Source organism: Harpia harpyja, chromosome Z, assembly GCF_026419915.1.
Source record: "Harpia harpyja isolate bHarHar1 chromosome Z, bHarHar1 primary haplotype, whole genome shotgun sequence".
In the NCBI taxonomy this organism is placed as follows: Eukaryota; Metazoa; Chordata; class Aves; order Accipitriformes; family Accipitridae; genus Harpia; species Harpia harpyja.
Genome location: NC_068969.1, coordinates 57,720,726 through 57,859,354, shown reverse-complemented (window position 1 = coordinate 57,859,354; position 138,629 = coordinate 57,720,726).

The window sequence follows — 138,629 nt, the reverse complement described above, 5'->3', positions numbered from 1 at the left end:
CAAGACGTTTGCTATTTCAGAAAGAGGCTCTGCCGAGAACGAGAGCGATGAGAAGTTACGGCTCTGGGAAAGCAGGTATCCGCAGTGCTGTTGTTCCTATGCATAGGCTGTGGAGGGAAGGTGAAGAGCAGCTACGGCTTTCAGGGCTGGCACCTTCGTTCTGGGAGAAACAGCCCGACGTTTGCTATTTCAGAAAGAGGCTCTGCCAAGAACGAGAGCGATGAGAAGTTACGTCTCTGGGAAAGCAGGTATCCGCAGTGTTGTTGTTCCTATGCATAGGCTGCCGAGGGAAGGTGAAGAGCAGCAACAGCTTTCCGGGGTGTCACCTTCGGTCCGGGAGAAACAGCCCGACGTTTGCTATTTCAGAAAGAGGCTCTGCCGAGAACGAGAGCGATGAGAAGTTACGTCTCTGCGAAAGCAGGTATCCGCAGTGCTGTTGTTTCGTTGCATAGGCTGCCGAGGGAAGGTGAAGATCAGCAACAGCTTTCAGGGGTGGCACTTTCGGTCTCGGAGAAACAGCCCGACGTTTGCTATTTCAGAAAGAGGCTCTGCCGAGAACGAGAGCGATGAGAAGTTACATCTCTCGGAAAGCAGGCATCCGCAGTGCTGTTGTTCCTATGCATAGGCTGCCGAGGGAAGTTGAAGATCAGCAACAGCTTTCAGGGCTGGCACCTTCGTCCTGGGAGAAACAGCCCGACGTTTGCTATTTCAGAAAGAGGCTCTGCCGAGAACGAGAGCGATGAGAATTTACGGCTCTGGGAAAGCAGGTATCCGCAGTGCTGTTGTTCCTATGCATAGGCTGTGGAGGGAAGGTGAAGAGCAGCAACGGCTTTCAGGGCTGGCACCTTCGTTCTGGGAGAAACAGCCCGACGTTTGCTATTTCAGAAAGAGGCTCTGCCGAGAACGAGAGCGATGAGAAGTTACGTCTCTGGGAAAGCAGGTATCCGCAGTGCTGTTATTCCTGTGCATAGGCTGCCGAGGGAAGGTGAAGAGAAGCAACAGCTTTCAGGGGTGGCACCTTCGTCCTGGGAGAAACAGCCCGACGTTTGCTATTTCAGAAAGAGGCTCTGCCGAGAACGAGAGCGATGAGAATTTACGGCTCTGGGAAAGCAGGTATCCGCAGTGCTGTTGTTCCTATGCATAGTCTGTGGAGGGAAGGTGAAGAGCAGCAACGGCTTTCAGGGCTGGCACCTTCGTCCTGGGAGAAAAAGCCCGACGTTTGCTATTTCAGAAAGAGGCTCTGCCGAGAACGAGAGCGATGAGAAGTTACGTCTCTGGGAAAGCAGGTATCCGCAGTGCTGTTGTTTCGTTCATTGGCTGCCGAGGGAAGGTGAAGAGCAGCAACAGCTTTCAGGGCTGGCACCTTCGTCCTGGGAGAAACAGCCCGACGTTTGCTATTTCAGAAACAGGCTCTGCTGAGAACGAGAGCGATGAGAAGTTACGTCTCTGGGAAAGCAAGTGTCCGCAGTGTTGTTGTTTCGTTGCATAGGCTGCCGAGGGAAGGTGAAGAGCAGCAACAGCTTTCAGGGCTGGCACCTTCATCCTGGGAGAAACAGCCCGACGTTTGCTATTTCAGAAAGAGGCTCTGCCGAGAACGAGAGCGATGAGAAGTTACGTCTCTGGGAAAGCATGCATCCGCAGTGCTGTTGTTCCTATGCATAGGCTGCCGAGGGAACTTGAAGATCAGCAACAGCTTTCAGGGCTGGCACCTTCGTCCTGGGAGAAACAGCCCGACGTTTGCTACTTCAGAAACAGGCTCTGCCAAGAACGAGAGCAATGAGAAATTACGTCTCTGGGAAAGCAGGTATCCGCAGTGCTGTTGTTCCTCTGCATAGGCTGCCGAAGGAAGGTGAAGAGCAGCAACAGCTTTCAGGGCTGGCACCTTCATCCTGGGAGAAACAGCCCGACGTTTGCTGTTTCAGAAAGAGGCTCTGCCGAGAACGAGAGCGGTGAGACCTTACATCTCTGGGAAAGCAGGCATCCGCAGTGCTGTTGTTCCTATGCATAGGCTGCCGAGGGAAGGTGAAGAGCAGCAACAGCTTTCAGGGGTGGCACCTTCGTCCTGGGAGAAACAGCCTGACGTTTGCTATTTCAGAAACAGGATCTGCCGAGAACGAGAGCGATGAGAAATTACGTCTCCGGGAAAGCAGGTATTCTCAATGTTGTTGTTCCTGTGCATAGGCTGCCGAGGGAAGGTGAAGAGCAGCAACAGCTTTCAGGGCTGGCACATTCGTCCTGGGAGAAACAGCCTGACGTATGCTATTTCAGCAACAGGCTCTGCCGAGAACGAGAGCGATGAGAAGTTACGTCTCTCGGAAAGCAGGTATTCTCAATGTTGTTGTTCCTATGCATAGGCTGCCGAGGGAAGGTGAAGAGCAGCAACGGCTTTCAGGGCTGGCACCTTCGTCCTGGGAGAAACAGCCCGACGTTTGCTACTTCAGAAAGAGGCTCTGCCGAGAACGAGAGCGGTGAGACCTTACGTCTCTGGGAAAGCAGGTATCCGCAGTGTTGTTGTTCCTATGCATAGGCTGTGGAGGGAAGGTGAAGAGCAGCAACAGCTTTCAGGGCTGGCACCTTCGTCCTGGGAGAAACAGCCCGACGTTTGCTATTTCAGAAACAGGCTCTGCCAAGAACGAGAGCGATGAGAATTTACGGCTCTGGGAAAGCAGGTATCCGCAGTGCTGTTATTCCTGTGCATAGGCTGCCGAGGGAAGGTGAAGAGCAGCAACGGCTTTCAGGGCTGGCACCTTCGTCCTGGGAGAAAAAGACCGACGTTTGCTATTTCAGAAAGAGGCTCTGCCGAGAAAGAGAGTGATGAGAAGTTACGTCTCTGGGAAAGCAGGCATCCGCAGTGCTGTTGCTCCTATTCATAGGCTGCCGAGGGAAGGTGAATAGAAGCAACAGCTTTCAGGGCTGGCACATTCGTCCTGGGAGAAACAGCCCGACGTTTGCTACTTCAGAAACAGGCTCTGCCAAGAACGAGAGCGATGAGAATTTACGGCTCTGGGAAAGCAGGTATCCGCAGTGCTGTTGTTCCTATGCATAGGCTGTGGAGGGAAGGTGAAGAGCAGCAACGGCTTTCAGGGCTGGCACCTTCGTTCTGGGAGAAACAGCCCGACGTTTGCTATTTCAGAAAGAGGCTCTGCCGAGAACGAGAGCGATGAGAAGTTACGTCTCTGGGAAAGCAGGTATCCGCAGTGCTGTTATTCCTGTGCATAGGCTGCCGAGGGAAGGTGAAGAGAAGCAACAGCTTTCAGGGGTGGCACCTTCGTCCTGGGAGAAACAGCCCGACGTTTGCTATTTCAGAAAGAGGCTCTGCCGAGAACGAGAGCGATGAGAAGTTACGTCTCTGGGAAAGCAGGCATCCGCAGTGCTGTTGCTCCTATTCATAGGCTGCCGAGGGAAGGTGAAGAGCAGCAACAGCTTTCAGGGCTGGCACCTTCGTTCTGGGAGAAACAGCCTGACGTTTGCTATTTCAGAAAGAGGCTCTGCCGAGAACGTGAGTGATGAGAAGTTACATCTCTCGGAAAGCAGGTATCCGCAGTGCTGTTGTTCCTATGCATAGGCTGCCGAGGGAAGGTGAAGAGCAGCAACAGCTTTCAGGGCTGGCACCTTCGTCCTGGGAGAAACTGCAATACGTTTGCTATTTCAGAAAGAGGCTCTGCCGAGAACGAGAGCGATGAGAAGTTACGTCTCTGGGAAAGCAGGCATCCGCAGTGCTGTTGCTCCTATTCATAGGCTGCCGAGGGAAGGTGAAGAGCAGCAACAGCTTTCAGGGCTGGCACCTTCGTTCTGGGAGAAACAGCTCGACGTTTGCTATTTCAGAAAGAGGCTCTGCCGAGAACGAGAGCGATGAGAAGTTACGGCTCTGGGAAAGCAGGTATCCGCAGTGCTGTTGTTCCTATGCATAGGCTGTGGAGGGAAGGTGAAGAGCAGCAACGGCTTTCAGGGCTGGCACCTTCGTCCTGGGAGAAACAGCCCGACGTTTGCTATTTCAGAAAGAGGCTCTGCCGAGAACGAGAGCGATGAGAAGTTACGTCTCTGGGAAAGCAGGTATTCTCAATGTTGTTGTTCCTGTGCATAGGCTGCCGAGGGAAGGTGAAGAGCAGCAACAGCTTTCAGGGCTGGCACATTCGTCCTGGGAGAAACAGCCTGACGTATGCTATTTCAGAAACAGGCTCTGCCGAGAACGAGAGCGATGAGAAGTTACGTCTCTCGGAAAGCAGGTATCCGCAGTGTTGTTGTTTCGTTGCATAGGCTGCCGAGGGAAGGTGAAGAGCAGCAACGGCTTTCAGGGCTGGCACCTTCATCCTGGGAGAAACAGCCCGACGTTTGCTATTTCAGAAAGAGGCTCTGCCGAGAACGAGAGCGATGAGAAGTTACGTCTCCGGGAAAGCAGGTATTCTCAATGTTGTTGTTCCTGTGCATAGGCTGCCGAGGGAAGGTGAAGAGCAGCAACACCTTTCAGGGCTGGCACATTCGTCCTGGGAGAAAAAGCCTGACGTATGCTATTTCAGAAAGAGGCTCTGCCGAGAACGAGAGCGATGAGAAGTTACGTCTCTGGGAAAGCAGGTATCCCCAGTGTTGTTGTTTCGTTGCATAGGCTGCCGAGGGAAGGTGAAGAGCAGCAACGGCTTTCAGGGCTGGCACATTCGTCCTGGGAGAAACAGCCCGACGTTTGCTACTTCAGAAACAGGCTCTGCCAAGAACGAGAGCGATGAGAATTTACGGCTCTGGGAAAGCAGGTATCCGCAGTGCTGTTGTTCCTATGCATAGGCTGTGGAGGGAAGGTGAAGAGCAGCAACGGCTTTCAGGGCTGGCACCTTCGTTCTGGGAGAAACAGCCCGACGTTTGCTATTTCAGAAAGAGGCTCTGCCGAGAACGAGAGCGATGAGAAGTTACGTCTCTGGGAAAGCAGGTATCCGCAGTGCTGTTATTCCTGTGCATAGGCTGCCGAGGGAAGGTGAAGAGAAGCAACAGCTTTCAGGGGTGGCACCTTCGTCCTGGGAGAAACAGCCCGACGTTTGCTATTTCAGAAAGAGGCTCTGCCGAGAACGAGAGCGATGAGAAGTTACGTCTCTGGGAAAGCAGGCATCCGCAGTGCTGTTGCTCCTATTCATAGGCTGCCGAGGGAAGGTGAAGAGCAGCAACAGCTTTCAGGGCTGGCACCTTCGTTCTGGGAGAAACAGCCTGACGTTTGCTATTTCAGAAAGAGGCTCTGCCGAGAACGTGAGTGATGAGAAGTTACATCTCTCGGAAAGCAGGTATCCGCAGTGCTGTTGTTCCTATGCATAGGCTGCCGAGGGAAGGTGAAGAGCAGCAACAGCTTTCAGGGCTGGCACATTCGTCCTGGGAGAAACTGCAATACGTTTGCTATTTCAGAAAGAGGCTCTGCCGAGAACGAGAGCGATGAGAAGTTACGTCTCTGGGAAAGCAGGCATCCGCAGTGCTGTTGCTCCTATTCATAGGCTGCCGAGGGAAGGTGAAGAGCAGCAACAGCTTTCAGGGCTGGCACCTTCGTTCTGGGAGAAACAGCTCGACGTTTGCTATTTCAGAAAGAGGCTCTGCCGAGAACGAGAGCGATGAGAAGTTACGGCTCTGGGAAAGCAGGTATCCGCAGTGCTGTTGTTCCTATGCATAGGCTGTGGAGGGAAGGTGAAGAGCAGCAACGGCTTTCAGGGCTGGCACCTTCGTCCTGGGAGAAACAGCCCGACGTTTGCTATTTCAGAAAGAGGCTCTGCCGAGAACGAGAGCGATGAGAAGTTACGTCTCTGGGAAAGCAGGTATCCGCAGTGCTGTTATTCCTGTGCATAGGCTGCCGAGGGAAGGTGAAGAGCAGCAACAGCTTTCAGGGCTGGCACCTTCGTCCTGGGAGAAACAGCCTGACGTTTGCTATTTCAGAAACAGGATCTGCCGAGAACGAGAGCGATGAGAAGTTACGTCTCCGGGAAAGCAGGTATTCTCAATGTTGTTGTTCCTGTGCATAGGCTGCCGAGGGAAGGTGAAGAGCAGCAACAGCTTTCAGGGCTGGCACATTCGTCCTGGGAGAAACAGCCTGACGTATGCTATTTCAGAAACAGGCTCTGCCGAGAACGAGAGCGATGAGAAGTTACGTCTCTGGGAAAGCAGGCATCCGCAGTGCTGTTGCTCCTATTCATAGGCTGCCGAGGGAAGGTGAAGAGCAGCAACAGCTTTCAGGGCTGGCACCTTCGTTCTGGGAGAAACAGCTCGACGTTTGCTATTTCAGAAAGAGGCTCTGCCGAGAACGAGAGCGATGAGAAGTTACGGCTCTGGGAAAGCAGGTATCCGCAGTGCTGTTGTTCCTATGCATAGGCTGTGGAGGGAAGGTGAAGAGCAGCAACGGCTTTCAGGGCTGGCACCTTCGTCCTGGGAGAAACAGCCCGACGTTTGCTATTTCAGAAAGAGGCTCTGCCGAGAACGAGAGCGATGAGAAGTTACGTCTCTGGGAAAGCAGGTATCCGCAGTGCTGTTATTCCTGTGCATAGGCTGCCGAGGGAAGGTGAAGATCAGCAACAGCTTTCAGGGCTGGCACCTTCGTCCTGGGAGAAACAGCCTGACGTTTGCTATTTCAGAAACAGGATCTGCCGAGAACGAGAGCGATGAGAAGTTACGTCTCCGGGAAAGCAGGTATTCTCAATGTTGTTGTTCCTGTGCATAGGCTGCCGAGGGAAGGTGAAGAGCAGCAACAGCTTTCAGGGCTGGCACATTCGTCCTGGGAGAAACAGCCTGACGTATGCTATTTCAGAAACAGGCTCTGCCGAGAACGAGAGCGATGAGAAGTTACGTCTCTCGGAAAGCAGGTATCCGCAGTGTTGTTGTTTCGTTGCATAGGCTGCCGAGGGAAGGTGAAGAGCAGCAACGGCTTTCAGGGCTGGCACCTTCATCCTGGGAGAAACAGCCCGACGTTTGCTATTTCAGAAAGAGGCTCTGCCGAGAACGAGAGCGATGAGAAGTTACGTCTCCGGGAAAGCAGGTATTCTCAATGTTGTTGTTCCTGTGCATAGGCTGCCGAGGGAAGGTGAAGAGCAGCAACACCTTTCAGGGCTGGCACATTCGTCCTGGGAGAAAAAGCCTGACGTATGCTATTTCAGAAAGAGGCTCTGCCGAGAACGAGAGCGATGAGAAGTTACGTCTCTGGGAAAGCAGGTATCCCCAGTGTTGTTGTTTCGTTGCATAGGCTGCCGAGGGAAGGTGAAGAGCAGCAACGGCTTTCAGGGCTGGCACATTCGTCCTGGGAGAAACAGCCCGACGTTTGCTACTTCAGAAACAGGCTCTGCCGAGAACGAGAGCGATGAGAAGTTACGGCTCTGGGAAAGCAGGTATCCGCAGTGCTGTTGTTCCTATGCATAGGCTGTGGAGGGAAGGTGAAGAGCAGCAACGGCTTTCAGGGCTGGCACCTTCGTTCTGGGAGAAACAGCCCGACGTTTGCTATTTCAGAAACAGGCTCTGCCGAGAACGAGAGCGATGAGAAGTTACGTCTCTGGGAAAGCAGGTATCCGCAGTGCTGTTATTCCTGTGCATAGGCTGCCGAGGGAAGGTGAAGAGAAGCAACAGCTTTCAGGGGTGGCACCTTCGTCCTGGGAGAAACAGCCCGACGTTTGCTATTTCAGAAAGAGGCTCTGCCGAGAACGAGAGCGATGAGAAGTTACGTCTCTGGGAAAGCAGGCATCCGCAGTGCTGTTGCTCCTATTCATAGGCTGCCGAGGGAAGGTGAAGAGCAGCAACAGCTTTCAGGGCTGGCACCTTCGTTCTGGGAGAAACAGCCTGACGTTTGCTATTTCAGAAAGAGGCTCTGCCGAGAACGTGAGTGATGAGAAGTTACATCTCTCGGAAAGCAGGTATCCGCAGTGCTGTTGTTCCTATGCATAGGCTGCCGAGGGAAGGTGAAGAGCAGCAACAGCTTTCAGGGCTGGCACCTTCGTCCTGGGAGAAACTGCAATACGTTTGCTATTTCAGAAAGAGGCTCTGCCGAGAACGAGAGCGATGAGAAGTTACGTCTCTGGGAAAGCAGGCATCCGCAGTGCTGTTGCTCCTATTCATAGGCTGCCGAGGGAAGGTGAAGAGCAGCAACAGCTTTCAGGGCTGGCACCTTCGTTCTGGGAGAAACAGCTCGACGTTTGCTATTTCAGAAAGAGGCTCTGCCGAGAACGAGAGCGATGAGAAGTTACGGCTCTGGGAAAGCAGGTATCCGCAGTGCTGTTGTTCCTATGCATAGGCTGTGGAGGGAAGGTGAAGAGCAGCAACGGCTTTCAGGGCTGGCACCTTCGTCCTGGGAGAAACAGCCCGACGTTTGCTATTTCAGAAAGAGGCTCTGCCGAGAACGAGAGCGATGAGAAGTTACGTCTCTGGGAAAGCAGGTATCCGCAGTGCTGTTATTCCTGTGCATAGGCTGCCGAGGGAAGGTGAAGAGCAGCAACAGCTTTCAGGGCTGGCACCTTCGTCCTGGGAGAAACAGCCTGACGTTTGCTATTTCAGAAACAGGATCTGCCGAGAACGAGAGCGATGAGAAGTTACGTCTCCGGGAAAGCAGGTATTCTCAATGTTGTTGTTCCTGTGCATAGGCTGCCGAGGGAAGGTGAAGAGCAGCAACAGCTTTCAGGGCTGGCACATTCGTCCTGGGAGAAACAGCCTGACGTATGCTATTTCAGAAACAGGCTCTGCCGAGAACGAGAGCGATGAGAAGTTACGTCTCTGGGAAAGCAGGCATCCGCAGTGCTGTTGCTCCTATTCATAGGCTGCCGAGGGAAGGTGAAGAGCAGCAACAGCTTTCAGGGCTGGCACCTTCGTTCTGGGAGAAACAGCTCGACGTTTGCTATTTCAGAAAGAGGCTCTGCCGAGAACGAGAGCGATGAGAAGTTACGGCTCTGGGAAAGCAGGTATCCGCAGTGCTGTTGTTCCTATGCATAGGCTGTGGAGGGAAGGTGAAGAGCAGCAACGGCTTTCAGGGCTGGCACCTTCGTCCTGGGAGAAACAGCCCGACGTTTGCTATTTCAGAAAGAGGCTCTGCCGAGAACGAGAGCGATGAGAAGTTACGTCTCTGGGAAAGCAGGTATCCGCAGTGCTGTTATTCCTGTGCATAGGCTGCCGAGGGAAGGTGAAGATCAGCAACAGCTTTCAGGGCTGGCACCTTCGTCCTGGGAGAAACAGCCTGACGTTTGCTATTTCAGAAACAGGATCTGCCGAGAACGAGAGCGATGAGAAGTTACGTCTCCGGGAAAGCAGGTATTCTCAATGTTGTTGTTCCTGTGCATAGGCTGCCGAGGGAAGGTGAAGAGCAGCAACAGCTTTCAGGGCTGGCACATTCGTCCTGGGAGAAACAGCCTGACGTATGCTATTTCAGAAACAGGCTCTGCCGAGAACGAGAGCGATGAGAAGTTACGTCTCTCGGAAAGCAGGTATCCGCAGTGTTGTTGTTTCGTTGCATAGGCTGCCGAGGGAAGGTGAAGAGCAGCAACGGCTTTCAGGGCTGGCACCTTCATCCTGGGAGAAACAGCCCGACGTTTGCTATTTCAGAAAGAGGCTCTGCCGAGAACGAGAGCGATGAGAAGTTACGTCTCCGGGAAAGCAGGTATTCTCAATGTTGTTGTTCCTGTGCATAGGCTGCCGAGGGAAGGTGAAGAGCAGCAACACCTTTCAGGGCTGGCACATTCGTCCTGGGAGAAAAAGCCTGACGTATGCTATTTCAGAAAGAGGCTCTGCCGAGAACGAGAGCGATGAGAAGTTACGTCTCTGGGAAAGCAGGTATCCCCAGTGTTGTTGTTTCGTTGCATAGGCTGCCGAGGGAAGGTGAAGAGCAGCAACGGCTTTCAGGGCTGGCACATTCGTCCTGGGAGAAACAGCCCGACGTTTGCTACTTCAGAAACAGGCTCTGCCAAGAACGAGAGCGATGAGAATTTACGGCTCTGGGAAAGCAGGTATCCGCAGTGCTGTTGTTCCTATGCATAGGCTGTGGAGGGAAGGTGAAGAGCAGCAACGGCTTTCAGGGCTGGCACCTTCGTTCTGGGAGAAACAGCCCGACGTTTGCTATTTCAGAAAGAGGCTCTGCCGAGAACGAGAGCGATGAGAAGTTACGTCTCTGGGAAAGCAGGTATCCGCAGTGCTGTTATTCCTGTGCATAGGCTGCCGAGGGAAGGTGAAGAGAAGCAACAGCTTTCAGGGGTGGCACCTTCGTCCTGGGAGAAACAGCCCGACGTTTGCTATTTCAGAAAGAGGCTCTGCCGAGAACGAGAGCGATGAGAAGTTACGTCTCTGGGAAAGCAGGCATCCGCAGTGCTGTTGCTCCTATTCATAGGCTGCCGAGGGAAGGTGAAGAGCAGCAACAGCTTTCAGGGCTGGCACCTTCGTTCTGGGAGAAACAGCCTGACGTTTGCTATTTCAGAAAGAGGCTCTGCCGAGAACGTGAGTGATGAGAAGTTACATCTCTCGGAAAGCAGGTATCCGCAGTGCTGTTGTTCCTATGCATAGGCTGCCGAGGGAAGGTGAAGAGCAGCAACAGCTTTCAGGGCTGGCACCTTCGTCCTGGGAGAAACTGCAATACGTTTGCTATTTCAGAAAGAGGCTCTGCCGAGAACGAGAGCGATGAGAAGTTACGTCTCTGGGAAAGCAGGCATCCGCAGTGCTGTTGCTCCTATTCATAGGCTGCCGAGGGAAGGTGAAGAGCAGCAACAGCTTTCAGGGCTGGCACCTTCGTTCTGGGAGAAACAGCTCGACGTTTGCTATTTCAGAAAGAGGCTCTGCCGAGAACGAGAGCGATGAGAAGTTACGGCTCTGGGAAAGCAGGTATCCGCAGTGCTGTTGTTCCTATGCATAGGCTGTGGAGGGAAGGTGAAGAGCAGCAACGGCTTTCAGGGCTGGCACCTTCGTCCTGGGAGAAACAGCCCGACGTTTGCTATTTCAGAAAGAGGCTCTGCCGAGAACGAGAGCGATGAGAAGTTACGTCTCTGGGAAAGCAGGTATCCGCAGTGCTGTTATTCCTGTGCATAGGCTGCCGAGGGAAGGTGAAGAGCAGCAACAGCTTTCAGGGCTGGCACCTTCGTCCTGGGAGAAACAGCCTGACGTTTGCTATTTCAGAAACAGGATCTGCCGAGAACGAGAGCGATGAGAAGTTACGTCTCCGGGAAAGCAGGTATTCTCAATGTTGTTGTTCCTGTGCATAGGCTGCCGAGGGAAGGTGAAGAGCAGCAACAGCTTTCAGGGCTGGCACATTCGTCCTGGGAGAAACAGCCTGACGTATGCTATTTCAGAAACAGGCTCTGCCGAGAACGAGAGCGATGAGAAGTTACGTCTCTCGGAAAGCAGGTATCCGCAGTGTTGTTGTTTCGTTGCATAGGCTGCCGAGGGAAGGTGAAGAGCAGCAACGGCTTTCAGGGCTGGCACCTTCATCCTGGGAGAAACAGCCCGACGTTTGCTATTTCAGAAAGAGGCTCTGCCGAGAACGAGAGCGATGAGAAGTTACGTCTCCGGGAAAGCAGGTATTCTCAATGTTGTTGTTCCTGTGCATAGGCTGCCGAGGGAAGGTGAAGAGCAGCAACACCTTTCAGGGCTGGCACATTCGTCCTGGGAGAAAAAGCCTGACGTATGCTATTTCAGAAAGAGGCTCTGCCGAGAACGAGAGCGATGAGAAGTTACGTCTCTGGGAAAGCAGGTATCCCCAGTGTTGTTGTTTCGTTGCATAGGCTGCCGAGGGAAGGTGAAGAGCAGCAACGGCTTTCAGGGCTGGCACATTCGTCCTGGGAGAAACAGCCCGACGTTTGCTACTTCAGAAACAGGCTCTGCCAAGAACGAGAGCGATGAGAATTTACGGCTCTGGGAAAGCAGGTATCCGCAGTGCTGTTATTCCTGTGCATAGGCTGCCGAGGGAAGGTGAAGAGCAGCAACGGCTTTCAGGGCTGGCACCTTCGTTCTGGGAGAAACAGCCCGACGTTTGCTATTTCAGAAAGAGTCTCTGCCGAGAACGAGAGCGATGAGAAGTTACGTCTCTGGGAAAGCAGGTATCCGCAGTGCTGTTATTCCTGTGCATAGGCTGCCGAGGGAAGGTGAAGAGCAGCAACAGCTTTCAGGGGTGGCACCTTCGTCCTGGGAGAAACAGCCTGACGTTTGCTATTTCAGAAACAGGATCTGCCGAGAACGAGAGCGATGAGAAATTACGTCTCCGGGAAAGCAGGTATTCTCAATGTTGTTGTTCCTGTGCATAGGCTGCCGAGGGAAGGTGAAGAGCAGCAACAGCTTTCAGGGCTGGCACATTCGTCCTGGGAGAAACAGCCTGACGTATGCTATTTCAGAAACAGGCTCTGCCGAGAACGAGAGCGATGAGAAGTTACGTCTCTCGGAAAGCAGGTATTCTCAATGTTGTTGTTCCTATGCATAGGCTGCCGAGGGAAGGTGAAGAGCAGCAACGGCTTTCAGGGCTGGCACCTTCGTTCTGGGAGAAACAGCCCGACGTTTGCTATTTCAGAAAGAGGCTCTGCCGAGAACGAGAGCGATGAGAAGTTACGTCTCTGGAAAAGCAGGTATCCGCAGTGCTGTTGTTCCTATGCATAGGCTGCCGAGGGAAGGTGAAGAGCAGCAACGGCTTTCAGGGCTGGCACCTTCATCCTGGGAGAAACAGCCCGACGTTTGCTATTTCAGAAAGAGGCTCTGCCGAGTACGAGAGCGATGAGAAGTTACATCTCTCGGAAAGCAGGTATCCCCAGTGCTGTTGTTTCGTTTCATAGGCTGCCGAGGGAAGGTGAAGAGCAGCAACAGCTTTCAGGGCTGGCACATTCGTCCTGGGAGAAACAGCCCGACGTTTGCTACTTCAGAAACAGGCTCTGCCAAGAACGAGAGCGATGAGAATTTACGGCTCTTTGAAAGCAGGTATCCCCAGTGTTGTTGTTCGTATGCATAGGCTGCCGAGGGAAGGTGAAGAGCAGCAACGGCTTTCAGGGCTGGCACCTTCATCCTGGGAGAAACAGCCCGACGTTTGCTATTTCAGAAAGAGGCTCTGCCGAGAACGAGAGCGATGAGAATTTACGGCTCTCGGAAAGCAGGTATCCGCAGTGCTGTTGTTCCTATGCATAGTCTGTGGAGGGAAGGTGAAGAGCAGCAACGGCTTTCAGGGCTGGCACCTTCGTTCTGGGAGAAACAGCCCGACGTTTGCTATTTCAGAAAGAGGCTCTGCCGAGAACGAGAGCGATGAGAAGTTACGTCTCTGGAAAAGCAGGTATCCGCAGTGCTGTTGTTCCTATGCATAGGCTGCCGAGGGAAGGTGAAGAGCAGCAACGGCTTTCAGGGCTGGCACCTTCATCCTGGGAGAAACAGCCCGACGTTTGCTATTTCAGAAAGAGGCTCTGCCGAGTACGAGAGCGATGAGAAGTTACATCTCTCGGAAAGCAGGTATCCCCAGTGCTGTTGTTTCGTTTCATAGGCTGCCGAGGGAAGGTGAAGAGCAGCAACAGCTTTCAGGGCTGGCACATTCGTCCTGGGAGAAACAGCCCGACGTTTGCTACTTCAGAAACAGGCTCTGCCAAGAACGAGAGCGATGAGAATTTACGGCTCTTTGAAAGCAGGTATCCCCAGTGTTGTTGTTCGTATGCATAGGCTGCCGAGGGAAGGTGAAGAGCAGCAACGGCTTTCAGGGCTGGCACCTTCATCCTGGGAGAAACAGCCCGACGTTTGCTATTTCAGAAAGAGGCTCTGCCGAGAACGAGAGCGATGAGAATTTACGGCTCTCGGAAAGCAGGTATCCGCAGTGCTGTTGTTCCTATGCATAGTCTGTGGAGGGAAGGTGAAGAGCAGCAACGGCTTTCAGGGCTGGCACCTTCGTTCTGGGAGAAACAGCCCGACGTTTGCTATTTCAGAAAGAGGCTCTGCCGAGAACGAGAGCGATGAGAAGTTACGTCTCTGGAAAAGCAGGTATCCGCAGTGCTGTTGTTCCTATGCATAGGCTGCCGAGGGAAGGTGAAGAGCAGCAACGGCTTTCAGGGCTGGCACCTTCATCCTGGGAGAAACAGCCTGACGTATGCTATTTCAGAAACAGGCTCTGCCGAGAACGAGAGCGATGAGAAGTTACGTCTCTCGGAAAGCAGGTATTCTCAATGTTGTTGTTCCTATGCATAGGCTGCCGAGGGAAGGTGAAGAGCAGCAACGGCTTTCAGGGCTGGCACCTTCGTCCTGGGAGAAACAGCCCGACGTTTGCTATTTCAGAAAGAGGCTCTGCCGAGAACGAGAGCGATGAGAAGTTACGTCTCTGGAAAAGCAGGTATCCGCAGTGCTGTTGTTCCTATGCATAGGCTGCCGAGGGAAGGTGAAGAGCAGCAACGGCTTTCAGGGCTGGCACCTTCATCCTGGGAGAAACAGCCCGACGTTTGCTATTTCAGAAAGAGGCTCTGCCGAGTACGAGAGCGATGAGAAGTTACATCTCTCGGAAAGCAGGTATCCCCAGTGCTGTTGTTTCGTTTCATAGGCTGCCGAGGGAAGGTGAAGAGCAGCAACAGCTTTCAGGGCTGGCACATTCGTCCTGGGAGAAACAGCCCGACGTTTGCTACTTCAGAAACAGGCTCTGCCAAGAACGAGAGCGATGAGAATTTACGGCTCTTTGAAAGCAGGTATCCCCAGTGTTGTTGTTCGTATGCATAGGCTGCCGAGGGAAGGTGAAGAGCAGCAACGGCTTTCAGGGCTGGCACCTTCATCCTGGGAGAAACAGCCCGACGTTTGCTATTTCAGAAAGAGGCTCTGCCGAGAACGAGAGCGATGAGAATTTACGGCTCTCGGAAAGCAGGTATCCGCAGTGCTGTTGTTCCTATGCATAGTCTGTGGAGGGAAGGTGAAGAGCAGCAACGGCTTTCAGGGCTGGCACCTTCGTCCTGGGAGAAACAGCCCGACGTTTGCTATTTCAGAAAGAGGCTCTGCCGAGAACGAGAGCGATGAGAAGTTACGTCTCTGGAAAAGCAGGTATCCGCAGTGCTGTTGTTCCTATGCATAGGCTGCCGAGGGAAGGTGAAGAGCAGCAACGGCTTTCAGGGCTGGCACCTTCATCCTGGGAGAAACAGCCCGACGTTTGCTATTTCAGAAAGAGGCTCTGCCGAGTACGAGAGCGATGAGAAGTTACATCTCTCGGAAAGCAGGTATCCCCAGTGCTGTTGTTTCGTTTCATAGGCTGCCGAGGGAAGGTGAAGAGCAGCAACAGCTTTCAGGGCTGGCACATTCGTCCTGGGAGAAACAGCCCGACGTTTGCTACTTCAGAAACAGGCTCTGCCAAGAACGAGAGCGATGAGAATTTACGGCTCTTTGAAAGCAGGTATCCCCAGTGTTGTTGTTCGTATGCATAGGCTGCCGAGGGAAGGTGAAGAGCAGCAACGGCTTTCAGGGCTGGCACCTTCATCCTGGGAGAAACAGCCCGACGTTTGCTATTTCAGAAAGAGGCTCTGCCGAGAACGAGAGCGATGAGAATTTACGGCTCTCGGAAAGCAGGTATCCGCAGTGCTGTTGTTCCTATGCATAGTCTGTGGAGGGAAGGTGAAGAGCAGCAACGGCTTTCAGGGCTGGCACCTTCGTTCTGGGAGAAACAGCCCGACGTTTGCTATTTCAGAAAGAGGCTCTGCCGAGAACGAGAGCGATGAGAAGTTACGTCTCTGGAAAAGCAGGTATCCGCAGTGCTGTTGTTCCTATGCATAGGCTGCCGAGGGAAGGTGAAGAGCAGCAACGGCTTTCAGGGCTGGCACCTTCATCCTGGGAGAAACAGCCCGACGTTTGCTATTTCAGAAAGAGGCTCTGCCGAGTACGAGAGCGATGAGAAGTTACATCTCTCGGAAAGCAGGTATCCCCAGTGCTGTTGTTTCGTTTCATAGGCTGCCGAGGGAAGGTGAAGAGCAGCAACAGCTTTCAGGGCTGGCACATTCGTCCTGGGAGAAACAGCCCGACGTTTGCTACTTCAGAAACAGGCTCTGCCAAGAACGAGAGCGATGAGAATTTACGGCTCTTTGAAAGCAGGTATCCCCAGTGTTGTTGTTCGTATGCATAGGCTGCCGAGGGAAGGTGAAGAGCAGCAACGGCTTTCAGGGCTGGCACCTTCATCCTGGGAGAAACAGCCCGACGTTTGCTATTTCAGAAAGAGGCTCTGCCGAGAACGAGAGCGATGAGAAGTTACGTCTCTGGGAAAACAGGCATCCGCAGTGTTGTTGTTCCTATGCATAGGCTGCCGAGGGAAGTTGAAGACCAGCAACAGCTTTCAGGGCTGGCACATTCGTTCTGGGAGAAACAGCTCGACGTTTGCTATTTCAGAAAGAGGCTCTGCCGAGAACGAGAGCGATGAGAAGTTACGTCTCTGGGAAAGCAGGCATCCGCAGTGCTGTTGTTCCTATGCATAGGCTGTGGAGGGAAGGTGAAGAGCAGCAACGGCTTTCAGGGCTGTCACCTTCGGTCTGGGAGAAAAAGACCGACGTTTGCTATTTCAGAAATAGGCTCTGCCGAGAACGAGAGCGAAGAGAAGTTACGTCTCTCGGAAAGCAGGTATCCCCAGTGTTGTTGTTTCGTTGCATAGGCTGCCGATGGAAGTTGAAGATCAGCAACAGCTTTCAGGGCTGGCACATTCGTCCTGGGAGAAACAGCCCGACGTTTGCTATTTCAGAAAGAGGCTCTGCCGAGAACGAGAGCGATGAGAAGTTACGTCTCTGGGAAAGCAGGCATCCGCAGTGCTGTTGCTCCTATTCATAGGCTGCCGAGGGAAGGTGAAGATCAGCAACAGCTTTCAGGGCTGGCACCTTCGTTCTGGGAGAAACAGCTCGACATTTGCTATTTCAGAAAGAGGCTCTGCCGAGAACGAGAGCGATGAGAAGTTACGTCTCTGGGAAAGCAGGTATCCCCAGTGCTGTTGTTCCTATGCATAGGCTGCCGAGGGAAGTTGAAGACCAGCAACAGCTTTCAGGGCTGGCACATTCGTCCTGGGAGAAACAGCCCGACGTTTGCTATTTCAGAAACAGGCTCTGCCGAGAACGAGAGCGATGAGAAGTTACGTCTCTGGGAAAGCAGGTATCCGCAGTGTTGTTGTTTCGTTGCATAGGCTGCCGAGGGAAGGTGAAGAGCAGCAACGGCTTTCAGGGCTGGCACCTTCATCCTGGGAAAAACAGCCCGACGTTTGCTATTTCAGAAACGGGCTCTGCCGAGAACGAGAGCGATGAGAAGTTACGTCTCTGGGAAAGCAGGCATCCGCAGTGTTGTTGTTCCTATGCATAGGCTGTGGAGGGAAGGTGAAGAGCAGCAACGGCTTTCAGGGCTGGCACCTTCGTTCTGGGAGAAACAGCTCGACGTTTGCTATTTAAGAAAGAGGCTCTGCCGAGAACGAGAGCGATGAGAAGTTACATCTCTCGGAAAGCAGGTATCTCCAGTGCTGTTGTTTCGTTTCATAGGCTGCCGAGGGAAGGTGAAGAGCAGCAACAGCTTTCAGGGCTGGCACATTCTTCCTGGGAGAAACTGCAAGACGTTTGCTATTTCAGAAAGAGGCTCTGCCGAGAACGATTGCGATGAGAATTTACGGCTCTGGGAAAGCAGGTATCCGCAGTGCTGTTGTTCCTATGCATAGGCTGTGGAGGGAAGGTGAAGAGCAGCAACGGCTTTCAGGGCTGGCACCTTCGTTCTGGGAGAAACAGCCCGACGTTTGCTATTTCAGAAAGAGGCTCTGCCGAGAACGAGAGCGATGAGAAGTTACGTCTCTGGGAAAGCAGGTATCCGCAGTGCTGTTGTTCCTATGCATAGGCTGCCGAGGGAAGGTGAAGAGCAGCAACAGCTTTCCGGGCTGTCACCTTCGGTCTGGGAGAAACAGCCCGACGTTCGCTATTTCAGAAACAGGCTCTGCCGAGAACGAGAGCGATGAGAAGTTACGTCTCTGCGAAAGCAGGTATCCGCAGTGCTGTTTTTTCGTTGCATAGGCTGCCGAGGGAAGGTGAAGATCAGCAACAGCTTTCAGGGCTGGCACCTTCGTCCTGGGAGAAACAGCCTGACGTTTGCTATTTCAGAAAGAGGCTCTGCCGAGAACGAGAGCGATGAGAAGTTACATCTCTTGGAAAGCAGGTATCCCCAGTGCTGTTGTTCCTGTGCATAGGCTGCCGAAGGAAGGTGAAGAGCAGCAACAGCTTTCAGGGGTGGCACCTTCGTCCTGGGAGAAACAGCCCGACGTTTGCTACTTCAGAAACAGGCTCTGCCAAGAACGAGAGCGATGAGAATTTACGGCTCTGGGAAAGCAGGTATCCGCAGTGCTGTTGTTCCTATGCATAGGCTGTGGAGGGAAGGTGAAGAGCAGCAACGGCTTTCAGGGCTGGCACCTTCGTCCTGGGAGAAACAGACCGACGTTTTCTATTTCAGAAAGAGGCTCTGCCTAGAACGAGAGCGATGAGAATTTACGGCTCTGGGAAAGCAGGTATCCCCACTGTTGTTTTTCCTATGCATAGGCTGCCGAGGGAAGGTGAAGAGCAGCAACGGCTTTCAGGGCTGGCACCTTCATCCTGGGAGAAACAGCCCGACGTTTGCTATTTCAGAAAGAGGCTCTGCCGAGAACGAGAGCGATGAGAAGTTACGTCTCTGGGGAAGCAGGTATCCCCAGTGTTGTTGTTCTTATGCATAGGCTGCCGAGGGAAGGTGAAGAGCAGCAACAGCTTTCAGGGCTGGCACCTTCGTCCTGGGAGAAACTGCAAGACGTTTGCTATTTCAGAAAGAGGCTCTGCCGAGAACGAGAGCGATGAGAATTTACGGCTCTGGGAAAGCAGGTATCCGCAGTGCTGTTGTTCCTATGCATAGTCTGTGGAGGGAAGGTGAAGAGCAGCTACGGCTTTCAGGGCTGGCACCTTCGTTCTGGGAGAAACAGCCCGACGTTTGCTATTTCAGAAAGAGGCTCTGCCGAGAACGAGAGCGATGAGAAGTTACGTCTCTGGGAAAGCAGGTATCCGCAGTGCTGTTGTTCCTATGCATAGGCTGCCGAGGGAAGGTGAAGAGCAGCAACAGCTTTCCGGGCTGTCACCTTCGGTCTGGGAGAAACAGCCCGACGTTTGCTATTTCAGAAAGAGGCTCTGCCGAGAACGAGAGCGATGAGAAGTTACGTCTCTGCGAAAGCAGGTATCCGCAGTGCTGTTGTTTCGTTGCATAGGCTGCCGAGGGAAGGTGAAGATCAGCAACAGCTTTCAGGGCTGGCACTTTCGGTCTCGGAGAAACAGCCCGACGTTTGCTATTTCAGAAAGAGGCTCTGCCGAGAACGAGAGCGATGAGAAGTTACGTCTCTGGGAAAGCAGGTATCCGCAGTGCTGTTATTCCTGTGCATAGGCTGTGGAGGGAAGGTGAAGAGCAGCAACGGCTTTCAGGGCTGGCACCTTCGTCCTGGGAGAAACAGCCCGACGTTTGCTATTTCAGAAAGAGGCTCTGCCGAGAACGTGAGCGATGAGAAGTTACATCTCTCGGAAAGCAGGTATCCGCAGTGCTGTTGTTCCTATGCATAGTCTGTAGGAGGGAAGGTGAAGAGCAGCAACAGCTTTCAGGGCTGGCACCTTCGTCCTGGGAGAAAAAGCCCGACGTTTGCTATTTCAGAAAGAGGCTCTGCCGAGAACGAGAGCGATGAGAAGTTACGTCTCTGGGAAAGCAGGTATCCGCAGTGCTGTTGTTTCGTTCATTGCTGCCGAGGGAAGGTGAAGAGCAGCAACAGCTTTCAGGGCTGGCACCTTCGTCCTGGGAGAAACAGCCCGACGTTTGCTATTTCAGAAACAGGCTCTGCCAAGAACGAGAGCGATGAGAATTTACGGCTCTGGGAAAGCAGGTATCCGCAGTGCTGTTGTTCCTATGCATAGGCTGTGGAGGGAAGGTGAAGAGCAGCAACGGCTTTCAGGGCTGGCACCTTCGTCCTGGGAGAAACAGACCGACGTTTTCTATTTCAGAAAGAGGCTCTGCCTAGAACGAGAGCGATGAGAATTTACGGCTCTGGGAAAGCAGGTATCCGCAGTGCTGTTGTTCCTATGCATAGTCTGTGGAGGGAAGGTGAAGAGCAGCTACGGCTTTCAGGGCTGGCACCTTCGTCCTGGGAGAAACAGCCCAACGTTTGCTATTTCAGAAAGAGGCTCTGCCGAGAACGAGAGCGATGAGAAGTTACGTCTCTGGGAAAGCAGGTATCCCCAGTGTTGTTGTTCCTATGCATAGGCTGCCGAGGGAAGGTGAAGAGCAGCAACAGCTTTCAGGGCTGGCACCTTCGTCCTGGGAGAAACTGCAAGACGTTTGCTATTTCAGAAAGAGGCTCTGCCGAGAACGAGAGCGATGAGAATTTACGGCTCTGGGAAAGCAGGTATCCGCAGTGCTGTTGTTCCTATGCATAGGCTGCCGAGGGAAGGTGAAGAGCAGCAACAGCTTTCAGGGCTGGCACCTTCGTTCTGGGAGAAACAGCCCGACGTTTGCTATTTCAGAAAGAGGCTCTGCCGAGAACGAGAGCGATGAGAAGTTACGTCTCTGGGAAAGCAGGTATCCCCAGTGCTGTTGTTCCTATGCATAGGCTGTGGAGGGAAGGTGAAGAGCAGCAACGGCTTTCAGGGCTGGCACCTTCGATCTGGGAGAAACAGCCCGAAGTTTGCTATTTCAGAAAGAGGCTCTGCCGAGAATGAGAGCGATGAGAAGTTACGTCTCTGGGAAAGCAGGTATCCCCAGTGTTGTTGTTTCGTTGCATAGGCTGCCGAGGGAAGCTGAAGAGCAGCAACAGCTTTCAGGGCTGGCACCTTCGTCCTGGGAGAAACAGCCCGACGTTTGCTATTTCAGAAACAGGCTCTGCCGAGAACGAGAGCGATGAGAAGTTACGTCTCCAGGAAAGCAGGTATTCTCAATGTTGTTGTTCCTGTGCATAGGCTGCCGAGGGAAGTTGAAGAGCAGCAACAGCTTTCAGGGCTGTCACCTTCGTTCTGGGAGAAACAGCCTGACGTTTGCTATTTCAGAAAGAGGCTCTGCCGAGAACGAGAGCGATGAGAAGTTACGTCTCCGGGAAAGCAGGTATCCCCAGTGCTGTTGTTCCTGTGCATAGGCTGCCGAAGGAAGGTGAAGAGCAGCAACAGCTTTCAGGGGTGGCACCTTCGTCCTGGGAGAAACAGCCCGACGTTTGCTATTTCAGAAAGAGGCTCTGCCGAGAACGAGAGCGGTGAGACCTTACGTCTCTGGGAAAGCAGGCATCCGCAGTGCTGTTGTTCCTATGCATAGGCTGCCGAGGGAAGGTGAAGAGCAGCAACAGCTTTCAGGGCTGGCACCTTCGTCCTGGGAGAAACAGCCCGACGTTTGCTATTTCAGAAAGAGGCTCTGCCGAGAACGAGAGCGGTGAGACCTTACGTCTCTGGGAAAGCAGGTATCCCCAGTGCTGTTGTTCCTATGCATAGGCTGCCGAGGGAAGTTGAAGACCAGCAACAGCTTTCAGGGCTGGCACATTCGTCCTGGGAGAAACAGCCCGACGTTTGCTATTTCAGAAACAGGCTCTGCCGAGAACGAGAGCGATGAGAAGTTACGTCTCTGGGAAAGCAGGTATCCGCAGTGTTGTTGTTTCGTTGCATAGGCTGCCGAGGGAAGGTGAAGAGCAGCAACGGCTTTCAGGGCTGGCACCTTCATCCTGGGAGAAACAGCCCGACGTTTGCTATTTCAGAAACGGGCTCTGCCGAGAACGAGAGCGATGAGAAGTTACGTCTCTGGGAAAGCAGGCATCCGCAGTGTTGTTGTTCCTATGCATAGGCTGCCGAGGGAAGTTGAAGAGCAGCAACAGCTTTCAGGGCTGGCACCTTCGTTCTGGGAGAAACAGCTCGACGTTTGCTATTTCAGAAAGAGGCTCTGCCGAGAACGAGAGCGATGAGAAGTTACATCTCTCGGAAAGCAGGTATCCCCAGTGCTGTTGTTTCGTTTCATAGGCTGCCGAGGGAAGGTGAAGAGCAGCAACAGCTTTCAGGGCTGGCACATTCGTCCTGTGAGAAACAGCCCGACGTTTGCTACTTCAGAAACAGGCTCTGCCAAGAACGAGAGCGATGAGAATTTACGGCTCTGGGAAAGCAGGTATCCGCAGTGCTGTTGTTCCTATGCATAGGCTGTGGAGGGAAGGTGAAGAGCAGCAACGGCTTTCAGGGCTGGCACCTTCGTCCTGGGAGAAACAGACCGACGTTTTCTATTTCAGAAAGAGGCTCTGCCTAGAACGAGAGCGATGAGAATTTACGGCTCTGGGAAAGCAGGTATCCCCACTGTTCTTGTTCCTATGCATAGGCTGCCGAGGGAAGGTGAAGAGCAGCAACGGCTTTCAGGGCTGGCACCTTCATCCTGGGAGAAACAGCCCGACGTTTGCTATTTCAGAAAGAGGCTCTGCCGAGAACGAGAGCGATGAGAATTTACGGCTCTGGGAAAGCAGGTATCCGCAGTGCTGTTGTTCCTATGCATAGGCTGTGGAGGGAAGGTGAAGAGCAGCTACGGCTTTCAGGGCTGGCACCTTCGTTCTGGGAGAAACAGCCCGACGTTTGCTATTTCAGAAAGAGGCTCTGCCGAGAACGAGAGCGATGAGAAGTTACGTCTCTGGGAAAGCAGGTATCCGCAGTGCTGTTGTTCCTATGCATAGGCTGCCGAGGGAAGGTGAAGAGCAGCAACAGCTTTCCGGGCTGTCACCTTCGGTCTGGGAGAAACAGCCCGACGTTTGCTATTTCAGAAACAGGCTCTGCCGAGAACGAGAGCGATGAGAAGTTACGTCTGTGCGAAAGCAGGTATCCGCAGTGCTGTTTTTTCGTTGCATAGGCTGCCGAGGGAAGGTGAAGATCAGCAACAGCTTTCAGGGCTGGCACTTTCGGTCTCGGAGAAACAGCCCGACGTTTGCTATTTCAGAAAGAGGCTCTGCCGAGAACGAGAGCGATGAGAAGTTACGTCTCCAGGAAAGCAGGTATTTTCAATGTTGTTGTTCCTATGCATAGGCTGCCGAGGGAAGGTGAAGAGCAGCAACAGCTTTCAGGGCTGGCACCTTCGTCCTGGGAGAAACAGCCTGACGTTAGCAATTTCAGAAAGAGGCTCTTCCGAGAGCGAGAGCGATGAGAAGTTACGTCTCTGGGAAAGCAAGTATCCGCAGTGTTGTTGTTTCGTTGCATAGGCTGCCGAGGGAAGGTGAAGAGCAGCAACGGCTTTCAGGGCTGGCACCTTCGTCCTGGGAGAAACAGCCCGACGTTTGCTATTTCAGAAAGAGGCTCTGCCGAGAACGAGAGCGGTGAGACCTTACGTCTCTGGGAAAGCAGGTATCCCCAGTGCTGTTGTTCCTATGCATAGGCTGCCGAGGGAAGTTGAAGACCAGCAACAGCTTTCAGGGCTGGCACATTCGTCCTGGGAGAAACAGCCCGACGTTTGCTATTTCAGAAACAGGCTCTGCCAAGAACGAGAGCGATGAGAAGTTACGTCTCTGGGAAAGCAGGTATCCGCAGTGTTGTTGTTTCGTTGCATAGGCTGCCGAGGGAAGGTGAAGAGCAGCAACGGCTTTCAGGGCTGGCACCTTCATCCTGGGAGAAACAGCCCGACGTTTGCTATTTCAGAAACGGGCTCTGCCGAGAACGAGAGCGATGAGAAGTTACGTCTCTGGGAAAGCAGGCATCCGCAGTGTTGTTGTTCCTATGCATAGGCTGCCGAGGGAAGTTGAAGAGCAGCAACAGCTTTCAGGGCTGGCACCTTCGTTCTGGGAGAAACAGCTCGACGTTTGCTATTTCAGAAAGAGGCTCTGCCGAGAACGAGAGCGATGAGAAGTTACATCTCTCGGAAAGCAGGTATCCCCAGTGCTGTTGTTTCGTTTCATAGGCTGCCGAGGGAAGGTGAAGAGCAGCAACAGCTTTCAGGGCTGGCACATTCGTCCTGTGAGAAACAGCCCGACGTTTGCTACTTCAGAAACAGGCTCTGCCAAGAACGAGAGCGATGAGAATTTACGGCTCTGGGAAAGCAGGTATCCGCAGTGCTGTTGTTCCTATGCATAGGCTGTGGAGGGAAGGTGAAGAGCAGCAACGGCTTTCAGGGCTGGCACCTTCGTCCTGGGAGAAACAGACCGACGTTTTCTATTTCAGAAAGAGGCTCTGCCTAGAACGAGAGCGATGAGAATTTACGGCTCTGGGAAAGCAGGTATCCCCACTGTTCTTGTTCCTATGCATAGGCTGCCGAGGGAAGGTGAAGAGCAGCAACGGCTTTCAGGGCTGGCACCTTCATCCTGGGAGAAACAGCCCGACGTTTGCTATTTCAGAAAGAGGCTCTGCCGAGAACGAGAGCGATGAGAAGTTACGTCTCTGGGGAAGCAGGTATCCCCAGTGTTGTTGTTCCTATGCATAGGCTGCCGAGGGAAGGTGAAGAGCAGCAACAGCTTTCAGGGCTGGCACCTTTTCCTGGGAGAAACTGCAAGACGTTTGCTATTTCAGAAAGAGGCTCTGCCGAGAACGAGAGCGATGAGAATTTACGGCTCTGGGAAAGCAGGTATCCGCAGTGCTGTTGTTCCTATGCATAGGCTGTGGAGGGAAGGTGAAGAGCAGCTACGGCTTTCAGGGCTGGCACCTTCGTTCTGGGAGAAACAGCCCGACGTTTGCTATTTCAGAAAGAGGCTCTGCCGAGAACGAGAGCGATGAGAAGTTACGTCTCTGGGAAAGCAAGTATCCGCAGTGCTGTTGTTCCTATGCATAGGCTGCCGAGGGAAGGTGAAGAGCAGCAACAGCTTTCAGGGGTGGCACCTTCGGTCTGGGAGAAACAGCCCGACGTTTGCTATTTCAGAAACAGGCTCTGCCGAGAACGAGAGCGATGAGAAGTTACGTCTGTGCGAAAGCAGGTATCCGCAGTGCTGTTTTTTCGTTGCATAGGCTGCCGAGGGAAGGTGAAGATCAGCAACAGCTTTCAGGGCTGGCACTTTCGGTCTCGGAGAAACAGCCCGACGTTTGCTATTTCAGAAAGAGGCTCTGCCGAGAACGAGAGCGATGAGAAGTTACATCTCTCGGAAAGCAGGCATCCGCAGTGCTGTTGTTCCTATGCATAGGCTGCCGAGGGAAGTTGAAGATCAGCAAGGGCTTTCAGGGCTGGCACCTTCGTCCTGGGAGAAACAGACCGACGTTTGCTATTTCAGAAAGAGGCTCTGCCGAGAACGAGAGCGATGAGAATTTACGGCTCTGGGAAAGCAGGTATCCGCAGTGCTGTTGTTCCTATGCATAGGCTGTGGAGGGAAGGTGAAGAGCAGCAACGGCTTTCAGGGCTGGCACCTTCGTCCTGGGAGAAACAGCCCGACGTTTGCTATTTCAGAAAGAGGCTCTGCCGAGAACGAGAGCGATGAGAAGTTACGTCTCTGGGAAAGCAGGTATCCGCAGTGCTGTTATTCCTGTGCATAGGCTGCCGAGGGAAGGTGAAGAGAAGCAACAGCTTTCAGGGGTGGCACCTTCGTCCTGGGAGAAACAGCCCGACGTTTGCTATTTCAGAAAGAGGCTCTGCCGAGAACGAGAGCGATGAGAATTTACGGCTCTGGGAAAGCAGGTATCCGCAGTGCTGTTGTTCCTATGCATAGTCTGTGGAGGGAAGGTGAAGAGCAGCAACGGCTTTCAGGGCTGGCACCTTCGTCCTGGGAGAAACAGCCCGACGTTTGCTATTTCAGAAACAGGCTCTGCCGAGAACGAGAGCGATGAGAAGTTACGTCTCTGGGAAAGCAAGTGTCCGCAGTGTTGTTGTTTCGTTGCATAGGCTGCCGAGGGAAGGTGAAGAGCAGCAACGGCTTTCAGGGCTGGAACCTTCATCCTGGGAGAAACAGCCCGACGTTTGCTATTTCAGAAAGAGGCTCTGCCGAGAACGAGAGCGATGAGAAGTTACGTCTCTGGGAAAGCAGGCATCCGCAGTGCTGTTGTTCCTATGCATAGGCTGTGGAGGGAAGGTGAAGAGCAGCAACGGCTTTCAGGGCTGGCACCTTCGTTCTGGGAGAAACAGACCGACGTTTTCTATTTCAGAAAGACGCTCTGCCGAGAACGAGAGCGATGAGAAGTTACATCTCTCGGAAAGCAGGTATCCGCAGTGCTGTTGTTTCGTTCATTGGCTGCCGAGGGAAGGTGAAGAGCAGCAACAGCTTTCAGGGCTGGCACATTCGTCCTGGGAGAAACAGCCCGACGTTTGCTACTTCAGAAACAGGCTCTGCCAAGAACGAGAGCGATGAGAATTTACGGCTCTGGGAAAGCAGGTATCCGCAGTGCTGTTGTTCCTATGCATAGGCTGTGGAGGGAAGGTGAAGAGCAGCAACGGCTTGAAGGGCTGGCACCTTCGTCCTGGGAGAAACAGACCGACGTTTTCTATTTCAGAAAGAGGCTCTGCCGAGAACGAGAGCGATGAGAATTTACGGCTCTGTGAAAGCAGGTATCCCCACTGTTGTTGTTCCTATGCATAGGCTGCCGAGGGAACTTGAAGATCAGCAACAGCTTTCAGGGCTGGCACCTTCATCCTGGGAGAAACAGTCCGACGTTTGCTACTTCAGAAACAGGCTCTGCCAAGAACGAGAGCGATGAGAATTTACGGCTCTGGGAAAGCAGGTATCCGCAGTGCTGTTGTTTCGTTGCATAGGCTGCCGAGGGAAGGTGAAGAGCAGCAACAGCTTTCAGGGCTGGCACCTTCGGTCTGGGAGAAACAGCCCGACGTTTGCTATTTCAGAAAGAGGCTCTGCCGAGAACGAGAGCGATGAGAAGTTACATCTCTCGGAAAGCAGGCATCCGCAGTGCTGTTGTTCCTATGCATAGGCTGCCGAGGGAAGTTGAAGATCAGCAACAGCTTTCAGGGCTGGCACCTTCGTCCTGGGAGAAACAGCCCGACGTTTGCTATTTCAGAAAGAGGCTCTGCCGAGAACGAGAGCGATGAGAAGTTACGTCTCTGGGAAAGCAGGTATCCGCAGTGCTGTTGTTCCTATGCATAGGCTGTGGAGGGAAGGTGAAGAGCAGCAACGGCTTTCAGGGCTGGCACCTTCGATCTGGGAGAAACAGCCCGACGTTTGCTATTTCAGAAAGAGGCTCTGCCGAGAACGAGAGCGATGAGAAGTTACGTCTCTGGGAAAGCAGGTATCCCCAGTGTTGTTGTTTCGTTGCATAGGCTGCCGAGGGAAGGTGAAGAGCAGCAACAGCTTTCAGGGGTGGCACCTTCGTCCTGGGAGAAACAGCCCGACGTTTGCTATTTCAGAAAGAGGCTCTGCCGAGAACGAGAGCGATGAGAAGTTACGTCTCCAGGAAAGCAGGTATTCTCAATGTTGTTGTTCCTGTGCATAGGCTGCCGAAGGAAGGTGAAGAGCAGCAACAGCTTTCAGGGGTGGCACCTTCGTCCTGGGAGAAACAACCCGACGTTTGCTATTTCAGAAAGAGGCTCTGCCGAGAACGAGAGCGGTGAGACCTTACATCTCTGGGAAAGCAGGCATCCGCAGTGCTGTTGTTCCTATGCATAGGCTGCCGAGGGAAGGTGAAGAGCAGCAACAGCTTTCAGGGCTGGCACCTTCGTCCTGGGAGAAACAGCCTGACGTTTGCTATTTCAGAAAGAGGCTCTGCCGAGAACGAGAGCGATGAGAAGTTACGTCTCTGGGAAAGCAGGTATCCGCAGTGCTGTTGTTCCTATGCATAGGCTGTGCAGGGAAGGTGAAGAGCAGCAACGGCTTTCAGGGCTGGCATCTTCGTTCTGGGAGAAACAGCCCGACGTTTGCTATTTCAGAAAGAGGCTCTGCCGAGAACGAGAGCGGTGAGACCTTACGTCTCTGGGAAAGCAGGTATCCGCAGTGCTGTTGTTCCTCTGCATAGGCTGCCGAGGGAAGATGAAGAGCAGCAACAGTTTTCAGGGCTGTCACCTTCAGTCTGGGAGAAACAACCCGACGTTTGCTATTTCAGAAAGAGGCTCTGCCGAGAACGAGAGCGATGAGAAGTTACATCTCCAGGAAAGCAGGTATCTCCAGAGCTGTTGTTCCTGTGCATAGGCTGCCGAAGGAAGGTGAAGAGCAGCAACGGCTTTCAGGGCTGGCACCTTCGTCCTGGGAGAAACAGCCTGACGTTTGCTATTTCAGAAAGAGGCTCTGCCGAGAACGAGAGCGATGAGAAGTTACGTCTCCAGGAAAGCAGGTATTCTCAATGTTGTTGTTCCTGTGCATAGGCTGCCGAAGGAAGGTGAAGAGCAGCAACAGCTTTCAGGGCTGGCACATTCGTCCTGGGAGAAACAGCCCGACGTTTGCTACTTCAGAAACAGGCTCTGCCAAGAACGAGAGCGATGAGAATTTACGGCTCTGGGAAAGCAGGTATCCGCAGTGCTGTTGTTCCTGTGCATAGGCTGCCGAAGGAAGGTGAAGAGCAGCAACAGGTTTCAGGGCTGGCACCTTCGTCCTGGGAGAAACTGCAAGACGTTTGCTATTTCAGAAAGAGGCTCTGCCGAGAACGAGAGCGATGAGAAGTTACGGCTCTGGGGAAGCAGGTATCCCCAGTGTTGTTGTTCCTATGCATAGGCTGCCGAGGGAAGTTGAAGAGCAGCAACGGCTTTCAGGGCTGGCACCTTCGTTCTGGGAGAAACAGCCCGACGTTTGCTATTTCAGAAAAGAGGCTCTGCCGAGAACGAGAGCGGTGAGACCTTACGTCTCTGGGAAAGCAGGTATCCCCAGTGCTGTTGTTCCTATGCATAGGCTGCCGAGGGAAGTTGAAGACCAGCAACAGCTTTCAGGGCTGGCACATTCGTCCTGGGAGAAACAGCCCGACGTTTGCTATTTCAGAAAGAGGCTCTGCCGAGAACGAGAGCGATGAGAAGTTACGTCTCTGGGAAAGCAGGTATCCGCAGTGTTGTTGTTTCGTTGCATAGGCTGCCGAGGGAAGGTGAAGAGCAGCAACGGCTTTCAGGGCTGGCACCTTCATCCTGGGAGAAACAGCCCGACGTTTGCTATTTCAGAAACGGGCTCTGCCGAGAACGAGAGCGATGAGAAGTTACGTCTCTGGGAAAGCAGGCATCCGCAGTGTTGTTGTTCCTATGCATAGGCTGCCGAGGGAAGTTGAAGAGCAGCAACAGCTTTCAGGGCTGGCACCTTCGTTCTGGGAGAAACAGCTCGACGTTTGCTATTTCAGAAAGAGGCTCTGCCGAGAACGAGAGCGATGAGAAGTTACATCTCTCGGAAAGCAGGTATCCCCAGTGCTGTTGTTTCGTTTCATAGGCTGCCGAGGGAAGGTGAAGAGCAGCAACGGCTTTCAGGGCTGGCACCTTCATCCTGGGAGAAACAGCCCGACGTTTGCTGTTTCAGAAAGAGGCTCTGCCGAGAACGAGAGCGGTGAGACCTTACATCTCTGGGAAAGCAGGCATCCGCAGTGCTGTTGTTCCTATGCATAGGCTGTGGAGGGAAGGTGAAGAGCAGCAACAGCTTTCAGGGGTGGCACCTTCGTCCTGGGAGAAACAGCCTGACGTTTGCTATTTCAGAAACAGGATCTGCCGAGAACGAGAGCGATGAGAAATTACGTCTCCGGGAAAGCAGGTATTCTCAATGTTGTTGTTCCTGTGCATAGGCTGCCGAGGGAAGGTGAAGAGCAGCAACAGCTTTCAGGGCTGGCACATTCGTCCTGGGAGAAACAGCCTGACGTATGCTATTTCAGAAACAGGCTCTGCCGAGAACGAGAGCGATGAGAAGTTACGTCTCTCGGAAAGCAGGTATTCTCAATGTTGTTGTTCCTATGCATAGGCTGCCGAGGGAAGGTGAAGAGCAGCAACGGCTTTCAGGGCTGGCACCTTCGTCCTGGGAGAAACAGCCCGACGTTTGCTACTTCAGAAAGAGGCTCTGCCGAGAACGAGAGCGGTGAGACCTTACGTCTCTGGGAAAGCAGGTATCCGCAGTGTTGTTGTTCCTATGCATAGGCTGTGGAGGGAAGGTGAAGAGCAGCAACAGCTTTCAGGGCTGGCACCTTCGTTCTGGGAGAAACAGCTCGACGTTTGCTATTTCAGAAAGAGGCTCTGCCGAGAACGAGAGCGATGAGAAGTTACATCTCTCGGAAAGCAGGTATCCCCAGTGCTGTTGTTTCGTTTCATAGGCTGCCGAGGGAAGGTGAAGAGCAGCAACAGCTTTCAGGGCTGGCACATTCGTCCTGTGAGAAACAGCCCGACGTTTGCTACTTCAGAAACAGGCTCTGCCAAGAACGAGAGCGATGAGAATTTACGGCTCTGGGAAAGCAGGTATCCGCAGTGCTGTTGTTCCTATGCATAGGCTGTGGAGGGAAGGTGAAGAGCAGCAACGGCTTTCAGGGCTGGCACCTTCGTCCTGGGAGAAACAGACCGACGTTTTCTATTTCAGAAAGAGGCTCTGCCTAGAACGAGAGCGATGAGAATTTACGGCTCTGGGAAAGCAGGTATCCCCACTGTTCTTGTTCCTATGCATAGGCTGCCGAGGGAAGGTGAAGAGCAGCAACGGCTTTCAGGGCTGGCACCTTCATCCTGGGAGAAACAGCCCGACGTTTGCTATTTCAGAAAGAGGCTCTGCCGAGAACGAGAGCGATGAGAATTTACGGCTCTGGGAAAGCAGGTATCCGCAGTGCTGTTGTTCCTATGCATAGGCTGTGGAGGGAAGGTGAAGAGCAGCTACGGCTTTCAGGGCTGGCACCTTCGTTCTGGGAGAAACAGCCCGACGTTTGCTATTTCAGAAAGAGGCTCTGCCGAGAACGAGAGCGATGAGAAGTTACGTCTCTGGGAAAGCAGGTATCCGCAGTGCTGTTGTTCCTATGCATAGGCTGCCGAGGGAAGGTGAAGAGCAGCAACAGCTTTCCGGGCTGTCACCTTCGGTCTGGGAGAAACAGCCCGACGTTTGCTATTTCAGAAACAGGCTCTGCCGAGAACGAGAGCGATGAGAAGTTACGTCTGTGCGAAAGCAGGTATCCGCAGTGCTGTTTTTTCGTTGCATAGGCTGCCGAGGGAAGGTGAAGATCAGCAACAGCTTTCAGGGCTGGCACTTTCGGTCTCGGAGAAACAGCCCGACGTTTGCTATTTCAGAAAGAGGCTCTGCCGAGAACGAGAGCGATGAGAAGTTACGTCTCCAGGAAAGCAGGTATTTTCAATGTTGTTGTTCCTATGCATAGGCTGCCGAGGGAAGGTGAAGAGCAGCAACAGCTTTCAGGGCTGGCACCTTCGTCCTGGGAGAAACAGCCTGACGTTAGCAATTTCAGAAAGAGGCTCTTCCGAGAGCGAGAGCGATGAGAAGTTACGTCTCTGGGAAAGCAAGTATCCGCAGTGTTGTTGTTTCGTTGCATAGGCTGCCGAGGGAAGGTGAAGAGCAGCAACGGCTTTCAGGGCTGGCACCTTCGTCCTGGGAGAAACAGCCCGACGTTTGCTATTTCAGAAAGAGGCTCTGCCGAGAACGAGAGCGGTGAGACCTTACGTCTCTGGGAAAGTAGGTATCCCCAGTGCTGTTGTTCCTATGCATAGGCTGCCGAGGGAAGTTGAAGACCAGCAACAGCTTTCAGGGCTGGCACATTCGTCCTGGGAGAAACAGCCCGACGTTTGCTATTTCAGAAACAGGCTCTGCCAAGAACGAGAGCGATGAGAAGTTACGTCTCTGGGAAAGCAGGTATCCGCAGTGTTGTTGTTTCGTTGCATAGGCTGCCGAGGGAAGGTGAAGAGCAGCAACGGCTTTCAGGGCTGGAACCTTCATCCTGGGAGAAACAGCCCGACGTTTGCTATTTCAGAAAGAGGCTCTGCCGAGAACGAGAGCGATGAGAAGTTACGTCTCTGGGAAAGCAGGCATCCGCAGTGCTGTTGTTCCTATGCATAGGCTGTGGAGGGAAGGTGAAGAGCAGCAACGGCTTTCAGGGCTGGCACCTTCGTTCTGGGAGAAACAGACCGACGTTTTCTATTTCAGAAAGACGCTCTGCCGAGAACGAGAGCGATGAGAAGTTACATCTCTCGGAAAGCAGGTATCCGCAGTGCTGTTGTTTCGTTCATTGGCTGCCGAGGGAAGGTGAAGAGCAGCAACAGCTTTCAGGGCTGGCACATTCGTCCTGGGAGAAACAGCCCGACGTTTGCTACTTCAGAAACAGGCTCTGCCAAGAACGAGAGCGATGAGAATTTACGGCTCTGGGAAAGCAGGTATCCGCAGTGCTGTTGTTCCTATGCATAGGCTGTGGAGGGAAGGTGAAGAGCAGCAACGGCTTGAAGGGCTGGCACCTTCGTCCTGGGAGAAACAGCCCGACGTTTTCTATTTCAGAAAGAGGCTCTGCCGAGAACGAGAGCGATGAGAATTTACGGCTCTGTGAAAGCAGGTATCCCCACTGTTGTTGTTCCTATGCATAGGCTGCCGAGGGAACTTGAAGATCAGCAACAGCTTTCAGGGCTGGCACCTTCATCCTGGGAGAAACAGTCCGACGTTTGCTACTTCAGAAACAGGCTCTGCCAAGAACGAGAGCGATGAGAATTTACGGCTCTGGGAAAGCAGGTATCCGCAGTGCTGTTGTTTCGTTGCATAGGCTGCCGAGGGAAGGTGAAGAGCAGCAACAGCTTTCAGGGCTGGCACCTTCGGTCTGGGAGAAACAGCCCGACGTTTGCTATTTCAGAAAGAGGCTCTGCCGAGAACGAGAGCGATGAGAAGTTACATCTCTCGGAAAGCAGGCATCCGCAGTGCTGTTGTTCCTATGCATAGGCTGCCGAGGGAAGTTGAAGATCAGCAACAGCTTTCAGGGCTGGCACCTTCGTCCTGGGAGAAACAGCCCGACGTTTGCTATTTCAGAAAGAGGCTCTGCCGAGAACGAGAGCGATGAGAAGTTACGTCTCTGGGAAAGCAGGTATCCGCAGTGCTGTTGTTCCTATGCATAGGCTGTGGAGGGAAGGTGAAGAGCAGCAACGGCTTTCAGGGCTGGCACCTTCGATCTGGGAGAAACAGCCCGACGTTTGCTATTTCAGAAAGAGGCTCTGCCGAGAACGAGAGCGATGAGAAGTTACGTCTCTGGGAAAGCAGGTATCCCCAGTGTTGTTGTTTCGTTGCATAGGCTGCCGAGGGAAGGTGAAGAGCAGCAACAGCTTTCAGGGGTGGCACCTTCGTCCTGGGAGAAACAGCCCGACGTTTGCTATTTCAGAAAGAGGCTCTGCCGAGAACGAGAGCGATGAGAAGTTACGTCTCCAGGAAAGCAGGTATTCTCAATGTTGTTGTTCCTGTGCATAGGCTGCCGAAGGAAGGTGAAGAGCAGCAACAGCTTTCAGGGGTGGCACCTTCGTCCTGGGAGAAACAACCCGACGTTTGCTATTTCAGAAAGAGGCTCTGCCGAGAACGAGAGCGGTGAGACCTTACATCTCTGGGAAAGCAGGCATCCGCAGTGCTGTTGTTCCTATGCATAGGCTGCCGAGGGAAGGTGAAGAGCAGCAACAGCTTTCAGGGCTGGCACCTTCGTCCTGGGAGAAACAGCCTGACGTTTGCTATTTCAGAAACAGGCTCTGCCGAGAACGAGAGCGATGAGAAGTTACGTCTCTGGGAAAGCAGGTATCCGCAGTGCTGTTGTTCCTATGCATAGGCTGTGCAGGGAAGGTGAAGAGCAGCAACGGCTTTCAGGGCTGGCATCTTCGTTCTGGGAGAAACAGCCCGACGTTTGCTATTTCAGAAAGAGGCTCTGCCGAGAACGAGAGCGGTGAGACCTTACGTCTCTGGGAAAGCAGGTATCCGCAGTGCTGTTGTTCCTCTGCATAGGCTGCCGAGGGAAGGTGAAGAGCAGCAACAGTTTTCAGGGCTGTCACCTTCAGTCTGGGAGAAACAACCCGACGTTTGCTATTTCAGAAAGAGGCTCTGCCGAGAACGAGAGCGATGAGAAGTTACATCTCCAGGAAAGCAGGTATCTCCAGAGCTGTTGTTCCTGTGCATAGGCTGCCGAAGGAAGGTGAAGAGCAGCAACGGCTTTCAGGGCTGGCACCTTCGTCCTGGGAGAAACAGCCTGACGTTTGCTATTTCAGAAAGAGGCTCTGCCGAGAACGAGAGCGATGAGAAGTTACGTCTCCAGGAAAGCAGGTATTCTCAATGTTGTTGTTCCTGTGCATAGGCTGCCGAAGGAAGGTGAAGAGCAGCAACAGCTTTCAGGGCTGGCACATTCGTCCTGGGAGAAACAGCCCGACGTTTGCTACTTCAGAAACAGGCTCTGCCAAGAACGAGAGCGATGAGAATTTACGGCTCTGGGAAAGCAGGTATCCGCAGTGCTGTTGTTCCTGTGCATAGGCTGCCGAAGGAAGGTGAAGAGCAGCAACAGGTTTCAGGGCTGGCACCTTCGTCCTGGGAGAAACTGCAAGACGTTTGCTATTTCAGAAAGAGGCTCTGCCGAGAACGAGAGCGATGAGAAGTTACGGCTCTGGGAAAGCAGGTATCCGCAGTGCTGTTGTTCCTATGCATAGGCTGTGGAGGGAAGGTGAAGAGCAGCAACGGCTTTCAGGGCTGGCACCTTCGTTCTGGGAGAAACAGCCCGACGTTTGCTATTTCAGAAAAGAGGCTCTGCCGAGAACGAGAGCGATGAGAAGTTACGTCTCTGGGAAAGCAGGTATCCACAGTGCTGTTGTTCCTATGCATAGGCTGCCGAGGGAAGGTGAAGAGCAGCAACAGCTTTCAGGGCTGGCACCTTCGTTCTGGGAGAAACAGCCCGACGTTTGCTATTTCAGAAACAGGCTCTGCCGAGAACGAGAGCGATGAGAATTTACGGCTCTGGGAAAGCAGGTATCCGCAGTGCTGTTGTTTCGTTGCATAGGCTGCCGAGGGAAGGTGAAGAGCAGCAACAGCTTTCAGGGCTGGCACCTTCGGTCTGGGAGAAACAGCCCGACGTTTGCTATTTCAGAAAGAGGCTCTGCCGAGAACGAGAGCGATGAGAATTTACGGCTCTGGGAAAGCAGGTATCCGCAGTGCTGTTGTTCCTATGCATAGGCTGTGGAGGGAAGGTGAAGAACAGCAAGGGCTTTCAGGGCTGGCACCTTCGTTCTGGGAGAAACAGCCCGACGTTTGCTATTTTAGAAAGAGGCTCTGCCGAGAACGAGAGCGATGAGAAGTTACATCTCTGGGAAAGCAGGTATCCGCAGTGCTGTTATTCCTGTGCATAGGCTGCCGAGGGAAGGTGAAGAGAAGCAACAGCTTTCAGGGGTGGCACCTTCGTCCTGGGAGAAACAGCCTGACGTTTGCTATTTCAGAAAGAGGCTCTGCCGAGAACGAGAGCGATGAGAAGTTACGTCTCTGGGAAAGCAGGCATCCGCAGTGTTGTTGTTCCTATGCATAGGCTGCCGAGGGAAGGTGAAGAGCAGCAACAGCTTTCAGGGGTGGCACCTTCGTCCTGGGAGAAACAGCCTGACGTTAGCAATTTCAGAAAGAGGCTCTTCCGAGAGCGAGATCGATGAGAAGTTACGTCTCTGGGAAAGCAAGTATCCGCAGTGTTGTTGTTTCGTTGCATAGGCTGCCGAGGGAAGGTGAAGAGCAGCAACGACTTTCAGGGCTGGCACCTTCGTCCTGGGAGAAACAGCCCGACGTTTGCTATTTCAGAAAGAGGCTCTGCCGAGAACGAGAGCGGTGAGACCTTACGTCTCTGGGAAAGCAGGTATCCCCAGTGCTGTTGTTCCTATGCATAGGCTGCCGAGGGAAGTTGAAGACCAGCAACAGCTTTCAGGGCTGGCACATTCGTCCTGGGAGAAACAGCCCGACGTTTGCTATTTCAGAAAGAGGCTCTGCCGAGAACGAGAGCGATGAGAAGTTACGTCTCTGGGAAAGCAGGTATCCGCAGTGTTGTTGTTTCGTTGCATAGGCTGCCGAGGGAAGGTGAAGAGCAGCAACGGCTTTCAGGGCTGGCACCTTCATCCTGGGAGAAACAGCCCGACGTTTGCTATTTCAGAAACGGGCTCTGCCGAGAACGAGAGCGATGAGAAGTTACGTCTCTGGGAAAGCAGGCATCCGCAGTGTTGTTGTTCCTATGCATAGGCTGCCGAGGGAAGTTGAAGAGCAGCAACAGCTTTCAGGGCTGGCACCTTCGTTCTGGGAGAAACAGCTCGACGTTTGCTATTTCAGAAAGAGGCTCTGCCGAGAACGAGAGCGATGAGAAGTTACATCTCTCGGAAAGCAGGTATCCCCAGTGCTGTTGTTTCGTTTCATAGGCTGCCGAGGGAAGGTGAAGAGCAGCAACGGCTTTCAGGGCTGGCACCTTCATCCTGGGAGAAACAGCCCGACGTTTGCTGTTTCAGAAAGAGGCTCTGCCGAGAACGAGAGCGGTGAGACCTTACATCTCTGGGAAAGCAGGCATCCGCAGTGCTGTTGTTCCTATGCATAGGCTGCCGAGGGAAGGTGAAGAGCAGCAACAGCTTTCAGGGGTGGCACCTTCGTCCTGGGAGAAACAGCCTGACGTTTGCTATTTCAGAAACAGGATCTGCCGAGAACGAGAGCGATGAGAAATTACGTCTCCGGGAAAGCAGGTATTCTCAATGTTGTTGTTCCTGTGCATAGGCTGCCGAGGGAAGGTGAAGAGCAGCAACAGCTTTCAGGGCTGGCACATTCGTCCTGGGAGAAACAGCCTGACGTATGCTATTTCAGAAACAGGCTCTGCCGAGAACGAGAGCGATGAGAAGTTACGTCTCTCGGAAAGCAGGTATTCTCAATGTTGTTGTTCCTATGCATAGGCTGCCGAGGGAAGGTGAAGAGCAGCAACGGCTTTCAGGGCTGGCACCTTCGTCCTGGGAGAAACAGCCCGACGTTTGCTACTTCAGAAAGAGGCTCTGCCGAGAACGAGAGCGGTGAGACCTTACGTCTCTGGGAAAGCAGGTATCCGCAGTGTTGTTGTTCCTATGCATAGGCTGTGGAGGGAAGGTGAAGAGCAGCAACAGCTTTCAGGGCTGGCACCTTCGTCCTGGGAGAAACAGCCCGACGTTTGCTATTTCAGAAAGAGGCTCTGCCTAGAACGAGAGCGATGAGAATTTACGGCTCTGGGAAAGCAGGTATCCGCAGTGCTGTTATTCCTGTGCATAGGCTGCCGAGGGAAGGTGAAGAGCAGCAACGGCTTTCAGGGCTGGCACCTTCGTCCTGGGAGAAAAAGACCGACGTTTGCTATTTCAGAAAGAGGCTCTGCCGAGAAAGAGAGTGATGAGAAGTTACGTCTCTGGGAAAGCAGGCATCCGCAGTGCTGTTATTCCTGTGCATAGGCTGCCGAGGGAAGGTGAATAGAAGCAACAGCTTTCAGGGCTGGCACATTCGTCCTGGGAGAAACAGCCCGACGTTTGCTACTTCAGAAACAGGCTCTGCCAAGAACGAGAGCGATGAGAATTTACGGCTCTGGGAAAGCAGGTATCCGCAGTGCTGTTGTTCCTATGCATAGGCTGTGGAGGGAAGGTGAAGAGCAGCAACGGCTTTCAGGGCTGGCACCTTCGTTCTGGGAGAAACAGCCCGACGTTTGCTATTTCAGAAAGAGGCTCTGCCGAGAACGAGAGCGATGAGAAGTTACGTCTCTGGGAAAGCAGGTATCCGCAGTGCTGTTATTCCTGTGCATAGGCTGCCGAGGGAAGGTGAAGAGAAGCAACAGCTTTCAGGGGTGGCACCTTCGTCCTGGGAGAAACAGCCCGACGTTTGCTATTTCAGAAAGAGGCTCTGCCGAGAACGAGAGCGATGAGAAGTTACGTCTCTGGGAAAGCAGGCATCCGCAGTGCTGTTGCTCCTATTCATAGGCTGCCGAGGGAAGGTGAAGAGCAGCAACAGCTTTCAGGGCTGGCACCTTCGTTCTGGGAGAAACAGCCTGACGTTTGCTATTTCAGAAAGAGGCTCTGCCGAGAACGTGAGTGATGAGAAGTTACATCTCTCGGAAAGCAGGTATCCGCAGTGCTGTTGTTCCTATGCATAGGCTGCCGAGGGAAGGTGAAGAGCAGCAACAGCTTTCAGGGCTGGCACCTTCGTCCTGGGAGAAACTGCAATACGTTTGCTATTTCAGAAAGAGGCTCTGCCGAGAACGAGAGCGATGAGAAGTTACGTCTCTGGGAAAGCAGGCATCCGCAGTGCTGTTGCTCCTATTCATAGGCTGCCGAGGGAAGGTGAAGAGCAGCAACAGCTTTCAGGGCTGGCACCTTCGTTCTGGGAGAAACAGCTCGACGTTTGCTATTTCAGAAAGAGGCTCTGCCGAGAACGAGAGCGATGAGAAGTTACGGCTCTGGGAAAGCAGGTATCCGCAGTGCTGTTGTTCCTATGCATAGGCTGTGGAGGGAAGGTGAAGAGCAGCAACGGCTTTCAGGGCTGGCACCTTCGTCCTGGGAGAAACAGCCCGACGTTTGCTATTTCAGAAAGAGGCTCTGCCGAGAACGAGAGCGATGAGAAGTTACGTCTCTGGGAAAGCAGGTATCCGCAGTGCTGTTATTCCTGTGCATAGGCTGCCGAGGGAAGGTGAAGATCAGCAACAGCTTTCAGGGCTGGCACCTTCGTCCTGGGAGAAACAGCCTGACGTTTGCTATTTCAGAAACAGGATCTGCCGAGAACGAGAGCGATGAGAAGTTACGTCTCCGGGAAAGCAGGTATTCTCAATGTTGTTGTTCCTGTGCATAGGCTGCCGAGGGAAGGTGAAGAGCAGCAACGGCTTTCAGGGCTGGCACATTCGTCCTGGGAGAAACAGCCCGACGTTTGCTATTTCAGAAAGAGGCTCTGCCGAGAACGAGAGCGATGAGAAGTTACGTCTCTCGGAAAGCAGGTATCCGCAGTGCTGTTGTTCCTATGCATAGGCTGTGGAGGGAAGGTGAAGAGAAGCAACAGCTTTCAGGGCTGGCACCTTCGTCCTGGGAGAAACAGCCCGACGTTTGCTATTTCAGAAAGAGGCTCTGCCGAGAACGAGAGCGATGAGAAGTTACGTCTCTGGGAAAGCAGGCATCCGCAGTGCTGTTGCTCCTATTCATAGGCTGCCGAGGGAAGGTGAAGAGCAGCAACAGCTTTCAGGGCTGGCACCTTCGTTCTGGGAGAAACAGCCTGACGTTTGCTATTTCAGAAAGAGGCTCTGCCGAGAACGTGAGTGATGAGAAGTTACATCTCTCGGAAAGCAGGTATCCGCAGTGCTGTTGTTCCTATGCATAGGCTGCCGAGGGAAGGTGAAGAGCAGCAACAGCTTTCAGGGCTGGCACCTTCGTCCTGGGAGAAACTGCAATACGTTTGCTATTTCAGAAAGAGGCTCTGCCGAGAACGAGAGCGATGAGAAGTTACGTCTCTGGGAAAGCAGGCATCCGCAGTGCTGTTGCTCCTATTCATAGGCTGCCGAGGGAAGGTGAAGAGCAGCAACAGCTTTCAGGGCTGGCACCTTCGTTCTGGGAGAAACAGCTCGACGTTTGCTATTTCAGAAAGAGGCTCTGCCGAGAACGAGAGCGATGAGAAGTTACGGCTCTGGGAAAGCAGGTATCCGCAGTGCTGTTGTTCCTATGCATAGGCTGTGGAGGGAAGGTGAAGAGCAGCAACGGCTTTCAGGGCTGGCACCTTCGTCCTGGGAGAAACAGCCCGACGTTTGCTATTTCAGAAAGAGGCTCTGCCGAGAACGAGAGCGATGAGAAGTTACGTCTCTGGGAAAGCAGGTATCCGCAGTGCTGTTATTCCTGTGCATAGGCTGCCGAGGGAAGGTGAAGAGCAGCAACAGCTTTCAGGGCTGGCACCTTCGTCCTGGGAGAAACAGCCTGACGTTTGCTATTTCAGAAACAGGATCTGCCGAGAACGAGAGCGATGAGAAGTTACGTCTCCGGGAAAGCAGGTATTCTCAATGTTGTTGTTCCTGTGCATAGGCTGCCGAGGGAAGGTGAAGAGCAGCAACAGCTTTCAGGGCTGGCACATTCGTCCTGGGAGAAACAGCCTGACGTATGCTATTTCAGAAACAGGCTCTGCCGAGAACGAGAGCGATGAGAAGTTACGTCTCTGGGAAAGCAGGCATCCGCAGTGCTGTTGCTCCTATTCATAGGCTGCCGAGGGAAGGTGAAGAGCAGCAACAGCTTTCAGGGCTGGCACCTTCGTTCTGGGAGAAACAGCTCGACGTTTGCTATTTCAGAAAGAGGCTCTGCCGAGAACGAGAGCGATGAGAAGTTACGGCTCTGGGAAAGCAGGTATCCGCAGTGCTGTTGTTCCTATGCATAGGCTGTGGAGGGAAGGTGAAGAGCAGCAACGGCTTTCAGGGCTGGCACCTTCGTCCTGGGAGAAACAGCCCGACGTTTGCTATTTCAGAAAGAGGCTCTGCCGAGAACGAGAGCGATGAGAAGTTACGTCTCTGGGAAAGCAGGTATCCGCAGTGCTGTTATTCCTGTGCATAGGCTGCCGAGGGAAGGTGAAGAGCAGCAACAGCTTTCAGGGCTGGCACCTTCGTCCTGGGAGAAACAGCCTGACGTTTGCTATTTCAGAAACAGGATCTGCCGAGAACGAGAGCGATGAGAAGTTACGTCTCCGGGAAAGCAGGTATTCTCAATGTTGTTGTTCCTGTGCATAGGCTGCCGAGGGAAGTTGAAGAGCAGCAACAGCTTTCAGGGCTGGCACATTCGTCCTGGGAGAAACAGCCTGACGTATGCTATTTCAGAAACAGGCTCTGCCGAGAACGAGAGCGATGAGAAGTTACGTCTCTCGGAAAGCAGGTATCCGCAGTGTTGTTGTTTCGTTGCATAGGCTGCCGAGGGAAGGTGAAGAGCAGCAACGGCTTTCAGGGCTGGCACCTTCATCCTGGGAGAAACAGCCCGACGTTTGCTATTTCAGAAAGAGGCTCTGCCGAGAACGAGAGCGATGAGAAGTTACGTCTCCGGGAAAGCAGGTATTCTCAATGTTGTTGTTCCTGTGCATAGGCTGCCGAGGGAAGGTGAAGAGCAGCAACACCTTTCAGGGCTGGCACATTCGTCCTGGGAGAAAAAGCCTGACGTATGCTATTTCAGAAAGAGGCTCTGCCGAGAACGAGAGCGATGAGAAGTTACGTCTCTGGGAAAGCAGGTATCCCCAGTGTTGTTGTTTCGTTGCATAGGCTGCCGAGGGAAGGTGAAGAGCAGCAACACCTTTCAGGGCTGGCACATTCGTCCTGGGAGAAAAAGCCTGACGTATGCTATTTCAGAAAGAGGCTCTGCCGAGAACGAGAGCGATGAGAAGTTACGTCTCTGGGAAAGCAGGTATCCGCAGTGCTGTTGTTCCTATGCATAGGCTGTGGAGGGAAGGTGAAGAGCAGCAACGGCTTTCAGGGCTGGCACCTTCGTTCTGGGAGAAACAGCCCGACGTTTGCTATTTCAGAAAAGAGGCTCTGCCGAGAACGAGAGCGATGAGAAGTTACGTCTCTGGGAAAGCAGGTATCCGCAGTGCTGTTGTTCCTATGCATAGGCTGCCGAGGGAAGGTGAAGAGTAGCAACAGCTTTCAGGGCTGTGACCTTCAGTCTGGGAGAAACAGCCCGACGTTTGCTATTTCAGAAAGAGGCTCTGCCGAGAACGAGAGCGATGAGAAGTTACATCTCCAGGAAAGCAGGTATCTCCAGAGCTGTTGTTCCTGTGCATAGGCTGCCGAAGGAAGGTGAAGAGCAGCAACGGCTTTCAGGGCTGGCACCTTCGTCCTGGGAGAAAGAGCCTGACGTTTGCTATTTCAGAAACAGGATCTGCCGAGAACGAGAGCGATGAGAAGTTACGTCTCCAGGAAAGCAGGTATTCTCAATGTTGTTGTTCCTGTGCATAGGCTGCCGAGGGAAGCTGAAGAGCAGCAACAGCTTTCAGGGCTGGCACCTTCGGTCTGGGAGAAACAGCCCGACGTTTGCTATTTCAGAAAGAGGCTCTGCCGAGAACGAGAGCGATGAGAAGTTACATCTCTCGGAAAACAGGTATCCGCAGTGCTGTTGTTTCGTTCATTGGCTGCCGAGGGAAGGTGAAGAGCAGCAACAGCTTTCAGGGCTGGCACATTCGTCCTGGGAGAAACAGCCCGACGTTTGCTGTTTCAGAAACAGGCTCTGCGAAGAACGAGAGCGATGAGAATTTACGGCTCTGGGAAAGCAGGTATCCGCAGTGCTGTTGTTCCTATGCATAGGCTGTGGAGGGAAGGTGAAGAGCAGCAACGGCTTGAAGGGCTGGCACCTTCGTCCTGGGAGAAACAGACCGACGTTTTCTATTTCAGAAAGAGGCTCTGCCGAGAACGAGAGCGATGAGAATTTACGGCTCTGTGAAAGCAGGTATCCCCACTGTTGTTGTTCCTATGCATAAGCTGCCGAGGGAAGGTGAAGAGCAGCAACGGCTTTCAGGGCTGGCACCTTCATCCTGGGAGAAACAGCCCGACGTTTGCTATTTCAGAAAGAGGCTCTGCCGAGAACGAGAGCGATGAGAAGTTACGTCTCTGGGGAAGCAGGTATCCCCAGTGTTGTTGTTCCTATGCATAGGCTGCCGAGGGAAGGTGAAGAGCAGCAACAGCTTTCAGGGCTGGCACCTTCGTTCTGGGAGAAACAGCCTGACGTTTGCTATTTCAGAAAGAGGCTCTGCCGAGAACGAGAGCGATGAGAAGTTACGTCTCTGGGAAAGCAGGTATCCGCAGTGCTGTTGTTCCTATGCATAGGCTGCCGAGGGAAGGTGAAGAGCAGCAACGGCTTTCAGGGCTGGCACCTTCGTTCTGGGAGAAACAGCCCGACGTTTGCTATTTCAGAAAGAGGCTCTGCCGAGAACGAGAGCGGTGAGACCTTACGTCTCTGGGAAAGCAGGTATCCCCAGTGCTGTTGTTCCTGTGCATAGGCTGCCGAAGGAAGGTGAAGAGCAGCAACAGCTTTCAGGGGTGGCACCTTCGTCCTGGGAGAAACAGCCCGACGTTTGCTATTTCAGAAAGAGGCTCTGCCGAGAACGAGAGCGATGAGAAGTTACGTCTCTGGGAAAGCAGGCATCCGCAGTGCTGTTGTTCCTATGCATAGGCTGCCGAGGGAAGGTGAAGAGCAGCAACAGCTTTCAGGGCTGGCACCTTCGTCCTGGGAGAAACAGCCTGACGTTTTCTATTTCAGAAAGAGGCTCTGCCGAGAACGAGAGCGATGAGAAGTTACGTCTCTGGGAAAGCAGGTATCCGCAGTGCTGTTGTTCCTCTGCATAGGCTGCCGAGGGAAGGTGAAGAGCAGCAACAGCTTTCAGGGCTGTCACCTTCAGTCTGGGAGAAACAGCCCGACGTTTGCTATTTCAGAAAGAGGCTCTGCCGAGAACGAGAGCGATGAGAAGTTACATCTCCAGGAAAGCAGGTATCTCCAGAGCTGTTGTTCCTGTGCATAGGCTGTGGAGGGAAGGTGAAGAGCAGCAACGGCTTTCAGGGCTGGCACCTTCGTCCTGGGAGAAACAGCCTGACGTTTGCTATTTCAGAAACAGGATCTGCCGAGAACGAGAGCGATGAGAAGTTACGTCTCCAGGAAAGCAGGTATTCTCAATGTTGTTGTTCCTGTGCATAGGCTGCCGAGGGAAGCTGAAGAGCAGCAACAGCTTTCAGGGCTGGCACCTTCGTCCTGGGAGAAACAGCCTGACGTTAGCAATTTCAGAAAGAGGCTCTTCCGAGAGCGAGAGCGATGAGAAGTTACGTCTCTGGGAAAGCAAGTATCCGCAGTGTTGTTGTTTCGTTGCATAGGCTGCCGAGGGAAGGTGAAGAGCAGCAACGGCTTTCAGGGCTGGCACCTTCGTTCTGGGAGAAACAGCCCGACGTTTGCTATTTCAGAAAGAGGCTCTGCCGAGAACGAGAGCGATGAGAAGTTACGTCTCTGGGAAAGCAGGTATCCACAGTGCTGTTGTTCCTATGCATAGGCTGCCGAGGGAAGGTGAAGAGCAGCAACAGCTTTCAGGGCTGGCACCTTCGTTCTGGGAGAAACAGCCCGACGTTTGCTATTTCAGAAAGAGGCTCTGCCGAGAACGAGAGCGATGAGAAGTTACATCTCTCGGAAAGCAGGCATCCGCAGTGCTGTTGTTCCTATGCATAGGCTGCCGAGGAAAGTTGAAGATCAGCAACAGGTTTCAGGGCTGGCACCTTCGTCCTGGGAGAAACAGCCCGACGTTTGCTATTTCAGAAAGAGGCTCTGCCGAGAACGAGAGCGATGAGAATTTACGGCTCTGGGAAAGCAGGTATCCGCAGTGCTGTTGTTCCTATGCATAGGCTGTGGAGGGAAGGTGAAGAGCAGCAACGGCTTTCAGGGCTGGCACCTTCGATCTGGGAGAAACAGCTCGAAGTTTGCTATTTCAGAAAGAGGCTCTGCCGAGAACGAGAGCGATGAGAAGTTACGTCTCTGGGAAAGCAGGTATCCGCAGTGCTGTTGTTCCTATGCATAGGCTGCCGAGGGAAGGTGAAGAGCAGCAACGGCTTTCAGGGCTGGCACCTTCGTTCTGGGAGAAACAGCCCGACGTTTGCTATTTCAGAAAGAGGCTCTGCCGAGAACGAGAGCGATGAGAAGTTACATCTCTTGGAAAGCAGGTATCCCCAGTGCTGTTGTTCCTGTGCATAGGCTGCCGAAGGAAGGTGAAGAGCAGCAACAGCTTTCAGGGGTGGCACCTTCGTCCTGGGAGAAACAGCCCGACGTTTGCTATTTCAGAAAGAGGCTCTGCCGAGAACGAGAGCGGTGAGACCTTACATCTCTGGGAAAGCAGGCATCCGCAGTGCTGTTGTTCCTATGCATAGGCTGCCGAGGGAAGGTGAAGAGCAGCAACAGCTTTCAGGGCTGGCACCTTCGTCCTGGGAGAAACAGCCTGACGTTTGCTATTTCAGAAACAGGCTCTGCCGAGAACGAGAGCGATGAGAAGTTACGTCTCTGGGAAAGCAGGTATCCGCAGTGCTGTTGTTCCTATGCATAGGCTGTGCAGGAAAGGTGAAGAGCAGCAACGGCTTTCAGGGCTGGCACCTTCGTTCTGGGAGAAACAACCCGACGTTTGCTATTTCAGAAAGAGGCTCTGCCGAGAACGAGAGCGATGAGAAGTTACGTCTCTGGGAAAGCAGGTATCGCAGTGCTGTTGTTCCTATGCATAGGCTGCCGAGGGAAGGTGAAGAGCAGCAACAGCTTTCAGCGCTGGCACCTTCAGTCTGGGAGAAACAGCCCGACGTTTGCTATTTCAGAAACAGGCTCTGCCGAGAACGAGAGCGATGAGAAGTTACGTCTCCAGGAAAGCAGGTATTCTCAATGTTGTTGTTCCTGTGCATAGGCTGCCGAGGGAAGTTGAAGAGCAGCAACAGCTTTCAGGGCTGTCACCTTCGTTCTGGGAGAAACAGCCTGACGTTTGCTATTTCAGAAAGAGGCTCTGCCGAGAACGAGAGCGATGAGAAGTTACGTCTCTGGGAAAGCAGGTATCCCCAGTGCTGTTGTTCCTGTGCATAGGCTGCCGAAGGAAGGTGAAGAGCAGCAACAGCTTTCAGGGGTGGCACCTTCGTCCTGGGAGAAACAGCCCGACGTTTGCTATTTCAGAAAGAGGCTCTGCCGAGAACGAGAGCGATGAGAAGTTACGTCTCCAGGAAAGCAGGTATTCTCAATGTTGTTGTTCCTGTGCATAGGCTGCCGAGGGAAGGTGAAGAGCAGCAACAGCTTTCAGGGCTGGCACATTCGTCCTGGGAGAAACAGCCTGACGTATGCTATTTCAGAAACAGGCTCTGCCGAGAACGAGAGCGATGAGAAGTTACGTCTCTCGGAAAGCAGGTATCCGCAGTGTTGTTGTTTCGTTGCATAGGCTGCCGAGGGAAGGTGAAGAGCAGCAACGGCTTTCAGGGCTGGCACCTTCGTCCTGGGAGAAACAGCCCGACGTTTGCTATTTCAGAAAGAGGCTCTGCCGAGAACGAGAGCGATGAGAAGTTACGTCTCCGGGAAAGCAGGTATTCTCAATGTTGTTGTTCCTGTGCATAGGCTGCCGAGGGAAGGTGAAGAGCAGCAACACCTTTCAGGGCTGGCACATTCGTCCTGGGAGAAAAAGCCTGACGTATGCTATTTCAGAAAGAGGCTCTGCCGAGAACGAGAGCGATGAGAAGTTACGTCTCTGGGAAAGCAGGTATCCCCAGTGTTGTTGTTTCGTTGCATAGGCTGCCGAGGGAAGGTGAAGAGCAGCAACGGCTTTCAGGGCTGGCACATTCGTCCTGGGAGAAACAGCCCGACGTTTGCTATTTCAGAAACAGGCTCTGCCAAGAACGAGAGCGATGAGAATTTACGGCTCTGGGAAAGCAGGTATCCGCAGTGCTGTTATTCCTGTGCATAGGCTGCCGAGGGAAGGTGAAGAGCAGCAACGGCTTTCAGGGCTGGCACCTTCGTTCTGGGAGAAACAGCCCGACGTTTGCTATTTCAGAAAGAGTCTCTGCCGAGAACGAGAGCGATGAGAAGTTACGTCTCTGGGAAAGCAGGTATCCGCAGTGCTGTTATTCCTGTGCATAGGCTGCCGAGGGAAGGTGAAGAGAAGCAACAGCTTTCAGGGGTGGCACCTTCGTCCTGGGAGAAACAGCCCGACGTTTGCTATTTCAGAAAGAGGCTCTGCCGAGAACGAGAGCGATGAGAAGTTACGTCTCCAGGAAAGCAGGTATTCTCAATGTTTTTGTTCCTGTGCATAGGCTGCCGAGGGAAGGTGAAGAGCAGCAACAGCTTTCAGGGCTGGCACCTTCGGTCTGGGAGAAACAGCCCGACGTTTGCTATTTCAGAAACAGGATCTGCCGAGAACGAGAGCGATGAGAAGTTACGTCTCCAGGAAAGCAGGTATTCTCAATGTTGTTGTTCCTGTGCATAGGCTGCCGAGGGAAGTTGAAGAGCAGCAACAGCTTTCAGGGCTGGCACCTTCGTTCTGGGAGAAACAGCCTGACGTTTGCTATTTCAGAAAGAGGCTCTGCCGAGAACGAGAGTGATGAGAAGTTACGTCTCTGGGAAAGCAGGCATCCGCAGTGCTGTTGTTCCTATGCATAGGCTGTGGAGGGAAGGTGAAGAGCAGCAACGGCTTTCAGGGCTGGCACCTTCGTTCTGGGAGAAACAGCCCGACGTTTGCTATTTCAGAAAGAGGCTCTGCCGAGAACGAGAGTGATGAGAAGTTACGTCTCTGGGAAAGCAGGCATCCGCAGTGCTGTTGCTCCTATTCATAGGCTGCCGAGGGAAGGTGAATAGAAGCAACAGCTTTCAGGGGTGGCACCTTCGTCCTGGGAGAAACAGCCCGACGTTTGCTATTTCAGAAAGAGGCTCTGCCGAGAACGAGAGCGATGAGAAGTTACGTCTCTGGGAAAGCAGGTATCCGCAGTGCTGTTGTTCCTGTGCATAGGCTGCCGAGGGAAGGTGAAGAGCAGCAACAGCTTTCAGGGCTGGCACCTTCGTCCTGGGAGAAACAGCCCGACGTTTGCTATTTCAGAAACAGGCTCTGCCGAGAACGAGAGCGATGAGAAGTTACGTCTCTGGGAAAGCAGGTATCCGCAGTGCTGTTGTTCCTATGCATAGGCTGCCGAGGGAACTTGAAGATTAGCAACAGCTTTCAGGGCTGGCATATTCGTCCTGGGAGAAACAGCCCGACGTTTGCTACTTCAGAAACAGGCTCTGCCAAGAACGAGAGCGATGAGAAGTTACGGCTCTGGGAAAGCAGGTATCCGCAGTGCTGTTGTTGCTATGCATAGGCTGTGGAGGGAAGGTGAAGAGCAGCAACGGCTTTCAGGGCTGGCACCTTCGTTCTGGGAGAAACAGCCCGACGTTTGCTATTTCAGAAAGAGGCTCTGCCGAGAACGAGAGCGATGAGAAGTTACGTCTCTGGGAAAGCAGGCATCCGCAGTGCTGTTGCTCCTATTCATAGGCTGCCGAGGGAAGGTGAAGAGCAGCAACAGCTTTCAGGGCTGGCACCTTCGTTCTGGGAGAAACAGCCTGACGTTTGCTATTTCAGAAACAGGCTCTGCCGAGAACGAGAGCGATGAGAATTTACGGCTCTGGGAAAGCAGGTATCCGCAGTGCTGTTGTTCCTATGCATAGGCTGTGGAGGGATGGTGAAGAGCAGCAACGGCTTTCAGGGCTGGCACCTTCGTTCTGGGAGAAACAGCCCGACGTTTGCTATTTCAGAAAGAGGCTCTGCCGAGAACGAGAGCGATGAGAAGTTACATCTCTTGGAAAGCAGGTATCCGCAGTGCTGTTGTTCCTGTGCATAGGCTGCCGAAGGAAGGTGAAGAGCAGCAACAGCTTTCAGGGCTGGCACCTTCGTCCTGGGAGAAACAGCCCGACGTTTGCTATTTCAGAAAGAGGCTCTGCCGAGAACGAGAGCGGTGAGACCTTACGTCTCTGGGAAAGCAGGCATCCGCAGTGCTGTTGTTCCTATGCATAGGCTGCCGAGGGAAGGTGAAGAGCAGCAACAGCTTTCAGGGCTGGCACCTTCGTCCTGGGAGAAACAGCCTGACGTTTGCTATTTCAGAAAGAGGCTCTGCCGAGAACGAGAGCGATGAGAAGTTACGTCTCTGGGAAAGCAGGTATCCCCAGTGCTGTTGTTCCTGTGCATAGGCTGCCGAAGGAAGGTGAAGAGCAGCAACAGCTTTCAGGGGTGGCACCTTCGTCCTGGGAGAAACAGCCCGACGTTTGCTATTTCAGAAAGAGGCTCTGCCGAGAACGAGAGCGATGAGAAGTTACGTCTCTGGGAAAGCAGGTATCCGCAGTGCTGTTGTTCCTGTGCATAGGCTGCCGAGGGAAGGTGAAGAGCAGCAACAGCTTTCAGGGCTGGCACCTTCGTCCTGGGAGAAACAGCCCGACGTTTGCTATTTCAGAAACAGGCTCTGCCGAGAACGAGAGCGATGAGAAGTTACGTCTCTGGGAAAGCAGGTATCCGCAGTGTTGTTGTTTCGTTGCATAGGCTGCCGAGGGAAGGTGAAGAGCAGCAACAGCTTTCAGGGCTGGCACCTTCATCCTGGGAGAAACAGCCCGACGTTTGCTATTTCAGAAACAGGCTCTGCCGAGAACGAGAGCGATGAGAAGTTACGTCTCTGGGAAAGCAGGCATCCGCAGTGCTGTTGTTCCTATGCATAGGCTGCCGAGGGAACTTGAAGATCAGCAACAGCTTTCAGGGCTGGCATATTCGTCCTGGGAGAAACAGCCCGACGTTTGCTACTTCAGAAACAGGCTCTGCCAAGAACGAGAGCGATGAGAATTTACGGCTCTGGGAAAGCAGGTATCCGCAGTGCTGTTGTTGCTATGCATAGGCTGTGGAGGGAAGGTGAAGAGCAGCAACGGCTTTCAGGGCTGGCACCTTCGTTCTGGGAGAAACAGCCCGACGTTTGCTATTTCAGAAAGAGGCTCTGCCGAGAACGAGAGCGATGAGAAGTTACGTCTCTGGGAAAGCAGGTATCCCCAGTGTTGTTGTTTCGCTGCATAGGCTGCCGAGGGAAGGTGAAGAGCAGCAACAGCTTTCAGGGCTGGCACCTTCGTCCTGGGAGAAACAGCCCGACGTTTGCTATTTCAGAAACAGGCTCTGCCGAGAACGAGAGCGATGAGAAGTTACGTCTCCAGGAAAGCAGGTATCCCCAGAGCTGTTGTTCCTATGCATAGGCTGCCGAGGGAAGGTGAAGAGCAGCAACAGCTTTCAGGGCTGGCACCTTCGTCCTGGGAGAAACAGCCCGACGTTTGCTACTTCAGAAACAGGCTCTGCCAAGAACGAGAGCGATGAGAATTTACGGCTCTGGGAAAGCAGGTATCCGCAGTGCTGTTGTTCCTATGCATAGGCTGTGGAGGGAAGGTGAAGAGCAGCAACGGCTTTCAGGGCTGGCACCTTCGTTCTGGGAGAAACAGCCCGACGTTTGCTATTTCAGAAAGAGGCTCTGCCGAGAACGAGAGCGATGAGAAGTTACATCTCTTGGAAAGCAGGTATCCGCAGTGCTGTTGTTCCTGTGCATAGGCTGCCGAAGGAAGGTGAAGAGCAGCAACAGCTTTCAGGGGTGGCACCTTCGTCCTGGGAGAAACAGCCCGACGTTTGCTATTTCAGAAAGAGGCTCTGCCGAGAACGAGCGCGGTGAGACCTTACGTCTCTGGGAAAGCAGGCATCCGCAGTGCTGTTGTTCCTATGCATAGGCTGCCGAGGGAAGGTGAAGAGCAGCAACAGCTTTCAGGGCTGGCACCTTCGTTCTGGGAGAAACAGCCTGACGTTTGCTATTTCAGAAACAGGATCTGCCGAGAACGAGAGCGATGAGAAGTTACGTCTCCAGGAAAGCAGGTATTCTCAATGTTGTTGTTCCTGTGCATAGGCTGCCGAGGGAAGTTGAAGAGCAGCAACAGCTTTCAGGGCTGTCACCTTCGTTCTGGGAGAAACAGCCTGACGTTTGCTATTTCAGAAAGAGGCTCTGCCGAGAACGAGAGTGATGAGAAGTTACGTCTCTGGGAAAGCAGGCATCCGCAGTGCTGTTGTTCCTATGCATAGGCTGTGGAGGGAAGGTGAAGAGCAGCAACGGCTTTCAGGGCTGGCACCTTCGTTCTGGGAGAAACAGCCCGACGTTTGCTATTTCAGAAAGAGGCTCTGCCGAGAACGAGAGTGATGAGAAGTTACGTCTCTGGGAAAGCAGGCATCCGCAGTGCTGTTGCTCCTATTCATAGGCTGCCGAGGGAAGGTGAATAGAAGCAACAGCTTTCAGGGGTGGCACCTTCGTCCTGGGAGAAACAGCCCGACGTTTGCTATTTCAGAAAGAGGCTCTGCCGAGAACGAGAGCGATGAGAAGTTACGTCTCTGGGAAAGCAGGTATCCGCAGTGCTGTTGTTCCTGTGCATAGGCTGCCGAGGGAAGGTGAAGAGCAGCAACAGCTTTCAGGGCTGGCACCTTCGTCCTGGGAGAAACAGCCCGACGTTTGCTATTTCAGAAACAGGCTCTGCCGAGAACGAGAGCGATGAGAAGTTACGTCTCTGGGAAAGCAGGTATCCGCAGTGTTGTTGTTTCGTTGCATAGGCTGCCGAGGGAAGGTGAAGAGCAGCAACAGCTTTCAGGGCTGGCACCTTCATCCTGGGAGAAACAGCCCGACGTTTGCTATTTCAGAAACAGGCTCTGCCGAGAACGAGAGCGATGAGAAGTTACGTCTCTGGGAAAGCAGGTATTCTCAATGTTGTTGTTCCTGTGCATAGGCTGCCGAGGGAAGGTGAAGAGCAGCAACAGCTTTCAGGGCTGGCACATTCGTCCTGGGAGAAACAGCCCGACGTTTGCTACTTCAGAAACAGGCTCTGCCAAGAACGAGAGCGATGAGAAGTTACGGCTCTGGGAAAGCAGGTATCCGCAGTGCTGTTGTTGCTATGCATAGGCTGTGGAGGGAAGGTGAAGAGCAGCAACGGCTTTCAGGGCTGGCACCTTCGTTCTGGGAGAAACAGCCCGACGTTTGCTATTTCAGAAAGAGGCTCTGCCGAGAACGAGAGCGATGAGAAGTTACGTCTCTGGGAAAGCAGGTATCCGCAGTGTTGTTGTTTCGCTGCATAGGCTGCCGAGGGAAGGTGAAGAGCAGCAACAGCTTTCAGGGCTGGCACCTTCGTCCTGGGAGAAACAGCCCGACGTTTGCTATTTCAGAAACAGGCTCTGCCGAGAACGAGAGCGATGAGAAGTTACGTCTCCAGGAAAGCAGGTATCCCCAGAGCTGTTGTTCTTATGCATAGGCTGCCGAGGGAAGGTGAAGAGCAGCAACAGCTTTCAGGGCTGGCACCTTCGTCCTGGGAGAAACAGCCCGACGTTTGCTACTTCAGAAACAGGCTCTGCCAAGAACGAGAGCGATGAGAATTTACGTCTCCAGGAAAGCAGGTATCCCCAGAGCTGTTGTTCTTATGCATAGGCTGCCGAGGGAAGGTGAAGAGCAGCAACAGCTTTCAGGGGTGGCACCTTCGTCCTGGGAGAAACAGCCCGACGTTTGCTATTTCAGAAAGAGGCTCTGCCGAGAACGAGAGCGATGAGAAGTTACGTCTCTGGGAAAGCAGGTATCCCCAGTGTTGTTGTTTCGCTGCATAGGCTGCCGAGGGAAGGTGAAGAGCAGCAACAGCTTTCAGGGCTGGCACCTTCGTTCTGGGAGAAACAGCCCGACGTTTGCTATTTCAGAAAGAGGCTCTGCCGAGAACGAGAGCGATGAGAAGTTACATCTCTTGGAAAGCAGGTATCCGCAGTGCTGTTGTTCCTGTGCATAGGCTGCCGAAGGAAGGTGAAGAGCAGCAACAGCTTTCAGGGGTGGCACCTTCGTCCTGGGAGAAACAGCCCGACGTTTGCTATTTCAGAAAGAGGCTCTGCCGAGAACGAGAGCGGTGAGACCTTACGTCTCTGGGAAAGCAGGCATCCGCAGTGCTGTTGTTCCTATGCATAGGCTGCCGAGGGAAGGTGAAGAGCAGCAACAGCTTTCAGGGCTGGCACCTTCGTCCTGGGAGAAACAGCCTGACGTTTGCTATTTCAGAAAGAGGCTCTGCCGAGAACGAGAGCGATGAGAAGTTACGTCTCTGGGAAAGCAGGTATCCCCAGTGCTGTTGTTCCTGTGCATAGGCTGCCGAAGGAAGGTGAAGAGCAGCAACAGCTTTCAGGGGTGGCACCTTCGTCCTGGGAGAAACAGCCCGACGTTTGCTATTTCAGAAAGAGGCTCTGCCGAGAACGAGTGCGATGAGAAGTTACGTCTCTGGGAAAGCAGGTATCCGCAGTGCTGTTGTTCCTGTGCATAGGCTGCCGAGGGAAGGTGAAGAGCAGCAACAGCTTTCAGGGCTGGCACCTTCGTCCTGGGAGAAACAGCCCGACGTTTGCTATTTCAGAAACAGGCTCTGCCGAGAACGAGAGCGATGAGAAGTTACGTCTCTGGGAAAGCAGGTATTCTCAATGTTGTTGTTCCTGTGCATAGGCTGTGGAGGGAAGTTGAAGAGCAGCAACGGCTTTCAGGGCTGGCACCTTCGTTCTGGGAGAAACAGCCCGACGTTTGCTATTTCAGAAAAGAGGCTCTGCCGAGAACGAGAGCGATGAGAAGTTACGTCTCTGGGAAAGCAGGTATCCGCAGTGCTGTTGTTCCTATGCATAGGCTGCCGAGGGAAGGTGAAGAGTAGCAACAGCTTTCAGGGCTGTGACCTTCAGTCTGGGAGAAACAGCCCGACGTTTGCTATTTCAGAAAGAGGCTCTGCCGAGAACGAGAGCGATGAGAAGTTACATCTCCAGGAAAGCAGGTATCTCCAGAGCTGTTGTTCCTGTGCATAGGCTGCCGAAGGAAGGTGAAGAGCAGCAACGGCTTTCAGGGCTGGCACCTTCGTCCTGGGAGAAAGAGCCTGACGTTTGCTATTTCAGAAACAGGATCTGCCGAGAACGAGAGCGATGAGAAGTTACGTCTCCAGGAAAGCAGGTATTCTCAATGTTGTTGTTCCTGTGCATAGGCTGCCGAGGGAAGCTGAAGAGCAGCAACAGCTTTCAGGGCTGGCACCTTCGGTCTGGGAGAAACAGCCCGACGTTTGCTATTTCAGAAAGAGGCTCTGCCGAGAACGAGAGCGATGAGAAGTTACATCTCTCGGAAAGCAGGTATCCGCAGTGCTGTTGTTTCGTTCATTGGCTGCCGAGGGAAGGTGAAGAGCAGCAACAGCTTTCAGGGCTGGCACATTCGTCCTGGGAGAAACAGCCCGACGTTTGCTGTTTCAGAAAGAGGCTCTGCCGAGAACGAGAGCGATGAGAATTTACGGCTCTGGGAAAGCAGGTATCCGCAGTGCTGTTGTTCCTATGCATAGGCTGTGGAGGGAAGGTGAAGAGCAGCAACGGCTTGAAGGGCTGGCACCTTCGTCCTGGGAGAAACAGACCGACGTTTTCTATTTCAGAAAGAGGCTCTGCCGAGAACGAGAGCGATGAGAATTTACGGCTCTGTGAAAGCAGGTATCCCCACTGTTGTTGTTCCTATGCATAAGCTGCCGAGGGAAGGTGAAGAGCAGCAACGGCTTTCAGGGCTGGCACCTTCATCCTGGGAGAAACAGCCCGACGTTTGCTATTTCAGAAAGAGGCTCTGCCGAGAACGAGAGCGATGAGAAGTTACGTCTCTGGGGAAGCAGGTATCCCCAGTGTTGTTGTTCCTATGCATAGGCTGCCGAGGGAAGGTGAAGAGCAGCAACAGCTTTCAGGGCTGGCACCTTCGTTCTGGGAGAAACAGCCTGACGTTTGCTATTTCAGAAAGAGGCTCTGCCGAGAACGAGAGCGATGAGAAGTTACGTCTCTGGGAAAGCAGGTATCCGCAGTGCTGTTGTTCCTATGCATAGGCTGCCGAGGGAAGGTGAAGAGCAGCAACGGCTTTCAGGGCTGGCACCTTCGTTCTGGGAGAAACAGCCCGACGTTTGCTATTTCAGAAAGAGGCTCTGCCGAGAACTAGAGCGGTGAGACCTTACGTCTCTGGGAAAGCAGGTATCCCCAGTGCTGTTGTTCCTGTGCATAGGCTGCCGAAGGAAGGTGAAGAGCAGCAACAGCTTTCAGGGGTGGCACCTTCGTCCTGGGAGAAACAGCCCGACGTTTGCTATTTCAGAAAGAGGCTCTGCCGAGAACGAGAGCGATGAGAAGTTACGTCTCTGGGAAAGCAGGCATCCGCAGTGCTGTTGTTCCTATGCATAGGCTGCCGAGGGAAGGTGAAGAGCAGCAACAGCTTTCAGGGCTGGCACCTTCGTCCTGGGAGAAACAGCCTGACGTTTTCTATTTCAGAAAGAGGCTCTGCCGAGAACGAGAGCGATGAGAAGTTACGTCTCTGGGAAAGCAGGTATCCGCAGTGCTGTTGTTCCTCTGCATAGGCTGCCGAGGGAAGGTGAAGAGCAGCAACAGCTTTCAGGGCTGGCACCTTCAGTCTGGGAGAAACAGCCCGACGTTTGCTATTTCAGAAAGAGGCTCTGCCGAGAACGAGAGCGATGAGAAGTTACATCTCCAGGAAAGCAGGTATCTCCAGAGCTGTTGTTCCTGTGCATAGGCTGCCGAGGGAAGGTGAAGAGCAGCAACGGCTTTCAGGGCTGGCACCTTCGTCCTGGGAGAAACAGCCTGACGTTTGCTATTTCAGAAACAGGATCTGCCGAGAACGAGAGCGATGAGAAGTTACGTCTCCAGGAAAGCAGGTATTCTCAATGTTGTTGTTCCTGTGCATAGGCTGCCGAGGGAAGCTGAAGAGCAGCAACAGCTTTCAGGGCTGGCACCTTCGTCCTGGGAGAAACAGCCTGACGTTAGCAATTTCAGAAAGAGGCTCTTCCGAGAGCGAGAGCGATGAGAAGTTACGTCTCTGGGAAAGCAAGTATCCGCAGTGTTGTTGTTTCGTTGCATAGGCTGCCGAGGGAAGGTGAAGAGCAGCAACGGCTTTCAGGGCTGGCACCTTCGTTCTGGGAGAAACAGCCCGACGTTTGCTATTTCAGAAAGAGGCTCTGCCGAGAACGAGAGCGATGAGAAGTTACGTCTCTGGGAAAGCAGGTATCCACAGTGCTGTTGTTCCTATGCATAGGCTGCCGAGGGAAGGTGAAGAGCAGCAACAGCTTTCAGGGCTGGCACCTTCGTTCTGGGAGAAACAGCCCGACGTTTGCTATTTCAGAAAGAGGCTCTGCCGAGAACGAGAGCGATGAGAAGTTACATCTCTCGGAAAGCAGGCATCCGCAGTGCTGTTGTTCCTATGCATAGGCTGCCGAGGAAAGTTGAAGATCAGCAACAGGTTTCAGGGCTGGCACCTTCGTCCTGGGAGAAACAGCCCGACGTTTGCTATTTCAGAAAGAGGCTCTGCCGAGAACGAGAGCGATGAGAATTTACGGCTCTGGGAAAGCAGGTATCCGCAGTGCTGTTGTTCCTATGCATAGGCTGTGGAGGGAAGGTGAAGAGCAGCAACGGCTTTCAGGGCTGGCACCTTCGATCTGGGAGAAACAGCTCGAAGTTTGCTATTTCAGAAAGAGGCTCTGCCGAGAACGAGAGCGATGAGAAGTTACGTCTCTGGGAAAGCAGGTATCCGCAGTGCTGTTGTTCCTATGCATAGGCTGCCGAGGGAAGGTGAAGAGCAGCAACGGCTTTCAGGGCTGGCACCTTCGTTCTGGGAGAAACAGCCCGACGTTTGCTATTTCAGAAAGAGGCTCTGCCGAGAACGAGAGCGATGAGAAGTTACATCTCTTGGAAAGCAGGTATCCCCAGTGCTGTTGTTCCTGTGCATAGGCTGCCGAAGGAAGGTGAAGAGCAGCAACAGCTTTCAGGGGTGGCACCTTCGTCCTGGGAGAAACAGCCCGACGTTTGCTATTTCAGAAAGAGGCTCTGCCGAGAACGAGAGCGGTGAGACCTTACATCTCTGGGAAAGCAGGCATCCGCAGTGCTGTTGTTCCTATGCATAGGCTGCCGAGGGAAGGTGAAGAGCAGCAACAGCTTTCAGGGCTGGCACCTTCGTCCTGGGAGAAACAGCCTGACGTTTGCTATTTCAGAAACAGGCTCTGCCGAGAACGAGAGCGATGAGAAGTTACGTCTCTGGGAAAGCAGGTATCCGCAGTGCTGTTGTTCCTATGCATAGGCTGTGCAGGAAAGGTGAAGAGCAGCAACGGCTTTCAGGGCTGGCACCTTCGTTCTGGGAGAAACAACCCGACGTTTGCTATTTCAGAAAGAGGCTCTGCCGAGAACGAGAGCGATGAGAAGTTACGTCTCTGGGAAAGCAGGTATCGCAGTGCTGTTGTTCCTATGCATAGGCTGCCGAGGGAAGGTGAAGAGCAGCAACAGCTTTCAGCGCTGGCACCTTCAGTCTGGGAGAAACAGCCCGACGTTTGCTATTTCAGAAACAGGCTCTGCCGAGAACGAGAGCGATGAGAAGTTACGTCTCCAGGAAAGCAGGTATTCTCAATGTTGTTGTTCCTGTGCATAGGCTGCCGAGGGAAGTTGAAGAGCAGCAACAGCTTTCAGGGCTGTCACCTTCGTTCTGGGAGAAACAGCCTGACGTTTGCTATTTCAGAAAGAGGCTCTGCCGAGAACGAGAGCGATGAGAAGTTACGTCTCTGGGAAAGCAGGTATCCCCAGTGCTGTTGTTCCTGTGCATAGGCTGCCGAAGGAAGGTGAAGAGCAGCAACAGCTTTCAGGGGTGGCACCTTCGTCCTGGGAGAAACAGCCCGACGTTTGCTATTTCAGAAAGAGGCTCTGCCGAGAACGAGAGCGATGAGAAGTTACGTCTCCAGGAAAGCAGGTATTCTCAATGTTGTTGTTCCTGTGCATAGGCTGCCGAGGGAAGGTGAAGAGCAGCAACAGCTTTCAGGGCTGGCACATTCGTTCTGGGAGAAACAGCCTGACGTATGCTATTTCAGAAACAGGCTCTGCCGAGAACGAGAGCGATGAGAAGTTACGTCTCTCGGAAAGCAGGTATCCGCAGTGTTGTTGTTTCGTTGCATAGGCTGCCGAGGGAAGGTGAAGAGCAGCAACGGCTTTCAGGGCTGGCACCTTCATCCTGGGAGAAACAGCCCGACGTTTGCTATTTCAGAAAGAGGCTCTGCCGAGAACGAGAGCGATGAGAAGTTACGTCTCCGGGAAAGCAGGTATTCTCAATGTTGTTGTTCCTGTGCATAGGCTGCCGAGGGAAGGTGAAGAGCAGCAACACCTTTCAGGGCTGGCACATTCGTCCTGGGAGAAAAAGCCTGACGTATGCTATTTCAGAAAGAGGCTCTGCCGAGAACGAGAGCGATGAGAAGTTACGTCTCTGGGAAAGCAGGTATCCCCAGTGTTGTTGTTTCGTTGCATAGGCTGCCGAGGGAAGGTGAAGAGCAGCAACGGCTTTCAGGGCTGGCACATTCGTCCTGGGAGAAACAGCCCGACGTTTGCTATTTCAGAAACAGGCTCTGCCAAGAACGAGAGCGATGAGAATTTACGGCTCTGGGAAAGCAGGTATCCGCAGTGCTGTTATTCCTGTGCATAGGCTGCCGAGGGAAGGTGAAGAGCAGCAACGGCTTTCAGGGCTGGCACCTTCGTTCTGGGAGAAACAGCCCGACGTTTGCTATTTCAGAAAGAGTCTCTGCCGAGAACGAGAGCGATGAGAAGTTACGTCTCTGGGAAAGCAGGTATCCGCAGTGCTGTTATTCCTGTGCATAGGCTGCCGAGGGAAGGTGAAGAGAAGCAACAGCTTTCAGGGGTGGCACCTTCGTCCTGGGAGAAACAGCCCGACGTTTGCTATTTCAGAAAGAGGCTCTGCCGAGAACGAGAGCGATGAGAAGTTACGTCTCCAGGAAAGCAGGTATTCTCAATGTTTTTGTTCCTGTGCATAGGCTGCCGAGGGAAGGTGAAGAGCAGCAACAGCTTTCAGGGCTGGCACCTTCGGTCTGGGAGAAACAGCCCGACGTTTGCTATTTCAGAAACAGGATCTGCCGAGAACGAGAGCGATGAGAAGTTACGTCTCCAGGAAAGCAGGTATTCTCAATGTTGTTGTTCCTGTGCATAGGCTGCCGAGGGAAGTTGAAGAGCAGCAACAGCTTTCAGGGCTGGCACCTTCGTTCTGGGAGAAACAGCCTGACGTTTGCTATTTCAGAAAGAGGCTCTGCCGAGAACGAGAGTGATGAGAAGTTACGTCTCTGGGAAAGCAGGCATCCGCAGTGCTGTTGTTCCTATGCATAGGCTGTGGAGGGAAGGTGAAGAGCAGCAACGGCTTTCAGGGCTGGCACCTTCGTTCTGGGAGAAACAGCCCGACGTTTGCTATTTCAGAAAGAGGCTCTGCCGAGAACGAGAGCGATGAGAAGTTACGTCTCTGGGAAAGCAGGCATCCGCAGTGCTGTTGCTCCTATTCATAGGCTGCCGAGGGAAGGTGAAGAGCAGCAACAGCTTTCAGGGCTGGCACCTTCGTTCTGGGAGAAACAGCCTGACGTTTGCTATTTCAGAAACAGGCTCTGCCGAGAACGAGAGCGATGAGAATTTACGGCTCTGGGAAAGCAGGTATCCGCAGTGCTGTTGTTCCTATGCATAGGCTGTGGAGGGATGGTGAAGAGCAGCAACGGCTTTCAGGGCTGGCACCTTCGTTCTGGGAGAAACAGCCCGACGTTTGCTATTTCAGAAAGAGGCTCTGCCGAGAACGAGAGCGATGAGAAGTTACATCTCTTGGAAAGCAGGTATCCGCAGTGCTGTTGTTCCTGTGCATAGGCTGCCGAAGGAAGGTGAAGAGCAGCAACAGCTTTCAGGGCTGGCACCTTCGTCCTGGGAGAAACAGCCCGACGTTTGCTATTTCAGAAAGAGGCTCTGCCGAGAACGAGAGCGGTGAGACCTTACGTCTCTGGGAAAGCAGGCATCCGCAGTGCTGTTGTTCCTATGCATAGGCTGCCGAGGGAAGGTGAAGAGCAGCAACAGCTTTCAGGGCTGGCACCTTCGTCCTGGGAGAAACAGCCTGACGTTTGCTATTTCAGAAAGAGGCTCTGCCGAGAACGAGAGCGATGAGAAGTTACGTCTCTGGGAAAGCAGGTATCCCCAGTGCTGTTGTTCCTGTGCATAGGCTGCCGAAGGAAGGTGAAGAGCAGCAACAGCTTTCAGGGGTGGCACCTTCGTCCTGGGAGAAACAGCCCGACGTTTGCTATTTCAGAAAGAGGCTCTGCCGAGAACGAGAGCGATGAGAAGTTACGTCTCTGGGAAAGCAGGTATCCGCAGTGCTGTTGTTCCTGTGCATAGGCTGCCGAGGGAAGGTGAAGAGCAGCAACAGCTTTCAGGGCTGGCACCTTCGTCCTGGGAGAAACAGCCCGACGTTTGCTATTTCAGAAACAGGCTCTGCCGAGAACGAGAGCGATGAGAAGTTACGTCTCTGGGAAAGCAGGTATCCGCAGTGTTGTTGTTTCGTTGCATAGGCTGCCGAGGGAAGGTGAAGAGCAGCAACAGCTTTCAGGGCTGGCACCTTCATCCTGGGAGAAACAGCCCGACGTTTGCTATTTCAGAAACAGGCTCTGCCGAGAACGAGAGCGATGAGAAGTTACGTCTCTGGGAAAGCAGGCATCCGCAGTGCTGTTGTTCCTATGCATAGGCTGCCGAGGGAACTTGAAGATCAGCAACAGCTTTCAGGGCTGGCATATTCGTCCTGGGAGAAACAGCCCGACGTTTGCTACTTCAGAAACAGGCTCTGCCAAGAACGAGAGCGATGAGAATTTACGGCTCTGGGAAAGCAGGTATCCGCAGTGCTGTTGTTGCTATGCATAGGCTGTGGAGGGAAGGTGAAGAGCAGCAACGGCTTTCAGGGCTGGCACCTTCGTTCTGGGAGAAACAGCCCGACGTTTGCTATTTCAGAAAGAGGCTCTGCCGAGAACGAGAGCGATGAGAAGTTACGTCTCTGGGAAAGCAGGTATCCCCAGTGTTGTTGTTTCGCTGCATAGGCTGCCGAGGGAAGGTGAAGAGCAGCAACAGCTTTCAGGGCTGGCACCTTCGTCCTGGGAGAAACAGCCCGACGTTTGCTATTTCAGAAACAGGCTCTGCCGAGAACGAGAGCGATGAGAAGTTACGTCTCCAGGAAAGCAGGTATCCCCAGAGCTGTTGTTCCTATGCATAGGCTGCCGAGGGAAGGTGAAGAGCAGCAACAGCTTTCAGGGCTGGCACCTTCGTCCTGGGAGAAACAGCCCGACGTTTGCTACTTCAGAAACAGGCTCTGCCAAGAACGAGAGCGATGAGAATTTACGGCTCTGGGAAAGCAGGTATCCGCAGTGCTGTTGTTCCTATGCATAGGCTGTGGAGGGAAGGTGAAGAGCAGCAACGGCTTTCAGGGCTGGCACCTTCGTTCTGGGAGAAACAGCCCGACGTTTGCTATTTCAGAAAGAGGCTCTGCCGAGAACGAGAGCGATGAGAAGTTACATCTCTTGGAAAGCAGGTATCCGCAGTGCTGTTGTTCCTGTGCATAGGCTGCCGAAGGAAGGTGAAGAGCAGCAACAGCTTTCAGGGGTGGCACCTTCGTCCTGGGAGAAACAGCCCGACGTTTGCTATTTCAGAAAGAGGCTCTGCCGAGAACGAGCGCGGTGAGACCTTACGTCTCTGGGAAAGCAGGCATCCGCAGTGCTGTTGTTCCTATGCATAGGCTGCCGAGGGAAGGTGAAGAGCAGCAACAGCTTTCAGGGCTGGCACCTTCGTTCTGGGAGAAACAGCCTGACGTTTGCTATTTCAGAAACAGGATCTGCCGAGAACGAGAGCGATGAGAAGTTACGTCTCCAGGAAAGCAGGTATTCTCAATGTTGTTGTTCCTGTGCATAGGCTGCCGAGGGAAGTTGAAGAGCAGCAACAGCTTTCAGGGCTGTCACCTTCGTTCTGGGAGAAACAGCCTGACGTTTGCTATTTCAGAAAGAGGCTCTGCCGAGAACGAGAGTGATGAGAAGTTACGTCTCTGGGAAAGCAGGCATCCGCAGTGCTGTTGTTCCTATGCATAGGCTGTGGAGGGAAGGTGAAGAGCAGCAACGGCTTTCAGGGCTGGCACCTTCGTTCTGGGAGAAACAGCCCGACGTTTGCTATTTCAGAAAGAGGCTCTGCCGAGAACGAGAGTGATGAGAAGTTACGTCTCTGGGAAAGCAGGCATCCGCAGTGCTGTTGCTCCTATTCATAGGCTGCCGAGGGAAGGTGAATAGAAGCAACAGCTTTCAGGGGTGGCACCTTCGTCCTGGGAGAAACAGCCCGACGTTTGCTATTTCAGAAAGAGGCTCTGCCGAGAACGAGAGCGATGAGAAGTTACGTCTCTGGGAAAGCAGGTATCCGCAGTGTTGTTGTTTCGTTGCATAGGCTGCCGAGGGAAGGTGAAGAGCAGCAACAGCTTTCAGGGCTGGCACCTTCATCCTGGGAGAAACAGCCCGACGTTTGCTATTTCAGAAACAGGCTCTGCCGAGAACGAGAGCGATGAGAAGTTACGTCTCTGGGAAAGCAGGTATTCTCAATGTTGTTGTTCCTGTGCATAGGCTGCCGAGGGAAGGTGAAGAGCAGCAACAGCTTTCAGGGCTGGCACATTCGTCCTGGGAGAAACAGCCCGACGTTTGCTACTTCAGAAACAGGCTCTGCCAAGAACGAGAGCGATGAGAAGTTACGGCTCTGGGAAAGCAGGTATCCGCAGTGCTGTTGTTGCTATGCATAGGCTGTGGAGGGAAGGTGAAGAGCAGCAACGGCTTTCAGGGCTGGCACCTTCGTTCTGGGAGAAACAGCCCGACGTTTGCTATTTCAGAAAGAGGCTCTGCCGAGAACGAGAGCGATGAGAAGTTACGTCTCTGGGAAAGCAGGTATCCCCAGTGTTGTTGTTTCGCTGCATAGGCTGCCGAGGGAAGGTGAAGAGCAGCAACAGCTTTCAGGGCTGGCACCTTCGTCCTGGGAGAAACAGCCCGACGTTTGCTATTTCAGAAACAGGCTCTGCCGAGAACGAGAGCGATGAGAAGTTACGTCTCCAGGAAAGCAGGTATCCCCAGAGCTGTTGTTCTTATGCATAGGCTGCCGAGGGAAGGTGAAGAGCAGCAACAGCTTTCAGGGCTGGCACCTTCGTCCTGGGAGAAACAGCCCGACGTTTGCTACTTCAGAAACAGGCTCTGCCAAGAACGAGAGCGATGAGAATTTACGTCTCCAGGAAAGCAGGTATCCCCAGAGCTGTTGTTCTTATGCATAGGCTGCCGAGGGAAGGTGAAGAGCAGCAACAGCTTTCAGGGCTGGCACCTTCGTCCTGGGAGAAACAGCCCGACGTTTGCTATTTCAGAAAGAGGCTCTGCCGAGAACGAGAGCGATGAGAAGTTACGTCTCTGGGAAAGCAGGTATCCCCAGTGTTGTTGTTTCGCTGCATAGGCTGCCGAGGGAAGGTGAAGAGCAGCAACAGCTTTCAGGGCTGGCACCTTCGTTCTGGGAGAAACAGCCCGACGTTTGCTATTTCAGAAAGAGGCTCTGCCGAGAACGAGAGCGATGAGAAGTTACATCTCTTGGAAAGCAGGTATCCGCAGTGCTGTTGTTCCTGTGCATAGGCTGCCGAAGGAAGGTGAAGAGCAGCAACAGCTTTCAGGGGTGGCACCTTCGTCCTGGGAGAAACAGCCCGACGTTTGCTATTTCAGAAAGAGGCTCTGCCGAGAACGAGAGCGGTGAGACCTTACGTCTCTGGGAAAGCAGGCATCCGCAGTGCTGTTGTTCCTATGCATAGGCTGCCGAGGGAAGGTGAAGAGCAGCAACAGCTTTCAGGGCTGGCACCTTCGTCCTGGGAGAAACAGCCTGACGTTTGCTATTTCAGAAAGAGGCTCTGCCGAGAACGAGAGCGATGAGAAGTTACGTCTCTGGGAAAGCAGGTATCCCCAGTGCTGTTGTTCCTGTGCATAGGCTGCCGAAGGAAGGTGAAGAGCAGCAACAGCTTTCAGGGGTGGCACCTTCGTCCTGGGAGAAACAGCCCGACGTTTGCTATTTCAGAAAGAGGCTCTGCCGAGAACGAGAGCGATGAGAAGTTACGTCTCTGGGAAAGCAGGTATCCGCAGTGCTGTTGTTCCTGTGCATAGGCTGCCGAGGGAAGGTGAAGAGCAGCAACAGCTTTCAGGGCTGGCACCTTCGTCCTGGGAGAAACAGCCCGACGTTTGCTATTTCAGAAACAGGCTCTGCCGAGAACGAGAGCGATGAGAAGTTACGTCTCTGGGAAAGCAGGTATTCTCAATGTTGTTTTTCCTGTGCATAGGCTGTGGAGGGAAGTTGAAGAGCAGCAACGGCTTTCAGGGCTGGCACCTTCGTTCTGGGAGAAACAGCCCGACGTTTGCTATTTCAGAAAAGAGGCTCTGCCGAGAACGAGAGCGATGAGAAGTTACGTCTCTGGGAAAGCAGGTATCCGCAGTGCTGTTGTTCCTATGCATAGGCTGCCGAGGGAAGGTGTAGAGTAGCAACAGCTTTCAGGGCTGTGACCTTCAGTCTGGGAGAAACAGCCCGACGTTTGCTATTTCAGAAAGAGGCTCTGCCGAGAACGAGAGCGATGAGAAGTTACATCTCCAGGAAAGCAGGTATCTCCAGAGCTGTTGTTCCTGTGCATAGGCTGCCGAAGGAAGGTGAAGAGCAGCAACGGCTTTCAGGGCTGGCACCTTCGTCCTGGGAGAAAGAGCCTGACGTTTGCTATTTCAGAAACAGGATCTGCCGAGAACGAGAGCGATGAGAAGTTACGTCTCCAGGAAAGCAGGTATTCTCAATGTTGTTGTTCCTGTGCATAGGCTGCCGAGGGAAGCTGAAGAGCAGCAACAGCTTTCAGGGCTGGCACCTTCGGTCTGGGAGAAACAGCCCGACGTTTGCTATTTCAGAAAGAGGCTCTGCCGAGAACGAGAGCGATGAGAAGTTACATCTCTCGGAAAGCAGGTATCCGCAGTGCTGTTGTTTCGTTCATTGGCTGCCGAGGGAAGGTGAAGAGCAGCAACAGCTTTCAGGGCTGGCACATTCGTCCTGGGAGAAACAGCCCGACGTTTGCTGTTTCAGAAAGAGGCTCTGCCGAGAACGAGAGCGATGAGAATTTACGGCTCTGGGAAAGCAGGTATCCGCAGTGCTGTTGTTCCTATGCATAGGCTGTGGAGGGAAGGTGAAGAGCAGCAACGGCTTGAAGGGCTGGCACCTTCGTCCTGGGAGAAACAGACCGACGTTTTCTATTTCAGAAAGAGGCTCTGCCGAGAACGAGAGCGATGAGAATTTACGGCTCTGTGAAAGCAGGTATCCCCACTGTTGTTGTTCCTATGCATAAGCTGCCGAGGGAAGGTGAAGAGCAGCAACGGCTTTCAGGGCTGGCACCTTCATCCTGGGAGAAACAGCCCGACGTTTGCTATTTCAGAAAGAGGCTCTGCCGAGAACGAGAGCGATGAGAAGTTACGTCTCTGGGGAAGCAGGTATCCCCAGTGTTGTTGTTCCTATGCATAGGCTGCCGAGGGAAGGTGAAGAGCAGCAACAGCTTTCAGGGCTGGCACCTTCGTTCTGGGAGAAACAGCCTGACGTTTGCTATTTCAGAAAGAGGCTCTGCCGAGAACGAGAGCGATGAGAAGTTACGTCTCTGGGAAAGCAGGTATCCGCAGTGCTGTTGTTCCTATGCATAGGCTGCCGAGGGAAGGTGAAGAGCAGCAACGGCTTTCAGGGCTGGCACCTTCGTTCTGGGAGAAACAGCCCGACGTTTGCTATTTCAGAAAGAGGCTCTGCCGAGAACGAGAGCGGTGAGACCTTACGTCTCTGGGAAAGCAGGTATCCCCAGTGCTGTTGTTCCTGTGCATAGGCTGCCGAAGGAAGGTGAAGAGCAGCAACAGCTTTCAGGGGTGGCACCTTCGTCCTGGGAGAAACAGCCCGACGTTTGCTATTTCAGAAAGAGGCTCTGCCGAGAACGAGAGCGATGAGAAGTTACGTCTCTGGGAAAGCAGGCATCCGCAGTGCTGTTGTTCCTATGCATAGGCTGCCGAGGGAAGGTGAAGAGCAGCAACAGCTTTCAGGGCTGGCACCTTCGTCCTGGGAGAAACAGCCTGACGTTTTCTATTTCAGAAAGAGGCTCTGCCGAGAACGAGAGCGATGAGAAGTTACGTCTCTGGGAAAGCAGGTATCCGCAGTGCTGTTGTTCCTCTGCATAGGCTGCCGAGGGAAGGTGAAGAGCAGCAACAGCTTTCAGGGCTGGCACCTTCAGTCTGGGAGAAACAGCCCGACGTTTGCTATTTCAGAAAGAGGCTCTGCCGAGAACGAGAGCGATGAGAAGTTACATCTCCAGGAAAGCAGGTATCTCCAGAGCTGTTGTTCCTGTGCATAGGCTGCCGAGGGAAGGTGAAGAGCAGCAACGGCTTTCAGGGCTGGCACCTTCGTCCTGGGAGAAACAGCCTGACGTTTGCTATTTCAGAAACAGGATCTGCCGAGAACGAGAGCGATGAGAAGTTACGTCTCCAGGAAAGCAGGTATTCTCAATGTTGTTGTTCCTGTGCATAGGCTGCCGAGGGAAGCTGAAGAGCAGCAACAGCTTTCAGGGCTGGCACCTTCGTCCTGGGAGAAACAGCCTGACGTTAGCAATTTCAGAAAGAGGCTCTTCCGAGAGCGAGAGCGATGAGAAGTTACGTCTCTGGGAAAGCAAGTATCCGCAGTGTTGTTGTTTCGTTGCATAGGCTGCCGAGGGAAGGTGAAGAGCAGCAACGGCTTTCAGGGCTGGCACCTTCGTTCTGGGAGAAACAGCCCGACGTTTGCTATTTCAGAAAGAGGCTCTGCCGAGAACGAGAGCGATGAGAAGTTACGTCTCTGGGAAAGCAGGTATCCACAGTGCTGTTGTTCCTATGCATAGGCTGCCGAGGGAAGGTGAAGAGCAGCAACAGCTTTCAGGGCTGGCACCTTCGTTCTGGGAGAAACAGCCCGACGTTTGCTATTTCAGAAAGAGGCTCTGCCGAGAACGAGAGCGATGAGAAGTTACATCTCTCGGAAAGCAGGCATCCGCAGTGCTGTTGTTCCTATGCATAGGCTGCCGAGGAAAGTTGAAGATCAGCAACAGGTTTCAGGGCTGGCACCTTCGTCCTGGGAGAAACAGCCCGACGTTTGCTATTTCAGAAAGAGGCTCTGCCGAGAACGAGAGCGATGAGAATTTACGGCTCTGGGAAAGCAGGTATCCGCAGTGCTGTTGTTCCTATGCATAGGCTGTGGAGGGAAGGTGAAGAGCAGCAACGGCTTTCAGGGCTGGCACCTTCGATCTGGGAGAAACAGCTCGAAGTTTGCTATTTCAGAAAGAGGCTCTGCCGAGAACGAGAGCGATGAGAAGTTACGTCTCTGGGAAAGCAGGTATCCGCAGTGCTGTTGTTCCTATGCATAGGCTGCCGAGGGAAGGTGAAGAGCAGCAACGGCTTTCAGGGCTGGCACCTTCGTTCTGGGAGAAACAGCCCGACGTTTGCTATTTCAGAAAGAGGCTCTGCCGAGAACGAGAGCGATGAGAAGTTACATCTCTTGGAAAGCAGGTATCCCCAGTGCTGTTGTTCCTGTGCATAGGCTGCCGAAGGAAGGTGAAGAGCAGCAACAGCTTTCAGGGGTGGCACCTTCGTCCTGGGAGAAACAGCCCGACGTTTGCTATTTCAGAAAGAGGCTCTGCCGAGAACGAGAGCGGTGAGACCTTACATCTCTGGGAAAGCAGGCATCCGCAGTGCTGTTGTTCCTATGCATAGGCTGCCGAGGGAAGGTGAAGAGCAGCAACAGCTTTCAGGGCTGGCACCTTCGTCCTGGGAGAAACAGCCTGACGTTTGCTATTTCAGAAACAGGCTCTGCCGAGAACGAGAGCGATGAGAAGTTACGTCTCTGGGAAAGCAGGTATCCGCAGTGCTGTTGTTCCTATGCATAGGCTGTGCAGGAAAGGTGAAGAGCAGCAACGGCTTTCAGGGCTGGCACCTTCGTTCTGGGAGAAACAACCCGACGTTTGCTATTTCAGAAAGAGGCTCTGCCGAGAACGAGAGCGATGAGAAGTTACGTCTCTGGGAAAGCAGGTATCGCAGTGCTGTTGTTCCTATGCATAGGCTGCCGAGGGAAGGTGAAGAGCAGCAACAGCTTTCAGCGCTGGCACCTTCAGTCTGGGAGAAACAGCCCGACGTTTGCTATTTCAGAAACAGGCTCTGCCGAGAACGAGAGCGATGAGAAGTTACGTCTCCAGGAAAGCAGGTATTCTCAATGTTGTTGTTCCTGTGCATAGGCTGCCGAGGGAAGTTGAAGAGCAGCAACAGCTTTCAGGGCTGTCACCTTCGTTCTGGGAGAAACAGCCTGACGTTTGCTATTTCAGAAAGAGGCTCTGCCGAGAACGAGAGCGATGAGAAGTTACGTCTCTGGGAAAGCAGGTATCCCCAGTGCTGTTGTTCCTGTGCATAGGCTGCCGAAGGAAGGTGAAGAGCAGCAACAGCTTTCAGGGGTGGCACCTTCGTCCTGGGAGAAACAGCCCGACGTTTGCTATTTCAGAAAGAGGCTCTGCCGAGAACGAGAGCGATGAGAAGTTACGTCTCCAGGAAAGCAGGTATTCTCAATGTTGTTGTTCCTGTGCATAGGCTGCCGAGGGAAGGTGAAGAGCAGCAACAGCTTTCAGGGCTGGCACATTCGTTCTGGGAGAAACAGCCTGACGTATGCTATTTCAGAAACAGGCTCTGCCGAGAACGAGAGCGATGAGAAGTTACGTCTCTCGGAAAGCAGGTATCCGCAGTGTTGTTGTTTCGTTGCATAGGCTGCCGAGGGAAGGTGAAGAGCAGCAACGGCTTTCAGGGCTGGCACCTTCATCCTGGGAGAAACAGCCCGACGTTTGCTATTTCAGAAAGAGGCTCTGCCGAGAACGAGAGCGATGAGAAGTTACGTCTCCGGGAAAGCAGGTATTCTCAATGTTGTTGTTCCTGTGCATAGGCTGCCGAGGGAAGGTGAAGAGCAGCAACACCTTTCAGGGCTGGCACATTCGTCCTGGGAGAAAAAGCCTGACGTATGCTATTTCAGAAAGAGGCTCTGCCGAGAACGAGAGCGATGAGAAGTTACGTCTCTGGGAAAGCAGGTATCCCCAGTGTTGTTGTTTCGTTGCATAGGCTGCCGAGGGAAGGTGAAGAGCAGCAACGGCTTTCAGGGCTGGCACATTCGTCCTGGGAGAAACAGCCCGACGTTTGCTATTTCAGAAACAGGCTCTGCCAAGAACGAGAGCGATGAGAATTTACGGCTCTGGGAAAGCAGGTATCCGCAGTGCTGTTATTCCTGTGCATAGGCTGCCGAGGGAAGGTGAAGAGCAGCAACGGCTTTCAGGGCTGGCACCTTCGTTCTGGGAGAAACAGCCCGACGTTTGCTATTTCAGAAAGAGTCTCTGCCGAGAACGAGAGCGATGAGAAGTTACGTCTCTGGGAAAGCAGGTATCCGCAGTGCTGTTATTCCTGTGCATAGGCTGCCGAGGGAAGGTGAAGAGAAGCAACAGCTTTCAGGGGTGGCACCTTCGTCCTGGGAGAAACAGCCCGACGTTTGCTATTTCAGAAAGAGGCTCTGCCGAGAACGAGAGCGATGAGAAGTTACGTCTCCAGGAAAGCAGGTATTCTCAATGTTTTTGTTCCTGTGCATAGGCTGCCGAGGGAAGGTGAAGAGCAGCAACAGCTTTCAGGGCTGGCACCTTCGGTCTGGGAGAAACAGCCCGACGTTTGCTATTTCAGAAACAGGATCTGCCGAGAACGAGAGCGATGAGAAGTTACGTCTCCAGGAAAGCAGGTATTCTCAATGTTGTTGTTCCTGTGCATAGGCTGCCGAGGGAAGTTGAAGAGCAGCAACAGCTTTCAGGGCTGGCACCTTCGTTCTGGGAGAAACAGCCTGACGTTTGCTATTTCAGAAAGAGGCTCTGCCGAGAACGAGAGTGATGAGAAGTTACGTCTCTGGGAAAGCAGGCATCCGCAGTGCTGTTGTTCCTATGCATAGGCTGTGGAGGGAAGGTGAAGAGCAGCAACGGCTTTCAGGGCTGGCACCTTCGTTCTGGGAGAAACAGCCCGACGTTTGCTATTTCAGAAAGAGGCTCTGCCGAGAACGAGAGTGATGAGAAGTTACGTCTCTGGGAAAGCAGGCATCCGCAGTGCTGTTGCTCCTATTCATAGGCTGCCGAGGGAAGGTGAATAGAAGCAACAGCTTTCAGGGGTGGCACCTTCGTCCTGGGAGAAACAGCCCGACGTTTGCTATTTCAGAAAGAGGCTCTGCCGAGAACGAGAGTGATGAGAAGTTACGTCTCTGGGAAAGCAGGTATCCGCAGTGCTGTTGTTCCTGTGCATAGGCTGCCGAGGGAAGGTGAAGAGCAGCAACAGCTTTCAGGGCTGGCACCTTCGTCCTGGGAGAAACAGCCCGACGTTTGCTATTTCAGAAACAGGCTCTGCCGAGAACGAGAGCGATGAGAAGTTACGTCTCTGGGAAAGCAGGTATCCGCAGTGCTGTTGTTCCTATGCATAGGCTGCCGAGGGAACTTGAAGATCAGCAACAGCTTTCAGGGCTGGCATATTCGTCCTGGGAGAAACAGCCCGACGTTTGCTACTTCAGAAACAGGCTCTGCCAAGAACGAGAGCGATGAGAAGTTACGGCTCTGGGAAAGCAGGTATCCGCAGTGCTGTTGTTGCTATGCATAGGCTGTGGAGGGAAGGTGAAGAGCAGCAACGGCTTTCAGGGCTGGCACCTTCGTTCTGGGAGAAACAGCCCGACGTTTGCTATTTCAGAAAGAGGCTCTGCCGAGAACGAGAGCGATGAGAAGTTACGTCTCTGGGAAAGCAGGCATCCGCAGTGCTGTTGCTCCTATTCATAGGCTGCCGAGGGAAGGTGAAGAGCAGCAACAGCTTTCAGGGCTGGCACCTTCGTTCTGGGAGAAACAGCCTGACGTTTGCTATTTCAGAAACAGGCTCTGCCGAGAACGAGAGCGATGAGAATTTACGGCTCTGGGAAAGCAGGTATCCGCAGTGCTGTTGTTCCTATGCATAGGCTGTGGAGGGATGGTGAAGAGCAGCAACGGCTTTCAGGGCTGGCACCTTCGTTCTGGGAGAAACAGCCCGACGTTTGCTATTTCAGAAAGAGGCTCTGCCGAGAACGAGAGCGATGAGAAGTTACATCTCTTGGAAAGCAGGTATCCGCAGTGCTGTTGTTCCTGTGCATAGGCTGCCGAAGGAAGGTGAAGAGCAGCAACAGCTTTCAGGGCTGGCACCTTCGTCCTGGGAGAAACAGCCCGACGTTTGCTATTTCAGAAAGAGGCTCTGCCGAGAACGAGAGCGGTGAGACCTTACGTCTCTGGGAAAGCAGGCATCCGCAGTGCTGTTGTTCCTATGCATAGGCTGCCGAGGGAAGGTGAAGAGCAGCAACAGCTTTCAGGGCTGGCACCTTCGTCCTGGGAGAAACAGCCTGACGTTTGCTATTTCAGAAAGAGGCTCTGCCGAGAACGAGAGCGATGAGAAGTTACGTCTCTGGGAAAGCAGGTATCCCCAGTGCTGTTGTTCCTGTGCATAGGCTGCCGAAGGAAGGTGAAGAGCAGCAACAGCTTTCAGGGGTGGCACCTTCGTCCTGGGAGAAACAGCCCGACGTTTGCTATTTCAGAAAGAGGCTCTGCCGAGAACGAGAGCGATGAGAAGTTACGTCTCTGGGAAAGCAGGTATCCGCAGTGCTGTTGTTCCTGTGCATAGGCTGCCGAGGGAAGGTGAAGAGCAGCAACAGCTTTCAGGGCTGGCACCTTCGTCCTGGGAGAAACAGCCCGACGTTTGCTATTTCAGAAACAGGCTCTGCCGAGAACGAGAGCGATGAGAAGTTACGTCTCTGGGAAAGCAGGTATCCGCAGTGTTGTTGTTTCGTTGCATAGGCTGCCGAGGGAAGGTGAAGAGCAGCAACAGCTTTCAGGGCTGGCACCTTCATCCTGGGAGAAACAGCCCGACGTTTGCTATTTCAGAAACAGGCTCTGCCGAGAACGAGAGCGATGAGAAGTTACGTCTCTGGGAAAGCAGGCATCCGCAGTGCTGTTGTTCCTATGCATAGGCTGCCGAGGGAACTTGAAGATCAGCAACAGCTTTCAGGGCTGGCATATTCGTCCTGGGAGAAACAGCCCGACGTTTGCTACTTCAGAAACAGGCTCTGCCAAGAACGAGAGCGATGAGAATTTACGGCTCTGGGAAAGCAGGTATCCGCAGTGCTGTTGTTGCTATGCATAGGCTGTGGAGGGAAGGTGAAGAGCAGCAACGGCTTTCAGGGCTGGCACCTTCGTTCTGGGAGAAACAGCCCGACGTTTGCTATTTCAGAAAGAGGCTCTGCCGAGAACGAGAGCGATGAGAAGTTACGTCTCTGGGAAAGCAGGTATCCCCAGTGTTGTTGTTTCGCTGCATAGGCTGCCGAGGGAAGGTGAAGAGCAGCAACAGCTTTCAGGGCTGGCACCTTCGTCCTGGGAGAAACAGCCCGACGTTTGCTATTTCAGAAACAGGCTCTGCCGAGAACGAGAGCGATGAGAAGTTACGTCTCCAGGAAAGCAGGTATCCCCAGAGCTGTTGTTCCTATGCATAGGCTGCCGAGGGAAGGTGAAGAGCAGCAACAGCTTTCAGGGCTGGCACCTTCGTCCTGGGAGAAACAGCCCGACGTTTGCTACTTCAGAAACAGGCTCTGCCAAGAACGAGAGCGATGAGAATTTACGGCTCTGGGAAAGCAGGTATCCGCAGTGCTGTTGTTCCTATGCATAGGCTGTGGAGGGAAGGTGAAGAGCAGCAACGGCTTTCAGGGCTGGCACCTTCGTTCTGGGAGAAACAGCCCGACGTTTGCTATTTCAGAAAGAGGCTCTGCCGAGAACGAGAGCGATGAGACCTTACGTCTCTGGGAAAGCAGGCATCCGCAGTGCTGTTGTTCCTATGCATAGGCTGCCGAGGGAAGGTGAAGAGCAGCAACAGCTTTCAGGGCTGGCACCTTCGTCCTGGGAGAAACAGCCTGACGTTTGCTATTTCAGAAACAGGCTCTGCCGAGAACGAGAGCGATGAGAAGTTACGTCTCCAGGAAAGCAGGTATTCTCAATGTTGTTGTTCCTGTGCATAGGCTGTGGAGGGAAGTTGAAGAGCAGCAACAGCTTTCAGGGCTGGCACCTTCGTTCTGGGAGAAACAGCCTGACGTTTGCTATTTCAGAAACAGGATCTGCCGAGAACGAGAGCGATGAGAAGTTACGTCTCCAGGAAAGCAGGTATTCTCAATGTTGTTGTTCCTGTGCATAGGCTGCCGAGGGAAGTTGAAGAGCAGCAACAGCTTTCAGGGCTGTCACCTTCGTTCTGGGAGAAACAGCCTGACGTTTGCTATTTCAGAAAGAGGCTCTGCCGAGAACGAGAGTGATGAGAAGTTACGTCTCTGGGAAAGCAGGCATCCGCAGTGCTGTTGTTCCTATGCATAGGCTGTGGAGGGAAGGTGAAGAGCAGCAACGGCTTTCAGGGCTGGCACCTTCGTTCTGGGAGAAACAGCCCGACGTTTGCTATTTCAGAAAGAGGCTCTGCCGAGAACGAGAGTGATGAGAAGTTACGTCTCTGGGAAAGCAGGCATCCGCAGTGCTGTTGCTCCTATTCATAGGCTGCCGAGGGAAGGTGAATAGAAGCAACAGCTTTCAGGGGTGGCACCTTCGTCCTGGGAGAAACAGCCCGACGTTTGCTATTTCAGAAAGAGGCTCTGCCGAGAACGAGAGCGATGAGAAGTTACGTCTCTGGGAAAGCAGGTATCCGCAGTGCTGTTGTTCCTGTGCATAGGCTGCCGAGGGAAGGTGAAGAGCAGCAACAGCTTTCAGGGGTGGCACCTTCGTCCTGGGAGAAACAGCCCGACGTTTGCTATTTCAGAAACAGGCTCTGCCGAGAACGAGAGCGATGAGAAGTTACGTCTCTGGGAAAGCAGGTATCCGCAGTGTTGTTGTTTCGTTGCATAGGCTGCCGAGGGAAGGTGAAGAGCAGCAACAGCTTTCAGGGCTGGCACCTTCATCCTGGGAGAAACAGCCCGACGTTTGCTATTTCAGAAACAGGCTCTGCCGAGAACGAGAGCGATGAGAAGTTACGTCTCTGGGAAAGCAGGTATCCGCAGTGCTGTTGTTCCTATGCATAGGCTGCCGAGGGAACTTGAAGATCAGCAACAGCTTTCAGGGCTGGCATATTCGTCCTGGGAGAAACAGCCCGACGTTTGCTACTTCAGAAACAGGCTCTGCCAAGAACGAGAGCGATGAGAATTTACGGCTCTGGGAAAGCAGGTATCCGCAGTGCTGTTGTTGCTATGCATAGGCTGTGGAGGGAAGGTGAAGAGCAGCAACGGCTTTCAGGGCTGGCACCTTCGTTCTGGGAGAAACAGCCCGACGTTTGCTATTTCAGAAAGAGGCTCTGCCGAGAACGAGAGCGATGAGAAGTTACGTCTCTGGGAAAGCAGGTATCCCCAGTGTTGTTGTTTCGCTGCATAGGCTGCCGAGGGAAGGTGAAGAGCAGCAACAGCTTTCAGGGCTGGCACCTTCGTCCTGGGAGAAACAGCCCGACGTTTGCTATTTCAGAAACAGGCTCTGCCGAGAACGAGAGCGATGAGAAGTTACGTCTCCAGGAAAGCAGGTATCCCCAGAGCTGTTGTTCTTATGCATAGGCTGCCGAGGGAAGGTGAAGAGCAGCAACAGCTTTCAGGGCTGGCACCTTCGTCCTGGGAGAAACAGCCCGACGTTTGCTACTTCAGAAACAGGCTCTGCCAAGAACGAGAGCGATGAGAATTTACGGCTCTGGGAAAGCAGGTATCCGCAGTGCTGTTGTTCCTATGCATAGGCTGTGGAGGGAAGGTGAAGAGCAGCAACGGCTTTCAGGGCTGGCACCTTCGTTCTGGGAGAAACAGCCCGACGTTTGCTATTTCAGAAAGAGGCTCTGCCGAGAACGAGAGCGATGAGAAGTTACATCTCTTGGAAAGCAGGTATCCGCAGTGCTGTTGTTCCTGTGCATAGGCTGCCGAAGGAAGGTGAAGAGCAGCAACAGCTTTCAGGGGTGGCACCTTCGTCCTGGGAGAAACAGCCCGACGTTTGCTATTTCAGAAAGAGGCTCTGCCGAGAACGAGAGCGGTGAGACCTTACGTCTCTGGGAAAGCAGGCATCCGCAGTGCTGTTGTTCCTATGCATAGGCTGCCGAGGGAAGGTGAAGAGCAGCAACAGCTTTCAGGGCTGGCACCTTCGTCCTGGGAGAAACAGCCTGACGTTTGCTATTTCAGAAAGAGGCTCTGCCGAGAACGAGAGCGATGAGAAGTTACGTCTCTGGGAAAGCAGGTATCCCCAGTGCTGTTGTTCCTGTGCATAGGCTGCCGAAGGAAGGTGAAGAGCAGCAACAGCTTTCAGGGGTGGCACCTTCGTCCTGGGAGAAACAGCCCGACGTTTGCTATTTCAGAAAGAGGCTCTGCCGAGAACGAGAGCGATGAGAAGTTACGTCTCTGGGAAAGCAGGTATCCGCAGTGCTGTTGTTCCTGTGCATAGGCTGCCGAGGGAAGGTGAAGAGCAGCAACAGCTTTCAGGGCTGGCACCTTCGTCCTGGGAGAAACAGCCCGACGTTTGCTATTTCAGAAACAGGCTCTGCCGAGAACGAGAGCGATGAGAAGTTACGTCTCTGGGAAAGCAGGTATCCGCAGTGTTGTTGTTTCGTTGCATAGGCTGCCGAGGGAAGGTGAAGAGCAGCAACAGCTTTCAGGGCTGGCACCTTCATCCTGGGAGAAACAGCCCGACGTTTGCTATTTCAGAAACAGGCTCTGCCGAGAACGAGAGCGATGAGAAGTTACGTCTCTGGGAAAGCAGGCATCCGCAGTGCTGTTGTTCCTATGCATAGGCTGCCGAGGGAACTTGAAGATCAGCAACAGCTTTCAGGGCTGGCATATTCGTCCTGGGAGAAACAGCCCGACGTTTGCTACTTCAGAAACAGGCTCTGCCAAGAACGAGAGCGATGAGAATTTACGGCTCTGGGAAAGCAGGTATCCGCAGTGCTGTTGTTGCTATGCATAGGCTGTGGAGGGAAGGTGAAGAGCAGCAACGGCTTTCAGGGCTGGCACCTTCGTTCTGGGAGAAACAGCCCGACGTTTGCTATTTCAGAAAGAGGCTCTGCCGAGAACGAGAGCGATGAGAAGTTACGTCTCTGGGAAAGCAGGTATCCCCAGTGTTGTTGTTTCGCTGCATAGGCTGCCGAGGGAAGGTGAAGAGCAGCAACAGCTTTCAGGGCTGGCACCTTCGTCCTGGGAGAAACAGCCCGACGTTTGCTATTTCAGAAACAGGCTCTGCCGAGAACGAGAGCGATGAGAAGTTACGTCTCCAGGAAAGCAGGTATCCCCAGAGCTGTTGTTCCTATGCATAGGCTGCCGAGGGAAGGTGAAGAGCAGCAACAGCTTTCAGGGCTGGCACCTTCGTCCTGGGAGAAACAGCCCGACGTTTGCTACTTCAGAAACAGGCTCTGCCAAGAACGAGAGCGATGAGAATTTACGGCTCTGGGAAAGCAGGTATCCGCAGTGCTGTTGTTCCTATGCATAGGCTGTGGAGGGAAGGTGAAGAGCAGCAACGGCTTTCAGGGCTGGCACCTTCGTTCTGGGAGAAACAGCCCGACGTTTGCTATTTCAGAAAGAGGCTCTGCCGAGAACGAGAGCGATGAGAAGTTACATCTCTTGGAAAGCAGGTATCCGCAGTGCTGTTGTTCCTGTGCATAGGCTGCCGAAGGAAGGTGAAGAGCAGCAACAGCTTTCAGGGGTGGCACCTTCGTCCTGGGAGAAACAGCCCGACGTTTTCTATTTCAGAAAGAGGCTCTGCCGAGAACGAGCGCGGTGAGACCTTACGTCTCTGGGAAAGCAGGCATCCGCAGTGCTGTTGTTCCTATGCATAGGCTGCCGAGGGAAGGTGAAGAGCAGCAACAGCTTTCAGGGCTGGCACCTTCGTCCTGGGAGAAACAGCCTGACGTTTGCTATTTCAGAAACAGGCTCTGCCGAGAACGAGAGCGATGAGAAGTTACGTCTCCAGGAAAGCAGGTATTCTCAATGTTGTTGTTCCTGTGCATAGGCTGTGGAGGGAAGTTGAAGAGCAGCAACAGCTTTCAGGGCTGGCACCTTCGTTCTGGGAGAAACAGCCTGACGTTTGCTATTTCAGAAACAGGATCTGCCGAGAACGAGAGCGATGAGAAGTTACGTCTCCAGGAAAGCAGGTATTCTCAATGTTGTTGTTCCTGTGCATAGGCTGCCGAGGGAAGTTGAAGAGCAGCAACAGCTTTCAGGGCTGTCACCTTCGTTCTGGGAGAAACAGCCTGACGTTTGCTATTTCAGAAAGAGGCTCTGCCGAGAACGAGAGTGATGAGAAGTTACGTCTCTGGGAAAGCAGGCATCCGCAGTGCTGTTGTTCCTATGCATAGGCTGTGGAGGGAAGGTGAAGAGCAGCAACGGCTTTCAGGGCTGGCACCTTCGTTCTGGGAGAAACAGCCCGACGTTTGCTATTTCAGAAAGAGGCTCTGCCGAGAACGAGAGTGATGAGAAGTTACGTCTCTGGGAAAGCAGGCATCCGCAGTGCTGTTGCTCCTATTCATAGGCTGCCGAGGGAAGGTGAATAGAAGCAACAGCTTTCAGGGGTGGCACCTTCGTCCTGGGAGAAACAGCCCGACGTTTGCTATTTCAGAAAGAGGCTCTGCCGAGAACGAGAGCGATGAGAAGTTACGTCTCTGGGAAAGCAGGTATCCGCAGTGCTGTTGTTCCTGTGCATAGGCTGCCGAGGGAAGGTGAAGAGCAGCAACAGCTTTCAGGGCTGGCACCTTCGTCCTGGGAGAAACAGCCCGACGTTTGCTATTTCAGAAACAGGCTCTGCCGAGAACGAGAGCGATGAGAAGTTACGTCTCTGGGAAAGCAGGTATCCGCAGTGTTGTTGTTTCGTTGCATAGGCTGCCGAGGGAAGGTGAAGAGCAGCAACAGCTTTCAGGGCTGGCATATTCGTCCTGGGAGAAACAGCCCGACGTTTGCTATTTCAGAAAGAGGCTCTGCCGAGAACGAGAGCGATGAGAAGTTACGTCTCTGGGAAAGCAGGTATCCGCAGTGCTGTTGTTCCTATGCATAGGCTGCCGAGGGAACTTGAAGATCAGCAACAGCTTTCAGGGCTGGCATATTCGTCCTGGGAGAAAAAGACCGACGTTTGCTACTTCAGAAACAGGCTCTGCCAAGAACGAGAGCGATGAGAATTTACGGCTCTGGGAAAGCAGGTATCCGCAGTGCTGTTGTTGCTATGCATAGGCTGTGGAGGGAAGGTGAAGAGCAGCAACGGCTTTCAGGGCTGGCACCTTCGTTCTGGGAGAAACAGCCCGACGTTTGCTATTTCAGAAAGAGGCTCTGCCGAGAACGAGAGCGATGAGAAGTTACGTCTCTTGGAAAGCAGGTATCCCCAGTGTTGTTGTTTCGCTGCATAGGCTGTGGAGGGAAGGTGAAGAGCAGCAACAGCTTTCAGGGCTGGCACCTTCGTCCTGGGAGAAACAGCCCGACGTTTGCTATTTCAGAAACAGGCTCTGCCGAGAACGAGAGCGATGAGAAGTTACGTCTCCAGGAAAGCAGGTATCCCCAGAGCTGTTGTTCTTATGCATAGGCTGCCGAGGGAAGGTGAAGAGCAGCAACAGCTTTCAGGGCTGGCACCTTCGTCCTGGGAGAAACAGCCCGACGTTTGCTATTTCAGAAAGAGGCTCTGCCGAGAACGAGAGCGATGAGAAGTTACGTCTCTGGGAAAGCAGGTATCCGCAGTGCTGTTGCTCCTATTCATAGCCTGCCGAGGGAAGGTGAAGAGCAGCAACAGCTTTCAGGGCTGGCACCTTCGTTCTGGGAGAAACAGCCTGACGTTTGCTATTTCAGAAACAGGCTCTGCCGAGAACGAGAGCGATGAGAATTTACGGCTCTGGGAAAGCAGGTATCCGCAGTGCTGTTGTTCCTATGCATAGGCTGTGGAGGGAAGGTGAAGAGCAGCAACGGCTTTCAGGGCTGGCACCTTCGTTCTGGGAGAAACAGCCCGACGTTTGCTATTTCAGAAAGAGGCTCTGCCGAGAACGAGAGCGATGAGAAGTTACATCTCTTGGAAAGCAGGTATCCGCAGTGCTGTTGTTCCTGTGCATAGGCTGCCGAAGGAAGGTGAAGAGCAGCAACAGCTTTCAGGGGTGGCACCTTCGTCCTGGGAGAAACAGCCCGACGTTTGCTATTTCAGAAAGAGGCTCTGCCGAGAACGAGAGCGGTGAGACCTTACGTCTCTGGGAAAGCAGGCATCCGCAGTGCTGTTGTTCCTATGCATAGGCTGCCGAGGGAAGGTGAAGAGCAGTAACAGCTTTCAGGGCTGGCACCTTCATCCTGGGAGAAACAGCCCGACGTTTGCTATTTCAGAAACAGGCTCTGCCGAGAACGAGAGCGATGAGAAGTTACGTCTCTGGGAAAGCAGGTATCCGCAGTGCTGTTGTTCCTATGCATAGGCTGCCGAGGGAACTTGAAGATCAGCAACAGCTTTCAGGGCTGGCATATTCGTCCTGGGAGAAACAGCCCGACGTTTGCTACTTCAGAAACAGGCTCTGCCAAGAACGAGAGCGATGAGAATTTACGGCTCTGGGAAAGCAGGTATCCGCAGTGCTGTTGTTGCTATGCATAGGCTGCCGAGGGAAGGTGAAGAGCAGCAACAGCTTTCAGGGCTGGCACCTTCGTCCTGGGAGAAACAGCCCGACGTTTGCTATTTCAGAAACAGGCTCTGCCGAGAACGAGAGCGATGAGAAGTTACGTCTCCAGGAAAGCAGGTATCCCCAGAGCTGTTGTTCTTATGCATAGGCTGCCGAGGGAAGGTGAAGAGCAGCAACAGCTTTCAGGGCTGGCACCTTCGTTCTGGGAGAAACAGCCCGACGTTTGCTACTTCAGAAACAGGCTCTGCCAAGAACGAGAGCGATGAGAATTTACGGCTCTGGGAAAGCAGGTATCCGCAGTGCTGTTGTTCCTATGCATAGGCTGTGGAGGGAAGGTGAAGAGCAGCAACGGCTTTCAGGGCTGGCACCTTCGTTCTGGGAGAAACAGCCCGACGTTTGCTATTTCAGAAAGAGGCTCTGCCGAGAACGAGAGCGATGAGAAGTTACATCTCTTGGAAAGCAGGTATCCGCAGTGCTGTTGTTCCTGTGCATAGGCTGCCGAAGGAAGGTGAAGAGCAGCAACAGCTTTCAGGGGTGGCACCTTCGTCCTGGGAGAAACAGCCCGACGTTTGCTATTTCAGAAAGAGGCTCTGCCGAGAACGAGAGCGGTGAGACCTTACGTCTCTGGGAAAGCAGGCATCCGCAGTGCTGTTGTTCCTATGCATAGGCTGCCGAGGGAAGGTGAAGAGCAGCAACAGCTTTCAGGGCTGGCACCTTCGTCCTGGGAGAAACAGCCTGACGTTTGCTATTTCAGAAACAGGCTCTGCCGAGAACGAGAGCGATGAGAAGTTACGTCTCCAGGAAAGCAGGTATTCTCAATGTTGTTGTTCCTGTGCATAGGCTGCCGAGGGAAGTTGAAGAGCAGCAACAGCTTTCAGGGCTGTCACCTTCGTTCTGGGAGAAACAGCCTGACGTTTGCTATTTCAGAAAGAGGCTCTGCCGAGAACGAGAGTGATGAGAAGTTACGTCTCTGGGAAAGCAGGCATCCGCAGTGCTGTTGCTCCTATTCATAGGCTGCCGAGGGAAGGTGAATAGAAGCAACAGCTTTCAGGGGTGGCACCTTCGTCCTGGGAGAAACAGCCCGACGTTTGCTATTTCAGAAAGAGGCTCTGCCGAGAACGAGAGCGATGAGAAGTTACGTCTCTGGGAAAGCAGGTATCCGCAGTGCTGTTGTTCCTGTGCATAGGCTGCCGAGGGAAGGTGAAGAGCAGCAACAGCTTTCAGGGCTGGCACCTTCGTCCTGGGAGAAACAGCCCGACGTTTGCTATTTCAGAAACAGGCTCTGCCGAGAACGAGAGCGATGAGAAGTTACGTCTCTGGGAAAGCAGGTATCCGCAGTGTTGTTGTTTCGTTGCATAGGCTGCCGAGGGAAGGTGAAGAGCAGCAACAGCTTTCAGGGCTGGCACCTTCATCCTGGGAGAAACAGCCCGACGTTTGCTATTTCAGAAACAGGCTCTGCCGAGAACGAGAGCGATGAGAAGTTACGTCTCCGGGAAAGCAGGTATTCTCAATGTTGTTGTTCCTGTGCATAGGCTGCCGAGGGAAGGTGAAGAGCAGCAACAGCTTTCAGGGCTGGCACATTCGTCCTGGGAGAAAAAGACCGACGTTTGCTACTTCAGAAACAGGCTCTGCCAAGAACGAGAGCGATGAGAATTTACGGCTCTGGGAAAGCAGGTATCCGCAGTGCTGTTGTTGCTATGCATAGGCTGTGGAGGGAAGGTGAAGAGCAGCAACGGCTTTCAGGGCTGGCACCTTCGTTCTGGGAGAAACAGCCCGACGTTTGCTATTTCAGAAAGAGGCTCTGCCGAGAACGAGAGCGATGAGAAGTTACGTCTCTTGGAAAGCAGGTATCCCCAGTGTTGTTGTTTCGCTGCATAGGCTGCCGAGGGAAGGTGAAGAGCAGCAACAGCTTTCAGGGGTGGCACCTTCGTCCTGGGAGAAACAGCCCGACGTTTGCTATTTCAGAAACAGGCTCTGCCGAGAACGAGAGCGATGAGAAGTTACGTCTCCAGGAAAGCAGGTATCCCCAGAGCTGTTGTTCTTATGCATAGGCTGCCGAGGGAAGGTGAAGAGCAGCAACAGCTTTCAGGGCTGGCACCTTCGTCCTGGGAGAAACAGCCCGACGTTTGCTATTTCAGAAAGAGGCTCTGCCGAGAACGAGAGCGATGAGAAGTTACGTCTCTGGGAAAGCAGGTATCCGCAGTGCTGTTGCTCCTATTCATAGCCTGCCGAGGGAAGGTGAAGAGCAGCAACAGCTTTCAGGGCTGGCACCTTCGTTCTGGGAGAAACAGCCTGACGTTTGCTATTTCAGAAACAGGCTCTGCCGAGAACGAGAGCGATGAGAATTTACGGCTCTGGGAAAGCAGGTATCCGCAGTGCTGTTGTTCCTATGCATAGGCTGTGGAGGGAAGGTGAAGAGCAGCAACGGCTTTCAGGGCTGGCACCTTCGTTCTGGGAGAAACAGCCCGACGTTTGCTATTTCAGAAAGAGGCTCTGCCGAGAACGAGAGCGATGAGAAGTTACATCTCTTGGAAAGCAGGTATCCGCAGTGCTGTTGTTCCTGTGCATAGGCTGCCGAAGGAAGGTGAAGAGCAGCAACAGCTTTCAGGGGTGGCACCTTCGTCCTGGGAGAAACAGCCCGACGTTTGCTATTTCAGAAAGAGGCTCTGCCGAGAACGAGAGCGGTGAGACCTTACGTCTCTGGGAAAGCAGGCATCCGCAGTGCTGTTGTTCCTATGCATAGGCTGCCGAGGGAAGGTGAAGAGCAGCAACAGCTTTCAGGGCTGGCACCTTCGTCCTGGGAGAAACAGCCTGACGTTTGCTATTTCAGAAAGAGGCTCTGCCGAGAACGAGAGCGATGAGAAGTTACGTCTCTGGGAAAGCAGGTATCCCCAGTGCTGTTGTTCCTGTGCATAGGCTGCCGAAGGAAGGTGAAGAGCAGCAACAGCTTTCAGGGGTGGCACCTTCGTTCTGGGAGAAACAGCCTGACGTTTGCTATTTCAGAAAGAGGCTCTGCCGAGAACGAGAGCGATGAGAAGTTACGTCTCTGGGAAAGCAGGTATCCCCAGTGCTGTTGTTCCTGTGCATAGGCTGCCGAAGGAAGGTGAAGAGCAGCAACAGCTTTCAGGGGTGGCACCTTCGTCCTGGGAGAAACAGCCCGACGTTTGCTATTTCAGAAAGAGGCTCTGCCGAGAACGAGAGCGATGAGAAGTTACGTCTCTGGGAAAGCAGGTATCCGCAGTGCTGTTGTTCCTGTGCATAGGCTGCCGAGGGAAGGTGAAGAGCAGCAACAGCTTTCAGGGCTGGCACCTTCGTCCTGGGAGAAACAGCCCGACGTTTGCTATTTCAGAAACAGGCTCTGCCGAGAACGAGAGCGATGAGAAGTTACGTCTCTGGGAAAGCAGGTATCCGCAGTGTTGTTGTTTCGTTGCATAGGCTGCCGAGGGAAGGTGAAGAGCAGCAACAGCTTTCAGGGCTGGCACCTTCATCCTGGGAGAAACAGCCCGACGTTTGCTATTTCAGAAACAGGCTCTGCCGAGAACGAGAGCGATGAGAAGTTACGTCTCTGGGAAAGCAGGCATCCGCAGTGCTGTTGTTCCTATGCATAGGCTGCCGAGGGAACTTGAAGATCAGCAACAGCTTTCAGGGCTGGCATATTCGTCCTGGGAGAAACAGCCCGACGTTTGCTACTTCAGAAACAGGCTCTGCCAAGAACGAGAGCGATGAGAATTTACGGCTCTGGGAAAGCAGGTATCCGCAGTGCTGTTGTTGTTATGCATAGGCTGTGGAGGGAAGGTGAAGAGCAGCAACAGCTTTCAGGGCTGGCACCTTCGTCCTGGGAGAAACAGCCCGACGTTTGCTATTTCAGAAACAGGCTCTGCCGAGAACGAGAGCGATGAGAAGTTACGTCTCTGGGAAAGCAGGTATCCGCAGTGTTGTTGTTTCGTTGCATAGGCTGCCGAGGGAAGGTGAAGAGCAGCAACAGCTTTCAGGGCTGGCACCTTCGTCCTGGGAGAAACAGCCCGACGTTTGCTATTTCAGAAACGGGCTCTGCCGAGAACGAGAGCGATGAGAAGTTACGTCTCTGGGAAAGCAGGTATCCGCAGTGCTGTTGTTCCTATGCATAGGCTGCCGAGGGAACTTGAAGATCAGCAACAGCTTTCAGGGCTGGCATATTCGTCCTGGGAGAAACAGCCCGACGTTTGCTACTTCAGAAACAGGCTCTGCCAAGAACGAGAGCGATGAGAATTTACGGCTCTGGGAAAGCAGGTATCCGCAGTGCTGTTGTTGCTATGCATAGGCTGTGGAGGGAAGGTGAAGAGCAGCAACGGCTTTCAGGGCTGGCACCTTCGTTCTGGGAGAAACAGCCCGACGTTTGCTATTTCAGAAAGAGGCTCTGCCGAGAACGAGAGCGATGAGAAGTTACGTCTCTGGGAAAGCAGGTATCCCCAGTGTTGTTGTTTCGCTGCATAGGCTGCCGAGGGAAGGTGAAGAGCAGGAACAGCTTTCAGGGCTGGCACCTTCGTCCTGGGAGAAACAGCCCGACGTTTGCTATTTCAGAAACAGGCTCTGCCGAGAACGAGAGCGATGAGAAGTTACGTCTCTGGGAAAGCAGGTATCCGCAGTGCTGTTGTTCCTATGCATAGGCTGCCGAGGGAACTTGAAGATCAGCAACAGCTTTCAGGGCTGGCATATTCGTCCTGGGAGAAACAGCCCGACGTTTGCTACTTCAGAAACAGGCTCTGCCAAGAACGAGAGCGATGAGAATTTACGGCTCTGGGAAAGCAGGTATCCGCAGTGCTGTTGTTGCTATGCATAGGCTGTGGAGGGAAGGTGAAGAGCAGCAACGGCTTTCAGGGCTGGCACCTTCGTTCTGGGAGAAACAGCCCGACATTTGCTATTTCAGAAAGAGGCTCTGCCGAGAACGAGAGCGATGAGAAGTTACGTCTCTGGGAAAGCAGGCATCCGCAGTGCTGTTGCTCCTATTCATAGGCTGCCGAGGGAAGGTGAATAGAAGCAACAGCTTTCAGGGGTGGCACCTTCGTCCTGGGAGAAACAGCCCGACGTTTGCTATTTCAGAAAGAGGCTCTGCCGAGAACGAGAGCGATGAGAAGTTACGTCTCTGGGAAAGCAGGTATCCGCAGTGCTGTTGCTCCTATGCATAGGCTGCCGAGGGAAGGTGAAGAGCAGCAACAGCTTTCAGGGCTGGCACCTTCGTCCTGGGAGAAACAGCCCGACGTTTGCTATTTCAGAAACAGGCTCTGCCGAGAACGAGAGCGATGAGAAGTTACGTCTCTGGGAAAGCAGGTATCCGCAGTGCTGTTGTTTCGTTGCATAGGCTGCCGAGGGAAGGTGAAGAGCAGCAACAGCTTTCAGGGCTGGCACCTTCATCCTGTGAGAAACAGCCCGACGTTTGCTATTTCAGAAACAGGCTCTGCCGAGAACGAGAGCGATGAGAAGTTACGTCTCTGGGAAAGCAGGCATCCGCAGTGCTGTTGTTCCTATGCATAGGCTGCCGAGGGAACTTGAAGATCAGCAACAGCTTTCAGGGCTGGCATATTCGTCCTGGGAGAAACAGCCCGACGTTTGCTACTTCAGAAACAGGCTCTGCCAAGAACGAGAGCGATGAGAATTTACGGCTCTGGGAAAGCAGGTATCCGCAGTGCTGTTGTTGCTATGCATAGGCTGTGGAGGGAAGGTTAAGAGCAGCAACGGCTTTCAGGGCTGGCACCTTCGTTCTGGGAGAAACAGCCCGACGTTTGCTATTTCAGAAAGAGGCTCTGCCGAGAACGAGAGCGATGAGAAGTTACGTCTCTGGGAAAGCAGGTATCCCCAGTGTTGTTGTTTCGCTGCATAGGCTGCCGAGGGAAGGTGAAGAGCAGCAACAGCTTTCAGGGGTGGCACCTTCGTCCTGGGAGAAACAGCCCGACGTTTGCTATTTCAGAAACAGGCTCTGCCGAGAACGAGAGCGATGAGAAGTTACGTCTCCAGGAAAGCAGGTATCCCCAGAGCTGTTGTTCCTATGCATAGGCTGCCGAGGGAAGGTGAAGAGCAGCAACAGCTTTCAGGGCTGGCACCTTCGTCCTGGGAGAAACAGCCCGACGTTTGCTACTTCAGAAACAGGCTCTGCCAAGAACGAGAGCGATGAGAATTTACGGCTCTGGGAAAGCAGGTATCCGCAGTGCTGTTGTTCCTATGCATAGGCTGTGGAGGGAAGGTGAAGAGCAGCAACGGCTTTCAGGGCTGGCACCTTCGTTCTGGGAGAAACAGCCCGACGTTTGCTATTTCAGAAAGAGGCTCTGCCGAGAACGAGAGCGATGAGAAGTTACATCTCTTGGAAAGCAGGTATCCGCAGTGCTGTTGTTCCTGTGCATAGGCTGCCGAAGGAAGGTGAAGAGCAGCAACAGCTTTCAGGGGTGGCACCTTCGTCCTGGGAGAAACAGCCCGACGTTTGCTATTTCAGAAAGAGGCTCTGCCGAGAACGAGAGCGGTGAGACCTTACGTCTCTGGGAAAGCAGGCATCCGCAGTGCTGTTGTTCCTATGCATAGGCTGCCGAGGGAAGGTGAAGAGCAGCAACAGCTTTCAGGGCTGGCACCTTCGTCCTGGGAGAAACAGCGTGACGTTTGCTATTTCAGAAACAGGCTCTGCCGAGAACGAGAGCGATGAGAAGTTACGTCTCCAGGAAAGCAGGTATCCCCAGAGCTGTTGTTCCTATGCATAGGCTGCCGAGGGAAGTTGAAGAGCAGCAACAGCTTTCAGGGCTGGCACCTTCGTCCTGGGAGAAACAGCCCGACGTTTGCTACTTCAGAAACAGGCTCTGCCAAGAACGAGAGCGATGAGAATTTACGGCTCTGGGAAAGCAGGTATCCGCAGTGCTGTTGTTCCTATGCATAGGCTGTGGAGGGAAGGTGAAGAGCAGCAACGGCTTTCAGGGCTGGCACCTTCGTTCTGGGAGAAACAGCCCGACGTTTGCTATTTCAGAAAGAGGCTCTGCCGAGAACGAGAGCGATGAGAAGTTACATCTCTTGGAAAGCAGGTATCCGCAGTGCTGTTGTTCCTGTGCATAGGCTGCCGAAGGAAGGTGAAGAGCAGCAACAGCTTTCAGGGCTGGCACCTTCGTCCTGGGAGAAACAGCCTGACGTTTGCTATTTCAGAAAGAGGCTCTGCCGAGAACGAGAGCGATGAGAAGTTACGTCTCTGGGAAAGCAGGTATCCCCAGTGCTGTTGTTCCTGTGCATAGGCTGCCGAAGGAAGGTGAAGAGCAGCAACAGCTTTCAGGGGTGGCACCTTCGTTCTGGGAGAAACAGCCTGACGTTTGCTATTTCAGAAAGAGGCTCTGCCGAGAACGAGAGCGATGAGAAGTTACGTCTCTGGGAAAGCAGGTATCCCCAGTGCTGTTGTTCCTGTGCATAGGCTGCCGAAGGAAGGTGAAGAGCAGCAACAGCTTTCAGGGGTGGCACCTTCGTCCTGGGAGAAACAGCCCGACGTTTGCTATTTCAGAAAGAGGCTCTGCCGAGAACGAGAGCGATGAGAAGTTACGTCTCTGGGAAAGCAGGTATCCGCAGTGCTGTTGTTCCTGTGCATAGGCTGCCGAGGGAAGGTGAAGAGCAGCAACAGCTTTCAGGGCTGGCACCTTCGTCCTGGGAGAAACAGCCCGACGTTTGCTATTTCAGAAACAGGCTCTGCCGAGAACGAGAGCGATGAGAAGTTACGTCTCTGGGAAAGCAGGTATCCGCAGTGTTGTTGTTTCGTTGCATAGGCTGCCGAGGGAAGGTGAAGAGCAGCAACAGCTTTCAGGGCTGGCACCTTCATCCTGGGAGAAACAGCCCGACGTTTGCTATTTCAGAAACAGGCTCTGCCGAGAACGAGAGCGATGAGAAGTTACGTCTCTGGGAAAGCAGGCATCCGCAGTGCTGTTGTTCCTATGCATAGGCTGCCGAGGGAACTTGAAGATCAGCAACAGCTTTCAGGGCTGGCATATTCGTCCTGGGAGAAACAGCCCGACGTTTGCTACTTCAGAAACAGGCTCTGCCAAGAACGAGAGCGATGAGAATTTACGGCTCTGGGAAAGCAGGTATCCGCAGTGCTGTTGTTGTTATGCATAGGCTGTGGAGGGAAGGTGAAGAGCAGCAACAGCTTTCAGGGCTGGCACCTTCGTCCTGGGAGAAACAGCCCGACGTTTGCTATTTCAGAAACAGGCTCTGCCGAGAACGAGAGCGATGAGAAGTTACGTCTCTGGGAAAGCAGGTATCCGCAGTGTTGTTGTTTCGTTGCATAGGCTGCCGAGGGAAGGTGAAGAGCAGCAACAGCTTTCAGGGCTGGCACCTTCGTCCTGGGAGAAACAGCCCGACGTTTGCTATTTCAGAAACGGGCTCTGCCGAGAACGAGAGCGATGAGAAGTTACGTCTCTGGGAAAGCAGGTATCCGCAGTGCTGTTGTTCCTGTGCATAGGCTGCCGAGGGAAGGTGAAGAGCAGCAACAGCTTTCAGGGCTGGCACCTTCGTCCTGGGAGAAACAGCCCGACGTTTGCTATTTCAGAAACAGGCTCTGCCGAGAACGAGAGCGATGAGAAGTTACGTCTCTGGGAAAGCAGGTATCCGCAGTGCTGTTGTTTCGTTGCATAGGCTGCCGAGGGAAGGTGAAGAGCAGCAACAGCTTTCAGGGCTGGCACCTTCATCCTGGGAGAAACAGCCCGACGTTTGCTATTTCAGAAACAGGCTCTGCCGAGAACGAGAGCGATGAGAAGTTACGTCTCTGGGAAAGCAGGCATCCGCAGTGCTGTTGTTCCTATGCATAGGCTGCCGAGGGAACTTGAAGATCAGCAACAGCTTTCAGGGCTGGCATATTCGTCCTGGGAGAAACAGCCCGACGTTTGCTACTTCAGAAACAGGCTCTGCCAAGAACGAGAGCGATGAGAATTTACGGCTCTGGGAAAGCAGGTATCCGCAGTGCTGTTGTTGCTATGCATAGGCTGTGGAGGGAAGGTTAAGAGCAGCAACGGCTTTCAGGGCTGGCACCTTCGTTCTGGGAGAAACAGCCCGACGTTTGCTATTTCAGAAAGAGGCTCTGCCGAGAACGAGAGCGATGAGAAGTTACGTCTCTGGGAAAGCAGGTATCCCCAGTGTTGTTGTTTCGCTGCATAGGCTGCCGAGGGAAGGTGAAGAGCAGCAACAGCTTTCAGGGGTGGCACCTTCGTCCTGGGAGAAACAGCCCGACGTTTGCTATTTCAGAAACAGGCTCTGCCGAGAACGAGAGCGATGAGAAGTTACGTCTCCAGGAAAGCAGGTATCCCCAGAGCTGTTGTTCCTATGCATAGGCTGCCGAGGGAAGGTGAAGAGCAGCAACAGCTTTCAGGGCTGGCACCTTCGTCCTGGGAGAAACAGCCCGACGTTTGCTATTTCAGAAACAGGCTCTGCCAAGAACGAGAGCGATGAGAATTTACGGCTCTGGGAAAGCAGGTATCCGCAGTGCTGTTGTTCCTATGCATAGGCTGTGGAGGGAAGGTGAAGAGCAGCAACGGCTTTCAGGGCTGGCACCTTCGTTCTGGGAGAAACAGCCCGACGTTTGCTATTTCAGAAAGAGGCTCTGCCGAGAACGAGAGCGATGAGAAGTTACATCTCTTGGAAAGCAGGTATCCGCAGTGCTGTTGTTCCTGTGCATAGGCTGCCGAAGGAAGGTGAAGAGCAGCAACAGCTTTCAGGGGTGGCACCTTCGTCCTGGGAGAAACAGCCCGACGTTTGCTATTTCAGAAAGAGGCTCTGCCGAGAACGAGAGCGGTGAGACCTTACGTCTCTGGGAAAGCAGGTATCCGCAGTGCTGTTGTTCCTGTGCATAGGCTGCCGAGGGAAGGTGAAGAGCAGCAACAGCTTTCAGGGCTGGCACCTTCGTCCTGGGAGAAACAGCCTGACGTTTGCTATTTCAGAAACAGGCTCTGCCGAGAACGAGAGCGATGAGAAGTTACGTCTCCAGGAAAGCAGGTATCCCCAGAGCTGTTGTTCCTATGCATAGGCTGCCGAGGGAAGGTGAAGAGCAGCAACAGCTTTCAGGGCTGGCACCTTCATCCTGGGAGAAACAGCCCGACGTTTGCTATTTCAGAAACAGGCTCTGCCGAGAACGAGAGCGATGAGAAGTTACGTCTCTGGGAAAGCAGGCATCCGCAGTGCTGTTGTTCCTATGCATAGGCTTCCGAGGGAACTTGAAGATCAGCAACAGCTTTCAGGGCTGGCATATTCGTCCTGGGAGAAACAGCCCGACGTTTGCTACTTCAGAAACAGGCTCTGCCAAGAACGAGAGCGATGAGAATTTACGGCTCTGGGAAAGCAGGTATCCGCAGTGCTGTTGTTGCTATGCATAGGCTGTGGAGGGAAGGTTAAGAGCAGCAACGGCTTTCAGGGCTGGCACCTTCGTTCTGGGAGAAACAGCCCGACGTTTGCTATTTCAGAAAGAGGCTCTGCCGAGAACGAGAGCGATGAGAAGTTACGTCTCTGGGAAAGCAGGTATCCCCAGTGTTGTTGTTTCGCTGCATAGGCTGCCGAGGGAAGGTGAAGAGCAGCAACAGCTTTCAGGGGTGGCACCTTCGTCCTGGGAGAAACAGCCCGACGTTTGCTATTTCAGAAACAGGCTCTGCCGAGAACGAGAGCGATGAGAAGTTACGTCTCCAGGAAAGCAGGTATCCCCAGAGCTGTTGTTCCTATGCATAGGCTGCCGAGGGAAGGTGAAGAGCAGCAACAGCTTTCAGGGCTGGCACCTTCGTCCTGGGAGAAACAGCCCGACGTTTGCTACTTCAGAAACAGGCTCTGCCAAGAACGAGAGCGATGAGAATTTACGGCTCTGGGAAAGCAGGTATCCGCAGTGCTGTTGTTCCTATGCATAGGCTGTGGAGGGAAGGTGAAGAGCAGCAACGGCTTTCAGGGCTGGCACCTTCGTTCTGGGAGAAACAGCCCGACGTTTGCTATTTCAGAAAGAGGCTCTGCCGAGAACGAGAGCGATGAGAAGTTACATCTCTTGGAAAGCAGGTATCCGCAGTGCTGTTGTTCCTGTGCATAGGCTGCCGAAGGAAGGTGAAGAGCAGCAACAGCTTTCCGGGCTGTCACCTTCGGTCTGGGAGAAACAGCCCGACGTTTGCTATTTCAGAAAGAGGCTCTGCCGAGAACGAGAGCGGTGAGACCTTACGTCTCTGGGAAAGCAGGCATCCGCAGTGCTGTTGTTCCTATGCATAGGCTGCCGAGGGAAGGTGAAGAGCAGCAACAGCTTTCAGGGCTGGCACCTTCGTCCTGGGAGAAACAGCCTGACGTTTGCTATTTCAGAAACAGGCTCTGCCGAGAACGAGAGCGATGAGAAGTTACGTCTCCAGGAAAGCAGGTATCCCCAGAGCTGTTGTTCCTATGCATAGGCTGCCGAGGGAAGTTGAAGAGCAGCAACAGCTTTCAGGGCTGGCACCTTCGTCCTGGGAGAAACAGCCCGACGTTTGCTACTTCAGAAACAGGCTCTGCCAAGAACGAGAGCGATGAGAATTTACGGCTCTGGGAAAGCAGGTATCCGCAGTGCTGTTGTTCCTATGCATAGGCTGTGGAGGGAAGGTGAAGAGCAGCAACGGCTTTCAGGGCTGGCACCTTCGTTCTGGGAGAAACAGCCCGACGTTTGCTATTTCAGAAAGAGGCTCTGCCGAGAACGAGAGCGATGAGAAGTTACATCTCTTGGAAAGCAGGTATCCGCAGTGCTGTTGTTCCTGTGCATAGGCTGCCGAAGGAAGGTGAAGAGCAGCAACAGCTTTCAGGGGTGGCACCTTCGTCCTGGGAGAAACTGCAATACGTTTGCTATTTCAGAAAGAGGCTCTGCCGAGAACGAGAGCGGTGAGACCTTACGTCTCTGGGAAAGCAGGCATCCGCAGTGCTGTTGTTCCTATGCATAGGCTGCCGAGGGAAGGTGAAGAGCAGCAACAGCTTTCAGGGCTGGCACCTTCGTCCTGGGAGAAACAGCCCGACGTTTGCTACTTCAGAAACAGGCTCTGCCAAGAACAAGAGCGTTGAGAATTTACGGCTCTGGGAAAGCAGGTATCCGCAGTGCTGTTGTTCCTATGCATAGGCTGTGGAGGGAAGGTGAAGAGCAGCAACGGCTTTCAGGGCTGGCACCTTCGTTCTGGGAGAAACAGCCCGAAGTTTGCTATTTCAGAAAGAGGCTCTGCCGAGAATGAGAGAATGAGAAGTTACGTCTCTGGGAAAGCAGGTATCCCCAGTGTTATTGTTTCGCTGCATAGGCTGCCGAGGGAAGGTGAAGAGCAGCAACAGCTTTCAGGGCTGGCACCTTCGTCCTGGGAGAAACAGCCCGACGTTTGCTATTTCAGAAAGAGGCTCTGCCGAGAACGAGAGCGATGAGAAGTTACGTCTCCAGGAAAGCAGGTATCCCCAGAGCTGTTGTTCCTATGCATAGGCTGCCGAGGGAAGGTGAAGAGCAGCAACGGCTTTCAGGGCTGGCACCTTCGTCCTGGGAGAAACAGCCTGACGTTTGCTATTTCAGAAAGAGGCTCTGCCGAGAACGAGAGCGATGAGAAGTTACGTCTCTGGGAAAGCAAGTATCCGCAGTGTTGTTGTTTCGTTGCATAGGCTGTGGAGGGAAGGTGAAGATCAGCAACGGCTTTCAGGGCTGGCACCTTCATCCTGGGAGAAACAGCCCGACGTTTGCTATTTCAGAAAGAGGCTCTGCCGAGAACGAGAGCGATGAGAAGTTACGTCTCTGGGAAAGCAGGTATCCCCAGTGCTGTTGTTCCTATGCATAGGCTGCCGAGGGAAGGTGAAGAGCAGCAACAGCTTTCAGGGCTGGCACCTTAGTCCTGGGAGAAACAGCCCGACGTTTGCTATTTCAGAAACAGGCTCTGCCGAGAACGAGAGCGATGAGAAGTTACGTCTCCAGGAAAGCAGGTATTCTCAATGTTGTTGTTGCTGTGCATAGGCTGCCGAGGGAAGGTGAAGAGCAGCAACAGCTTTCAGGGCTGGCACCTTCGTTCTGGGAGAAACAGCCCGACGTTTGCTATTTCAGAAAGAGGCTCTGCCGAGAACGAGAGCGATGAGAAGTTACATCTCTGGGAAAGCAGGTATCCCCAGTGCTGTTGTTCCTGTGCATAGGCTGCCGAAGGAAGGTGAAGAGCAGCAACAGCTTTCAGGGCTGGCACCTTCGTCCTGGGAGAAACAGCCCGACGTTTGCTATTTCAGAAAGAGGCTCGCCGAGAACGAGAGCGGTGAGACATAACGTCTCTGGGAAAGCAGGTATCTCCAGAGCTGTTGTTCCTGTGCATAGGCTGCCGAAGGAAGGTGAAGAGCAGCAACGGCTTTCAGGGCTGGCACCTTCGTCCTGGGAGAAACAGCCTGACGTTAGCAATTTCAGAAAGAGGCTCTTCCGAGAGCGAGAGCGATGAGAATTTACGGCTCTGGGAAAGCAGGCATCTGCAGTGCTGTTGTTCCTATGCATAGGCTGTGGAGGGAAGGTGAAGAGCAGCAACGGCTTTCAGGGCTGGCACCTTCGTTCTGGGAGAAACAGCCCGACGTTTGCTATTTCAGAAAGAGGCTCTGCTGAGAACGAGAGCGATGAGAAGTTACGTCTCTGGGAAAGCAGGTATCCGCAGTGCTGTTGTTCCTATGCATAGGCTGCCGAGGGAAGGTGAAGAGCAGCAACAGCTTTCAGGGCTGGCACCTTCGTCCTGGGAGAAACAGCCCGACGTTTGCTATTTCAGAAACAGGCTCTGCCGAGAACGAGAGCGATGAGAAGTTACGTCTCTGGGAAAGCAAGTATCCGCAGTGTTGTTGTTCCTATGCATAGGCTGCCGAAGGAAGGTGAAGAGCAGCAACGGCTTTCAGGGCTGGCACCTTCATCCTGGGAGAAACAGCCCGACGTTTGCTATTTCAGAAAGAGGCTCTGCCGAGAACGAGAGCGATGAGAAGTTACGTCTCTGGGAAAGCAGGCATCCGCAGTGCTGTTGTTCCTATGCATAGGCTGCCGAGGGAAGGTGAAGAGCAGCAACGGCTTTCAGGGCTGGCACATTCGTCCTGTGAGAAACAGCCCGACGTTTGCTACTTCAGAAACAGGCTCTGCCGAGAACGAGAGCGATGAGAAGTTACGTCTCTGGGAAAGCAGGTATCCCCAGTGTTGTTGCTCCTATTCATAGGCTGCCGAGGGAAGGTGAAGATCAGCAACAGCTTTCAGGGCTGGCACCTTCGTTCTGGGAGAAACAGCTCGACGTTTGCTATTTCAGAAAGAGGCTCTGCCGAGAACGTGAGCGATGAGAAGTTACATCTCTCGGAAAGCAGGTATCCGCAGTGCTGTTGTTCCTATGCATAGGCTGCCGAGGGAAGGTGAAGAGCAGCAACAGCTTTCAGGGCTGGCACCTTCGGTCTGGGAGAAACAGCCCGACGTTTGCTATTTCAGAAAGAGGCTCTGCCGAGAACGAGAGCGATGAGAAGTTACATCTCTCGGAAAGCAGGCATCCGCAGTGCTGTTGTTCCTATGCATAGGCTGCCGAGGGAAGGTGAAGATCAGCAACAGCTTTCAGGGGTGGCACCTTCGTTCTGGGAGAAACAGCCCGACGTTTGCTATTTCAGAAAGAGGCTCTGCCGAGAACGAGAGCGATGAGAAGTTACGTCTCTGGGAAAGCAGGTATCCGCAGTGCTGTTATTCCTGTGCATAGGCTGCCGAGGGAAGGTGAAGAGAAGCAACAGCTTTCAGGGGTGGCACCTTCGTCCTGGGAGAAACAGCCCGACGTTTGCAATTTCAGAAAGAAGCTCTGCCGAGAACGAGAGCGATGAGAATTTACGGCTCTCGGAAAGCAGGTATCCGCAGTGCTGTTGTTCCTATGCATAGGCTGTGGAGGGAAGGTGAAGAGCAGCAACGGCTTTCAGGGCTGGCACCTTCGTCCTGGGAGAAACAGCCCGACGTTTGCTATTTCAGAAAGAGGCTCTGCCGAGAACGAGAGCGATGAGAAGTTACGTCTCTGGGAAAGCAGGTATCCGCAGTGCTGTTGTTCCTATGCATAGGCTGTGGAGGGAAGGTGAAGAGCAGCAACGGCTTTCAGGGCTGGCACCTTCGTTCTGGGAGAAACAGCCCGACGTTTGCTATTTCAGAAACAGGCTCTGCCGAGAACGAGAGCGATGAGAATTTACGTCTCTGGGAAAGCAGGTATCCCCAGTGCTGTTGTTCCTATGCATAGGCTGCCGAGGGAAGGTGAAGATCAGCAACAGCTTTCAGGGCTGGCACATTCGTCCTGGGAGAAACAGCCCGACGTATGCTATTTCAGAAACAGGCTCTGCCGAGAACGAGAGCGATGAGAAGTTACGTCTCTGGGAAAGCAGGTATCCGCAGTGTTGTTGTTTCGTTGCATAGGCTGCCGAGGGAAGGTGAAGAGCAGCAACGGCTTTCAGGGCTGGCACCTTCATCCTGGGAGAAACAGCCTGACGTTTGCTATTTCAGAAAGAGGCTCTGCCGAGAACGAGAGCGATGAGAAGTTACGTCTCTGGGAAAGCAGGCATCCGCAGTGCTGTTGTTCCTATGCATAGGCTGTGGATGGAAGGTGAAGAGCAGCAACGGCTTTCAGGGCTGGCACCTTCGTTCTGGGAGAAACAGCCCGACGTTTGCTATTTCAGAAAGAGGCTCTGCCGAGAACGAGAGCGATGAGAAGTTACATCTCCAGGAAAGCAGGTATCTCCAGAGCTGTTGTTCCTGTACATAGGCTGCCGAAGGTAGGTGAAGAGCAGCAACGGCTTTCAGGGCTGGCACCTTCGTCCTGGGAGAAACAGCCCGACGTTAGTAATTTCAGAAAGAGGCTCTTCTGAGAGCGAGATCGATGAGAATTTACGGCTCTGGGAAAGCAGGTATCCGCAGTGCTGTTGTTCCTATGCATAGGCTGTGGAGGGAAGGTGAAGAGCAGCAACGGCTTTCAGGGCTGGCACCTTCGTTCTGGGAGAAACAGCCCGACGTTTGCTATTTCAGAAAGAGGCTCTGCCGAGAACGAGAGCGATGAGAAGTTACGTCTCCAGGAAAGCAGGTATCCCCAGAGCTGTTGTTCCTATGCATAGGCTGCCGAGGGAAGGTGAAGAGCAGCAACGGCTTTCAGGGCTGGCACCTTCGTCCTGGGAGAAACAGCCTGACGTTTGCTATTTCAGAAAGAGGCTCTGCCGAGAACGAGAGCGATGAGAAGTTACGTCTCTGGGAAAGCAAGTATCCGCAGTGTTGTTGTTTCGTTGCATAGGCTGTGGAGGGAAGGTGAAGATCAGCAACGGCTTTCAGGGCTGGCACCTTCATCCTGGGAGAAACAGCCCGACGTTTGCTATTTCAGAAAGAGGCTCTGCCGAGAACGAGAGCGATGAGAAGTTACGTCTCTGGGAAAGCAGGTATCCGCAGTGCTGTTGTTCCTATGCATAGGCTGCCGAGGGAAGGTGAAGAGCAGCAACAGCTTTCAGGGCTGGCACCTTAGTCCTGGGAGAAACAGCCCGACGTTTGCTATTTCAGAAACAGGCTCTGCCGAGAACGAGAGCGATGAGAAGTTACGTCTCTGGGAAAGCAAGTATCCGCAGTGTTGTTGTTCCTATGCATAGGCTGCCGAAGGAAGGTGAAGAGCAGCAACGGCTTTCAGGGCTGGCACCTTCATCCTGGGAGAAACAGCCCGACGTTTGCTATTTCAGAAAGAGGCTCTGCCGAGAACGAGAGCGATGAGAAGTTACGTCTCTGGGAAAGCAGGCATCCGCAGTGCTGTTGTTCCTATGCATAGGCTGTGGAGGGAAGGTGAAGAGCAGCAACGGCTTTCAGGGGTGGCACCTTCATCCTGGGAGAAACAGCCCGACGTTTGCTATTTCAGAAAGAGGCTCTGCCGAGAACGAGAGCGATGAGAAGTTACGTCTCTGGGAAAGCAGGCATCCGCAGTGCTGTTGTTCCTATGCATAGGCTGCCGAGGGAAGGTGAAGAGCAGCAACGGCTTTCAGGGCTGGCACATTCGTCCTGTGAGAAACAGCCCGACGTTTGCTACTTCAGAAACAGGCTCTGCCGAGAACGAGAGCGATGAAAAGTTACGTCTCTGGGAAAGCAGGTATCCCCAGTGTTGTTGCTCCTATTCATAGGCTGCCGAGGGAAGGTGAAGATCAGCAACAGCTTTCAGGGCTGGCACCTTCGTTCTGGGAGAAACAGCTCGACGTTTGCTATTTCAGAAAGAGGCTCTGCCGAGAACGTGAGCGATGAGAAGTTACATCTCTCGGAAAGCAGGTATCCGCAGTGCTGTTGTTCCTATGCATAGGCTGCCGAGGGAAGGTGAAGAGCAGCAACAGCTTTCAGGGCTGGCACCTTCGGTCTGGGAGAAACAGCCCGACGTTTGCTATTTCAGAAAGAGGCTCTGCCGAGAACGAGAGCGATGAGAAGTTACATCTCTCGGAAAGCAGGCATCCGCAGTGCTGTTGTTCCTATGCATAGGCTGCCGAGGGAAGGTGAAGATCAGCAACAGCTTTCAGGGCTGGCACCTTCGTCCTGGGAGAAACAGCCCGACGTTTGCTATTTCAGAAAGAGGCTCTGCCGAGAACGAGAGCGATGAGAAGTTACGTCTCTGGGAAAGCAGGTATCCGCAGTGCTGTTGTTCCTATGCATAGGCTGTGGAGGGAAGGTGAAGAGCAGCAGCAGCTTTCAGGGGTGGCACCTTCGTTCTGGGAGAAACAGCCCGACGTTTGCTATTTCAGAAAGAGGCTCTGCCGAGAACGAGAGCGATGAGAAGTTACGTCTCTGGGAAAGCAGGTATCCGCAGTGCTGTTATTCCTGTGCATAGGCTGCCGAGGGAAGGTGAAGAGAAGCAACAGCTTTCAGGGGTGGCACCTTCGTCCTGGGAGAAACAGCCCGACGTTTGCAATTTCAGAAAGAAGCTCTGCCGAGAACGAGAGCGATGAGAATTTACGGCTCTCGGAAAGCAGGTATCCGCAGTGCTGTTGTTCCTATGCATAGGCTGTGGAGGGAAGGTGAAGAGCAGCAACGGCTTTCAGGGCTGGCACCTTCGTCCTGGGAGAAACAGCCCGACGTTTGCTATTTCAGAAAGAGGCTCTGCCGAGAACGAGAGCGATGAGAAGTTACGTCTCTGGGAAAGCAGGTATCCGCAGTGCTGTTGTTCCTATGCATAGGCTGTGGAGGGAAGGTGAAGAGCAGCAACGGCTTTCAGGGCTGGCACCTTCGTTCTGGGAGAAACAGCCCGACGTTTGCTATTTCAGAAACAGGCTCTGCCGAGAACGAGAGCGATGAGAAGTTACGTCTCTGGGAAAGCAGGTATCCCCAGTGCTGTTGTTCCTATGCATAGGCTGCCGAGGGAAGGTGAAGATCAGCAACAGCTTTCAGGGCTGGCACATTCGTCCTGGGAGAAACAGCCCGACGTATGCTATTTCAGAAACAGGCTCTGCCGAGAACGAGAGCGATGAGAAGTTACGTCTCTGGGAAAGCAGGTATCCGCAGTGTTGTTGTTTCGTTGCATAGGCTGCCGAGGGAAGGTGAAGAGCAGCAACGGCTTTCAGGGCTGGCACCTTCATCCTGGGAGAAACAGCCTGACGTTTGCTATTTCAGAAAGAGGCTCTGCCGAGAACGAGAGCGATGAGAAGTTACGTCTCTGGGAAAGCAGGCATCCGCAGTGCTGTTGTTCCTATGCATAGGCTGTGGATGGAAGGTGAAGAGCAGCAACGGCTTTCAGGGCTGGCACCTTCGTTCTGGGAGAAACAGCCCGACGTTTGCTATTTCAGAAAGAGGCTCTGCCGAGAACGAGAGCGATGAGAAGTTACATCTCCAGGAAAGCAGGTATCTCCAGAGCTGTTGTTCCTGTACATAGGCTGCCGAAGGTAGGTGAAGAGCAGCAACGGCTTTCAGGGCTGGCACCTTCGTCCTGGGAGAAACAGCCCGACGTTAGTAATTTCAGAAAGAGGCTCTTCTGAGAGCGAGATCGATGAGAATTTACGGCTCTGGGAAAGCAGGTATCCGCAGTGCTGTTGTTCCTATGCATAGGCTGTGGAGGGAAGGTGAAGAGCAGCAACGGCTTTCAGGGCTGGCACCTTCGTTCTGGGAGAAACAGCCCGACGTTTGCTATTTCAGAAACAGGCTCTGCCGAGAACGAGAGCGATGAGAAGTTACATCTCTCGGAAAGCAGGTATCCGCAGTGCTGTTGTTCCTATGCATAGGCTGCCGAGGGAAGGTGAAGATCAGCAACAGCTTTCAGGGCTGGCACCTTCGTCCTGTGAGAAACAGCCCGACGTTTGCTATTTCAGAAAGAGGCTCTTCCGAGAGCGAGAGCGATGAGAATTTACGGCTCTGGGAAAGCAGGCATCTGCAGTGCTGTTGTTCCTATGCATAGGCTGTGGAGGGAAGGTGAAGAGCAGCAACGGCTTTCAGGGCTGGCGCCTTCGTTCTGGGAGAAACAGCCCGACGTTTGCTATTTCAGAAAGAGGCTCTGCTGAGAACGAGAGCGATGAGAAGTTACGTCTCTGGGAAAGCAGGTATCCCCAGTGCTGTTGTTCCTATGCATAGGCTGCCGAGGGAAGGTGAAGAGCAGCAACAGCTTTCAGGGCTGGCACCTTCGTCCTGGGAGAAACAGCCCGACGTTTGCTATTTCAGAAACAGGCTCTGCCGAGAACGAGAGCGATGAGAAGTTACGTCTCTGGGAAAGCAGGTATCCCCAGTGCTGTTGTTCCTATGCATAGGCTGTGGAGGGAAGGTGAAGAGCAGCAACGGCTTTCAGGGCTGGCACCTTCATCCTGGGAGAAACAGCCCGACGTTTGCTATTTCAGAAAGAGGCTCTGCCGAGAACGAGAGCGATGAGAAGTTACGTCTCTGGGAAAGCAGGCATCCGCAGTGCTGTTGTTCCTATGCATAGGCTGTGGAGGGAAGGTGAAGAGCAGCAACGGCTTTCAGGGCTGGCACCTTCGTCCTGGGAGAAACAGCCCGACGTTTGCTATTTCAGAAAGAGGCTCTGCCGAGAACGAGAGCGATGAGAAGTTACGTCTCTGGGAAAGCAGGCATCCGCAGTGCTGTTGTTCCTATGCATAGGCTGTGGAGGGAAGGTGAAGAGCAGCAACGGCTTTCAGGGCTGGCACCTTCGTCCTGGGAGAAACAGCCCGACGTTTGCTATTTCAGAAAGAGGCTCTGCCGAGAACGAGAGCGATGAGAAGTTACGTCTCTGGGAAAGCAGGCATCCGCAGTGCTGTTGTTCCTATGCATAGGCTGTGGAGGGAAGGTGAAGAGCAGCAACGGCTTTCAGGGCTGGCACCTTCGTCCTGGGAGAAACAGCCCGACGTTTGCTATTTCAGAAAGAGGCTCTGCCGAGAACGAGAGCGATGAGAAGTTACGGATCTGGGAAAGCAGGTATCCGCAGTGCTGTTATTCCTGTGCATAGGCTGCCGAGGGAAGGTGAAGAGAAGCAACAGCTTTCAGGGGTGGCACCTTCGTCCTGGGAGAAACAGCCCGACGTTTGCTATTTCAGAAACAGGCTCTGCCGAGAACGAGAGCGATGAGAAGTTACGTCTCTGGGAAAGCAGGTATCCCCAGTGCTGTTGTTCCTATGCATAGGCTGCCGAGGGAAGGTGAAGATCAGCAACAGCTTTCAGGGGTGGCACATTCGTCCTGGGAGAAACAGCCCGACGTATGCTATTTCAGAAACAGGCTCTGCCGAGAACGAGAGCGATGAGAAGTTACGTCTCTGGGAAAGCAGGTATCCGCAGTGTTGTTGTTTCGTTGCATAGGCTGCCGAGGGAAGGTGAAGAGCAGCAACGGCTTTCAGGGCTGGCACCTTCGTCCTGGGAGAAACAGCCCGACGTTTGCAATTTCAGAAAGAGGCTCTGCCGAGAACGAGAGCGATGAGAAGTTACGTCTCTGGGAAAGCAGGTATCCGCAGTGCTGTTGTTCCTATGCATAGGCTGTGGAGGGAAGGTGAAGAGCAGCAACGGCTTTCAGGGCTGGCACCTTCGTCCTGGGAGAAACAGCCCGACGTTTGCTATTTCAGAAAGAGGCTCTGCCGAGAACGAGAGCGATGAGAAGTTACGGCTCTGGGAAAGCAGGTATCCGCAGTGCTGTTATTCCTGTGCATAGGCTGCCGAGGGAAGGTGAAGAGAAGCAACAGCTTTCAGGGCTGGCACCTTCGTCCTGGGAGAAACAGCCCGACGTTTGCAAATTCAGAAAGAAGCTCTGCCGAGAACGAGAGCGATGAGAATTTACGGCTCTCGGAAAGCAGGTATCCGCAGTGCTGTTGTTCCTATGCATAGGCTGTGGAGGGAAGGTGAAGAGCAGCAACGGCTTTCAGGGCTGGCACCTTCGTTCTGGGAGAAACAGCCCGACGTTTGCTATTTCAGAAACAGGCTCTGCCGAGAACGAGAGCGATGAGAAGTTACGTCTCTGGGAAAGCAGGTATCCCCAGTGCTGTTGTTCCTATGCATAGGCTGCCGAGGGAAGGTGAAGATCAGCAACAGCTTTCAGGGCTGGCACATTCGTCCTGGGAGAAACAGCCCGACGTATGCTATTTCAGAAACAGGCTCTGCCGAGAACGAGAGCGATGAGAAGTTACGTCTCTGGGAAAGCAGGTATCCGCAGTGTTGTTGTTTCGTTGCATAGGCTGCCGAGGGAAGGTGAAGAGCAGCAACGGCTTTCAGGGCTGGCACCTTCATCCTGGGAGAAACAGCCTGACGTTTGCTATTTCAGAAAGAGGCTCTGCCGAGAACGAGAGCGATGAGAAGTTACGTCTCTGGGAAAGCAGGTATCCGCAGTGCTGTTGTTCCTATGCATAGGCTGTGGATGGAAGGTGAAGAGCAGCAACGGCTTTCAGGGCTGGCACCTTCGTCCTGGGAGAAACAGCCCGACGTTTGCTATTTCAGAAACAGGCTCTGCCGAGAACGAGAGCGATGAGAAGTTACATCTCTCGGAAAGCAGGTATCCGCAGTGCTGTTGTTCCTATGCATAGGCTGTGGAGGGAAGGTGAAGAGCAGCAACGGCTTTCAGGGCTGGCACCTTCGTCCTGGGAGAAACAGCCCGACGTTTGCTATTTCAGAAAGAGGCTCTGCCGAGAACGTGAGCGATGAGAAGTTACGTCTCTGGGAAAGCAGGTATCCGCAGTGCTGTTGTTCCTATGCATAGGCTGTGGAGGGAAGGTGAAGAGCAGCAACGGCTTTCAGGGCTGGCACCTTCGTTCTGGGAGAAACAGCCCGACGTTTGCTATTTCAGAAAGAGGCTCTGCCGAGAACGAGAGCGATGAGAAGTTACGTCTCTGGGAAAGCAGGTATCCGCAGTGCTGTTATTCCTGTGCATAGGCTGCCGAGGGAAGGTGAAGAGCAGCAACAGCTTTCAGGGGTGGCACCTTCGTCCTGGGAGAAACAGCCCGACGTTTGCTATTTCAGAAAGAGGCTCTGCCGAGAACGAGAGCGATGAGAAGTTACGTCTCCAGGAAAGCAGGTATTCTCAATGTTGTTGTTCCTGTGCATAGGCTGCCGAGGGAAGTTGAAGAGCAGCAACAGCTTTCAGGGCTGTCACCTTCGTCCTGGGAGAAACTGCAATACGTTTGCTATTTCAGAAAGAGGCTCTGCCGAGAACGAGAGCGATGAGAAGTTACGTCTCTGGGAAAGCAGGCATCCGCAGTGCTGTTGCTCCTATTCATAGGCTGCCGAGGGAAGGTGAAGATCAGCAACAGCTTTCAGGGCTGGCACCTTCGTTCTGGGAGAAACAGCTCGACGTTTGCTATTTCAGAAAGAGGCTCTGCCGAGAACGTGAGCGATGAGAAGTTACATCTCTCGGAAAGCAGGTATCCGCAGTGCTGTTGTTCCTATGCATAGGCTGCCGAGGGAAGGTGAAGAGCAGCAACAGCTTTCAGGGCTGGCACCTTCGGTCTGGGAGAAACAGCCCGACGTTTGCTATTTCAGAAAGAGGCTCTGCCGAGAACGAGAGCGATGAGAAGTTACATCTCTGGGAAAGCAGGCATCCGCAGTTCTGTTGCTCCTGTGCATAGGCTGCCGAGGGAAGTTGAAGATCAGCAACAGCTTTCAGGGCTGGCACCTTCGTCCTGGGAGAAACAGCCCGACGTTTGCTATTTCAGAAAGAGGCTCGCCGAGAACGAGAGCGGTGAGACCTTACGTCTCTGGGAAAGCAGGTATCTCCAGAGCTGTTGTTCCTGTGCATAGGCTGCCGAAGGAAGGTGAAGAGCAGCAACGGCTTTCAGGGCTGGCACCTTCGTCCTGGGAGAAACAGCCTGACGTTAGCAATTTCAGAAAGAGGCTCTTCCGAGAGCGAGAGCGATGAGAATTTACGGCTCTGGGAAAGCAGGCATCTGCAGTGCTGTTGTTCCTATGCATAGGCTGTGGAGGGAAGGTGAAGAGCAGCAACGGCTTTCAGGGCTGGCACCTTCGTTCTGGGAGAAACAGCCCGACGTTTGCTATTTCAGAAAGAGGCTCTGCCGAGAACGAGAGCGATGAGAAGTTACGTCTCTGGGAAAGCAGGCATCCGCAGTGCTGTTGTTCCTATGCATAGGCTGTGGAGGGAAGGTGAAGAGCAGCAACGGCTTTCAGGGCTGGCACCTTCGTCCTGGGAGAAACAGCCCGACGTTTGCTATTTCAGAAAGAGGCTCTGCCGAGAACGAGAGCGATGAGAAGTTACGTCTCTGGGAAAGCAGGCATCCGCAGTGCTGTTGTTCCTATGCATAGGCTGTGGAGGGAAGGTGAAGAGCAGCAACGGCTTTCAGGGCTGGCACATTCGTCCTGTGAGAAACAGCCCGACGTTTGCTATTTCAGAAACAGGCTCTGCCGACAACGAGAGCGATGAGAAGTTACGTCTCTGGGAAAGCAGGTATCCCCAGTGTTGTTGTTTCGTTGCATAGGCTGCCGAGGGAAGGTGAAGAGCAGCAACAGCTTTCAGGGGTGGCACCTTCGTCCTGGGAGAAACAGCCCGACGTTTTCTATTTCAGAAAGAGGCTCTGCCGAGAACGAGAGCGATGAGAAGTTACGTCTCCAGGAAAGCAGGTATTCTCAATGTTGTTGTTCCTGTGCATAGGCTGCCGAGGGAAGTTGAAGAGCAGCAACAGCTTTCAGGGCTGGCACCTTCGTTCTGGGAGAAACAGCCTGACGTTTGCTATTTCAGAAAGAGGCTCTGCCGAGAACGTGAGCGATGAGAAGTTACATCTCTCGGAAAGCAGGTATCCGCAGTGCTGTTGTTCCTATGCATAGGCTGCCGAGGGAAGGTGAAGAGCAGCAAGAGCTTTCAGGGCTGGCACCTTCGGTCTGGGAGAAACAGCCCGACGTTTGCTATTTCAGAAAGAGGCTCTGCCGAGAACGAGAGCGATGAGAAGTTACATCTCTCGGAAAGCAGGCATCCGCAGTGCTGTTGTTCCTATGCATAGGCTGCCGAGGGAAGTTGAAGATCAGCAACAGCTTTCAGGGCTGGCACCTTCGTCCTGGGAGAAACAGCCCGACGTTTGCTATTTCAGAAAGAGGCTCTGCCGAGAACGTGAGCGATGAGAAGTTACGTCTCTGGGAAAGCAGGTATCCGCAGTGCTGTTGTTCCTATGCATAGGCTGTGGAGGGAAGGTGAAGAGCAGCAACGGCTTTCAGGGCTGGCACCTTCGTTCTGGGAGAAACAGCCCGACGTTTGCTATTTCAGAAAGAGGCTCTGCCGAGAACGAGAGCGATGAGAAGTTACGGCTCTGGGAAAGCAGGTATCCGCAGTGCTGTTGTTCCTATGCATAGGCTGCCGAGGGAAGGTGAAGAGAAGCAACAGCTTTCAGGGGTGGCACCTTCGTCCTGGGAGAAACAGCCCGACGTTTGCTATTTCAGAAAGAGGCTCTGCCGAGAACGAGAGCGATGAGAAGTTACGTCTCTGGGAAAGCAGGCATCCGCAGTGCTGTTGCTCCTATTCATAGGCTGCCGAGGGAAGGTGAAGATCAGCAACAGCTTTCAGGGCTGGCACCTTCGTTCTGGGAGAAACAGATTGACGTTTGCTATTTCAGAAAGAGGCTCTGCCGAGAACGTGAGCGATGAGAAGTTACATCTCTCGGAAAGCAGGTATCTGCAGTGCTGTTGTTCCTATGCATAGGCTGCCGAGGGAAGGTGAAGAGCAGCAACAGCTTTCAGGGCTGGCACCTTCGGTCTGGGAGAAACAGCCCGACGTTTGCTATTTCAGAAAGAGGCTCTGCCGAGAACGAGAGCGATGAGAAGTTACATCTCTCGGAAAGCAGGCATCCGCAGTGCTGTTGTTCCTATGCATAGGCTGCCGAGGGAAGTTGAAGATCAGCAACAGCTTTCAGGGCTGGCACCTTCGTCCTGGGAGAAACAGCCCGACGTTTGCTATTTCAGAAAGAGGCTCTGCCGAGAACGTGAGCGATGAGAAGTTACGTCTCTGGGAAAGCAGGTATCCGCAGTGCTGTTGTTCCTATGCATAGGCTGTGGAGGGAAGGTGAAGAGCAGCAACGGCTTTCAGGGCTGGCACCTTCGTTCTGGGAGAAACAGCCCGACGTTTGCTATTTCAGAAAGAGGCTCTGCCGAGAACGAGAGCGATGAGAAGTTACGTCTCTGGGAAAGCAGGTATCCGCAGTGCTGTTATTCCTGTGCATAGGCTGCCGAGGGAAGGTGAAGAGCAGCAACAGCTTTCAGGGGTGGCACCTTCGTCCTGGGAGAAACAGCCCGACGTTTGCTATTTCAGAAAGAGGCTCTGCCGAGAACGAGAGCGATGAGAAGTTACGTCTCCAGGAAAGCAGGTATTCTCAATGTTGTTGTTCCTGTGCATAGGCTGCCGAGGGAAGGTGAAGAGCAGCAACAGCTTTCAGGGCTGTCACCTTCGTCCTGGGAGAAACTGCAATACGTTTGCTATTTCAGAAAGAGGCTCTGCCGAGAACGAGAGCGATGAGAAGTTACGTCTCTGGGAAAGCAGGCATCCGCAGTGCTGTTGCTCCTATTCATAGGCTGCCGAGGGAAGGTGAAGATCAGCAACAGCTTTCAGGGCTGGCACCTTCGTTCTGGGAGAAACAGCTCGACGTTTGCTATTTCAGAAAGAGGCTCTGCCGAGAACGTGAGCGATGAGAAGTTACATCTCTCGGAAAGCAGGTATCCGCAGTGCTGTTGTTCCTATGCATAGGCTGCCGAGGGAAGGTGAAGAGCAGCAACAGCTTTCAGGGCTGGCACCTTCGGTCTGGGAGAAACAGCCCGACGTTTGCTATTTCAGAAAGAGGCTCTGCCGAGAACGAGAGCGATGAGAAGTTACATCTCTCGGAAAGCAGGCATCCGCAGTTCTGTTGCTCCTGTGCATAGGCTGCCGAGGGAAGTTGAAGATCAGCAACAGCTTTCAGGGCTGGCACCTTCGTCCTGGGAGAAACAGCCCGACGTTTGCTATTTCAGAAAGAGGCTCGCCGAGAACGAGAGCGGTGAGACCTTACGTCTCTGGGAAAGCAGGTATCTCCAGAGCTGTTGTTCCTGTGCATAGGCTGCCGAAGGAAGGTGAAGAGCAGCAACGGCTTTCAGGGCTGGCACCTTCGTCCTGGGAGAAACAGCCCGACGTTTGCTATTTCAGAAACAGGCTCTGCCGAGAACGAGAGCGATGAGAATTTACGTCTCTGGGAAAGCAGGTATCCGCAGTGCTGTTGTTCCTATGCATAGGCTGCCGAGGGAAGGTGAAGAGCAGCAACAGCTTTCAGGGCTGGCACCTTTGTCCTGGGAGAAACAGCCCGACGTTTGCTATTTCAGAAATAGGCTCTGCCGAGAACGAGAGCGATGAGAATTTACGTCTCTGGGAAAGCAGGTGTCCGCAGTGCTGTTGTTTCTGTGCATAGGCTGTCGAGGGAAGGTGAAGAGCAGCAACGGCTTTCAGGGCTGGCACCTTCATCCTGGGAGAAACAGCCCGACGTTTGCTATTTCAGAAACAGGCTCTGCCGAGAACGAGAGCGATGAGAAGTTACGTCTCTGGGAAAGCAGGCATCCGCGGTGCTGTTGTTCCTATGCATAGGCTGCCGAGGGAAGGTGAAGAGCAGCAACAGCTTTCAGGGCTGGCACATTCGTCCTGGGAGAAACAGCCCGACGTTTGCTACTTCAGAAACAGGCTCTGCCAAGAACGAGAGCGATGAGAATTTACGGCTCTGGGAAAGCAGGTATCCGCAGTGCTGTTGTTCCTATGCATAGGCTGCCGAGGGAAGGTGAAGAGCAGCAACGGCTTTCAGGGCTGGCACCTTCGTTCTGGGAGAAACAGCCCGACGTTTGCTATTTCAGAAAGAGGCTCTGCCGAGAACGAGAGCGATGAGAAGTTACGTCTCTGGGAAAGCAGGTATCCCCAGTGTTGTTGTTTCGTTGCATAGGCTGCCGAGGGAAGGTGAAGAGCAGCAACAGCTTTCAGGGCTGGCACCTTCGTCCTGGGAGAAACAGCCCGACGTTTGCTATTTCAGAAACAGGCTCTGCCGAGAACGAGAGCGATGAGAATTTACGTCTCCAGGAAAGCAGGTATTCTCAATGTTGTTGTTCCTGTGCATAGGCTGCCGAGGGAAGTTGAAGAGCAGCAACAGCTTTCAGGGCTGTCACCTTCGTTCTGGGAGAAACAGCCTGACGTTTGCTATTTCAGAAAGAGACTCTGCCGAGAACGAGAGCGATGAGAAGTTACATCTCTCGGAAAGCAGGCATCCGCAGTGCTGTTGTTCCTATGCATAGGCTGCCGAGGGAAGTTGAAGATCAGCAACAGCTTTCAGGGCTGGCACCTTCGTCCTGGGAGAAACAGCCCGACGTTTGCTATTTCAGAAAGAGGCTCTGCCGAGAACGAGAGCGATGAGAAGTTACGTCTCTGGGAAAGCAGGTATCCGCAGTGCTGTTGTTCCTATGCATAGGCTGTGGAGGGAAGGTGAAGAGCAGCAACGGCTTTCAGGGCTGGCACCTTCGTTCTGGGAGAAACAGCCCGACGTTTGCTATTTCAGAAAGAGGCTCTGCCGAGAACGAGAGCGATTAGAAGTTACGTCTCTGGGAAAGCAGGTATCCGCAGTGCTGTTATTCCTGTGCATAAGCTGCCGAGGGAAGGTGAAGAGAAGCAACAGCTTTCAGGGGTGGCACCTTCGGTCTGGGAGAAACAGCCCGACGTTTGCTATTTCAGAAAGAGGCTCTGCCGAGAACGAGAGCGATGAGATGTTACATCTCTCGGAAAGCAGGCATCCGCAGTGCTGTTGTTCCTATGCATAGGCTGCCGAGGGAAGTTGAAGATCAGCAACAGCTTTCAGGGCTGTCACCTTCGTCCTGGGAGAAACTGCAATACGTTTGCTATTTCAGAAAGAGGCTCTGCCGAGAACGAGAGCGATGAGAAGTTACGTCTCTGGGAAAGCAGGCATCCGCAGTGCTGTTGCTCCTATTCATAGGCTGCCGAGGGAAGGTGAAGATCAGCAACAGCTTTCAGGGCTGGCACCTTCGTTCTGGGAGAAACAGCCTGACGTTTGCTATTTCAGAAAGAGGCTCTGCCGAGAACGTGAGCGATGAGAAGTTACATCTCTCGGAAAGCAGGTATCCGCAGTGCTGTTGTTCCTATGCATAGGCTGCCGAGGGAAGGTGAAGAGCAGCAACAGCTTTCAGGGCTGGCACCTTCGGTCTGGGAGAAACAGCCCGACGTTTGCTATTTCAGAAAGAGGCTCTGCCGAGAACGAGAGCGATGAGAAGTTACATCTCTCGGAAAGCAGGCATCCGCAGTGCTGTTGTTCCTATGCATAGGCTGCCGAGGGAAGGTGAAGAGCAGCAACAGCTTTCAGGGCTGGCACCTTCGTCCTGGGAGAAACAGCCCAACGTTTGCTATTTCAGAAAGAGGCTCTGCCGAGAACGAGAGCGATGAGAAGTTACGTCTCTGGGAAAGCAGGTATCCGCAGTGCTGTTGTTCCTATGCATAGGCTGTGGAGGGAAGGTGAAGAGCAGCAACGGCTTTCAGGGCTGGCACCTTCGTCCTGGGAGAAACAGCCCGACGTTTGCTATTTCAGAAAGAGGCTCTGCCGAGAACGAGAGCGATGAGAATTTACGTCTCTGGGAAAGCAGGTATCCGCAGTGCTGTTGTTCCTATGCATAGGCTGTGGAGGGAAGGTGAAGAGCAGCAACGGCTTTCAGGGCTGGCACCTTCGTTCTGGGAGAAACAGCCCGAAGTTTGCTATTTCAGAAAGAGGCTCTGCCGAGAACGAGAGCGATGAGAAGTTACGTCTCTGGGAAAGCAGGTATCCGCAGTGCTGTTATTCCTGTGCATAGGCTGCCGAGGGAAGGTGAAGAGAAGCAACAGCTTTCAGGGGTGGCCACTTCGTCCTGGGAGAAACAGCCCGACGTTTGCTATTTCAGAAACAGGCTCTGCCGAGAACGAGAGCGATGAGAATTTACGGCTCTCGGAAAGCAGGTATCCGCAGTGCTGTTGTTCCTATGCATAGGCTGTGGAGGGAAGGTGAAGAGCAGCAACGGCTTTCAGGGCTGGCACCTTCGTCCTGGGAGAAACAGCCCGACGTTTGCTATTTCAGAAACAGGCTCTGCCGAGAACGAGAGCGATGAGAATTTACGTCTCCAGGAAAGCAGGTATTCTCAATGTTGTTGTTCCTGTGCATAGGCTGCCGAGGGAAGTTGAAGAGCAGCAACAGCTTTCAGGGCTGTCACCTTCGTTCTGGGAGAAACAGCCTGACGTTTGCTATTTCAGAAAGAGGCTCTGCCGAGAACGAGAGCGATGAGAAGTTACATCTCTCGGAAAGCAGGCATCCGCAGTGCTGTTGTTCCTATGCATAGGCTGCCGAGGGAAGGTGAAGAGCAGCAAGAGCTTTCAGGGCTGGCACCTTCGGTCTGGGAGAAACAGCCCGACGTTTGCTATTTCAGAAAGAGGCTCTGCCGAGAACGAGAGCGATGAGAAGTTACGTCTCTGGGAAAGCAGGTATCCGCAGTGCTGTTGTTCCTATGCATAGGCTGTGGAGGGAAGGTGAAGAGCAGCAACGGCTTTCAGGGCTGGCACCTTCGTCCTGGGAGAAACAGCCCGACGTTTGCTATTTCAGAAAGAGGCTCTGCCGAGAACGAGAGCGATGAGAAGTTACGTCTCTGGGAAAGCAGGTATCCGCAGTGCTGTTGTTCCTATGCATAGGCTGTGGAGGGAAGGTGAAGAGCAGCAACGGCTTTCAGGGCTGGCACCTTCGTTCTGGGAGAAACAGCCCGAAGTTTGCTATTTCAGAAAGAGGCTCTGCCGAGAACGAGAGCGATGAGAAGTTACGTCTCTGGGAAAGCAGGTATCCGCAGTGCTGTTATTCCTGTGCATAGGCTGCCGAGGGAAGGTGAAGAGAAGCAACAGCTTTCAGGGGTGGCCACTTCGTCCTGGGAGAAACAGCCCGACGTTTGCTATTTCAGAAAGAGGCTCTGCCGAGAACGAGAGCGATGAGAATTTTTGCGGCTCTCGGAAAGCAGGTATCCGCAGTGCTGTTGTTCCTATGCATAGGCTGTGGAGGGAAGGTGAAGAGCAGCAACGGCTTTCAGGGCTGGCACCTTCGTCCTGGGAGAAACAGCCCGACGTTTGCTATTTCAGAAAGAGGCTCTGCCGAGAACGAGAGCGATGAGAAGTTACGTCTCTGGGAAAGCAGGTATCCCCAGTGCTGTTGTTCCTATGCATAGGCTGCCGAGGGAAGGTGAAGATCAGCAACAGCTTTCAGGGCTGGCACATTCGTCCTGGGAGAAACAGCCCGACGTTTGCTATTTCAGAAACAGGCTCTGCCGAGAACGAGAGCGATGAGAATTTACGTCTCTGGGAAAGCAGGCATCCGCAGTGCTGTTGTTCCTGTGCATAGGCTGCCGAAGGAAGGTGAAGAGCAGCAACAGCTTTCAGGGGTGGCACCTTCGTCCTGGGAGAAACAGCCCGACGTTTGCTATTTCAGAAAGAGGCTCTGCCGAGAACGAGAGCGATGAGTAGTTACGTCTCCAGGAAAGCAGGTATTCTCAATGTTGTTGTTCCTGTGCATAGGCTGCCGAGGGAAGTTGAAGAGCAGCAACAGCTTTCAGGGCTGTCACCTTCGTCCTGGGAGAAACAGCCCGACGTTTGCTATTTCAGAAAGAGGCTCTGCCGAGAACGAGAGCGATGAGAAGTTACGTCTCTGGGAAAGCAGGCATCCGCAGTGCTGTTGCTCCTATTCATAGGCTGCCGAGGGAAGGTGAAGATCAGCAACAGCTTTCAGGGCTGGCACCTTCGTTCTGGGAGAAACAGCTCGACGTTTGCTATTTCAGAAAGAGGCTCTGCCGAGAACGTGAGCGATGAGAAGTTACATCTCTCGGAAAGCAGGTATCCGCAGTGCTGTTGTTCCTATGCATAGGCTGCCGAGGGAAGGTGAAGAGCAGCAACAGCTTTCAGGGCTGGCACCTTCGGTCTGGGAGAAACAGCCCGACGTTTGCTATTTCAGAAAGAGGCTCTGCCGAGAACGAGAGCGATGAGAAGTTACATCTCTCGGAAAGCAGGCATCCGCAGTTCTGTTGCTCCTGTGCATAGGCTGCCGAGGGAAGTTGAAGATCAGCAACAGCTTTCAGGGCTGGCACCTTCGTCCTGGGAGAAACAGCCCGACGTTTGCTATTTCAGAAAGAGGCTCGCCGAGAACGAGAGCGGTGAGACCTTACGTCTCTGGGAAAGCAGGTATCTCCAGAGCTGTTGTTCCTGTGCATAGGCTGCCGAAGGAAGGTGAAGAGCAGCAACGGCTTTCAGGGCTGGCACCTTCGTCCTGGGAGAAACAGCCCGACGTTTGCTATTTCAGAAACAGGCTCTGCCGAGAACGAGAGCGATGAGAAGTTACGTCTCTGGGAAAGCAGGTATCCACAGTGCTGTTGTGTCGTTGCATAGGCTGCTGAGGGAAGGTGAAGAGCAGCAACGGCTTTCAGGGCTGGCACCTTCATCCTGGGAGAAACAGCCCGACGTTTGCTATTTCAGAAAGAGGCTCTGCCGAGAACGAGAGCGATGAGAATTTACGTCTCTGGGAAAGCAGGCATCCGCAGTGCTGTTGTTCCTGTGCATAGGCTGCCGAAGGAAGGTGAAGAGCAGCAACAGCTTTCAGGGGTGGCACCTTCGTCCTGGGAGAAACAGCCCGACGTTTGCTATTTCAGAAAGAGGCTCTGCCGAGAACGAGAGCGATGAGTAGTTACGTCTCCAGGAAAGCAGGTATTCTCAATGTTGTTGTTCCTGTGCATAGGCTGCCGAGGGAAGTTGAAGAGCAGCAACAGCTTTCAGGGCTGTCACCTTCGTCCTGGGAGAAACAGCCCGACGTTTGCTATTTCAGAAAGAGGCTCTGCCGAGAACGAGAGCGATGAGAAGTTACGGCTCTGGGAAAGCAGGTATCCGCAGTGCTGTTATTCCTGTGCATAGGCTGCCGAGGGAAGGTGAAGAGAAGCAACAGCTTTCAGGGCTGGCACCTTCGTCCTGGGAGAAACAGCCCGACGTTTGCAAATTCAGAAAGAAGCTCTGCCGAGAACGAGAGCGATGAGAATTTACGGCTCTCGGAAAGCAGGTATCCGCAGTGCTGTTGTTCCTATGCATAGGCTGTGGAGGGAAGGTGAAGAGCAGCAACGGCTTTCAGGGCTGGCACCTTCGTTCTGGGAGAAACAGCCCGACGTTTGCTATTTCAGAAACAGGCTCTGCCGAGAACGAGAGCGATGAGAAGTTACGTCTCTGGGAAAGCAGGTATCCCCAGTGCTGTTGTTCCTATGCATAGGCTGCCGAGGGAAGGTGAAGATCAGCAACAGCTTTCAGGGCTGGCACATTCGTCCTGGGAGAAACAGCCCGACGTATGCTATTTCAGAAACAGGCTCTGCCGAGAACGAGAGCGATGAGAAGTTACGTCTCTGGGAAAGCAGGTATCCGCAGTGTTGTTGTTTCGTTGCATAGGCTGCCGAGGGAAGGTGAAGAGCAGCAACGGCTTTCAGGGCTGGCACCTTCATCCTGGGAGAAACAGCCTGACGTTTGCTATTTCAGAAAGAGGCTCTGCCGAGAACGAGAGCGATGAGAAGTTACGTCTCTGGGAAAGCAGGTATCCGCAGTGCTGTTGTTCCTATGCATAGGCTGTGGATGGAAGGTGAAGAGCAGCAACGGCTTTCAGGGCTGGCACCTTCGTCCTGGGAGAAACAGCCCGACGTTTGCTATTTCAGAAACAGGCTCTGCCGAGAACGAGAGCGATGAGAAGTTACATCTCTCGGAAAGCAGGTATCCGCAGTGCTGTTGTTCCTATGCATAGGCTGTGGAGGGAAGGTGAAGAGCAGCAACGGCTTTCAGGGCTGGCACCTTCGTCCTGGGAGAAACAGCCCGACGTTTGCTATTTCAGAAAGAGGCTCTGCCGAGAACGTGAGCGATGAGAAGTTACGTCTCTGGGAAAGCAGGTATCCGCAGTGCTGTTGTTCCTATGCATAGGCTGTGGAGGGAAGGTGAAGAGCAGCAACGGCTTTCAGGGCTGGCACCTTCGTTCTGGGAGAAACAGCCCGACGTTTGCTATTTCAGAAAGAGGCTCTGCCGAGAACGAGAGCGATGAGAAGTTACGTCTCTGGGAAAGCAGGTATCCGCAGTGCTGTTATTCCTGTGCATAGGCTGCCGAGGGAAGGTGAAGAGCAGCAACAGCTTTCAGGGGTGGCACCTTCGTCCTGGGAGAAACAGCCCGACGTTTGCTATTTCAGAAAGAGGCTCTGCCGAGAACGAGAGCGATGAGAAGTTACGTCTCCAGGAAAGCAGGTATTCTCAATGTTGTTGTTCCTGTGCATAGGCTGCCGAGGGAAGTTGAAGAGCAGCAACAGCTTTCAGGGCTGTCACCTTCGTCCTGGGAGAAACTGCAATACGTTTGCTATTTCAGAAAGAGGCTCTGCCGAGAACGAGAGCGATGAGAAGTTACGTCTCTGGGAAAGCAGGCATCCGCAGTGCTGTTGCTCCTATTCATAGGCTGCCGAGGGAAGGTGAAGATCAGCAACAGCTTTCAGGGCTGGCACCTTCGTTCTGGGAGAAACAGCTCGACGTTTGCTATTTCAGAAAGAGGCTCTGCCGAGAACGTGAGCGATGAGAAGTTACATCTCTCGGAAAGCAGGTATCCGCAGTGCTGTTGTTCCTATGCATAGGCTGCCGAGGGAAGGTGAAGAGCAGCAACAGCTTTCAGGGCTGGCACCTTCGGTCTGGGAGAAACAGCCCGACGTTTGCTATTTCAGAAAGAGGCTCTGCCGAGAACGAGAGCGATGAGAAGTTACATCTCTCGGAAAGCAGGCATCCGCAGTTCTGTTGCTCCTGTGCATAGGCTGCCGAGGGAAGTTGAAGATCAGCAACAGCTTTCAGGGCTGGCACCTTCGTCCTGGGAGAAACAGCCCGACGTTTGCTATTTCAGAAAGAGGCTCGCCGAGAACGAGAGCGGTGAGACCTTACGTCTCTGGGAAAGCAGGTATCTCCAGAGCTGTTGTTCCTGTGCATAGGCTGCCGAAGGAAGGTGAAGAGCAGCAACGGCTTTCAGGGCTGGCACCTTCGTCCTGGGAGAAACAGCCTGACGTTAGCAATTTCAGAAAGAGGCTCTTCCGAGAGCGAGAGCGATGAGAATTTACGGCTCTGGGAAAGCAGGCATCTGCAGTGCTGTTGTTCCTATGCATAGGCTGTGGAGGGAAGGTGAAGAGCAGCAACGGCTTTCAGGGCTGGCACCTTCGTTCTGGGAGAAACAGCCCGACGTTTGCTATTTCAGAAAGAGGCTCTGCCGAGAACGAGAGCGATGAGAAGTTACGTCTCTGGGAAAGCAGGCATCCGCAGTGCTGTTGTTCCTATGCATAGGCTGTGGAGGGAAGGTGAAGAGCAGCAACGGCTTTCAGGGCTGGCACCTTCGTCCTGGGAGAAACAGCCCGACGTTTGCTATTTCAGAAAGAGGCTCTGCCGAGAACGAGAGCGATGAGAAGTTACGTCTCTGGGAAAGCAGGCATCCGCAGTGCTGTTGTTCCTATGCATAGGCTGTGGAGGGAAGGTGAAGAGCAGCAACGGCTTTCAGGGCTGGCACATTCGTCCTGTGAGAAACAGCCCGACGTTTGCTATTTCAGAAACAGGCTCTGCCGACAACGAGAGCGATGAGAAGTTACGTCTCTGGGAAAGCAGGTATCCCCAGTGTTGTTGTTTCGTTGCATAGGCTGCCGAGGGAAGGTGAAGAGCAGCAACAGCTTTCAGGGGTGGCACCTTCGTCCTGGGAGAAACAGCCCGACGTTTTCTATTTCAGAAAGAGGCTCTGCCGAGAACGAGAGCGATGAGAAGTTACGTCTCCAGGAAAGCAGGTATTCTCAATGTTGTTGTTCCTGTGCATAGGCTGCCGAGGGAAGTTGAAGAGCAGCAACAGCTTTCAGGGCTGGCACCTTCGTTCTGGGAGAAACAGCCTGACGTTTGCTATTTCAGAAAGAGGCTCTGCCGAGAACGTGAGCGATGAGAAGTTACATCTCTCGGAAAGCAGGTATCCGCAGTGCTGTTGTTCCTATGCATAGGCTGCCGAGGGAAGGTGAAGAGCAGCAAGAGCTTTCAGGGCTGGCACCTTCGGTCTGGGAGAAACAGCCCGACGTTTGCTATTTCAGAAAGAGGCTCTGCCGAGAACGAGAGCGATGAGAAGTTACATCTCTCGGAAAGCAGGCATCCGCAGTGCTGTTGTTCCTATGCATAGGCTGCCGAGGGAAGTTGAAGATCAGCAACAGCTTTCAGGGCTGGCACCTTCGTCCTGGGAGAAACAGCCCGACGTTTGCTATTTCAGAAAGAGGCTCTGCCGAGAACGTGAGCGATGAGAAGTTACGTCTCTGGGAAAGCAGGTATCCGCAGTGCTGTTGTTCCTATGCATAGGCTGTGGAGGGAAGGTGAAGAGCAGCAACGGCTTTCAGGGCTGGCACCTTCGTTCTGGGAGAAACAGCCCGACGTTTGCTATTTCAGAAAGAGGCTCTGCCGAGAACGAGAGCGATGAGAAGTTACGGCTCTGGGAAAGCAGGTATCCGCAGTGCTGTTGTTCCTATGCATAGGCTGCCGAGGGAAGGTGAAGAGAAGCAACAGCTTTCAGGGGTGGCACCTTCGTCCTGGGAGAAACAGCCCGACGTTTGCTATTTCAGAAAGAGGCTCTGCCGAGAACGAGAGCGATGAGAAGTTACGTCTCTGGGAAAGCAGGCATCCGCAGTGCTGTTGCTCCTATTCATAGGCTGCCGAGGGAAGGTGAAGATCAGCAACAGCTTTCAGGGCTGGCACCTTCGTTCTGGGAGAAACAGATTGACGTTTGCTATTTCAGAAAGAGGCTCTGCCGAGAACGTGAGCGATGAGAAGTTACATCTCTCGGAAAGCAGGTATCTGCAGTGCTGTTGTTCCTATGCATAGGCTGCCGAGGGAAGGTGAAGAGCAGCAACAGCTTTCAGGGCTGGCACCTTCGGTCTGGGAGAAACAGCCCGACGTTTGCTATTTCAGAAAGAGGCTCTGCCGAGAACGTGAGCGATGAGAAGTTACGTCTCTGGGAAAGCAGGTATCCGCAGTGCTGTTGTTCCTATGCATAGGCTGTGGAGGGAAGGTGAAGAGCAGCAACGGCTTTCAGGGCTGGCACCTTCGTTCTGGGAGAAACAGCCCGACGTTTGCTATTTCAGAAAGAGGCTCTGCCGAGAACGAGAGCGATGAGAAGTTACGTCTCTGGGAAAGCAGGTATCCGCAGTGCTGTTATTCCTGTGCATAGGCTGCCGAGGGAAGGTGAAGAGCAGCAACAGCTTTCAGGGGTGGCACCTTCGTCCTGGGAGAAACAGCCCGACGTTTGCTATTTCAGAAAGAGGCTCTGCCGAGAACGAGAGCGATGAGAAGTTACGTCTCCAGGAAAGCAGGTATTCTCAATGTTGTTGTTCCTGTGCATAGGCTGCCGAGGGAAGGTGAAGAGCAGCAACAGCTTTCAGGGCTGTCACCTTCGTCCTGGGAGAAACTGCAATACGTTTGCTATTTCAGAAAGAGGCTCTGCCGAGAACGAGAGCGATGAGAAGTTACGTCTCTGGGAAAGCAGGCATCCGCAGTGCTGTTGCTCCTATTCATAGGCTGCCGAGGGAAGGTGAAGATCAGCAACAGCTTTCAGGGCTGGCACCTTCGTTCTGGGAGAAACAGCTCGACGTTTGCTATTTCAGAAAGAGGCTCTGCCGAGAACGTGAGCGATGAGAAGTTACATCTCTCGGAAAGCAGGTATCCGCAGTGCTGTTGTTCCTATGCATAGGCTGCCGAGGGAAGGTGAAGAGCAGCAACAGCTTTCAGGGCTGGCACCTTCGGTCTGGGAGAAACAGCCCGACGTTTGCTATTTCAGAAAGAGGCTCTGCCGAGAACGAGAGCGATGAGAAGTTACATCTCTCGGAAAGCAGGCATCCGCAGTTCTGTTGCTCCTGTGCATAGGCTGCCGAGGGAAGTTGAAGATCAGCAACAGCTTTCAGGGCTGGCACCTTCGTCCTGGGAGAAACAGCCCGACGTTTGCTATTTCAGAAAGAGGCTCGCCGAGAACGAGAGCGGTGAGACCTTACGTCTCTGGGAAAGCAGGTATCTCCAGAGCTGTTGTTCCTGTGCATAGGCTGCCGAAGGAAGGTGAAGAGCAGCAACGGCTTTCAGGGCTGGCACCTTCGTCCTGGGAGAAACAGCCCGACGTTTGCTATTTCAGAAACAGGCTCTGCCGAGAACGAGAGCGATGAGAATTTACGTCTCTGGGAAAGCAGGTATCCGCAGTGCTGTTGTTCCTATGCATAGGCTGCCGAGGGAAGGTGAAGAGCAGCAACAGCTTTCAGGGCTGGCACCTTTGTCCTGGGAGAAACAGCCCGACGTTTGCTATTTCAGAAATAGGCTCTGCCGAGAACGAGAGCGATGAGAATTTACGTCTCTGGGAAAGCAGGTGTCCGCAGTGCTGTTGTTTCTGTGCATAGGCTGTCGAGGGAAGGTGAAGAGCAGCAACGGCTTTCAGGGCTGGCACCTTCATCCTGGGAGAAACAGCCCGACGTTTGCTATTTCAGAAACAGGCTCTGCCGAGAACGAGAGCGATGAGAAGTTACGTCTCTGGGAAAGCAGGCATCCGCGGTGCTGTTGTTCCTATGCATAGGCTGCCGAGGGAAGGTGAAGAGCAGCAACAGCTTTCAGGGCTGGCACATTCGTCCTGGGAGAAACAGCCCGACGTTTGCTACTTCAGAAACAGGCTCTGCCAAGAACGAGAGCGATGAGAATTTACGGCTCTGGGAAAGCAGGTATCCGCAGTGCTGTTGTTCCTATGCATAGGCTGCCGAGGGAAGGTGAAGAGCAGCAACGGCTTTCAGGGCTGGCACCTTCGTTCTGGGAGAAACAGCCCGACGTTTGCTATTTCAGAAAGAGGCTCTGCCGAGAACGAGAGCGATGAGAAGTTACGTCTCTGGGAAAGCAGGTATCCCCAGTGTTGTTGTTTCGTTGCATAGGCTGCCGAGGGAAGGTGAAGAGCAGCAACAGCTTTCAGGGCTGGCACCTTCGTCCTGGGAGAAACAGCCCGACGTTTGCTATTTCAGAAACAGGCTCTGCCGAGAACGAGAGCGATGAGAATTTACGTCTCCAGGAAAGCAGGTATTCTCAATGTTGTTGTTCCTGTGCATAGGCTGCCGAGGGAAGTTGAAGAGCAGCAACAGCTTTCAGGGCTGTCACCTTCGTTCTGGGAGAAACAGCCTGACGTTTGCTATTTCAGAAAGAGACTCTGCCGAGAACGAGAGCGATGAGAAGTTACATCTCTCGGAAAGCAGGCATCCGCAGTGCTGTTGTTCCTATGCATAGGCTGCCGAGGGAAGTTGAAGATCAGCAACAGCTTTCAGGGCTGGCACCTTCGTCCTGGGAGAAACAGCCCGACGTTTGCTATTTCAGAAAGAGGCTCTGCCGAGAACGAGAGCGATGAGAAGTTACGTCTCTGGGAAAGCAGGTATCCGCAGTGCTGTTGTTCCTATGCATAGGCTGTGGAGGGAAGGTGAAGAGCAGCAACGGCTTTCAGGGCTGGCACCTTCGTTCTGGGAGAAACAGCCCGACGTTTGCTATTTCAGAAAGAGGCTCTGCCGAGAACGAGAGCGATTAGAAGTTACGTCTCTGGGAAAGCAGGTATCCGCAGTGCTGTTATTCCTGTGCATAAGCTGCCGAGGGAAGGTGAAGAGAAGCAACAGCTTTCAGGGGTGGCACCTTCGGTCTGGGAGAAACAGCCCGACGTTTGCTATTTCAGAAAGAGGCTCTGCCGAGAACGAGAGCGATGAGATGTTACATCTCTCGGAAAGCAGGCATCCGCAGTGCTGTTGTTCCTATGCATAGGCTGCCGAGGGAAGTTGAAGATCAGCAACAGCTTTCAGGGCTGTCACCTTCGTCCTGGGAGAAACTGCAATACGTTTGCTATTTCAGAAAGAGGCTCTGCCGAGAACGAGAGCGATGAGAAGTTACGTCTCTGGGAAAGCAGGCATCCGCAGTGCTGTTGCTCCTATTCATAGGCTGCCGAGGGAAGGTGAAGATCAGCAACAGCTTTCAGGGCTGGCACCTTCGTTCTGGGAGAAACAGCCTGACGTTTGCTATTTCAGAAAGAGGCTCTGCCGAGAACGTGAGCGATGAGAAGTTACATCTCTCGGAAAGCAGGTATCCGCAGTGCTGTTGTTCCTATGCATAGGCTGCCGAGGGAAGGTGAAGAGCAGCAACAGCTTTCAGGGCTGGCACCTTCGGTCTGGGAGAAACAGCCCGACGTTTGCTATTTCAGAAAGAGGCTCTGCCGAGAACGAGAGCGATGAGAAGTTACATCTCTCGGAAAGCAGGCATCCGCAGTGCTGTTGTTCCTATGCATAGGCTGCCGAGGGAAGGTGAAGAGCAGCAACAGCTTTCAGGGCTGGCACCTTCGTCCTGGGAGAAACAGCCCAACGTTTGCTATTTCAGAAAGAGGCTCTGCCGAGAACGAGAGCGATGAGAAGTTACGTCTCTGGGAAAGCAGGTATCCGCAGTGCTGTTGTTCCTATGCATAGGCTGTGGAGGGAAGGTGAAGAGCAGCAACGGCTTTCAGGGCTGGCACCTTCGTCCTGGGAGAAACAGCCCGACGTTTGCTATTTCAGAAAGAGGCTCTGCCGAGAACGAGAGCGATGAGAATTTACGTCTCTGGGAAAGCAGGTATCCGCAGTGCTGTTGTTCCTATGCATAGGCTGTGGAGGGAAGGTGAAGAGCAGCAACGGCTTTCAGGGCTGGCACCTTCGTTCTGGGAGAAACAGCCCGAAGTTTGCTATTTCAGAAAGAGGCTCTGCCGAGAACGAGAGCGATGAGAAGTTACGTCTCTGGGAAAGCAGGTATCCGCAGTGCTGTTATTCCTGTGCATAGGCTGCCGAGGGAAGGTGAAGAGAAGCAACAGCTTTCAGGGGTGGCCACTTCGTCCTGGGAGAAACAGCCCGACGTTTGCTATTTCAGAAACAGGCTCTGCCGAGAACGAGAGCGATGAGAATTTACGGCTCTCGGAAAGCAGGTATCCGCAGTGCTGTTGTTCCTATGCATAGGCTGTGGAGGGAAGGTGAAGAGCAGCAACGGCTTTCAGGGCTGGCACCTTCGTCCTGGGAGAAACAGCCCGACGTTTGCTATTTCAGAAACAGGCTCTGCCGAGAACGAGAGCGATGAGAATTTACGTCTCCAGGAAAGCAGGTATTCTCAATGTTGTTGTTCCTGTGCATAGGCTGCCGAGGGAAGTTGAAGAGCAGCAACAGCTTTCAGGGCTGTCACCTTCGTTCTGGGAGAAACAGCCTGACGTTTGCTATTTCAGAAAGAGGCTCTGCCGAGAACGAGAGCGATGAGAAGTTACATCTCTCGGAAAGCAGGCATCCGCAGTGCTGTTGTTCCTATGCATAGGCTGCCGAGGGAAGGTGAAGAGCAGCAAGAGCTTTCAGGGCTGGCACCTTCGGTCTGGGAGAAACAGCCCGACGTTTGCTATTTCAGAAAGAGGCTCTGCCGAGAACGAGAGCGATGAGAAGTTACGTCTCTGGGAAAGCAGGTATCCGCAGTGCTGTTGTTCCTATGCATAGGCTGTGGAGGGAAGGTGAAGAGCAGCAACGGCTTTCAGGGCTGGCACCTTCGTCCTGGGAGAAACAGCCCGACGTTTGCTATTTCAGAAAGAGGCTCTGCCGAGAACGAGAGCGATGAGAAGTTACGTCTCTGGGAAAGCAGGTATCCGCAGTGCTGTTGTTCCTATGCATAGGCTGTGGAGGGAAGGTGAAGAGCAGCAACGGCTTTCAGGGCTGGCACCTTCGTTCTGGGAGAAACAGCCCGAAGTTTGCTATTTCAGAAAGAGGCTCTGCCGAGAACGAGAGCGATGAGAAGTTACGTCTCTGGGAAAGCAGGTATCCGCAGTGCTGTTATTCCTGTGCATAGGCTGCCGAGGGAAGGTGAAGAGAAGCAACAGCTTTCAGGGGTGGCCACTTCGTCCTGGGAGAAACAGCCCGACGTTTGCTATTTCAGAAAGAGGCTCTGCCGAGAACGAGAGCGATGAGAATTTTTGCGGCTCTCGGAAAGCAGGTATCCGCAGTGCTGTTGTTCCTATGCATAGGCTGTGGAGGGAAGGTGAAGAGCAGCAACGGCTTTCAGGGCTGGCACCTTCGTCCTGGGAGAAACAGCCCGACGTTTGCTATTTCAGAAAGAGGCTCTGCCGAGAACGAGAGCGATGAGAAGTTACGTCTCTGGGAAAGCAGGTATCCCCAGTGCTGTTGTTCCTATGCATAGGCTGCCGAGGGAAGGTGAAGATCAGCAACAGCTTTCAGGGCTGGCACATTCGTCCTGGGAGAAACAGCCCGACGTTTGCTATTTCAGAAACAGGCTCTGCCGAGAACGAGAGCGATGAGAATTTACGTCTCTGGGAAAGCAGGCATCCGCAGTGCTGTTGTTCCTGTGCATAGGCTGCCGAAGGAAGGTGAAGAGCAGCAACAGCTTTCAGGGGTGGCACCTTCGTCCTGGGAGAAACAGCCCGACGTTTGCTATTTCAGAAAGAGGCTCTGCCGAGAACGAGAGCGATGAGTAGTTACGTCTCCAGGAAAGCAGGTATTCTCAATGTTGTTGTTCCTGTGCATAGGCTGCCGAGGGAAGTTGAAGAGCAGCAACAGCTTTCAGGGCTGTCACCTTCGTCCTGGGAGAAACAGCCCGACGTTTGCTATTTCAGAAAGAGGCTCTGCCGAGAACGAGAGCGATGAGAAGTTACGTCTCTGGGAAAGCAGGTATCCGCAGTGCTGTTGTTCCTATGCATAGGCTGTGGAGGGAAGGTGAAGAGCAGCAACAGCTTTCAGGGGTGGCCACTTCGTCCTGGGAGAAACAGCCCGAAGTTTGCTATTTCAGAAAGAGGCTCTGCCGAGAACGAGAGCGATGAGAAGTTACGTCTCTGGGAAAGCAGGTATCCGCAGTGCTGTTATTCCTGTGCATAGGCTGCCGAGGGAAGGTGAAGAGAAGCAACAGCTTTCAGGGGTGGCCACTTCGTCCTGGGAGAAACAGCCCGACGTTTGCTATTTCAGAAAGAGGCTCTGCCGAGAACGAGAGCGATGAGAATTTTTGCGGCTCTCGGAAAGCAGGTATCCGCAGTGCTGTTGTTCCTATGCATAGGCTGTGGAGGGAAGGTGAAGAGCAGCAACGGCTTTCAGGGCTGGCACCTTCGTCCTGGGAGAAACAGCCCGACGTTTGCTATTTCAGAAAGAGGCTCTGCCGAGAACGAGAGCGATGAGAAGTTACGTCTCTGGGAAAGCAGGTATCCCCAGTGCTGTTGTTCCTATGCATAGGCTGCCGAGGGAAGGTGAAGATCAGCAACAGCTTTCAGGGCTGGCACATTCGTCCTGGGAGAAACAGCCCGACGTATGCTATTTCAGAAACAGGCTCTGCCGAGAACGAGAGCGATGAGAAGTTACGTCTCTGGGAAAGCAGGTATCCACAGTGCTGTTGTCTCGTTGCATAGGCTGCTGAGGGAAGGTGAAGAGCAGCAACGGCTTTCAGGGCTGGCACCTTCATCCTGGGAGAAACAGCCCGACGTTTGCTATTTCAGAAAGAGGCTCTGCCGAGAACGAGAGCGATGAGAATTTACGTCTCTGGGAAAGCAGGCATCCGCAGTGCTGTTGTTCCTGTGCATAGGCTGCCGAAGGAAGGTGAAGAGCAGCAACAGCTTTCAGGGGTGGCACCTTCGTCCTGGGAGAAACAGCCCGACGTTTGCTATTTCAGAAAGAGGCTCTGCCGAGAACGAGAGCGATGAGTAGTTACGTCTCCAGGAAAGCAGGTATTCTCAATGTTGTTGTTCCTGTGCATAGGCTGCCGAGGGAAGTTGAAGAGCAGCAACAGCTTTCAGGGCTGTCACCTTCGTCCTGGGAGAAACAGCCCGACGTTTGCTATTTCAGAAAGAGGCTCTGCCGAGAACGAGAGCGATGAGAAGTTACGTCTCTGGGAAAGCAGGCATCCGCAGTGCTGTTGCTCCTATTCATAGGCTGCCGAGGGAAGGTGAAGATCAGCAACAGCTTTCAGGGCTGGCACCTTCGTTCTGGGAGAAACAGCTCGACGTTTGCTATTTCAGAAAGAGGCTCTGCCGAGAACGTGAGCGATGAGAAGTTACATCTCTCGGAAAGCAGGTATCCGCAGTGCTGTTGTTCCTATGCATAGGCTGCCGAGGGAAGGTGAAGAGCAGCAACAGCTTTCAGGGCTGGCACCTTCGGTCTGGGAGAAACAGCCCGACGTTTGCTATTTCAGAAAGAGGCTCTGCCGAGAACGAGAGCGATGAGAAGTTACATCTCTCGGAAAGCAGGCATCCGCAGTTCTGTTGCTCCTGTGCATAGGCTGCCGAGGGAAGTTGAAGATCAGCAACAGCTTTCAGGGCTGGCACCTTCGTCCTGGGAGAAACAGCCCGACGTTTGCTATTTCAGAAAGAGGCTCGCCGAGAACGAGAGCGGTGAGACCTTACGTCTCTGGGAAAGCAGGTATCTCCAGAGCTGTTGTTCCTGTGCATAGGCTGCCGAAGGAAGGTGAAGAGCAGCAACGGCTTTCAGGGCTGGCACCTTCGTCCTGGGAGAAACAGCCCGACGTTTGCTATTTCAGAAACAGGCTCTGCCGAGAACGAGAGCGATGAGAAGTTACGTCTCTGGGAAAGCAGGTATCCACAGTGCTGTTGTGTCGTTGCATAGGCTGCTGAGGGAAGGTGAAGAGCAGCAACGGCTTTCAGGGCTGGCACCTTCATCCTGGGAGAAACAGCCCGACGTTTGCTATTTCAGAAAGAGGCTCTGCCGAGAACGAGAGCGATGAGAATTTACGTCTCTGGGAAAGCAGGCATCCGCAGTGCTGTTGTTCCTGTGCATAGGCTGCCGAAGGAAGGTGAAGAGCAGCAACAGCTTTCAGGGGTGGCACCTTCGTCCTGGGAGAAACAGCCCGACGTTTGCTATTTCAGAAAGAGGCTCTGCCGAGAACGAGAGCGATGAGTAGTTACGTCTCCAGGAAAGCAGGTATTCTCAATGTTGTTGTTCCTGTGCATAGGCTGCCGAGGGAAGTTGAAGAGCAGCAACAGCTTTCAGGGCTGTCACCTTCGTCCTGGGAGAAACAGCCCGACGTTTGCTATTTCAGAAAGAGGCTCTGCCGAGAACGAGAGCGATGAGAAGTTACGTCTCTGGGAAAGCAGGCATCCGCAGTGCTGTTGCTCCTATTCATAGGCTGCCGAGGGAAGGTGAAGATCAGCAACAGCTTTCAGGGCTGGCACCTTCGTTCTGGGAGAAACAGCTCGACGTTTGCTATTTCAGAAAGAGGCTCTGCCGAGAACGTGAGCGATGAGAAGTTACATCTCTCGGAAAGCAGGTATCCGCAGTGCTGTTGTTCCTATGCATAGGCTGCCGAGGGAAGGTGAAGAGCAGCAACAGCTTTCAGGGCTGGCACCTTCGGTCTGGGAGAAACAGCCCGACGTTTGCTATTTCAGAAAGAGGCTCTGCCGAGAACGAGAGCGATGAGAAGTTACATCTCTCGGAAAGCAGGCATCCGCAGTTCTGTTGCTCCTGTGCATAGGCTGCCGAGGGAAGTTGAAGATCAGCAACAGCTTTCAGGGCTGGCACCTTCGTCCTGGGAGAAACAGCCCGACGTTTGCTATTTCAGAAAGAGGCTCGCCGAGAACGAGAGCGGTGAGACCTTACGTCTCTGGGAAAGCAGGTATCTCCAGAGCTGTTGTTCCTGTGCATAGGCTGCCGAAGGAAGGTGAAGAGCAGCAACGGCTTTCAGGGCTGGCACCTTCGTCCTGGGAGAAACAGCCCGACGTTTGCTATTTCAGAAACAGGCTCTGCCGAGAACGAGAGCGATGAGAAGTTACGTCTCTGGGAAAGCAGGTATCCACAGTGCTGTTGTCTCGTTGCATAGGCTGCTGAGGGAAGGTGAAGAGCAGCAACGGCTTTCAGGGCTGGCACCTTCATCCTGGGAGAAACAGCCCGACGTTTGCTATTTCAGAAAGAGGCTCTGCCGAGAACGAGAGCGATGAGAATTTACGTCTCTGGGAAAGCAGGCATCCGCAGTGCTGTTGTTCCTGTGCATAGGCTGCCGAAGGAAGGTGAAGAGCAGCAACAGCTTTCAGGGGTGGCACCTTCGTCCTGGGAGAAACAGCCCGACGTTTGCTATTTCAGAAAGAGGCTCTGCCGAGAACGAGAGCGATGAGTAGTTACGTCTCCAGGAAAGCAGGTATTCTCAATGTTGTTGTTCCTGTGCATAGGCTGCCGAGGGAAGTTGAAGAGCAGCAACAGCTTTCAGGGCTGTCACCTTCGTCCTGGGAGAAACAGCCCGACGTTTGCTATTTCAGAAAGAGGCTCTGCCGAGAACGAGAGCGATGAGAAGTTACGTCTCTGGGAAAGCAGGCATCCGCAGTGCTGTTGCTCCTATTCATAGGCTGCCGAGGGAAGGTGAAGATCAGCAACAGCTTTCAGGGCTGGCACCTTCGTTCTGGGAGAAACAGCTCGACGTTTGCTATTTCAGAAAGAGGCTCTGCCGAGAACGTGAGCGATGAGAAGTTACATCTCTCGGAAAGCAGGTATCCGCAGTGCTGTTGTTCCTATGCATAGGCTGCCGAGGGAAGGTGAAGAGCAGCAACAGCTTTCAGGGCTGGCACCTTCGGTCTGGGAGAAACAGCCCGACGTTTGCTATTTCAGAAAGAGGCTCTGCCGAGAACGAGAGCGATGAGAAGTTACATCTCTCGGAAAGCAGGCATCCGCAGTTCTGTTGTTCCTATGCATAGGCTGCCGAGGGAAGTTGAAGATCAGCAACAGCTTTCAGGGCTGGCACCTTCGTCCTGGGAGAAACAGCCCGACGTTTGCTATTTCAGAAAGAGGCTCGCCGAGAACGAGAGCGGTGAGACCTTACGTCTCTGGGAAAGCAGGTATCTCCAGAGCTGTTGTTCCTGTGCATAGGCTGCCGAAGGAAGGTGAAGAGCAGCAACGGCTTTCAGGGCTGGCACCTTCGTCCTGGGAGAAACAGCCCGACGTTTGCTATTTCAGAAACAGGCTCTGCCGAGAACGAGAGCGATGAGAAGTTACGTCTCTGGGAAAGCAGGTATCCACAGTGCTGTTGTCTCGTTGCATAGGCTGCTGAGGGAAGGTGAAGAGCAGCAACGGCTTTCAGGGCTGGCACCTTCATCCTGGGAGAAACAGCCCGACGTTTGCTATTTCAGAAAGAGGCTCTGCCGAGAACGAGAGCGATGAGAATTTACGTCTCTGGGAAAGCAGGCATCCGCAGTGCTGTTGTTCCTGTGCATAGGCTGCCGAAGGAAGGTGAAGAGCAGCAACAGCTTTCAGGGGTGGCACCTTCGTCCTGGGAGAAACAGCCCGACGTTTGCTATTTCAGAAAGAGGCTCTGCCGAGAACGAGAGCGATGAGTAGTTACGTCTCCAGGAAAGCAGGTATTCTCAATGTTGTTGTTCCTGTGCATAGGCTGCCGAGGGAAGTTGAAGAGCAGCAACAGCTTTCAGGGCTGTCACCTTCGTCCTGGGAGAAACAGCCCGACGTTTGCTATTTCAGAAAGAGGCTCTGCCGAGAACGAGAGCGATGAGAAGTTACGTCTCTGGGAAAGCAGGCATCCGCAGTGCTGTTGCTCCTATTCATAGGCTGCCGAGGGAAGGTGAAGATCAGCAACAGCTTTCAGGGCTGGCACCTTCGTTCTGGGAGAAACAGCTCGACGTTTGCTATTTCAGAAAGAGGCTCTGCCGAGAACGTGAGCGATGAGAAGTTACATCTCTCGGAAAGCAGGTATCCGCAGTGCTGTTGTTCCTATGCATAGGCTGCCGAGGGAAGGTGAAGAGCAGCAACAGCTTTCAGGGCTGGCACCTTCGGTCTGGGAGAAACAGCCCGACGTTTGCTATTTCAGAAAGAGGCTCTGCCGAGAACGAGAGCGATGAGAAGTTACATCTCTCGGAAAGCAGGCATCCGCAGTTCTGTTGCTCCTGTGCATAGGCTGCCGAGGGAAGTTGAAGATCAGCAACAGCTTTCAGGGCTGGCACCTTCGTCCTGGGAGAAACAGCCCGACGTTTGCTATTTCAGAAAGAGGCTCGCCGAGAACGAGAGCGGTGAGACCTTACGTCTCTGGGAAAGCAGGTATCTCCAGAGCTGTTGTTCCTGTGCATAGGCTGCCGAAGGAAGGTGAAGAGCAGCAACGGCTTTCAGGGCTGGCACCTTCGTCCTGGGAGAAACAGCCCGACGTTTGCTATTTCAGAAACAGCCTCTGCCGAGAACGAGAGCGATGAGAAGTTACGTCTCTGGGAAAGCAGGTATCCCCAGTGCTGTTGTTCCTATGCATAGGCTGCCGAGGGAAGGTGAAGAGCAGCAACAGCTTTCAGGGCTGGCACCTTTGTCCTGGGAGAAACAGCCCGACGTTTGCTATTTCAGAAATAGGCTCTGCCGAGAACGAGAGCGATGAGAATTTACGTCTCTGGGAAAGCAGGTATCCGCAGTGCTGTTGTTCCTATGCATAGGCTGTCGAGGGAAGGTGAAGAGCAGCAACGGCTTTCAGGGCTGGCACCTTCATCCTGGGAGAAACAGCCCGACGTTTGCTATTTCAGAAACAGGCTCTGCCGAGAACGAGAGCGATGAGAAGTTACGTCTCTGGGAAAGCAGGCATCCGCGGTGCTGTTGTTCCTATGCATAGGCTGCCGAGGGAAGGTGAAGAGCAGCAACAGCTTTCAGGGCTGGCACATTCGTCCTGGGAGAAACAGCCCGACGTTTGCTACTTCAGAAACAGGCTCTGCCAAGAACGAGAGCGATGAGAATTTACGGCTCTGGGAAAGCAGGTATCCGCAGTGCTGTTGTTCCTATGCATAGGCTGCCGAGGGAAGGTGAAGAGCAGCAACGGCTTTCAGGGCTGGCACCTTCGTTCTGGGAGAAACAGCCCGACGTTTGCTATTTCAGAAAGAGGCTCTGCCGAGAACGAGAGCGATGAGAAGTTACGTCTCTGGGAAAGCAGGTATCCCCAGTGTTGTTGTTTCGTTGCATAGGCTGCCGAGGGAAGGTGAAGAGCAGCAACAGCTTTCAGGGCTGGCACCTTCGTCCTGGGAGAAACAGCCCGACGTTTGCTATTTCAGAAACAGGCTCTGCCGAGAACGAGAGCGATGAGAATTTACGTCTCCAGGAAAGCAGGTATTCTCAATGTTGTTGTTCCTGTGCATAGGCTGCCGAGGGAAGTTGAAGAGCAGCAACAGCTTTCAGGGCTGTCACCTTCGTTCTGGGAGAAACAGCCTGACGTTTGCTATTTCAGAAAGAGGCTCTGCCGAGAACGAGAGCGATGAGAAGTTACATCTCTCGGAAAGCAGGCATCCGCAGTGCTGTTGTTCCTATGCATAGGCTGCCGAGGGAAGTTGAAGATCAGCAACAGCTTTCAGGGCTGGCACCTTCGTCCTGGGAGAAACAGCCCGACGTTTGCTATTTCAGAAAGAGGCTCTGCCGAGAACGAGAGCGATGAGAAGTTACGTCTCTGGGAAAGCAGGTATCCGCAGTGCTGTTGTTCCTATGCATAGGCTGTGGAGGGAAGGTGAAGAGCAGCAACGGCTTTCAGGGCTGGCACCTTCGTTCTGGGAGAAACAGCCCGACGTTTGCTATTTCAGAAAGAGGCTCTGCCGAGAACGAGAGCGATTAGAAGTTACGTCTCTGGGAAAGCAGGTATCCGCAGTGCTGTTATTCCTGTGCATAAGCTGCCGAGGGAAGGTGAAGAGAAGCAACAGCTTTCAGGGGTGGCACCTTCGGTCTGGGAGAAACAGCCCGACGTTTGCTATTTCGGAAAGAGGCTCTGCCGAGAACGAGAGCGATGAGATGTTACATCTCTCGGAAAGCAGGCATCCGCAGTGCTGTTGTTCCTATGCATAGGCTGCCGAGGGAAGTTGAAGATCAGCAACAGCTTTCAGGGCTGTCACCTTCGTCCTGGGAGAAACTGCAATACGTTTGCTATTTCAGAAAGAGGCTCTGCCGAGAACGAGAGCGATGAGAAGTTACGTCTCTGGGAAAGCAGGCATCCGCAGTGCTGTTGCTCCTATTCATAGGCTGCCGAGGGAAGGTGAAGATCAGCAACAGCTTTCAGGGCTGGCACCTTCGTCCTGGGAGAAACAGCCCGACGTTTGCTATTTCAGAAAGAGGCTCTGCCGAGAACGAGAGCGATGAGAAGTTACGTCTCTGGGAAAGCAGGTATCCGCAGTGCTGTTGTTCCTATGCATAGGCTGTGGAGGGAAGGTGAAGAGCAGCAACGGCTTTCAGGGCTGGCACCTTCGTCCTGGGAGAAACAGCCCGACGTTTGCTATTTCAGAAAGAGGCTCTGCCGAGAACGAGAGCGATGAGAAGTTACGTCTCTGGGAAAGCAGGTATCCGCAGTGCTGTTGTTCCTATGCATAGGCTGTGGAGGGAAGGTGAAGAGCAGCAACGGCTTTCAGGGCTGGCACCTTCGTTCTGGGAGAAACAGCCCGAAGTTTGCTATTTCAGAAAGAGGCTCTGCCGAGAACGAGAGCGATGAGAAGTTACGTCTCTGGGAAAGCAGGTATCTGCAGTGCTGTTATTCCTGTGCATAGGCTGCCGAGGGAAGGTGAAGAGAAGCAACAGCTTTCAGGGGTGGCCACTTCGTCCTGGGAGAAACAGCCCGACGTTTGCTATTTCAGAAACAGGCTCTGCCGAGAACGAGAGCGATGAGAATTTACGGCTCTCGGAAAGCAGGTATCCGCAGTGCTGTTGTTCCTATGCATAGGCTGTGGAGGGAAGGTGAAGAGCAGCAACGGCTTTCAGGGCTGGCACCTTCGTCCTGGGAGAAACAGCCCGACGTTTGCTATTTCAGAAACAGGCTCTGCCGAGAACGAGAGCGATGAGAAGTTACGTCTCTGGGAAAGCAGGTATCCCCAGTGTTGTTGTTTCGTTGCATAGGCTGCCGAGGGAAGGTGAAGAGCAGCAACAGCTTTCAGGGCTGGCACCTTCGTCCTGGGAGAAACAGCCCGACGTTTGCTATTTCAGAAACAGGCTCTGCCGAGAACGAGAGCGATGAGAATTTACGTCTCCAGGAAAGCAGGTATTCTCAATGTTGTTGTTCCTGTGCATAGGCTGCCGAGGGAAGTTGAAGAGCAGCAACAGCTTTCAGGGCTGTCACCTTCGTTCTGGGAGAAACAGCCTGACGTTTGCTATTTCAGAAAGAGGCTCTGCCGAGAACGAGAGCGATGAGAAGTTACATCTCTCGGAAAGCAGGCATCCGCAGTGCTGTTGTTCCTATGCATAGGCTGCCGAGGGAAGGTGAAGAGCAGCAACAGCTTTCAGGGCTGGCACCTTCGTCCTGGGAGAAACAGCCCGACGTTTGCTATTTCAGAAAGAGGCTCTGCCGAGAACGAGAGCGATGAGAAGTTACGTCTCTGGGAAAGCAGGTATCCGCAGTGCTGTTGTTCCTATGCATAGGCTGTGGAGGGAAGGTGAAGAGCAGCAACGGCTTTCAGGGCTGGCACCTTCGTTCTGGGAGAAACAGCCCGACGTTTGCTATTTCAGAAAGAGGCTCTGCCGAGAACGAGAGCGATTAGAAGTTACGTCTCTGGGAAAGCAGGTATCCGCAGTGCTGTTATTCCTGTGCATAAGCTGCCGAGGGAAGGTGAAGAGAAGCAACAGCTTTCAGGGGTGGCACCTTCGGTCTGGGAGAAACAGCCCGACGTTTGCTATTTCAGAAAGAGGCTCTGCCGAGAACGAGAGCGATGAGATGTTACATCTCTCGGAAAGCAGGCATCCGCAGTGCTGTTGTTCCTATGCATAGGCTGCCGAGGGAAGTTGAAGATCAGCAACAGCTTTCAGGGCTGTCACCTTCGTCCTGGGAGAAACTGCAATACGTTTGCTATTTCAGAAAGAGGCTCTGCCGAGAACGAGAGCGATGAGAAGTTACGTCTCTGGGAAAGCAGGCATCCGCAGTGCTGTTGCTCCTATTCATAGGCTGCCGAGGGAAGGTGAAGATCAGCAACAGCTTTCAGGGCTGGCACCTTCGTCCTGGGAGAAACAGCCCGACGTTTGCTATTTCAGAAAGAGGCTCTGCCGAGAACGAGAGCGATGAGAAGTTACGTCTCTGGGAAAGCAGGTATCCGCAGTGCTGTTGTTCCTATGCATAGGCTGTGGAGGGAAGGTGAAGAGCAGCAACGGCTTTCAGGGCTGGCACCTTCGTTCTGGGAGAAACAGCCCGAAGTTTGCTATTTCAGAAAGAGGCTCTGCCGAGAACGAGAGCGATGAGAAGTTACGTCTCTGGGAAAGCAGGTATCTGCAGTGCTGTTATTCCTGTGCATAGGCTGCCGAGGGAAGGTGAAGAGAAGCAACAGCTTTCAGGGGTGGCCACTTCGTCCTGGGAGAAACAGCCCGACGTTTGCTATTTCAGAAACAGGCTCTGCCGAGAACGAGAGCGATGAGAATTTACGGCTCTCGGAAAGCAGGTATCCGCAGTGCTGTTGTTCCTATGCATAGGCTGTGGAGGGAAGGTGAAGAGCAGCAACGGCTTTCAGGGCTGGCACCTTCATCCTGGGAGAAACAGCCCGACGTTTGCTATTTCAGAAACAGGCTCTGCCGAGAACGAGAGCGATGAGAAGTTACGTCTCTGGGAAAGCAGGCATCCGCGGTGCTGTTGTTCCTATGCATAGGCTGCCGAGGGAAGGTGAAGAGCAGCAACAGCTTTCAGGGCTGGCACATTCGTCCTGGGAGAAACAGCCCGACGTTTGCTACTTCAGAAACAGGCTCTGCCAAGAACGAGAGCGATGAGAATTTACGGCTCTGGGAAAGCAGGTATCCGCAGTGCTGTTGTTCCTATGCATAGGCTGCCGAGGGAAGGTGAAGAGCAGCAACGGCTTTCAGGGCTGGCACCTTCGTTCTGGGAGAAACAGCCCGACGTTTGCTATTTCAGAAAGAGGCTCTGCCGAGAACGAGAGCGATGAGAAGTTACGTCTCTGGGAAAGCAGGTATCCCCAGTGTTGTTGTTTCGTTGCATAGGCTGCCGAGGGAAGGTGAAGAGCAGCAACAGCTTTCAGGGCTGGCACCTTCGTCCTGGGAGAAACAGCCCGACGTTTGCTATTTCAGAAACAGGCTCTGCCGAGAACGAGAGCGATGAGAATTTACGTCTCCAGGAAAGCAGGTATTCTCAATGTTGTTGTTCCTGTGCATAGGCTGCCGAGGGAAGTTGAAGAGCAGCAACAGCTTTCAGGGCTGTCACCTTCGTTCTGGGAGAAACAGCCTGACGTTTGCTATTTCAGAAAGAGACTCTGCCGAGAACGAGAGCGATGAGAAGTTACATCTCTCGGAAAGCAGGCATCCGCAGTGCTGTTGTTCCTATGCATAGGCTGCCGAGGGAAGTTGAAGATCAGCAACAGCTTTCAGGGCTGGCACCTTCGTCCTGGGAGAAACAGCCCGACGTTTGCTATTTCAGAAAGAGGCTCTGCCGAGAACGAGAGCGATGAGAAGTTACGTCTCTGGGAAAGCAGGTATCCGCAGTGCTGTTGTTCCTATGCATAGGCTGTGGAGGGAAGGTGAAGAGCAGCAACGGCTTTCAGGGCTGGCACCTTCGTTCTGGGAGAAACAGCCCGACGTTTGCTATTTCAGAAAGAGGCTCTGCCGAGAACGAGAGCGATTAGAAGTTACGTCTCTGGGAAAGCAGGTATCCGCAGTGCTGTTATTCCTGTGCATAAGCTGCCGAGGGAAGGTGAAGAGAAGCAACAGCTTTCAGGGGTGGCACCTTCGTCCTGGGAGAAACAGCCCGACGTTTGCTATTTCAGAAAGAGGCTCTGCCGAGAACGAGAGCGATGAGATGTTACATCTCTCGGAAAGCAGGCATCCGCAGTGCTGTTGTTCCTATGCATAGGCTGCCGAGGGAAGTTGAAGATCAGCAACAGCTTTCAGGGCTGTCACCTTCGTCCTGGGAGAAACTGCAATACGTTTGCTATTTCAGAAAGAGGCTCTGCCGAGAACGAGAGCGATGAGAAGTTACGTCTCTGGGAAAGCAGGCATCCGCAGTGCTGTTGCTCCTATTCATAGGCTGCCGAGGGAAGGTGAAGATCAGCAACAGCTTTCAGGGCTGGCACCTTCGTTCTGGGAGAAACAGCCTGACGTTTGCTATTTCAGAAAGAGGCTCTGCCGAGAACGTGAGCGATGAGAAGTTACATCTCTCGGAAAGCAGGTATCCGCAGTGCTGTTGTTCCTATGCATAGGCTGCCGAGGGAAGGTGAAGAGCAGCAACAGCTTTCAGGGCTGGCACCTTCGGTCTGGGAGAAACAGCCCGACGTTTGCTATTTCAGAAAGAGGCTCTGCCGAGAACGAGAGCGATGAGAAGTTACATCTCTCGGAAAGCAGGCATCCGCAGTGCTGTTGTTCCTATGCATAGGCTGCCGAGGGAAGGTGAAGAGCAGCAACAGCTTTCAGGGCTGGCACCTTCGTCCTGGGAGAAACAGCCCAACGTTTGCTATTTCAGAAAGAGGCTCTGCCGAGAACGAGAGCGATGAGAAGTTACGTCTCTGGGAAAGCAGGTATCCGCAGTGCTGTTGTTCCTATGCATAGGCTGTGGAGGGAAGGTGAAGAGCAGCAACGGCTTTCAGGGCTGGCACCTTCGTCCTGGGAGAAACAGCCCGACGTTTGCTATTTCAGAAAGAGGCTCTGCCGAGAACGAGAGCGATGAGAAGTTACGGCTCTGGGAAAGCAGGTATCCGCAGTGCTGTTGTTCCTATGCATAGGCTGTGGAGGGAAGGTGAAGAGCAGCAACGGCTTTCAGGGCTGGCACCTTCGTTCTGGGAGAAACAGCCCGAAGTTTGCTATTTCAGAAAGAGGCTCTGCCGAGAACGAGAGCGATGAGAAGTTACGTCTCTGGGAAAGCAGGTATCCGCAGTGCTGTTATTCCTGTGCATAGGCTGCCGAGGGAAGGTGAAGAGAAGCAACAGCTTTCAGGGGTGGCCACTTCGTCCTGGGAGAAACAGCCCGACGTTTGCTATTTCAGAAACAGGCTCTGCCGAGAACGAGAGCGATGAGAATTTACGGCTCTCGGAAAGCAGGTATCCGCAGTGCTGTTGTTCCTATGCATAGGCTGTGGAGGGAAGGTGAAGAGCAGCAACGGCTTTCAGGGCTGGCACCTTCGTCCTGGGAGAAACAGCCCGACGTTTGCTATTTCAGAAACAGGCTCTGCCGAGAACGAGAGCGATGAGAATTTACGTCTCCAGGAAAGCAGGTATTCTCAATGTTGTTGTTCCTGTGCATAGGCTGCCGAGGGAAGTTGAAGAGCAGCAACAGCTTTCAGGGCTGTCACCTTCGTTCTGGGAGAAACAGCCTGACGTTTGCTATTTCAGAAAGAGGCTCTGCCGAGAACGAGAGCGATGAGAAGTTACATCTCTCGGAAAGCAGGCATCCGCAGTGCTGTTGTTCCTATGCATAGGCTGCCGAGGGAAGGTGAAGAGCAGCAAGAGCTTTCAGGGCTGGCACCTTCGGTCTGGGAGAAACAGCCCGACGTTTGCTATTTCAGAAAGAGGCTCTGCCGAGAACGAGAGCGATGAGAAGTTACGTCTCTGGGAAAGCAGGTATCCGCAGTGCTGTTGTTCCTATGCATAGGCTGTGGAGGGAAGGTGAAGAGCAGCAACGGCTTTCAGGGCTGGCACCTTCGTCCTGGGAGAAACAGCCCGACGTTTGCTATTTCAGAAAGAGGCTCTGCCGAGAACGAGAGCGATGAGAAGTTACGTCTCTGGGAAAGCAGGTATCCGCAGTGCTGTTGTTCCTATGCATAGGCTGTGGAGGGAAGGTGAAGAGCAGCAACGGCTTTCAGGGCTGGCACCTTCGTTCTGGGAGAAACAGCCCGAAGTTTGCTATTTCAGAAAGAGGCTCTGCCGAGAACGAGAGCGATGAGAAGTTACGTCTCTGGGAAAGCAGGTATCCGCAGTGCTGTTATTCCTGTGCATAGGCTGCCGAGGGAAGGTGAAGAGAAGCAACAGCTTTCAGGGGTGGCCACTTCGTCCTGGGAGAAACAGCCCGACGTTTGCTATTTCAGAAAGAGGCTCTGCCGAGAACGAGAGCGATGAGAATTTTTGCGGCTCTCGGAAAGCAGGTATCCGCAGTGCTGTTGTTCCTATGCATAGGCTGTGGAGGGAAGGTGAAGAGCAGCAACGGCTTTCAGGGCTGGCACCTTCGTCCTGGGAGAAACAGCCCGACGTTTGCTATTTCAGAAAGAGGCTCTGCCGAGAACGAGAGCGATGAGAAGTTACGTCTCTGGGAAAGCAGGTATCCCCAGTGCTGTTGTTCCTATGCATAGGCTGCCGAGGGAAGGTGAAGATCAGCAACAGCTTTCAGGGCTGGCACATTCGTCCTGGGAGAAACAGCCCGACGTATGCTATTTCAGAAACAGGCTCTGCCGAGAACGAGAGCGATGAGAAGTTACGTCTCTGGGAAAGCAGGTATCCACAGTGCTGTTGTCTCGTTGCATAGGCTGCTGAGGGAAGGTGAAGAGCAGCAACGGCTTTCAGGGCTGGCACCTTCATCCTGGGAGAAACAGCCCGACGTTTGCTATTTCAGAAAGAGGCTCTGCCGAGAACGAGAGCGATGAGAATTTACGTCTCTGGGAAAGCAGGCATCCGCAGTGCTGTTGTTCCTGTGCATAGGCTGCCGAAGGAAGGTGAAGAGCAGCAACAGCTTTCAGGGGTGGCACCTTCGTCCTGGGAGAAACAGCCCGACGTTTGCTATTTCAGAAAGAGGCTCTGCCGAGAACGAGAGCGATGAGTAGTTACGTCTCCAGGAAAGCAGGTATTCTCAATGTTGTTGTTCCTGTGCATAGGCTGCCGAGGGAAGTTGAAGAGCAGCAACAGCTTTCAGGGCTGTCACCTTCGTCCTGGGAGAAACAGCCCGACGTTTGCTATTTCAGAAAGAGGCTCTGCCGAGAACGAGAGCGATGAGAAGTTACGTCTCTGGGAAAGCAGGTATCCGCAGTGCTGTTGTTCCTATGCATAGGCTGTGGAGGGAAGGTGAAGAGCAGCAACGGCTTTCAGGGCTGGCACCTTCGTCCTGGGAGAAACAGCCCGACGTTTGCTATTTCAGAAAGAGGCTCTGCCGAGAACGAGAGCGATGAGAAGTTACGTCTCTGGGAAAGCAGGTATCCCCAGTGCTGTTGTTCCTATGCATAGGCTGCCGAGGGAAGGTGAAGATCAGCAACAGCTTTCAGGGCTGGCACATTCGTCCTGGGAGAAACAGCCCGACGTATGCTATTTCAGAAACAGGCTCTGCCGAGAACGAGAGCGATGAGAAGTTACGTCTCTGGGAAAGCAGGTATCCACAGTGCTGTTGTCTCGTTGCATAGGCTGCTGAGGGAAGGTGAAGAGCAGCAACGGCTTTCAGGGCTGGCACCTTCATCCTGGGAGAAACAGCCCGACGTTTGCTATTTCAGAAAGAGGCTCTGCCGAGAACGAGAGCGATGAGTAGTTACGTCTCCAGGAAAGCAGGTATTCTCAATGTTGTTGTTCCTGTGCATAGGCTGCCGAGGGAAGTTGAAGAGCAGCAACAGCTTTCAGGGCTGTCACCTTCGTCCTGGGAGAAACAGCCCGACGTTTGCTATTTCAGAAAGAGGCTCTGCCGAGAACGAGAGCGATGAGAAGTTACGTCTCTGGGAAAGCAGGCATCCGCAGTGCTGTTGCTCCTATTCATAGGCTGCCGAGGGAAGGTGAAGATCAGCAACAGCTTTCAGGGCTGGCACCTTCGTTCTGGGAGAAACAGCTCGACGTTTGCTATTTCAGAAAGAGGCTCTGCCGAGAACGTGAGCGATGAGAAGTTACATCTCTCGGAAAGCAGGTATCCGCAGTGCTGTTGTTCCTATGCATAGGCTGCCGAGGGAAGGTGAAGAGCAGCAACAGCTTTCAGGGCTGGCACCTTCGGTCTGGGAGAAACAGCCCGACGTTTGCTATTTCAGAAAGAGGCTCTGCCGAGAACGAGAGCGATGAGAAGTTACATCTCTCGGAAAGCAGGCATCCGCAGTTCTGTTGCTCCTGTGCATAGGCTGCCGAGGGAAGTTGAAGATCAGCAACAGCTTTCAGGGCTGGCACCTTCGTCCTGGGAGAAACAGCCCGACGTTTGCTATTTCAGAAAGAGGCTCGCCGAGAACGAGAGCGGTGAGACCTTACGTCTCTGGGAAAGCAGGTATCTCCAGAGCTGTTGTTCCTGTGCATAGGCTGCCGAAGGAAGGTGAAGAGCAGCAACGGCTTTCAGGGCTGGCACCTTCGTCCTGGGAGAAACAGCCCGACGTTTGCTATTTCAGAAACAGGCTCTGCCGAGAACGAGAGCGATGAGAAGTTACGTCTCTGGGAAAGCAGGTATCCGCAGTGCTGTTGTTCCTATGCATAGGCTGCCGAGGGAAGGTGAAGAGCAGCAACAGCTTTCAGGGCTGGCACCTTTGTCCTGGGAGAAACAGCCCGACGTTTGCTATTTCAGAAATAGGCTCTGCCGAGAACGAGAGCGATGAGAATTTACGTCTCTGGGAAAGCAGGTATCCGCAGTGCTGTTGTTCCTATGCATAGGCTGTCGAGGGAAGGTGAAGAGCAGCAACGGCTTTCAGGGCTGGCACCTTCATCCTGGGAGAAACAGCCCGACGTTTGCTATTTCAGAAACAGGCTCTGCCGAGAACGAGAGCGATGAGAAGTTACGTCTCTGGGAAAGCAGGCATCCGCGGTGCTGTTGTTCCTATGCATAGGCTGCCGAGGGAAGGTGAAGAGCAGCAACAGCTTTCAGGGCTGGCACATTCGTCCTGGGAGAAACAGCCCGACGTTTGCTACTTCAGAAACAGGCTCTGCCAAGAACGAGAGCGATGAGAATTTACGGCTCTGGGAAAGCAGGTATCCGCAGTGCTGTTGTTCCTATGCATAGGCTGCCGAGGGAAGGTGAAGAGCAGCAACGGCTTTCAGGGCTGGCACCTTCGTTCTGGGAGAAACAGCCCGACGTTTGCTATTTCAGAAAGAGGCTCTGCCGAGAACGAGAGCGATGAGAAGTTACGTCTCTGGGAAAGCAGGTATCCCCAGTGTTGTTGTTTCGTTGCATAGGCTGCCGAGGGAAGGTGAAGAGCAGCAACAGCTTTCAGGGCTGGCACCTTCGTCCTGGGAGAAACAGCCCGACGTTTGCTATTTCAGAAACAGGCTCTGCCGAGAACGAGAGCGATGAGAATTTACGTCTCCAGGAAAGCAGGTATTCTCAATGTTGTTGTTCCTGTGCATAGGCTGCCGAGGGAAGTTGAAGAGCAGCAACAGCTTTCAGGGCTGTCACCTTCGTTCTGGGAGAAACAGCCTGACGTTTGCTATTTCAGAAAGAGGCTCTGCCGAGAACGAGAGCGATGAGAAGTTACATCTCTCGGAAAGCAGGCATCCGCAGTGCTGTTGTTCCTATGCATAGGCTGCCGAGGGAAGTTGAAGATCAGCAACAGCTTTCAGGGCTGGCACATTCGTCCTGGGAGAAACAGCCCGACGTATGCTATTTCAGAAACAGGCTCTGCCGAGAACGAGAGCGATGAGAAGTTACGTCTCTGGGAAAGCAGGTATCCACAGTGCTGTTGTCTCGTTGCATAGGCTGCTGAGGGAAGGTGAAGAGCAGCAACGGCTTTCAGGGCTGGCACCTTCATCCTGGGAGAAACAGCCCGACGTTTGCTATTTCAGAAAGAGGCTCTGCCGAGAACGAGAGCGATGAGAATTTACGTCTCTGGGAAAGCAGGCATCCGCAGTGCTGTTGTTCCTGTGCATAGGCTGCCGAAGGAAGGTGAAGAGCAGCAACAGCTTTCAGGGGTGGCACCTTCGTCCTGGGAGAAACAGCCCGACGTTTGCTATTTCAGAAAGAGGCTCTGCCGAGAACGAGAGCGATGAGTAGTTACGTCTCCAGGAAAGCAGGTATTCTCAATGTTGTTGTTCCTGTGCATAGGCTGCCGAGGGAAGTTGAAGAGCAGCAACAGCTTTCAGGGCTGTCACCTTCGTCCTGGGAGAAACAGCCCGACGTTTGCTATTTCAGAAAGAGGCTCTGCCGAGAACGAGAGCGATGAGAAGTTACGTCTCTGGGAAAGCAGGTATCCGCAGTGCTGTTGTTCCTATGCATAGGCTGTGGAGGGAAGGTGAAGAGCAGCAACAGCTTTCAGGGGTGGCCACTTCGTCCTGGGAGAAACAGCCCGAAGTTTGCTATTTCAGAAAGAGGCTCTGCCGAGAACGAGAGCGATGAGAAGTTACGTCTCTGGGAAAGCAGGTATCCGCAGTGCTGTTATTCCTGTGCATAGGCTGCCGAGGGAAGGTGAAGAGAAGCAACAGCTTTCAGGGGTGGCCACTTCGTCCTGGGAGAAACAGCCCGACGTTTGCTATTTCAGAAAGAGGCTCTGCCGAGAACGAGAGCGATGAGAATTTTTGCGGCTC